This window comes from Crinia signifera, chromosome 3, assembly GCF_055691185.1.
Source record: "Crinia signifera chromosome 3, ASM5569118v1, whole genome shotgun sequence".
In the NCBI taxonomy this organism is placed as follows: domain Eukaryota; kingdom Metazoa; phylum Chordata; class Amphibia; order Anura; family Myobatrachidae; genus Crinia; species Crinia signifera.
In genome coordinates, this window is record NC_139219.1 from 28,029,171 (window position 1) to 28,169,858 (window position 140,688).

A 140,688-nucleotide genomic window follows, 5' to 3' on the forward strand; every position below is an offset into this window, starting at 1 on the left:
GTGCAAATGAAAAATTACATTTTTTACACAAAAAATGCAGTTCTGGCTCAAAATTTTTCATTTTCACAAGGAATGAAGGAGACAAAGCACCCCAAAATCTGTGCCCCAATTTCTCCCGAGTACGGCAATGCCTCACATGTGACCAAAAAATACCATTTGGGTGCATGGCAGGACTCAGAAGGGAAGGAGTGATTTTTGGATTTTGCAGCTCAGATTCTGGTGGAATGTTGGTGGGTGCTATGTCGCATTAGCAAGACCCCCGAAGCACCAATACAGTGGAACCCCCCCACAAGTGACCCCATTTTGCAAACTACACCCCTCAGGGAATTCATCTAGGGGTATAGTGTACATTTCAAACCCCCAGGGGTTTCACCAATTGTGGTACAACTGGGCAGTGAAAATAAAAAATTACATTTTTTACACAAAAATGCAGTTCTGGCTCAAAATTTTTCATTTTCACAAGGAATGAAGGAGACAAAGCACCCCAAAATCTGTGCCCCAATTTCTCCCGAGTACGGCAATGCCTCATGTGTGACCAAAAAATGGCAGGACTCAGAAGGGAAGGAGTGATATTTGGATTTTGCAACACAGATTCTGGTGGAATGTTGGTGGGTGCTATGTCGCATTAGCAAGACCCCCAAAGCACCAATACAGTGGAACCCCCCCACAAGTGACCCCATTTTGCAAACTACACCCCTCAGGGAATTCATCTAGGGGTATAGTGTACATTTCAAACCCCCAGGGGTTTCACCAATTTTGATACAACTGGGCTGTGCAAATGAAAAATTACATTTTTTACACAAAAATGCAGTTCTGGCTCAAAATTTTTCATTTTCACAAGGAATGAAGGAGACAAAGCACCCCAAAATCTGTGCCCCAATTTTTCCCGAGTACGGCAATGCCTCACATGTGACCAAAAAATACCAGTTGGGTGCATGGCAGGACTCAGAAGGGAAGGAGTGATTTTTGGATTTTGCAGCTCAGATTCTGGTGGAATGAATGGTGGGTGCTATGTGGCATTAGCAAGACCCCCGAAGCACGGTGAAATGATTAACCTAATAATCCATAGATGTGTGGTATATTTTAAAACACTCCTTTATACATAGGCCAGGTTTGTCGGGGCAAGTTTCACAGTGGAAAATAGTATCCTTTCTTATTCCCTTTTTATAGCAAACTTTGCACCTTTTTTGTGTCCTGCCCTTTCTTGCAGTGGAGGGGATTTCGTTAGGAAAATGCTGCCCTGGTACAATACGGGGGCCAGTACTAGAAGTACTGGGGCCCTCTGCCTGCTGGTTTCCAAATATTAGGCCCTTTATGACTTCCTCTTGAAAGTGCATAAATGTCCCCCTCTGGCTGGTAGAACGGAATAGCACGTAAGCGTTATACAGTGCCATCTGGATGATATACACGGCTAGCTTCTTGTACCAGATTTTTGTTTTCCGCAGGGCACTGTACGGCTTCAGTACCTGATCTGAAAGATCCACTCCGCCCATGTACTTATTGTAATCAAGGATACAATTAGGTTTTGAGGTGTGGGTACTGGTACCTCGTACAGGGATGGAGGTGGTACTGTCTCCATGAATTGTTGTCAGAATAAGGACATCCCTCTTGTCCTTATATTTGACCAACAACATATTTTCGGTGGATTGTGCCCTGCTTTCACCCCTTCTCAGTACTTGGGCAATGTGCGTTTTTGGGAGGCCTCTTTGGTTCTTGCGCACAGTACCGCAAGCTGCTGTACCTCTTGAACCAAGGGCCTTAAACAGGGGGATGCTAGTGTAAAAGTTATCCACATAGAGGTGATAACCTTTATCCAGGAAGGGGTGCACTAAATCACAGACAATTTTTCCACTAACACCTACGAGGGAGGGGGGGCATTCTGGCGGTTCAATTCTTGAATCCTTCCCTTCATATACCCTAAACCTGTGGGTGTACCCTGAGGTGCTTTCACACAGTTTATACATTTTTATGCCATACCTTGCCCTCTTACTGGGAAGGTACTGGCGGAATTTAACCCTTCCTTTAAAATGTATAAGGGACTCGTCGATACAAATAAATTTTTCAGGGATGTACATCTCTGCAAATTTGGCACTGAAATGATCAATGACCGGCCTGACTTTGAATAGCCGGTCAAAGGTGGGATCATCTCTGGGTGGGCACTGTGCATTATCGGTGTAATGTAAAAATTTAAGGATTATCTCAAAACGAGTCCGAGTCATGGCCATACGGTAAAATGGGGTGCTGTACAGAACATCTGTACTCCAATATTGCCTAATTTCTGGCTTTTTAACTATGCCCATATGTAACACCAGACCCCAAAACGTCATCATCTCTACTGCATCTACAGGGGTCCACCTAGCAAATGATGACGTGGGGTTTTGAGCAATAAACTGCTGGGCATATAAATTACTTTGGTCCACCATTAAATTTATAAAATCATCAGAGAAAAATAATTTGAAAAAGTCAATTTCTCTGAGACCTGTTGAATCAAATTGGATTCCTGGGATGGCCAAAAACTCAGGAACCTGGGGCTCAAAATTGTCTGGTGGTGGGGTCCATACGGGATCAATCATTTGGGGAGGTCTCAGCTGCTCTACGGGGGCGTCTTTGAGGGGGTCCCTCATCACCAGAGGAGGAAGAGGAGCTTAAGACGAATCCTTCAAATTCCCCGCTTGCATCACAGGCTGTGTCAGAGTCAGAGGCAAGCATGGCATATGCCTCCTCCGCTGAATACATTCTTCTGGATGACTGGGATGACATTTGGGATGACATTTGGGATGCCATTTTTATTTTTGTTTTTCTGTAAGTGTAATGTTTCAACACGTGTATAGTGTAGGGGGGGTACAAACTTTATTTCAACACGGGGGGTATGTAGTGTGTAGTGTGTATGTAGTGCAGAAAAAAAAATACTTTATACAGGAATTTGATCCCAATAAAAAAAAAAAAAATTGAAGGGGTTAAAAAAAAAAAAAAAAAAAAGGTCCTGCGCCAAAAATTGAGCACAGATGTTGGTCAGTAACGACCGTCACTGAACAGCGCTCAAAGGCAACAGGACACCCACAAAAGCAACGTGGGTGTAAAAACAAAAAAAAAACAATTTAAAAAAACTGCAGAAAAAAAATTATATCAACCCTGTGCCAAAAATGTTGTTCAGTAATGTACGTCACTGATCAGCGGCCACAGGACACCCACAAAAGCAACGTGGGTGTAAAAACAATTAAAAAAAATATACCACAGCACTCTCCAAAAAAAAAAAAACAATTTAAAAAAACTGCAGAAAAAAAATTATATCAACCCTGTGCCAAAAATGCTGTTCAGTGATTGTACGTCACTGATCAGCGCTCAGCGGCCACAGGACACCCACAAAAGCAACGTGGGTGTAAAAACAAAACCCCACTGCACTCTCCAAAAAAAAAAAACTGCAGATCAGTGATGCAGTGATCAGTGAACACTGATTAGCAGTGAGGGGCAGCAGGCACACAACTGTGTGCAACCTGACAGGGTATATATATAAAAAAAAAACCTGGACCCCCAAAAAGTTGCTGATTAATTAATTTAAACTAATCAGCACAAAAGGGGGGGCAGCAGGGGGGGCAGCAGTCAGTTGCACACGCAGCACAACCTTTGGTGCAACTGACAGGTATATATATAAAAAAAAAAACCCTGGACCCCCAAAAAGTTGCTGATTAATTAATTTAAACTAATCAGCACAAAAGGGGGGCAGCAGGGGGGGCAGCAGTCAGTTGCACAGGCAGCACAACCTTTGGTGCAACTGACAGGTATATATATATAAAAAAAACCTCTGCACCCCCAAAAAGTTGCTGATCAACTCAGATATAGTGATCAGCACAAAAGGGGGTGCAGCAGACACAAAATATATCACTCTCTATCACTCTCTGTCACTATCTCTCACTATCTCTCACTATCTATCACTATCTTGGACTCTATGACACTGCAGCAGCAGCACACAGGAAGTCACAAGATCCAGGAAGCATCCAGCTGCTGGCAGCACGCTACCAGCGGTGATCAGGTAAGTATCAGGCAAGGATCAGGCAAGGATCAGGTATGTATATCACGACAGATTGGTCGGTGACCGCTCTGCACGCAATTCCAGACCGGAATGGCGTCTGCAGCGCAGTCACCGTTAGTTTAAATGGCGCGCCTTGGCTGTGATTGGTCCGTCGGTCCGACGAGCCAATCACAGCCTTGGGGGCAGGTGGGGTGAGGTGTCGTCGTCACCGATGACCCCCTCATGCCCCCTCACACCCGGCGGTGATTGACACCTGTGTTACCAGGCGTCTGATTCGCCGGTAACACAGGAAAACGCTGCGAATGGCTGTTCACATTGAACAGCCAATCACAGCGATCGCCGACGGGACAGCAGACATCGTCCCTCTGTCACTGCGTCTCTAGACGCAGTGGCACTTTGAAGTCATGACGTATATATACGTCATGTGTTGGGAAGTACATCCCGGCCATGTCGTATATATACGTCAAATGTCGGGAAGGGGTTAAAAATTACTACTAGTTTGCCTGTCATTAAGTTTTTTGCCTAGATCAGTAACGCACTAAAATTATGTCTCCTTCTCCTTCTGTCAATGGCTTAAAACCACGTACACCTGAGTACTTATATAAGGTTGACACACATTAAAGAACTGCCATATCCACAAGAGGTCGCCATAGCAACAACATGACTCCGTTGCAGCGAAATAGGAGCCAGCACGTGATCCTCACAAGCCGCTCAGAGAAGCCAGAAATCAGTCGGAATGACAGACGCGGCTAACTGCACGAAAAACACGCAGGCGCACTGGTCTCCCGGGTGACGACGGATGTGAGGCGGAAGTGGGGCGAATATGACGTCCCGCCCCGCTGTTCCGGACCCACGAACACTAATGAAACCAATTGACTTGTAATTAACACATTTACGCCAACAGGACAGCGGGATCGCTATACCCTAGCTACAGACCACCATGTATATTTACTAATTAGAGTGTGATTAGCCTCCAAAATATTCTTAGTACCCGCTCACTGCTGTAGTTTCTAATTGAGGGACAGGAAGTGATGTAAGCTTGTCTCATACTACAAATATCAGCTCCAACCAGTTTGTCCACACCCCCGAGGAAGTCTGTTAAGACGAAACATGTCGGGCAGCTTTTAATCCTGTCTCCTCATTTAAGCTAAGCGATTTTCTATATCTTTTACCTCTATTTTTATGTTCCCGCTTTTTATGATTATATGACTGTATAGGCAGTATTTTTACTGAGCCTAGCTATTTTTATTGTGTTTGCAGCATTTTAGTTGTTATTTTATTGCTGAGTACATATACATATTTTTAGCATCATATAATCCTAGAGTGCACTGTCACCACCCTCCTCTTATTGCGTGCTGTATTAGCCCCTTTTAAAAAAAAAAAAAAATTCTGACATTTCTTGAAACCTTTTTTTATTTATACTACGAAGTAAAACTGATCGCCGAGTTCCAAAAATATAGTTCCCCATATATATATATATAATATATATATATATATATATATATATATATATATATATATATATATATATATATATATATATATATATATATATATATATATATATATATATATATATTCAGTATATATAATATTTGCTTTGGTATATAATATGGTGCTTTAATAGCGCAAGAAGTTACAAGAATGTATATATATATTTCATTATAAAGTAATTTAAGCTGCTTTTCTTTCTGATTATGTATTTCTAAAAGGACAAAGGTCATTGTCTGGTTATATGAGACAAGTGTTTTTCAGTGGTAACTACAGTATGTCATTCCTTCTTAATCCTGGGACATTGTTGTTCAACATGTATACGAAAGCTATATAATCCATGTTATACATTGTATTTAGATGTTATTTTTAACATTCAAAATTGACTCAATAGTGCCCCTAGTGTTTTTTTCCATTTATATTATATTACGTTGGACTTTGTAATTATGAAATAGCTTAGTAAGGAGTTCTGCATTCTATATAAGCTGGACTCATGCCTAGAATAAAACATTGCAGAAGTGCAATGAAGATCTGAAAATAACTCTTGACGCAGAGGGCGGGGCTCCTGAGGTTGCTGATGTTATTGCTGTATTGGACATCTGCTGAATTAATCAAATAACTTTAGATAAGTATCTATATAATAAAGTCATATTTTATATTTAAGTTATTTGTTGAAGTACTTTTCTGGGAATCCACCCATCTGGTTATCCACCCGAAACAGCTTGCCTCCAAGATTTCGGTCGGGGTAACAGCATCCTCTGGAACTCACTTCCTCGCCCCATCAGACTTTCTACCAGTTAACTTTAAATACACCCTTAACTTGTACCATATTTCTAAAGCCTATCAGTCCTATCTTCTCCTCTGTCTATGCAACCTGTATTGTTCCCAGTCCACCCTCCGACTGCTCACCTATTCCCCTTAGAATGTAAGCTCTTATGGGCAGGGCCCTACTCCCTGGTGTTTTCCCTAGCACACTACCGCTGATCTGCTCTCTTGTCTTCTTCAACCCTTCAGTGACTCTGAACTTTGCAACTTCAACAAGCTGCTCAAGCCCATACTTGCCTACCTTCTGAGAAAGGTGGGCAAGTCCCCCCACAATAGCACCATCCTCCCACAAACCCCCCCTTGGTGGGGGCGAATTACATCATCGTGGCACTGCCACCCGCCGTGTAATGCCTGATTAACACAGCAAGGGGCGTGGCAACGATGATGCAAAGGCCACACTCCCACTCTATTGCTAACTAGCTCTGGCTCCACCCCCTTTGTGACATGGCTGATGGCAACGCCCCCTACTTTCTGAGCTGGCTGCCTTAGCCATGCCTTTATTATAGAGTGTAGTGTATCTTAACCTAGCTGTGACCTTTCACCTGGCATCACCATACCAGGTGCCAACCCAGGAACACTTTCTTACCACCCTTGTATAAATAACTCCATGTTTCCCAGCTACAGATTTCTTTATATGGGTACGATAATGCAGAATGCTCAATCCCCAGAGAGGGTTGGTGAACGTATCTCATCTGTTTATCTAGAGATTCAGTCTGAACAGTGCACTACAAAGCACTAAAAGTAAATTGGTTCTGGGCGACTGTCAGTAGAACGCTGTCCTGCAATGATTCCGCAGCTGCTTTCTGCCCAGCTTTGCTCCTTATTGGCAGCAGGAGACATTTCGAGATGCCTCTGTTTGTGCTTTTAAGCCCTGGGTTTCACAAGAGGTTGACTGACAAAGAACTCTGAGATCTTAGTAATAGATCTTCCTGGCACATCAGGGGTTGGGAATGTTCCATGATCCGTCCTCAGAGACCTTTCTTTACTGGCATGAAAAATGATATGATATACTCTTCCCCGTGAGCAGATTGGACAGACCCTCTTACGCTGTATTTATTTCCAGTATAAATGCGCTTTATTCCCATATGGTGTTCGGCTCCTGTTGCTGTTTGCTCTGTTATATTTAGAACTCTTGCAAGTTCCAAAAAGGTGACAGGAAAAGGAGGTCAGACAAGGCAGCAGGAACTTACATTTTCCTGCCCGCACGTGTGTCCAGGTTATTGTTTGCTGAGGCCGGTTCCGTTCTTTTTCTCATTTTCCTTTTCTTTTTTTTTTCTTTTTTCTTTTTTTTTACTCCTAGAATACGGCATGGAAGACCACAATTTATCTCAATGAACGTCAATGAGATTTTTGGTCAACGGAAGCAACGGAAGCAGTTTCACAGGGGCCCATTTATCAATGATCGCACTTACAATACGATCTGGGCGCAATATTACCGCCCAGGATCGCATTGTAAAATGTAATCCTAATGGTGGAATGTATCAACCCTGCTTGCAGGGACAGGGCTCCGAAAGGAGCCATTGGCGAAGCCGGGCTGCCCCATGTTGATACACCGGGCAGCTTCGCATCCCCCATAGAAATATGGGCAAGGCTGCCAGGGCCATACAGGAGGGATCGGAGCAGGGATCAGAGATTCCTGCTGCGGTCCCTCCTACATACATTCGGGGGATACTTAATATTTGCGTCTTACCCCCGAAACGGGTGTTTTCAGGGATTTAGCCGCATATATAGCATGATAAATGGGCCCCATAGTCTGGCCCAGTGTTGGACTGATCCACAGAGGTGCCAGGGGAAACCCCTAGGGGGCCCCCACTGCCTGGGGCCCACCTCCTCCTCTAGAGATCAGGTTCCAGACTGCTTTTGAATTATATATTATACATATGTTACCTTAAACTGTACAGCACTATGTGGATTTTATACAGTGCTATTAATCTAATTTATCATTTAATTTATTAATATATATATTTATCAAGGGGCCCTGGGCCATGCTCTCTCTAATGGTTCAGCAAACCCATGTGATGGCTGGACACACCCCCTCTGTAGACTGGCCACACCCCTAAACATGAACCTCTACCACTGCATTATCCCGGTGGGCCCTTTCTTGCCCCGGTCTGTTACTGGTCAGGCCATGCCCCAAACCTAAATATTTATACAGGCTGAGTAACCCTTAGGCGTATATCCAAAAACCGAAATATTCTAAAACCCCCAGGTTTTTAGAATATCCCGTTTTTCATACACACTTGTTCCCCCGGCATTGGCTGCATCCACAACATCCATCTTCAGAGGCATTCCTGTTCCCAATGTTGCGTTGCTTGAGTGCACCGGTGTCATCTTCACCCACACACCTTTGCAATGTATCATTGGGACTGGGGATGCCTATGAAGATGGAGGAGATGGATGCCGGGGAACCACCTGAGGACCAGATGAGTATGAAAAACAAAATATATTCCCAAATACGAAATGATGTCTCCTGGTTCCAAGCATTTTGGATAAAGGATGCTTAACCTGTACCTGTAGATCCTACAAGCAGGGCCCTCCCATCTCTTTGTCTGTCTGTTATATTGTCCTGTCTTGTTTAATTACTGTGTGCTACTGTGTGCGGGTGGGTTATGCTGCTGGGAAAGCGCAGGAGTTCAGGCATGGATGCTGGGATGGGGGGTTGGGGGGGTTGCAAGCGACGGTAAGGCAGTTGATAATGGCTGCTCAAGTTTAGTTTTGTGAGGAGAGAGTGGGGAGGGGCGATTTGTGCTGATAGGTTATTAGGCGGGGGCGGTGTGTGTGTATAACACTGGGAGGGGGTCGCTGATAGGCTATTAGCTCAGGGGCGGTGTGTGTATAACGCTGGGAGGGGGTAACTAACTCCGCCCAGCGTTATACACACACATGATTGACACATCTGGCTAAATATATTTTATATATATATATATATATATATACACACACACACACACACACACACACACATACTGAACAAAGAGGCATCACTCCGGGACTAAACTTAATTTTTTTTTTACTGCTAGTGCCTACGGCGTTTCGGGCCGGGGGCCCATCTTCAGGACAGAATGTGAGGTCATTAAACCCCCCTTACCAAGGCAGTGTGTAATGTTTTTGCTGCAAACTGTTGTCTCACCTTTCCCAAAGCTGGAAACGGCAATAGCATTGTGGCGCTCTATGTTACGTCACTATTATCCCCCTGGAATACTCCTGCCCTGTGCCAGCTGGGTCCCTGCCTGGTATCCGGGGACGAGGATGTTTGTGTGTGCAGTCATATTTTCCTGTCTGGTGAAGCGGCACATTTACCTGAGGCCCATAACTCGGACTGCAGCTCCGCACACCTCTCTGTAGAGACGCTATGGGGGAAATTTACTAAAGGAAATTTGTAAAAAAAAATAGGTGTATTTGTATCCAGAAATACACTTATTTTTGACATTTACTATCCCGAAAATACGGCAATTCGTATTCGTATTGATGCGGTATCAATACGAATACAAATTGCCTTATTTTCGGGATAGTAAATGTAAAAAATAAGTGTATTTCTGGATACAAATACACCTATTTTTTACAAATTTTCTTTAGTAAATTTCCCCCTATATGTGTCAGCTCTCTGACGAGATACTGGAGGTCTAAAAATAGTGACTCCCGGCATTTGGTGCTGTGCATTGTGTGCGTTTCGGAATTGAAGCCCAGCGAAAGCGTCCAGTTTGTTTGCTGAACCAATAGTTCAAGTGTTGTTTTTATAAAAGCTGTGCCCACCCCCTGACACACCTCCAGCCACCCATTGACCCGTCCCCGCCCCTTTATCCGCCTTATCATGGCTTTTTTTAACCTTTGCTTCAATCTATTCTTGATCTTGCACACTGTAATGCCACTTACACGTTACGTCACACACTATAATGACAATTACACGTTATGCCACACATGTGATACCCATTATATGTTATGCCACCCACCCCAATGCCCATTACATGTTACGCGATACACTGTGATGCCCATTACACATTATGCCATACACCGTCATGCCCATTACACATTATGCCATACACTGGGATGCCTATTACACATTATGCCATGACTCAACAATTTTTTCTTAAAAAGGGACAATAAGGACAGTGCACGCCGTAATGCCTATTACACGTCACATGCCCTTTACATATTATACCACTTGCCATAATGTCCATTACACGCTATGCCAGGGCTTGACAATTTATTTTTCTAAATAGTGATAGAGCGTGCCGACGGCAAAAAATGAACACAGTAATGCCTATTACACGTCACACAACCATTACATATTATACCACATGCCACACCGTAATGCCCATTACACTTTATCCCAAACACCATAATGCCCATTGCACATTACGCCACACCCCGTGATGCCCATTATGTGTTACGCCTCACATGATGCCCATTACATCACACACACTGTAATACCCATTACATATTATGATGCCCATTACACATTATGCGACACACCGTGATGCCCACACACACACACACACACACATGGGGTGACAGAGCTGCATACACAGGGTGATGGGGCATACACAGGGTGAAGGGACAGTAAGAGAGAGGGATAGGTTCACATATATACTGTGTGATAGAGGGGAAAAGCTTACAATATTTCCTCAACATGTCACAGCCTACAGAGAACCCAAACCCTCCACACCCCCACCCAGGTGACAGCAACAGTACAGACCCTCTCTCATCACCAGTTGCTGCATGCATGCTCCTCCATGCTCCCACAGACCTCCTTCTGTTCTGTTCTTGGAGCAGGGCAGGAAGGTGAGAGCTTGTGACCCGGCATACAGGAGCATTGAGGGGAGCCGGGCAAAGGTCACTGTCCGGGAGAGATAGTCGCGGCGCGGGACCTGCCTGTCAGTCCTGGCATTTCAAATCTCGCGCCGCCTCGAGAGCCAATAGGAGCTCACAGTCCGGGCAACCAATCAGGAGCAGCAGTGGTGGCGTGGCTCCCCCCGGACCGCGAGATACGATTGGCGCAAGATTTGAAATGCCAAGTCTGACAGGCATGTCCCGCACCGTGGCATCTCCTCTCTTATCAGTCCCGTCGCATCTTCTCCGGCAGCCTCTCACCCACCAAGTGGCGGCGCGGTTCCCGGACGGGTAGTAACCTGAGACTTCCCCTAAAACGCCTGGGCACACCTGCAGTTTCCCAGACACTCACAGAAATCATCCGGGTTACCACCCCCAAATCCCAGCTTCCTGTCACTCACCTTGCGAACGGCCAGCGCTAAAAAAATATATGACGCATGCACACTATGGACCGTACCATGCGCAGTCTATCGGCAATTGCCTGGCCTTTGAATTTGCAGCCGTGAAATCAGATCTGAATTAGGCCCAAAGTGTCAGTCCAATATTGCATTCGATTCTGCGCCTTACATAAACCAGCTCCCACCACCAGCGGCACATTGGGTTCACTCCAGAAGCCTGTTACATCTCCAGCAGCCCGAGACAGTTTGCCCCGGTCATCCGCCCTACGGAGAATCCTTTCTGCCTCCAAAATAGCAAACTGGTGAATTCCCAGGCCCAGTTCCCATAATGCCCTCTGATAATAATATCCCAGGAATTTGCTACCCCGTCATGTGAATGCTGCAGTACGTTGTCTGTGTATAACCAGAAACACAACTGGATAACAAATGTGCCGCTTGTTATAAGCAAACATTAGGAGCTTGTTACGTGTACATTGCGTGGTTTTTAGTTAAATAATCCCCCTATTTAATGAACACGTTATGGACCTTATTCTGGTTAACTCACAAGGCTGTGAATTTCCACCTAACGCCACCTGCACGGCCGTCCCCTCTTTGGAAGGCAAATCCCCCCATGACCATTGAATGATTTCTACAGCACTCGCCGAATTACCATGGGAACGCTCCGTGTTCGCATGGGAATGCTCATGAAACGCTGGACGTTCCCATGGGCGCAGCCCGCTGCCGCAATTCCCCGCACTGGTAGGAGCAAATGGGACTGAAAACAGGGAGTTTGTGGTGTCCGCCAAACATCTCTCCTCCGTGCGAACTCACAGGGGTGCGAACAGCTTCGAATAACCTCCTATGTCCCCGAGCTGGGAAACAATAGAAGCATCTGGTCGCTGTACATCTCCCCCCCCCCCCCCCCGCATCACTGGCGAATTTCCATGGGAACTCCCATGAAACATTGGGGAGTTCCCATGGGCACGACCATGGCTCGCAACCCCACGACCCCACCCGCACTGCTGTGTGTGGGGCATGTAGCAAAAATGGGAACGGTCCGAACCACACAGGGAGACGTAATCTCCCCTTCCCCATGTCCCTGGTGATAGCTATCACAGGCATCCCTCCAGACAAAATACCCCCTGGACCGGACACTACAAGCTCCGGAATGCAGACTTTGATGTCCGCTCCGGCGTTCTGGGGCGTTGTCCAGGTCCGGTTTTTACTTTGTCTCCTTTTCTGGTCCTGATGCAGAATAAGGAGATTTATAAATGACACACCGCACCGCTGATTGCATTCATCCCAAAGGGGAGGGAAATCATTCCATGGTCGCAAAATTGTGAGGAAGGGGTCAAGGAGACAGGGGTCCAGGTACAAGAAGCAGGAGTCCTCAGCACCTTACAGAGTACACAAACTGTGCAAACACAAGACAACATTGCACACAACTGGATTCTGAGATGCCGGCTCTGCCAGTGCTGATAGACATGAGTTCATTTGTGGTACTCTGTGTGCGTGTCAATGACTACACAATTGTGCGGCGCATGCATTACACAGAGTGTACGCACAAAGACACCACTGCGATTGGGAGTCGGACTCACGGGATCACAAATACTGTGGTAAAAGGCAGTGAGCGGGCATTGGCTAAAGGTGCACGGAGATGGTCCATGGTACGGACGCCAATGTTTTGTGTCTTAGTCTTGGGACTGTTCCACATTTTGCAGAGCGTAGAATGTGTTGTAGGCCATTTAAATCGCTCAGTTGTTGCTAAGCAACTCCCAAAAAATTTGAAATAAATAAAAAATCTCCCCAAAGACAGCAAGAAATACATATTCATTAATCTCTCACTTCAATCTCACTCGTCAATGCATTTAGTATTGTCAAATAATATTTGGCTGCCATGAGAGAAGTATGACCACGGAGGCGTCGCGCAACAGCCAGGCTCCACAGATGATACAACAATCCTATGAGTATTCCCAGCGCTTGTCATGTGATGCACCATGGCCCACGCCGCCTAAGCTGTGCTCTGTTGTGTGACCTATGCAGATGGAAGAGGCCCTGGGGTTACACCGCATTGATACTTATCGAATATGTACTAGCTTCCAATAACAGCTGGTCTTTGTGATCAGCCACACTCTACCAGTGGCAGATCCAGAGGAGGGGCTGCGGCACACTACAAAATTCAAATAGAGGAGACACACCCACTGCCAGTGAGTCAGATTGGAATGGCAGTTGGTGGTTGTTCCTGTGCCTCTCCCATTTTTATTTTAAACTGAATTAAAGCTGGCGTTATCTGCACATTTGCAGACCCCCCCACCATCAATAACGGGCTGAATTTGGACCCACACTAACAGGACTGAATCGGCCCCTTTGTAGGGAAGGGTTGGGTATTAATAATGGAATTTGCAGACACACCCCTGCTCCGCCCCCTTATTGGGGCAGTTGGTAGTGCATACATACAATATCGGTCCGTTTAATATATTTCGGTTGCTGGGATTTATCTAAGTAATCCAGTGGTTTTTACAATACATGATAACACTCCAGAATTAGATAAGATTTATTAAGTTATTTTCTATTCTACTTCTATAAAATGACCAATATTTTTGTCTGTCACTCATGTTTTCAATTATATATTCATCTCTGTGGATACCTTCTACCTTCTGGAAAGTGTCATAACTATAAATTTTGCTCCCCCCTGCCAAAAATTGTTCTGTAGCCCCTAGCCAGTGACTCAATATGCCAGACACCATAAAGCCCATTACATATTAAGTCACAAACTGTGATGCCCCTTACACATTAAACCACACACCATAATGTCCATTACACATTATGCAGTACAGCATAATGCCCATAAGACATTATGTCACACACAGTAATGCCCCCTGCTGATTTTGCCACACACCATATTGTCCCTTGCACATTATACCACACACCATAATGCCACTTACACATCATACAACATACTGTAATGCCCCTTACGCATTATGCCACACACCATAATGCCCCTTACAAATTATGCCACACACCATAATGCCACTTGCAATTCATGCCACACACTGTAATACCCCTTACACCTTATACTACACACCATAATGCCCCTTACACATGTCACACACTGTAATGCCCCCTACTGACTTTGCCACACATCGTATTGTCCCTTACACATTATACCACACACCGTAATACCACTTACACATTATACAACACACTGCCTTTTCCAGGAGTGCGCCTTCACCACTTCACCTATCATGGTGCCCCCTGCCATTTTCTTCTGAATCCACTCCTGGGGAGTATAACTCACAGACAGACACCCAGATGGGAATATTATGGTACTTGAGCGCCCAATTAGCATACGTACACTAGCATAGGGAAATCGCATCGCATGGGCCGTTTTAGTGCCGTGCTATGCGATTTTCCTATGTAATTTATTGACTCCTCTCTTGGTCCCGGCGGATCGCATTGCACCTCACGCTAAATCGCATGCAATCGCATGCGATTTTATTGGGTGTGATGCCATTAAATGTACTATACACTTGTATGACATGCAATGAGGTTTTAGGCACCCCCCCCACTATCCACGCCACCCCGAAGCGTGGCGAGCCCCGTGAGGGGCGGCGGAACGCATCCTCCCAACCTTTTCACACCCCCACTATCCACGTCGGCGTGGAGTTGATTTTACATAGTGTGGCAAACACATCGAGCCACCGAGCCCGAAGCGTGGCAAGCGCAGCGAGCCCCACGAGGGGACACGGATCACTTTACATTTATTCCACTTCCTGCGTTCACCACGCTTCGGGCTCGATGGCTCGCTGCTCTAACCACACTATGGGCCTTATTCTGGTTGGAGCGTCCGGGCCGTACGCGTACGTCCCGGGGTTTTTCACGATCTGCGCATTTGCAGATACGCTAATGCGCCGGCGCGAACACTCCACAACGCTTGCGGCCGGGCTCTCAACGTGCGAAAAAACCTGTACGCGAGTGTACGGGTAAAGGGGCGGCATAGGGGCGTGTTGATGGGAGCGGCCGAAATAATGAGGGAAAATGGGCGTAAATATGGGCGTACACGGGGGTGTGCACCAAAAATGAGCGGTGCTACTACCGCACGATCGACTAAGGCACCGTTCATTTCGGACACCAAACAGGCGGCCGCCAACCGCCAGCTCAAACCACCCCTACAGATACCGCATGCCAGCGTGCGCCTGAGTTGGCTAATTAACGCTGATTAATACTCAAACACATACACCTGAATGTAATAAGCAATGCTGCAGTCTATTAAGTAGCCCATAACTTAACATACCTTTACCTTATATTAAACCAAAACCTTATCTAAAATAATTTGAGACGACACTAAATAAATCACGCGTACAAGAAATAACCACACTGACACCAAGGGTTAAATTTAAAAAGGTCAGAGGAATATTTATTGAGACCTTGAAAGCTAACTAAGAAATTTGGGTTTGAATTTGGATTTTGAGTCCCTAACTTTTAAACTAAAGGTTGGAGGATGGCAAAGACTAAGCCGCTACCAACACGCCAGCCCAGTCAACTTGATATACGTAAAAACCAGCAAAACACTGCAGGAGGGGCTCACCACCGCCTCCTGCTGACACAACCTGCATCGTGAGGGTCTCACCACCCCTTAACCTGGCTGAGCCCTTAGCGGACGGTCCCGCAGGGGAACGCCCCCTGTCCACCCGCACGGGAAGGACCACCCGCCGTCCTACGAAAGGGATGGTGCCCCACGATGACCGCTTGTGCCCCCCTTTGACCGCTGGCTGGTAGCGACTTCCCGCCACCGCAAAGGTTAACTAACCGCAGCCGCCATCCCCAAAAGAAAAAACCTAACCAACCGGGAAAAAACCTATTTACCTATTCAAGCCCACAACCGGTAGATGTCCTCTAGAAACATGCAATTTCCCGCAGGGGAAAGATGCACCCCATCTTCTCTATAGTACCTCACGTTATCTAGCACCAATGACGGATGTCTTACGACACTACCCCCCATAGCTCTAACAAAAACTCCTATGGACCTCGCACCTCGCCAATGGAACCGAGGGATAATTTCCGACCATACTATCCTCACCCCGGGCCAATGAGCCCGTACTGCCACCAAATCGGACTTGATGCTTAGAATCAAGTCGATTCCTTTGACCATGCCCATATCATTGCCGCCCAGGTGGATAACCAACCATTGGGGGCGGCCCCAATTCCTCTCATGCCTGAAAAGAACTCACCCCAGCGCATGCCCCTCACACCTATCCACCTGACCGTCCTGTCTCCTAGATAATCATGTGACCTCCTGCCCATTGGGTGTCTCCCTGCCCAATAAATAAAAGAATGGCCAATGAGCCATATCTGCCCCGAGGATTCCATTGCAACTGAAAAAAGAAGAATCCTTACCGTCAGTAACTTATATATATATATATATCACAAAACTTTAAAAATCAACCCATGTGAAGGAGAAAACTTAAAAAACCTCCCGTGGACCTTGGTTTGCCAATTGAATTAAGGCCCCCTCGGAGGAAAAAGTAAAAACAACCTTCACACCCACGATTTCCGAACGCTGTCGTTCAAAAACCGGGAGTAAACTGCGTTTTAGGGTTGGCGCAACAGGCGCAACTACAATTTATCTAATCTCACGTAACTCTTATACGAATCGGACTTCCACCGACCTAGCGCCTGGATCGCCCCTGGGGACAACCCAGCTGCCGCAGCCTGTGTAGCCGACCCAATCCGAAAGGAATGGGTACCATACTCTTGAGGCGGGAGCCCCAACACACTCAAACAGCGCTTCAAAACAGCAGCAAATTGAAATTTAGAAAGCGCAGTCTTATCATTATGAACTAAAAACTGCCCCCCAACTGCTACTGGTCGGATCCCCAAGTAAGCCCGCGCCAACTGCACCGGGCAAATCTCCACCTCGCCCTGCGCTTGCAGAATAACCCACTTACCTCTGCCAACTTGATCCGTCTTGGATCTAGTTAATCTGCAGCACACACTGTCGCTGCGCAGTTGAACTTCGCTGAAAAGTAACCCTGACTTACAATCCGTCCTGTTCTTGGCAACCAGTTCACTGACCCTGAAAGCCCCGAAAAATGCCAGAACAAAAGCGGTACGAAAAAGCAGTATCTCGTACTCAGACTCCCCAACTTCTCCCAGGACCCTCACTAAGTCTTTTAACAAGGCCAAGTCAATAGGTCGCCTCACGTCTTTACCCACCGGAACTACTTTAGCCCAACCCTTCATCGCCTTCCTTAAGACAAAAGACCGTGTGGGATCCTCCAGACCCCGCATCCGCGAATGAAAAGCAATGCCCGCAAGGGCAGCTGACATGGCCCCTTTTGCTCTCCCTGCTTGGAAATGCTCCCAGGCAAATACGCATAGCCTATCCTCCAAGGACTCACCTTCCTGACCATACCTGCTCAGAAAAGCCTGCCAATCCCTCCAAGCCACGTCATAAGCCTTCTGCGTGGAAGGCGCCAAGGCATTTCTGGCCAATCCCACTATACCGGCTCGACAATCTGCCAGATATAAGGTGGGCAAGGTAAACCTACTTCCGCTGCATCTGGCACCAACTCCCTGAATCTAGCCCATTGGAAACGAGACAGGGCATCTGCTATGTTATTGTCGATGCCAGGAACGTGACAAGCCGAGAAGACCACATTGAAACGCAGACATTGCAGAACCAAATGCCTAAGTAACCGCAAGGCCAAAGGGCATGAGGTCCTTTGATTGTTGATGGTGTGCACAACACCCATGTTGTCGCACCGAAAAACAACCTGCCTATCCGCTAACTCCCGAGCCCACAACTCCAGGGCTACCACGATCGGGAACAATTCCAACAGCAATAAATTCCTGGTGAAACCCCTGTCCACCCATGAGCTAGGCCACCCTTCCGCGCACCATTCCACCCCGAAGAAAGCCCCAAAGCCTACACTGCCTGATGCGTCAGTGAAAAGCTGCAACGCACTGTTATAGCAAGGAGGAGCTGGCCACAACACCACCCTGTTAAATGTCTCCAAAAAAGAAGCCCACGTCCTCAAATCCTCCCTGATCTCTTTGGACAAATACACCGAATGATGCTGCCTGGCAACTCCAGCGGTGGCCCTTTCCAACTTCCTGCTGAAAGCCCGACCCATGGGGATAACCCTGCATGCAAAGTTAAAACAACCCAACAAGGACTGGACTTGCTTCAACCTAACCTTCCTCCTTGCCAGGCAATCCTCTATAAGGCCTAACCATTTATGGACCTTGTTGGCTGGCAAACGACAACAACCCTCCCTTGTGTCAATTTCAATCCCAAGGTAACATAGACAGTGCGTGGGTCCCTCAGTCTTCCCTCAGCTATGGGGACCCCCAACACCCCTAAAACCTGTTCCGTAGTATCCAACAATTTCTTGCACAAAGGACTACCCTCAGGGCCCACGAAGAGGAAATCATCAAGGTAGTGGGCAATACCCTGACAACCCGAAGCTCTCTGAATGCACCAATGAAGAAAACAGCTAAACTTTTCAAAATACGCACAGGATATTGAGCAGCCCATAGGCAAGCACCTATCAACAAAAAACTCTCCCTTCAATTTAAAACCCAAAAACCGCAAGGAATCTGGGTGGACCGGAAGCAACCTGAATGCTGACTCAATATCCACTTTCGCCATCAATGCGTTCCGCCCACACTCCTGAACCAACACAAGGGCCTCCTCGAACAACTGATACCTGACCCTGCAGAGCTCCTCAGGTATGGCATCGTTAACCGAGCCCCCATGAGGATGTGATAGATGCTGTATCAACCTAAATTTCCCGGGGGTGCTTTTGGGAACCACCCCCACCGGGGAAATACACAAACCCTGCAAAGGGGGAACACTAAAAGGGCCACACATGCGCCCCAACCTAATTTCCGCCAGAACTTTCTCCTTAACAATGTGGGGGAAATCCCTCGCAGACTTCAAATTCCTAGACGCCACCACATGAACTGAACCCCTAATGGGCAACCGGAAACCACAACTGAAACCCTCCCATAAAAAACGAGCCGCCTCGGCATCGGGGTACCCCCTGAGCCACCTAACCAGTTCGGAAACCACTATCGGCGAATACGCCTTACTTGTGACTTCCACCGGCTTCCCCGGCGTCATTTGACTTACCAGCTGGGGCTGCAGAGCAGTCCTTAGCTGCATGGTTGCCCCCACACACTCTGCATGAGTGTCGAAAACGACAGTTCGCCCCCCTGGCGCACTTGCCGTCATTATAAGCAAAACATTTGCCCTTCCCTGCTATCTTGGAGGCTGGAGATGCCGCCACCACTGTCTTCTTCGCCACCCCCTCCCCCGGGGGTTTGGTCTGTTGTGTAACCTCCAACCAGACCTCCACGTCCTTAAAGCCCATGGGCAACACGGAATTACCGTCCTGTTTGCGACGAAACTTTTCGTCGTAGTCTCTCCAGGAGTAACCCTTTGTTTTCAAGTACATTTCATGTACCAAAAACAAATACTTAACTACATTCGGGTATTCGGCCGGCCTGGTCTCCGCATAGCAGGCCGCAAAAACCAGAAAACCCCTTAACCATTGATGAAAGTTCCTAAAGGAGTTTTCACCTATACCATCCGCCTTCTTTGCCTTCTCAAAGGCCTGTCGCATGTCCTCCGTAAGGGTGAACATGTCCACATATTTCCCTTTCCTAATCTTTTCCCTCATCCTCTTACGGAGCCCCCTAGTAACTGCTGTATTGGCACAATGCACCATTTCAGTAAACAAAGGGGGATCCGTGGGAGGAGGTGCAGCGCTCGCAACCTTATCCTTATTTGCTGCCTTCGTCACGTGACGCGCAATGAGCCTGGCCAGCTTACGCGGGCGACGCGGGGAATCCGACCCCACGCTGGTGCTATCACTATCTGATGAATCACATGTTGAATAAGTGACTGTGCACTCACCAGCTCCGGACGTCCCTGGAACTTCGTCGGCCGCAACGGCCAACCTGGAACCTGCTGCTGTTGATCCCGCAGTCGTCCTAGACTCCTCTCTGCCTTCCCGACTTCTCCTTCTGGAAACCACCGATGATGCCAAGATACTTGTTTCCTGTGAACATACAACTGGGCGGGGGGAAGAAGACAACAAATCGCCCCCACCACCCGACTCCGCCAACGCATCCACCGGCGGGGGAGGTGGAGCTGCCACCGTGGCACTGGGTGGAGGGCCCCTAGGCAACGGAGGAACTCCCAATGGAGGAAAAACACTTTGAGCCCCAAAAACATTACCACTGACCTGAGACAATATTCCCCCCTGCCCCCTTGGTGACGACCAAAGCCCCTGGGGACCAACACTCTGATCCCAACCATAACCAACGGAGCTATGCGGACTGTACCCCTGTGACCCCGTGGACCACAGAAGGGGCTGACTGGTAGGCGCACCCTGGAAGCCCGCGGAGAACTGCGGCCCCGCCGCCGGGACCGCCTGATGCCTCCAAGGTGCAATCTGTGGCCACGCCCCATAACCCCCTCCCCCCAAATGCGCCTGAAAATACGGGGACCCCGCAGGGGGCCACTGCCCGGGAAAGCCCCCCCCGGGGGAAAACTGCCCCAGGAAACCTGAATGGGTCCCCTGCCAAGATGGTGTTGACAATCCCCCCCCCCCACGATGACGTGGCCTGCGCCCCTAGGGAGGGACCCTGCAAATGCACAGAAGCGGCTACCGAGCTACTGGAATATACCATGTGCCCCAACCCCCCCGTGCCAATGGGCATGCCTGCTGAAAACCCCACAGGATTCCAATTCTGACTGACTCCCATACCCCTCCCTGCGGGGCCCCTGGGATTTGCCCCTAAATAAGGGGGGGGCATGCTAAAACCTCCCAGGCCAGCACTAACTGCTGGCCTGGGTACAAACATCCCAGAGCCTGCAGCAGCTGCTGCTGCAGACTCCCCTCTCTCCCCTGCAAAAACAAAACCCCCCAACCTGCTGTGGGAAACACTATTGCCCCATGGATCCACTCCTCCCCCCTCCCCCCTGCCCCCTGCTCCATTTACAGCACTGGGAACGCTGCCAGCGTTCCCCATCAGGCCTCCCCCCGCAAGGGAGGAAACCCCATTCCACTCATTCAATGCAGGGACAGGCCGCGCGTCCTCCGACGCTGCGACCTGTACTATTAAGCTGGGAGCCGCCGGGATGCCCGGCTCCGGCATTGATGACGCTGTGATCGCGTCAGCCGGCGCCGGGACCTGTCCCTCTCCCGGCGACCCCCCGCCCGCCGTCACAGCAGACGCGAGCCCCACGCCAGCCGGCGCCAGGGCTCGCGACACCCCTTCCATCCCGCCGGCCGCTTGAAGCTCCGGAACGGGTCTCGCGCCAGCCTGCGCTGTGACCCGTTCCGTCACCTGAAGCCCGCCCGCTGCCTGAGAGTCAGCGGTGACCTCAGGCGCCGGGTGGGAAGCCTCCAGCGTCGCGTCCACGACGGACGCGACCTGAGGCAAGGGGGGCACATCCACATCCGTCGAGGGACCCGGTAGGGCCCGGACCTCGACGGGTGGACTCTCAACCGGCTCGCCTATTAAGGCAGCCGCAAGCACAACCCCCGGTGGAGCGCTGACCACGCTCACCGGGGATACCTGCCTGTGTGAGGGCGGTATAAGCCCTGCCGCTAGGCTCCCCTCAGGAGAGCCAGCGGCAACAGAGGCCTCCTGCGCCCCAACCACCTTCACCCGTGGACGGCGGTACCCTGCCGCAGATAACGGCCGGGCCGCATCCACAAGGCGGCGGGGAGGGGGGGCAGGTCGTCTGGGACGGGGCATAGTTCAATTATGAAGCACAATTGACAATAAGAAAAAGATCTCTTACCTCAGATCCTGCTCAGGACTGCAGCACTTCCAAACTGGAAAGAGAAGGGTGAGGTCACATGATCATCTGCCCTATATAACCTTTACCTGGCTACTCCTACTAGTCCCTGATAGGTTCCTGCCTGATCCCAGCTTGTATCCAGGCAGAAAAAACCCCAGGCTAAGTTTTTTTCAACTCTTGAACTTTATATGACCTAAGTCAGGGCTCTTATATGTGTTCAGGCTTATGCAGCCTTCACACAGTTTAAGTCCAAACCATGATTTCACTGCCTGCAAGCCACACAAACACATTGGAAGCTTATGTTTCTATACTTCTCCACAATTAAAGGTTTGTTTAATTTAAGGTAAGAATCTTTTTATACGCTAAGGTAGGTATTTGCTAAACAGACATTCACTACGTGCTTTCATAGACTTTACGCAGTAGCACACTCAATCTACACAAGTCGACATGTGTCAACGTGTTCACTCTAATACTAACATAGGTTTTGTATTTAGGATACAATAACATAAACCACATCTAACACCTACAAAGGATGTTTCAGCAATGTTTTAAGCCCATGCCCACCATTTTGCACATTAATTAATTCAATCAATTAATTAATTTTCTTAATTATAGATGAAAGGCAAGATTTGCAGGTCCATATATGTGAAGGGTATGCCAGCGTGCACGGACGTACGCTCACTCTCATGAGCGGTGACATAAGCTGAGTTTTCTATTGAAAACAATAGGGACCCGTCCGTGCAAACTGGCGTACGCTCAGATCTCTGCAAGAATTCGGTGGGGAGACGGAGGAAAGACGGCCGTACACGGCGCCGTACGCTCAGTTGTACGCCTGTTGTCGGAGTGCAAGGGCTGGCCCGTCCGCGTACGTTGCCGTACGCTCATTTGTACGCCACTCCCCTTCTACGGTATTTCTGCCCGTACGTAAGCGGCTGATTTGTGGGTGGACTTAACCCCAACGGCCGCGTACGGCTAGCGTGCGGTAATAGTGAACGTACGCACGTTTGGCCGCTCCGATCAGAATAAGGCCCTATATAACATCAACTCCACACCAACGTGGATAGTGGGGGTATGAAAAGGTGGGGAGGATGCATTCCACCACCCCTTGCAGGGCTCGCTGCACCTGCCACGCTTGGGGGTGGCGTGGATAGTGGGGGGTGCCTAAATCTCACTGCATCTCATAGAAGTGTAATAGTAAATTTAATGGCATCGCACCCTATAATATCGCATGCAATTATACTAATACACAAGTACCAATATTATTTATATATCTATATATCTATATACTGTATATCTATATATATATATATATATATATATTATAATATAATAAATATTTTTTAATTAAAACATTGAATGTTGACCAATGTTAAAGTTCTTATTTTAAAGTGGATCTGCTACTAGCGCTAGGGCTGTTGAGCCTGCCTAGACGTTGGACCTGAAAGGGTTAATGCATTACTGAACTTATTATTTCTGCAATAATTACCAATTATTTGTGTTATTAATCTTACTATTGAGATTTAGCAGCATTCCCATCTCAGCGAAGATACAGGACAGAAACACGTTACTGTAATTCCCATTTCAAAGGAGATAATTGTAACCTGATACATAGACAATTCTCCACTTTCCGATGTGTCCCAATATAAACCACGCCGATGCCACAAATCCAATCAGAGTCACCTGGGAACAACCCTTAATGGTCCTTTCCGGCTGTATATTTTTAGATATTCAATTTCCCAATCATTATTATAACTATGTTTAAAGTTAATAAAATGTTTCATATACAGTAAGATCAATGTTAAACAAATACAATTCTCACCAAACACTGTATGTTACGTAATGGAACAGACTGTAAATGATCAGCCGCACTTACAGTAAAAGAGTCTCACATGCACAATGTATGTGTGTATGTGTGTGCGTGCGGGTGTTTGTGTACATGTGTGTGTGTGTGTGTGTGTGCGTATTTGTTTTTTATGCTGTTGGGAGAGGACTGCCAGCTCAAGGATGTAGAGGCAGTGAATGTGCTCCGAAAAGGGCGGGGCTCACCAACTGGGTCTGTGAGGGCAGGGCTCACCAACTGAGTCTGTGAGTGGGGGGGTGTGGTAATTTTGATCGGGTCACCATGACGACGCTCACCACTGTGGAATGCCAGTATTAAAAGCATTGCACAGTGTGGGGTCGGAATGACGCGATTTGCATATTTTGTGATCCCTCCACTGAGGGGGGACCCCGGGTGGAAGGGTCCAATATGTGGGACTTGCCCGCCTTTTCAGGCTGGCGGGAGGCAGACCCCATTTTCAGGAGCCTCCCGGCCATTGTGGGAGAGTATGGTATTCCGGGGTCGCCGACAGTTTTGCCGAGCCACGTTAAAATGAGGGGGCATGGTCAATGTAAAAAAAATTAGCAGAGGCGCCAGAGTCTAAACCAGTGGATGGCTGGTGGGAAACTCGCTCAGGGAGAGAGGACAGGTTACCGCTGCCACTGTCTCTCTCCCCAGCTCAGCACACAGAAATGAGCAGCGTATTAGGCTAGGAAGGCGAGGGGGGGGGGGGGGGGGGGTTGAGTTTGGGAGACACGCTGCTGCAGAGGCAGCTGGTCCACTCTCTCCCATTGCCTGGCTCTCTGCAACAGACCTGAGATAGACTGAAAAAAGTACCCGCCCCCCCTTCCTTGTTGTTGCTACTGTACGTATGTTTTACATACAGTTATAGCCTAGGTTTTCTGCTCAAACAACATCACTGAATCTCCGAGTTCAAAGCTTGACCCCAGGGACGGTGTAAGGCTTCTCAGTGAACCGGTACTGATTTGGCCGCTTTTTTCTTGTATGGGCCGCCGCTTTCCCCTGGCTGGGCCGCAGGCCTCAGACTGCACTACCACAGCGGTTAGTGCCCTCGGCCGCAGCCATTAACTGCCCAGTGCCCACAGTCAATATGACCGGCGCTTCCGGGTGCCGTCACCTGGGACTGAGCGGCTTCGGGGTGCGTGGCCTCAAGCAGCGTCTCACCATAGCCAGGTAAGTGACGCCCCCTGGCTGGCTCCTTACCATGATGAACCCTCCCCCTGCTCATTACCGTGACCACCACCCACCCCCGCTCATTACCGTGAGACCCCCCGCTCATTACCGTGACACCCCCCCACTCATTACCGTGACACTTCCCCCCCCAGTGGGCTGCTTGAGGACCTTTCCCGAGCCAGATTTTGTTTCCAATCCGCCCCTGGTTATCACCATGTAATCAGTTTATACAATGCTTTTTCCAATCATTACACAAGTGAAGTCAGATATTTGGACTGGATTTCTCCAAATCATTGTCCTGGAAAGGGATTTTTATGGTCCCTCTCCCTACCGGTGCATATCAGGGACCAAGAACCTGACTATGGACCTTATTCTAGTTCACTCTTTCTGACAAAATCCTTCTTAGATGGACAAAACCATGTGCACTGCATGGGGGCAGATGTAACAGGTTCAGATAGAATTAGATTTGGGTGAGTTATTTTGTTTCTGTGCAGGGTAAATACTGACTGCTTTATTTTTACACTGCAATATAGATCTTGCTTTGAAGTAAAACCCCACCCAAATCTTATTCTCTCTGCACAAGTTACATCTGCCCCACCTGCAGTGCACATGGTTTTGTCCATCTAAGAAGGATTTTGTCAGAAAGAGTGAACTAGAATAAGGCCCTATGGGAGAGATGAGAATTAGACATAACCAATATTCCTCTCTGACACCTATATAATCATACAGGTCTGTCAGCAGCTGGTTTTTGCAGGAACCTTTAATATTACTCTGTGCGTCACTCACATTAGTTACACTGGGGTCACTACAGGAAAGGGGGGGCTCATGGTACACTGAGTAACCTCCCGTGTCAGCTTCACTCCTGACACAGTAATCACCATCTGCTACTCGTGTCTGCATTCGTTACATAGCACTCCATCCTGGAAGAGCAGAGCTGACGCTTCATCCTAACTTAAATCAAATTAAGGGGTCTATGGGCCTAATTCAGACCTGATTGCGGGGCAAATTTGTTCTCAAAATGGGCAAAACCATGCTGCCATAAATTGAGTCTGCGCTTTGGCGCTTTCAAGCAAGATTCAAAGCCCACACGACTTCTATCAAGGCGAGAAATCCCTCACAAGCCTGGGATTCATTACAGCTCTGCATATCTCTGTGATAAAATATTTAAAGGCGCACGAGAAACCCAATTAACGTTATACCTCCGAATACGCTTCTTAATGCGGAGATCATTTGTGACTGCGATGTATCGGCTGCTGCAGAATAAATCAAATTTGTTTTGCCAAACGAGTTTAGAATCTGTTTGGAAGTGTTGGAGCCGGGTACTGACGGCTGAGAGGATGGTTCTGGAATGGAGATTTCAGAGTTTCTTATTTATTTATCTTCTCTTTGATAAATCAGCGGCGGATCATGAAAGGCGGCGAGAAATAACCGGGAGGCAGAGAGAATTGTGTATTAGTGTTCTGAGTAAGCTGGAAGCGCGGCCATGGGGGTTATTCTGGTTGAGTCACTTGGATGCGAATTCGCATCCTTGCGAGTCAACCAGATCATGCCTTGCGAATGCTGGTACGCCGGCCCACTATTCGCAGGGCGCATGTTGTAGAACGTGGACGCTCAGAGCCACCTTAGATGTGCGTGCACATTTTGAAGTGTTTGATGCCAGCAGCCCACCCCCCGCGTCATGGGCATTCCCATATGCTAATGATCCAGCCCACCACCCCTCGCTCCCCTCACCTTATTGTGTAAGTGGTTTTACGGCATGTGGCATATAGTGTAAGTGGCATTACGGTATGTGGCGCAATGTGTAAGGGGCATTATGGGGGGGGGGCAAAACTATTTTGGCTTGGGGGAGCAAAATTTATAGTTACGCCACTGTCTATCTCATATCTATCTATGTATATCTATCTATCTATCTCAGGGTTGCCGACCCTCCGGAATTACCGGGAGTCTCCTGAAAATCGGGTCCCCCTCCAGGCCCCCCGGAAGGGTGGGCAACCCTCCCGGAATCAGGTGGACCCCCACTGAGCCCCCCGATTGCGGCATTTAAATGCCGCAATCCGCGGGTCTCAGGAGGGGGCGGAGCTAAAATGACACACTCGTGTCATTTTAGCCTCGCCCCCTCCATGGAGATCAGTTATTTTGTCTATTTTCCATAATGGGGCGGGGCTTAATGACGTCACATTCAAGCCACGCCCCCCGAACAGGTAATGAAAGTCTCCTCTCCGGGCTTCTCCCGGAGAGTAGCATTTAAAAGTCAGCAACCCTGATCTATCTATCTATCTATCTATCTCATGTCTATTTATCTATCTATCTATGTATCTATCTATCTATCTATCTATCTATCTATCTATCTATCTAATATACTATACTAATGCTTGGAGAGAGATAAAGTATCAGCCAATCAGCTCCTAGCTTTATTGTATAGGCTGTGTTTAAAAAATTACACAATCTCTGCCAGGGGAGGGTGCTGACATTATCTTATTGCAACTCGCAATGCGATAAAAGTTGGCCCACCAGGAATTTTCCCTGTTTGCCCTATGACCATTGTACCCCTGCCCTCTACTGATGCATTCCCGAGCATCTCTGACCCCTCTTCCTTCTAAAACACCTTTATCTCCCCCTCCTGAAGAAACCCTCTCTTGACCCTGACTATGGGACAAGCCCCATATGCTTCTGCAGTCCGTCATATAAATTCATCTTGCATGTCAGTAATGTTTGACTTTCAATCAGCGATGACTGTCCATGCTGAACAGATGCTTTATACATCCCAGGTTGTGTTACCCTCTGCCACTCATACAGACATCAATTCTGTGCCGGAATATTAGAGTCAGATGAGGTAGAGGACGGCCCGAAGGGGAACCATATTTGCCCTGATACACACCATACACTGTCATCCTCCAGCTGAGATTATACCTGAAGAGATGCACAGTATATAAACTACACTAATCACATGATTGCACAAGTTCCGAATAGAGTGTAATACAAGCAGGGCCCTCAGACCTCTGTCTTTTATTAATCAGTCTAGTTCTAATTATGTTTAACTTTTGTTACCGGGTCCTTGCTGTCTGGTCGCACCTGGCTTTCCTAGGACTTGTGCTGGCACTGCTGCATGGTGTCATGATGTGGTGCATGGGTGAGGCCATCTTGGATTTTTCCCACATGACTTTGTCTGCCAACCAGGTTCCAGCAGCCACGCTCACATGACCTGCTCAGCCATTAGGCTCCTGGGGGCTCGTATATAAACATTCTCTTCATCCAGTTCATTGCCAGCATCTCTCTCACCCACTCACACCATACATGCCTACTTTTCGTTGCTGCTCTCTGGGAAATGAACATGTGACTTCCATGTGAAGGGCGACTGAGCGCTGGCCAGTTCTCCAGAGTCACACAGCCGGGATACTGGTGACTTTGATGATGCTAATACGTATTCATCATATGGATTTATTCCCCTTTTTAATGGTACTCCTAATTTTATTCTCCATTTCTGCCGCTTCCCATAAATGAGTGACCCTATTATTTTAGTCTTTCCTATTTGTGGGCCATTTAATATGTAATTAGCATAGTAATTACTAAGGCCTAGATGCGTATCTCTGCATTCATCTGCATGATATTGTAGTATTCGTTAATTCATCTGCCAGTCCATGGTTCTGATCAACAAAGCAAAGTAACAAAGCAATGAAGAAGGCAAGTCAAATGCTTGGTTGCATAGGGAGAGGTATCAGCAGTAGAAAGAAAGAAGTAATAATGCCACTGTATAGGTCATTGGTACGACCTCACCTAGGGCCTTATTTTGGTTCACTCTTTCTGACAAAATCCTTCTTAGATGGACAAAACCATGTGCACTGCAGGGGGGCAGATGTAACATGTGCAGAGAGAATTAGATTTGGGGGAGTAATTTTGTTTCTGTGCAGGGAAAATACTGGCTGCTTTATTTTTACACTTCAATATAGATCTCACTTTGAAATAAAACCCCACCCAAATCTAACTCTCTCTGCACATTTTGCATATGCTCCCCTGCAGTGCACATGGTTTTGTCCATCTAAGAAGGATTTTGTCAGAAAGAGTGAACCAAAATAAGGCCCCTAGAGTATTGTGTTCAGTTCTGGAGGCCATGGGCGAGATGTATCAAATGGAAAATGCAGTAAAACCCCGGTTTTACCGCATTTTCCAATGTATCAAAAATGATACCGCACTGAAGGGTATCGCCACCTTTGGGTGGCGATACCCTATAGAAGCCTATGGGCTTCTTTTCGCCGCCCGCCGACGCAAACCTGCCGCCTCGCCGACCCCCCTCTGGCTTACCTTCCTGAAGGGTCCTCCTGGAACCCGGAAGGTAAGCCCTGCCTCCCCCTAGTGAAGCAGCCGGACATCCTTCCGGCTGCAGGGGGAGGAGGAAGCGCCGGGGACAGCATGCATAGCTGTCCCCGGCGTGAGAGGAGAGCGTGGCGGCAGGGAGGTGACGGAGACCCCCCGCACACCGGTGTACAGGTATCGCGGGGGGCCTCTGTCACCGCACCGCGATGCCAGCCGCATATGTTAGTACATATGCGGCAGCATCGCGGCGGGGGGGCGGCGAAGGGCGGCGATGTATTTTAATACATCCCGCCCCATATCTCCAGAAGGATATAAATACATTAGAGACTGTACAAAGAAGGGCAACTAAAATGGTGCATGGCCTACATCACAAAACGTACCAGGAAAGACTAAAATGTCTTAATATGTATACTTTAGAGCAGAGAAGGGAAAGGGGGGACATGATAGAAACTTTCACATATATCAAGGGTTTTAACAAGGTACAGGTGGGAGACATTCTTCACAGGAAGAGGAACAACAGAACATGAGGACATGCACTGAAACTAGGGGGAGGAAGGTACAGGGGAAATGTGAGGAAGAATTACTTCACAGAAAGAGTAGTGGATAAGTGTAATAGCCTCCCATCAGAGGTGGTAGACGCAAATACAGTAGAACAATTTAAACATGCTTGGGATAGGCATATTGATATCCTTACAAAAAAATAAGGATCAAATATGGTTTGAGGTAACATGTTTAAAAAAGGGGCAGACTAGATGGGCCAAGTGGTTCTTATCTGCCGTCAAATTCTATGTTTCTATGTTTCTATCAACGCTTATCTATCTAAATCATATTTATATATTCATTTATTCATTATTTACATATAGGCCATAGACACAGCGCTAAGAGGGGGCGGCCGCTGAGCATCTACAAACAAATCCAGGCGGCAGCAACATTTGAATATAGTTGGTTATTCTGGTCAAATTTCGCAGCCTTGCGAGTCCCCCAGATGCCGTCCATCGCCTGCCCCCCTCACATGCCGCGATCCCTTGCATGCAAGGGAGAAATCAAATGATTTGGGTGCAGGGGTGAAATCAAATGATTGCCCTGCGCGGGAAGCGGGCTGACAGCTGTCATCCGCTGACGTACCCCACACCAGCATCATCGGGGAATTACCATGGGAACGTCCATGAAATGCTGGGCGTTCCCATGGGCCAATCCCGCCGGCCCATGACCCTCACCCACATTGTTGGGTACGAACGCCCGGCGAATAATCTATTTGCCGTGACCAGCGGTTGCACATAACTGATTAGATGCATGTGCAGATGCTAAAAATTGGTCTCCCGTGTGAATGTGCGGGGGACCGATTAAACCAGAATCACCCCCGTTGTCCGCATAGCCGCTGCGTACACATTCACGGATGTAAATGCTTTTGCCTGCATCTCCGAATCTGTTCCATAAGGAGTAGACATAGACCACAGACCTATAAGGTAGACATAGGCTGTAACATAGACCAAAGACATAGAATGTAAACATAACGCAGAAACATAAAACACAGCTGTAGATACTGTATATAACTTGCACATTCCCACCACGTCCCACACACCAATACCGACGTTCCACATCCTCAGGTGAGTGTGGAGGTGGCTGCAGGCGAGACTTATGTTGGCCATACATATTGACTTCACTGTCACTGTGACTTTGGTCGTTATTCTGGTTCACTCGCAGAGGCAAATTCATTCTCAAATGGACAAAACCATGTGCACTGCAGGGGGGCAGATGTAACAAGATGAGAGAAATTTACCTTTTATTTGATTATGGGCCAGATGCACTAAGCTTCAAAAGTGATACAATGGAGAGTGATAAACAACCAACCAATCAGCTCCTGCCTGACATATTTCAAACACAGTCTATGACATGGCAGGTAGGAGCTGATTGGCTGGCTGTTTATCACTCTCCATTTTATCACTTTTGAAGCTTAGAGATTCTGGCCCTATGTTGTATTTTGCAATAATGTTATAATGTGATTATATATTAAATTTATCATCTTACATTTATCACTATTCCTTAGATTGCTGCTACTCCCCCCGATGACCCCCCTCCTCCAGCAAGTGCCAGTCTGCCCCTTTACTCCCTTCTACGTGTGCCTGCTACCCCCTCCACCTTGTTAATAACAGCCCCCCCCCCCCTCCCTCCCCTCCCTGTTCCCTCCTGTGTGTTCCCCTCTTTCTCCTAAGTACAATCCCACCCAGGGCCGGCGCTACCCACTCAGCAGCTCCTGCAATGCAGGGAGGCGCCATGCTGAAAAGGCGCTGTCTGCCTCCCTGCTCTGCTAAAGCTGCCTCAGCCCTCACTGCCTCCTGCACACCGCCTGCAGCACCTGTCTGACAGCGAGTGGGCGGCAGTATAAAGAGCTGCTCCCTGAACCACGAGTGCACACAGCCTGCATGCCGCCCGCAGCGCCTGTCTGACAGCTGGCGGCAGTAAATGGCTGAGAAGCTCCCTGCACCGCGCACACATTATTCATCTCATGCGACCTGCCCCCTCTTCCTCACGGACACTTGCGCTGAGGCATGTAGCGCTGTCTGTGAATGCCTGGATGACATGTCATGTCCGGATCCGCCGCCTACCCATTGCTCCCTGTGCCTGTCAGCTGTCAATCAAATGACAAACAGGCAGCAGCGCCGCCCCTTCCTTCCCTCTTCTCAGTGTGCTGTACCATTGCCACTGCCAGTCCTCAACACTCCGCTCCCTCTTTCTCCTCCCCTCTTCTTCCATCTCCTCCTTCTCTTCCCTCCTTTCCCCCCAGTCACGAGAGGGGTGTAATGGCATCCTCAGCGTCCTGCCTACGCAGATAGAAGAGGAGGGACTGCACAAGAGTTAAACAGCAAAAGAACAGTGAGTCTTTTATTATACAAGTTTATAACAAATTTTTTAATAATTCTAGATTTTTTTTTATATTCATTTAGACACTTTTTAAATAATGGGTTGGGTTATGTGCCTAAAGGTGGCCATACATGCTGCAATAGCAGCGTGCGATGCGATCAGTACAAAAAGTATGTGCTGCACCTACTTTTTGTACTGCTTTCGGATCACATCGCACACACATTGCATGCATGCATGCCATGCGATGCGTTCTAGCCCATAACGTATGCGATTCTCGCAGCATGTATGGGCACCTTTAGTGCCTGCAACATTTTGTGGACACAGCACTGAGATGGTGTATGCATACATGTATATGCACCGGAGATCCTCTATAGGATCTCATGTTGCATACACTCCCACAATCGGGCTGCAGCTTATTGCAATGGCAATGTGAAAGGACGCAAAATGTATGGTTTGCAGGAGGGCGCCGGACACCCTAGCACCGGCCCTGATCCCACCTGTTTTTGTGCTGGCCCACTCCTACATTTTATTTAGTCATACATATCCTGGGCCCAGGGCCGGTGCAAGGCACCGGAGCGCCCCAGGCGAGTCGGGGTGGGGGCGCCCCGGTGCGGGGGGGGGGGTACCTGTCCTGCTGCGGCGCGGTGTATTTAAATCTGGCGGCGGAGGCAGCGGGGGTCCCTGCAGTCCATTAGAAATCACGAGCGCTATCCGCCGGGCTATGCGGAAGCGCTTCTAGTGTGAAAACACTGGAAGCACGCTGATTGGCTGAGATCAGCGTGCGCCGTGCTGCCAGAGTTTTCACACTAGAAGCGCTTCCGCATAGCCCGGCGGATAGCTCTCGTGATTTCTAATGGACTGCAGGGACCCCCGCTGCCTCCGCCGCCAGATTTAAATACACAGCGCCGTAGGACAGGTACCCGGGAGGCACAAAATGCCGCCCTCCAGTGGCCGGCGCCCTAGGCAAATGCCTAGATTTGCCTAGTGGTGGCGCCGGCCCTGCCTGGGCCACTTTAAATCCCCAATCTGCCTCTGGAGCGCTGTATTGTCCATCTAAGCCAGGGGTGGGGAACCTTTTTTCTACCAAGGGCCATTTGGATATTTATAAAATCCTTCGGGGGCCATATAAAAATTATCAATATATTCATGCAGGCATTATACACACGGGCAGCGGCATATACATGTGGGCATTATACACACGGGCAGCGGTATATACATGTGGGCGTTATACACACGGGCAGCAGCGTATACATGTGGGCATTATACACGCGGGCAGCGGTATGAACATGTGGGCGTTATACACACGGGCAGCAGCGTATACATGTGGGCATTATACACACGGGCAGCGGTATATGCATGTGGGCAATATACACACGGGCAGCGGGGTATACATGTGGGCATTATACACAGGGCAGCGGCATATACATGTGGGCATTATACATTCAGGCAGCGGCATATACATGTGGGCATTATACATTCAGGCAGCGGCATTTTCATGTGGGCATTATACACGCGGGCAGCGGTATATACATGTGGGCATTATACACACGGGCAGCGGCATTTTCATGTGGGCATTATACACACGGGCAGCGGCGTATACATGTGGGCATTATACACACGGGCAGCGGGGTATACATGTGGACATTATACACACGGGCAGCGGCATATACATGTGGACATTATACACACGGGCAGCGGTATATACATGTGGGCATTATACATACGGGCAGCGGTATATACATGTGGGCATTATACATACAGGCAGCGACATATACATGTGGGCATTATACACAGGGCACCGGCATATACATGTGGGCATTATACATATGGGCAGCGGCATTTTCATGTGGGCATTATACACATGGGCAGTGGCGTATACATGTGGACATTATACACAGGGCAGCAGCATATACTCGTGGGCATTATACACACGGGCAGCGGCGTATACATGTGGGCATTATACACACGGGCAGCGGCGTATACATGTGGACATTATACACACGGGCAGCGGCGTATACATGTGGACATTATACACACGGGGAGCGGCGTATACATGTGGACATTATACACACAGGCAGCGGTATATACATATGGGCATTATACATACGGGCAGCGGTATATACATGTGGACATTATACACACGGGCAGCGGCGTATACATGTGGACATTATACACACGGGCAGTGGTATATACATATGGGCATTATACATACGGGCAGCGGTATATACATGTGGGCATTATACATACGGGCAGCGGTATATACATGTGGGCATTATACATACGGGCAGCGGCGCATACATGTGGGCATTATATACATGCGGACATATGCATAACAGTTCTGCCCACCACTGCAGAGACACCAGGGTGGGCTACTTAATGTACAGCAGTGTGAGGGTGATATGGATGACTGACAGATCCAGGGGATGTAATTTATTCATAAAAAGTGGCAGTGTGGAGGAAGGGGGGTGTCACCCACAAAAAGGTTTATGTGATTATGTCGGAAAATCAGACATAATCACATAATCCTGTTTGGGGGAGACACCCCCCCCCCCCTTCCTCCACACTGTCACTTTTTATGAATAAATGACAACCCCTGGATCTGTCAGTCACTGGGGAAGGGAGGTCGGTATGAGTGAGGCTGGGTGGTTGGCAGCTAGGGAAAGTGATGAGCCAGGAGCAGCATTTACCTTTTTTTTTTTTACAGTAATTACTGTAGGTCCGGCTGCACAGGGTAATGCGGCTGCTGCTGCTGTGGCTGATGGACTCCGTCCTCTCGCAATGCTCCCGCCCATGCAGTGCATGATGGGCACATCACAGCACTCGCGAGAGGATGGAAGTCCCTACAGCCCGCAGTGATTGGCGGGCACGTCACCACTACAGCCCGCAGTGATTGGCCAGCGCGTCTCCACAGCTCTCCCCCTTATCTGGCCGGGCGATCAGGCGGCGCATCACCGCTTCTGTTTGACAGGAGGGAGGGTAAGCGGGCATGTGTGCGGGCGGGCAGCCGGGCCGGACAAACTGGCTGCGGGGGCCGTATCCGGCCCGCGGGCCGGAGGTTCCCCACCCCTGATCTAAGCGAATAGTCCTTCCATCTATCGTCAAATCAAGAAGAAGAAAATAATTTTTGTAGACGTACTCGTCCCACCACAAACAAAGGCCCTTATTCTGATTGACGCGGACTTTACCGCGTACTTACGGATCGCGTCTTTACGGCGTCTGCGCATGCGTGGAGAACGCTACGCGCATGTGCCACGCCTTGACTCGGTACCAGTTCGGCCAAATCCCGTCCAAAACTGTTCACCGCTATCAGTCGGGAAATAGGGGCGTATTATGGGCGTCATGCGGAATGACACATGGGCGTAGTTTCAAAGTGGGCAAAACGGGGCGGAAACATGGGCGGACACGGGGGAGTACACTTATGTTGGGGGGCGTACATTCGGAAACCACTCCGAATGCACGCGATCAAAAAGGGCAGAAATGTGCGGTGTCCACAAGTGTACTATTGCTTTGCGGACACCACTCGTTCATGCGGTAGGCGAACGTACGCCTAATGACTACAACCATTAACACCTGAACCCAATAGAATCTACTCCTTTACTCATTACTCACTAATAGGACGCTTGTCAGTGCTTTAATTGAAACCATTGCACTTCAATTGCTGTAAGGGTTAATGTGTGCAATGCATGTGTTAGGCATGCTTGTAAGGATATATTGGCATCTAATTGATTCCAATTCCAAATAAGCAGTTTTTTATGAGGATAGGTAATTGAATAAGTGGGTCATGTGATGTATTGCAGAAGATACTTAATAGTGGGTTGTTTGGCGTAAATACTCCGCTTACGGGCGGTAGCACCGCTTGGCTCCCGTTCGGATGCGGTATTTCCGAGCACACTCTGTAATACTCTGTAATACCGTGCAGAATCGGAGTGTTTCTCCCGCACACGCATGGTTTGTATGTCGTCCGTAAACACGCCCTGTTCTTAAAGAGTCAGTCCGTCCGAATGCGGAGGACACGTGGGCGTTTCTACGGACGATGGCCGCATGCGGCAAAACACCGTGGCGTGCGGACCGCTCCGTAAGAATGCGGGAATATCCGCACCGATCAGAATAAGGGCCAAAGTATAGTTAAAATATAAATCTTTATTCACGTCATTTATTTAAAATATCTCCTTGAGTTTTATTTGTCATCTCTTATATATTTGGCTACATCTGTCACTCAAAGTGTGTCTGGAGCTATAACGCTGAGTGGAGCCTCTGACTCACATGACTGACTCGCATGACCGAGAACCAGCCCAGTGAGCCCACAGACAGTGCCAGACACCCTCTGCCTCTCCATGTTACACAGCAAAGACACAGCTACTCACCAGACACACCATGTGTGCGCCCCACACCTGACCTCCCTCACTCCCCCCCCCCCCCCCCCATTCACGGCATCCCCACGATTAAATGGCACAAGTAAAAACACTGACATGGCTATGGTCGACAATGAAAAAGGTTGGACAAGATTTATTTTTCACTTCAAAAATTCAATGTTTTCATATTCATTCTCATGTGTCGACATGGACACCAATGAAGTGCCACACTTATGTCAACATTTAATGTGTTGACCTTTCTGTGTTGATTTTTTCTTGTGGCGATTTGCGGCACCCCAGCGACCCCCTCCCGCAATTCGCGGTACCCCATCCCCCCCCCCCGCGCGTGCGCGACCCCCCCCCTCCCTCAATTCGCGTCACCCACTCCCACGACCCCCCTCCCGCAATTCGCGGCACCCCCCACGCAATTCGCAGACACCCCCCACCTCCCTCCCCCCCCCCATTCACGGCAACCCCACGATTAAATAGAACATGCAAAACACTGACATGGCTATGGTCGACAATGAAAAAGGTTGACATGAGTTTTTGAAGATTTATTTTTCACTTTTTGAATGTTTTCATATTCATTCTCATGTGTCGACATGGACACCAATGAAGTGCCACACTTATGTCAACATTTACATGTGTTGACCTTTCAGTGTTGATTTTTTCTTGTGGCGATTCGCGGCACCCCCCCCCCCCCCCGTGACCCCCCTCCCGCGATTCGCGGGACACACCCCCGCAATTCGTGGCACCCCACGCGACTCCCGCGATTTGCAGCCCCACCCGGTGACACCCCCCCCTCCTGCGATTCGCGGCACCCCGCGACCCCTCCTCCCACAATTTGCGCCAACCCCCCAGGCCCCCCTCCCGCAGTTCGCGGTACCCCCCACCCCTGCGACCCCCCTACCGTGATTCCCCCCCTGACCCCCCCTCCTGTCATTGCGGCAAGCCCCCGCAACCCACCCTCCCACGATTTGCGGCACCCACACCCCCCCACCCCGCGACCCCCCCCTCCCGCAATTCACGGCATCCACCCACGACCCCTCCTCCCGTGATTCGCGGACACCCCTCACCTCCTCCCTCCCCCTGTGCGCGATTCACGGCAACCCCAGGATTAAATGGCACATGCAAAACACTGACATGGCTATGGTCGACAATGAAAAAGGTTGACATGAGTTTTTGAAGATTTATTTTTCTTTTTTTTTATGTTTTCATATTTATTCTCATGTGTCGACATGGACAACAATGAAGTGCCACACTTATGTCAACATTTACATGTGTTGACCTTTCTGTGTTGATTTTTTCTTGTAGCAATTTTTTTCCAGTGACAACTATGTGCACGTCAACCTAGACATCATCAACCAATTCTTTGTATAATATATAACACCTGTTCTGTTTTACTGTAGGTGTTTTAAGTCAGATCTTTTACTGCTACTATTACTGTTTATGTAAATGCATTCTGAATGACAGCAACATCCTATCATCCTTCTACAAGAATATATAACCAACTAGATGATTCATCGCGCCACCCGTGCCCCCCCTCCCGCAATTCACGGACCCCCCCGCGCACCCCCCCTCGCGTGATTTACGCCCCCTCCCACGATTCATGTCACCCCCCCGCGTACCCCCCCTCCCGCAATTCGCAACCCCCCCCTCGCGCAATTCACGCCCCCTCCCACGCTTTGCGGACCCCCGCCCTCTCCCGCGATTCGCGGACACCTGCGCCCCCTCCCTCCCTTGATTCATGGCACCCCTTCGCCCCTCCTGCAATTCACGGCACCCCTAAGCCCCTCTTTAGTCCCCTGTATACTCACACACCCCTATCATTACCCAGCTTCCTGCTCTCCTGAACCGTAAGCCCCCCCCCCACACCCACAAATGTCACTGTACTATCCACACTATCAATGTACATCTTACTCTGTAACCGATTTTTAATTAAACAAAACAATACACACCCCCTTCCAAATCATATGCTCTCTATTTAACACATTTCACCTATAACTCAAGTTGCAATACAGGCCATCTTTCATACAATTCTAACCATCTTTCTTATATACAAATGTTCACAAATTAAGGGGGCACAGCCCCTTACGACGATGTGAAGAGCGCCCGTAGGGCGCGATGAATCACCTAGTCTCTTATATATTTGGCTACATCTGTCACTCAAAGTGTGTCTGACTCTCTAACGCTGGGTGGAGCCTCTGACTCACATGACTGACTCACATGACAGAGAACCAGCCCAGTGAGCCCTCTGCCTCCCCATGTTACCCAGTAAAGACACAGCTACTCACCAGACACAACAGGTGAGCGCCCCCCGCCGCCCCCCTCCCGTGATTTGCGGCACCCCCCCCCCCGTATCCCCCCCTCCCACGATTCGCGGCAAAAACCTCCCCCCGCCCCCCTTCCCGCGATTCGCGGCACCCCCCCGAGACCCCCCCTCCCGTGATTTGTGCGCTCCCCCGCGAACCCCCCTACCGCAATTCGCGGCACCCACCCCCCCTACGATTTGCGGCAACCCCAGCCCCCACGACCCCCCCTCCGGCGATTCGGGGCACCCCACCCCCCCTCGCGACCCTCCCACGATTCGCGGCAGCCCTCCCCGCGTCCCCCCTTTCGTGATTCGCTGCAAACCCCCGCGCCCATCCCCCCTGCACCCCCGCGATTCCAGGCACCCCCTGACCCCCCCTGACCCCCGTGATCCGCGGCAAACCCCCCGGCCCCGCGACCCCCCCTCCCGCAATTCGCTGCAACCCCCGCGGCCCCCCCTCCTGCAATTCGCAGCACCCACCCCGCGACCCCCCCCTCCCGCAATTCATGGCACACCCCCTCGCGACCCCCCATCCCGCGGACACCCCCTCCCCCCAGCCACCGCGATTCAGAGCAACCCGAGGATCAAATGGCGCATGCAAAACACTGACACAGCTATGGTCGACGATGAAAAAAGTTGACATGAGTTTTTGAAGATTTATTTTTCATTTTAAGAATGTTTTCATATTCATTCTCATGTGTCGACATGGTCACCAATGAAGTGCCACACTTATGTCAACATTTACATGTGTTGACCTTTCTGTGTTGATTTTTTCTTGTGGCGATTCACGGCACACCCCCCCGCGACCCCCCTCCCGCGATTCGCAGCACACCCCCCGCAATTTGCGGTGAATGTTTTCATATTCATTCTCATGTGTCGACATGGACACCAATGAAGTGCCACACTTATGTCAACATTTACATGTGACCAGTGACAACTATGTGCATGTCAACCTAGACATCATCAACCAATTCTTTGTATAATATATAACACCTGTTCTGTTTTACTGTAGGTGTTTTAAGTCAGATCTTTTACTGCTACTATTACTGTATATGTAAATGCATTCTAAATGACAGCAACATCCTACCATCCTTCTACAAGAATATATAACCAACTAGGTGATTCATCGCGCCCCGTGCCCCCCCCCCCCCCTCCCGCAATTCACGGACCCCCCGCGCCCCCCCCCCACGATTCACGCCCCCCTCCCACGATTCACGTCACCCTACGCGCACCCCCCCTCCCGCAATTCAAAACCCCCCCCGCGCAATTCACGCCCCCTCCCACGCTTTGCGGACCCCCGTCCTCTCCCGCGATTCGCGGACACCTGCGCCCCCTCCCTCCCTTGATTCACGGCACCCCCGCGCCCCTCCCACAATTCACAGCACCCCTAAGCTCCTCTTTAGTCCCCCGTATACTCACACACCCCTATCACTACCCAGCTTCCTGCTCTCCTGAACCGTAACTTCCACCACTGGGAAGTCGCTGACGCTGTTTTGCCCACATGCCCCTATCATGCCTCATAGCCCAGCCTCCTGCTCTCATGCACCCTAACTCCCACCCAGTAGGAGGAGACACTGACTCAGGGCCACCATCCTGTACTCCTGTACTGCCACGCTGGACCCTCACCCACTGGCAGAAGCTGCACAGTATCTCCCACCCTCCTCTTTAGTCCCCCTTATGCCCACACACCCCTATCACTACCCAGCCTCCTGTTTTCCTGTGTCGTGACCTCCGCCAGTGGGGAGCCGCTGACTCAGAAACACCCTACTATACTATTGCACACACACACCTAAACAACATGCACACACAGCCCCCCCCCACACCCACAAATGTCACTGTACCATCCACACTATCAATGTACATCTTACTCTGTAACCGCTTTTTAATTAAACAAAACAATACACACCCCCTTCCACATCATATGCTCTCTATTTAACACATTTCACCTATAACTCAAGTTGCAATACAGGCCATCTTTCATACAATTCTAACCATCTTTCTCAAAAAACAAATGTTCACAAATTAAGGGGGCGCAGATTACAAAGGTGATATCACCTTTGATAAAGCCACAGGTAGTGGCGAAACGCGTCAGTGCTACCCACTCCTGGACTCACTCCTGACTTAAAGACGGCCAATTACCGCATGGACTCACTGCTGTCACCGCTACATTGTGGGGACCCACTTATGACTTGCCAGTGAATCCCCCAACCCTCCAAATACTATCTGGATGATCTAAGGCAAACCAGTCTTAGGTGGTCTCCAAAAACATCAAGGACACCCTCAATTCCACCCTGCCATCCCACTGCCAAATCCTCCAGCGGCTACAGGGGTACCGCATCATCGGTGAGGACCTTTGGGAGAGTATAGATCGTAACTCCAGAACCCAACACACGGATACCTCCAGCGGCTATACCTCGGGACGCCGCAACACTAGAGGACCTCTGAACTTTCCCTGCCCCCCTCTTTTCCGACTTGGCCCATGGACGGTGAACCACCATCCACCATGTGGTAATATAATCATATTGTCCGTCATACAGTCAGCTACAATATTATTCCATGTCCAGGAGTGAGCAAATCAAACAATTTAAATTCATATTTTATTCATTTTTTATTTTCCATATCCCATTATTGTATTGTAATTATTGTGTGTGATTTTAGAAAATTGTTATATTTTACCAATTGTGTGATTTTCATTGTAGTAGTTAGCTCCCAGTTTAGATCAGGTAGATTAAAGTCTCCCATGATTATCACCTCTCCTTTTAATGCCATTTTATTGATGTCCTGCAATAGGCTCTTGTCAAGTTCCTCTTCCTGGCCTGGTGGTCTGTAGATCACCCCTATACGAAGAATCACCTTCTCCCCTGTTTCTATGGTCACCCAAAGGGCCTCAGTGTTTTCTTCAATACTTTGTATTAAGGTAGTCTTTATGCTTTTTTTCACATATATTGCAACCCCTCCTCCGATTCTTCCCATTCTGTCCTTCCTAAATAAAGTACATCCTGGTATAGCTATGTCCCAGTCATGATTTTCATTGCACCATGTCTCTGTAATAGCCACAATATCCAGTTCGTCCCTTGTCATTATTGCAATTAGTTCTGGGATTTTATTTCCTAAGCTCCTAGCATTTGCACACATAGCTTTTAAAGTTGTGTTTGTGCTTCTCCTGAGGCTAGCTATGTTCATCTTTCTGCCTATATCTATTCGGTTTTGATCGGCATTATCTTCTGTTGCAGTGGATAGGCTTCCTGTTCCATTTGCCTGCAAAGACAATACCTCTAGGTTGGGGGAGCAGATTTCTTCATTCTTATTCGGTTCACTGCCCCTCTCTGCTAGTTAAAATAGTTGCTGATGAAGCTTTCAAACTTCTCACTTAATATTTTTGTTCCCCTTGAAGATGGGTGCAGGCCATCACTTTTATATAAGGCTCTGTCTTGCCAGGTAGCTTGACTTTGACCTAAATATAGAAATCTCTCCTCATTGCACCAATTCCTTAGCCAAACATTGAAGTTTCTCATCTTCCCCTTGGTGTACTGGCAATACTTCTGAAAAAGTTACAGCGGTTGCCACCTGTTTTAGAGCGGTTCCTAACTTCCTAAATTCATCTTTTACGGCCATGACTTTAGCATTAACCAGGTCATTTGTGCCTAGGTGGATGATGACATCCACCTCCCCATCTTTTCTTGCTGCCTTTACAATTCTTAGCATGCATTCTTTATCTCTTGGAGCTGTGGTTCCAGGTAAGCACCTTACTTGTTTCTCTACTTTAGTAGCATTTTCCAGATTTACTCCTCTAATAATGGAATCTCCCAAGAGAAGTGCAGTCCTTTTTGGAGGTGAAATTTTCCTGGTCTTACAGTTAGTAGAAGTAAAACTTCCTATATCTTCCTGTTCTTTATTGCCTATGTTGGTCATACATCCCAGCCCTGCAAGAGCAGCATATGAGTGTTACAGTGTAGACAGATAGATATGAGATAGATAGTTAGAAAGAAAGATAGATATGAGGTAGATGTATAGATAGATAGATATGAGATAAATACATAGATATGAGAGGGAGAGAGATATATGAGACAGATAATGATTTAGATAGATCAATAGATAGATATTAGATAGATCGATATATAGAATATAGATATACATGAGATAGATACATAGATATGAGAGTGAGAGAGAGATATGAGACATAATGATTTAGATATATAGATCAAAAGATAGATATTAGATAGATAGATAGATAGATAGATAGATAGATAGATATGAGATAGATATATAGATAGAGATGAGATACATAATGAGATAGATATGATATAGATAGATAGATAGATAGATAGATAGATAGATAGATAGATAGATAGATAGATATGAGAAAGATAGATAGATATGAGATAGACAGTTAGTTAGATATATACAGGGCTATTTTTGAGCCGGAACGGTCCGGAACGCCGTTCCTGAAGGTCAAATTAAAAATGACGTCATCAGGAACGGCGTTCCTGAACCTGCTCCAGGCCGCCCGGCACCGCCAGCCCATTCGCTTGCCCCGCTCCCCCCGCTCGCTGTTCGGCTCCCCCCGCTCGCTGTTTGAGTAATCCAGGAGAGAGACATGCTGCTATTTAACATTCACCTCTCACGCTGGACCGCTAGCCAATGGGTGCTTGCGGTCCAGCAGCCAATCAACTTGTGGCTGTTGGACCGCGAGCGCCTATTGGCTAGCGGTCCAGCGGGAGATATGAATCTTACTAGCAGCACGTCTCTCTCCTCAGTCGGCATAGCGGAGACTGGAGCCTCCTGACTGGCATTCTACTCCGTCACATCAGCAGCTGGAAGCCGCGGGTGTCAGAGCGCCTCCAGCCACCGTCCTGCAGCCCTGCTCTGTTATTGCCCGTCGTCCCGCGCAGACAGCACCCTGCTAAATGTAAGTGCGGTGGCTCCCCTGCCCCTAGCTCTGTACCCCTGGCAGTAAGCCGTGGCCTCAGTAATGGAAGCCGCGGCTCTAGTCTGCCAAACATCCAACCACCCTCCTGCAATGCTTTGGTCCTCCTGCCCTGTCGACCCCCTCAGAGCAGGAGTTTTCTAGGGAACCCTGCACAATAATATAATTAATACTGCATGTGGTGGCCTGTCACTTGTTGCTATAAATGTGGTGGGCAGTCAAGAAAGAAATTATTATGCATAGAAGATATGGTGCATTTCTAAAATAAAGTCAGTAACTGATTAATGTCAACTAAATTTCAGTTGACATTATCCAGTTACTGACTTTATTCTAGAAATGCAGTATATATTTATCTTCTGTGCAGCATACACACATTGTCCAAGTTTTCAGTCATTTTTACTCCCTAATCTTTGCGGCCACCTCCTATGCCAGTTACGGATTTTCACAGTGCCACCACCCTGGGTCCACGCCACTATCTATTTCCTTTAAGTAAAGTTGTGACAAGCGGAGTGCAGCTAGCCACCAAGCCTGAAGCGTGGCGAGCGGACGATGATGCTTACGTAAGTCCCATAGCGTAAGCGGTGGCCGCAGAGATGAGGAAGTACCTTTTTCTTTTTTGAGGGCGATTTTATTTTGTCTGGCTCCTACACTTTTGTCCTGGCTCCTAGATTTTGGAAAAATTTGTCAAGCCCTGGACTATGGACAATTTGTGAGCATGTTGCACTGTATACAGCGTGAAGTGCCTACAATATTGCTTACTGTTTGATGGCTCCGGGCAGCCTCCACACTGAAGTTATTATTGTTAATGCTGCGCTGCATTGTGTAATTACGGTAACAGTCACTATAGGTTGCACCAGGTACAGTATAGGGAGAGACACTGGCCCTTATTCTGATCGGTGCGGCCAGATCATAAATATGCGGCCAGGACCGTGCAGGCGAATCCCCGCCTTCCATACGGATCGCCACCTCCGTCCGTACGCGGATATGTGGCGGTCCGCATGAAAGTGGACGGGGATACGCCTCCTCCATCTTGGGAGCAGCCCCTGCATTCGATGGTCGCCGAACATCGAATGCAGGGCCGCACGCTCCACCAGCGCCCGCCACCCTAGACCACACGGACACTTGTCCGTATGAAATCATGTATGGGGGCGGGCAGCTGACATCCGGCGATGTCAGATGCCCGCCCCCTACACATGCGTCACGGCTTCATACCATGCATACGCCCTGCGTTTGCATGGGAACGCCCATGAAACGCGGGGCGTATGCATAGGGTAATGAGGCTAAGTAGCCCCTCACGCCCCTCTCCGCCCCCTGTGCGTCGTCTAAAGAATACGTACGGCGAAACCGCTTGCACATGCGCAGAGTGACCTCTGCACATGCGCAGTCGAAAACCATCGGCGGTACGACCGCATGCGGAAAAATCCGCGCCGATCAGAATAAGGGCCACTGTGACAGGTGATTGGGTAGCGAGAGCACAGTGAGAAATACCTTGGAATAACAGCACAGTCTGCTATAGATCAACTTTGGGTTGCTATTGTGATCATATACATTTTGCCTTGTATTATATGTATCACCATATGTATAATGGACATCACGGTGTGTGGAATATGTATAATGGACATCACGGTGTGTGGAATATGTATAATGGCCATCACGGTGTGTGGCATATGTATAATGGAGCATCACGGTATGTGGCATATGTATAATGGGCATCTCTGTGTGTGGAATATGTATAATGGAGCATCACGGTGTGTGGCATATGTATAATGGGCATCACGGTGTGTGGAATATGTAAAATGTGCATCACGGTGTGTGGAATATGTATAATGGGCATCACGGTGTGCGGCATATGTATAATGGGCAACACGGTGTGTGGCATATGTATAATGGGCATCATGGTGTGTGGAATATGTATAATGGGCATCACGGTGTGAGGCATATGTATAATGGGCATCACGGTGTGTGGCATATGTATAATGGCCATCACGGTGTGTGGCATATGTATAATGGGAATATCTGTGTGTGGCATATGTATAATAAGCGTTACGGTGTGTGGAATATGTATAATGGGCATCACGGTGTGTGGAATATGTATAATGGGCATCACGGTATGTGACATATGTATAATGAGCATCCAGGTGTGTGGTATATGTATAATGGAGCATAACGGTGTGTGGAATATGTATAATGGGCATCACGGTGTGTGGAATATGTATAATGGGTATCACGGTGTGTGGCATATGTATAATGGGCATCATGGTGTGTGGCATATGTATAATGGGCATCATGGTGTGTGGCATGTGTATAATGGGCATCATGGTGTGTGGCATATGTATAATGGAGCATCACGGTATGTGGCATATGTATAATGGGCATCTCTGTGTGTGGAATATGTATAATGGAGCATCACGGTGTGTGGCATATGTATAATGGGCATCACGGTGTGTGGAATATGTATAATGTGCATCACGGTGTGTGGAATATGTATAATGGGCATCACGGTGTGCGGCATATGTATAATGGGCAACACGGTGTGTGGCATATGTATAATGGGCATCATGGTGTGTGGAATATGTATAATGGGCATCACGGTGTGAGGCATATGTATAATGGGCATCACGGTGTGTGGCATATGTATAATGGCCATCACGGTGTGTGGCATATGTATAATGGGAATATCTGTGTGTGGCATATGTATAATAAGCGTTACGGTGTGTGGAATATGTATAATGGGCATCACGGTGTGTGGAATATGTATAATGGGCATCACGGTGTGTGACATATGTATAATGAGCATCCAGGTGTGTGGTATATGTATAATGGAGCATAACGGTGTGTGGAATATGTATAATGGGCATCACGGTGTGTGGAATATGTATAATGGGTATCACGGTGTGTGGAATATGTATAATGGGCATCACGGTGTGTGGAATATGTATAATGGGCATCACGGTGTGTGGCATATGTATAATGGCCATCACGGTGTGTGGCATATGTATAATGGGCATCACGGTGTGTGGAATATGTATAATGGGCATCACGGTGTGTGGAATATGTATAATGGGCATCACGGTGTGTGGAATATGTATAATGGGCATCACGGTGTGTGGCATATGTATAATGGCCATCACGGTGTGTGGCATATGTATAATGGCCATCACGGTGTGTGGCATATGTATAATGTGCCAATTCTCGGCGTGCAGGTTACAAAACTGCGGTATAAAGTAGTCTTTTCCTGCAATGCTGTGCCCCTAGAAGTGAGGCTACACCCCTATTTTTTTGGGTGCATATAATCCACTTTGATGCTGGGGATTGTTATGTTACTGCCACTGTTGGGAGGAATTATGTTTTTTCTTTTTTTTTCTTTTTTTTTTTATGTAATGACCCGCCCCTTTTGTAGCTCCTCCCACATCACCACCCACTTTCTGCCCCCGCCCACAGTTCCTGCACCTATTTTCCTACAAAAATAGCACTGGATATATAGATAGAAGATATATAGATATATATGAGCTAAATAGATAGATATGAGATAGATAGATAGATAGATAGATAGATAGATATGAGATAGACAGTTAGATAGATAGATAGATAGATAGATAGATATGAGATCAATGTATATATATATATATATATATATATATATACTAGGTGATTCATCGCGCCCTACGGGCGCTCTTCACATCGTCGTAAGGGGCTGTGCCCCCTTAATTTGTGAACATTTCTATATAAGAAAGATGGTTAGAATTGTATGAAAGATGGCCTGTATTGCAACTTGAGTTATAGGTGAAATGTGTTAAATAGAGAGCATATGATTTGGAAGGGGGTGTGTATTGTTTTGTTTAATTAAAAATCGGTTACAGAGTAAGATGTACATTGATAGTGTGGATAGTACAGTGACATTTGTGGGTGTGGGGGGGGGCTTACGGTTCAGGAGAGCAGGAAGCTGGGTAGTGATAGGGGTGTGTGAGTATACGGGGGCTTAGGGGTGCCGTGAATTGCAGGGGAGGGAGGGGGCGCAGGTGTCCGCGAATCGCGGGAGAGGGCGGGGGTCCGCAAAGCGTGGGAGGGGGCGTGAATTGCGCGAGGGGGGGTTGCGAATTGCGGGAGGGGGGGTACGCTGGGGGGTGACATGAATCGTGGGAGGGGGCGTAAATCGCGCGAGGGGGGGGTGCGCGGTGGGGTCCGTGAATTGCGGGAGGGGGGGCACGGGTGGCGCGATGAATCATCTAGTTGGTTATATATTCTTGTAGAAGGATGATAGGATGTTGCTATCATTCAGAATGCATTTACATAAACAGTAATAGTAGCAGTAAAAGATCTGACTTAAAACACCTACAGTAAAACAGAACAGGTGTTATATATTATACAAAGAATTGGTTGATGATGTTTAGGTTGACGTGCACATAGTTGTCACTGGAAAAAAATTGCTACAAGAAAAAATCAACACAGAAAGGTCAACACATGTAAATGTTGACATAAGTGTGGCACTTCATTGTTGTCCATGTCGACACATGAGAATAAATATGAAAACATTAAAAAAAAGAAAAATAAATCTTCAAAAACTCATGTCAACCTTTTTCATTGTCGACCATAGCCATGTCAGTGTTTTGCATGTGCCATTTAATCCTGGGGTTGCCGTGAATCGCGCACAGGGGGGAGGGAGGAGGTGAGGGGTGTCCGCGAATCACGGGAGGAGGGGTCGTGGGTGGATGCCGTGAATTGCGGGAGGGGGGGGTCGCGGGGTGGGGGGGTGTGGGTGCCGCAAATCGTGGGAGGGTGGGTTGCGGGGGCTTGCCGCAATGACAGGAGGGGGGGTCAGGGGGGGGAATCACGGTAGGGGGGGTCGCAGGGGTGGGAGGTACCGCGAACTGCGGGAGGGGGGGCCTGGGGGGTTGGCGCGAATTGTGGGAGGAGGGGTTGCGGGGTGCCGCGAATCGCAGGAGGGAGGGGTGTCACCGGGTGGGGCTGCAAATCGCGGGAGTCGCGTGGGGTGCCACGAATTGCGGGGGGTGTGTCCTGCGAATCGCGGGAGGGGGGTCACGGGGGGGGGTGCCGCGAATCGCCACAAGAAAAAATCAACACAGAAAGGTCAACACATTAAATGTTGACATAAGTGTGGCACTTCATTGGTGTCCATGTCGACACATGAGAATGAATATGAAAACATTGAATTTTTGAAGTGAAAAATAAATCTTGTCAACCTTTTTCATTGTCGACCATAGCCATGTCAGTGTTTTACTTGTGCCATTTAATCGTGGGGATGCCGTGAATGGGGGGGGGGGGGGAGTGAGGGAGGTCAGGTGTGGGGCGCACACATGGTGTGTCTGGTGAGTAGCTGTGTCTTTGCTGTGTAACATGGAGAGGCAGAGGGTGTCTGGCACTGTCTGTGGGCTCACTGGGCTGGTTCTCGGTCATGCGAGTCAGTCATGTGAGTCAGAGGCTCCACTCAGCGTTATAGCTCCAGACACACTTTGAGTGACAGATGTAGCCAAATATATAAGAGATATATATATATATGAGATAGATAGATAGAGATAGTTATGAGATAGATAAATAGATATGAGATAGATAGATAGATAGATAGATAGATAGATAGATAGATATGAGATAGATATGAAAATGATAGATAGATAGATAGATAGATAGATAGATAGATAGATAGATAGATAGAAAGATAGATAGATAGATATGAGATAGATATGAGAAAGATAGATAGATAGATAGATAGACAGACAGACAGACAGACAGACAGACAGACAGACAGATAGATAGATAGATAGATAGATAGATAGATAGATAGATAGATAGATAGATAGATAGATATGAAAATGATAGATAGATAGATAGATAGAAAGATAGATATGAGAATGATAGATAGATAGATAGATATGAAAATGATAGATAGATAGATAGATAGATAGATAGATAGATAGATAGATATGAGATAGATATGAGAATGATAGATAGATAGATAGATAGATAAATAGATATGAGATAGATAGATATGAAAATGATAGATAGATAGATAGATAGATAGATATGAGATAGATAGATAGATAGATAGATATGAGAGAGATAGATAGATAGATAGATATGGGTGGAATAGATAGATCGATAGATAGATAGATATGAGATAGATATGAGAATGATAGATAGATAGATAGATAGATAGATAGATAAATAGATAAATAGATATGAGATAGATAGATATGAAAATGATAGATAGATAGATAGATAGATAGATAGATAGATAGATATGAGATAGATAGATAGATAGATAGATATGAGAGAGAGAGATAGATAGATAGATAGATAGATATGGGTGGAATAGATAGATCGATAGATAGATAGATAGATAGATAGATAGATATGAGATAGATATGAGAATGATAGATAGATAGATAGATAAATAGATAAATAGATATGAGATAGATAGATATGAAAATGATAGATAGATAGATAGATAGATAGATAGATAGATATGAGATAGATAGATAGATAGATAGATATGAGAGAGATAGATAGATAGATAGATATGGGTGGAATAGATAGATCGATAGATAGATAGATATGAGAAAGATAAATAGCTAGATAAATAGATAGATAGATAGATAGATAGATAGATAGATATGAGATAGATGTATTTGAGATAGATATGAGATACATAATGATATAAATAGATAGTAGTAGTAGTACGTTTATTTATAAGGCGCCACAAAGTGTCCGCAGCGCCGTACATAGCAAACAAAAAACAAATGACAAGGTAACGTACAGGGTGTGTTGAAAAATACAGTATAAATAGGGGTATAGCTGGTAGAAATAAAATCAGCATCAGTTCAGAAGTAGGTGTCAAAATTGTCGAGGAGACTGAAGAGGAAGTAGAGGAAGGGAAGAACAGGACAGGAGGACAGGTGAGGTAAAGAGGTAGGGTGAGTACGTGAGGCAGGAGGACCCTACTCATAAGAGTTAACATACTAAAAATAGGTGGGTGGACGAACGAAAAACAACAGGATAAGTAGGAACGGAGGGGAATGGATGCAGGATAGGAGATATATATATATATATGAGATAGATAGATAGAGATAGTTATGAGATAGATAAATAGATATGAGATAGATAGATAGATAGATAGATAGATAGATAGATAGATAGATAGATAGATAGATAGATATGAGATAGATATGAAAATGATAGATAGATAGATAGATAGATAGATAGATAGATAGATAGATAGATAGATAGATAGATAGATAGATAGAAAGATAGATAGATAGATAGATAGATAGATAGATATGAGATAGATATGAGAAAGATAGATAGATAGATAGATAGATAGACAGACAGACAGACAGACAGACAGACAGACAGATAGATAGATATGAAAATGATAGATAGATAGATAGATAGATAGATAGATAGAAAGATAGATATGAGAATGATAGATAGATAGATAGATAGATAGATATGAAAATGATAGATAGATAGATAGATAGATAGATAGATAGATAGATAGATAGATATGAGATAGATATGAGAATGATAGATAGATAGATAGATAAATAGATAAATAGATATGAGATAGATAGATATGAAAATGATAGATAGATAGATAGATAGATAGATAGATAGATATGAGATAGATAGATAGATATGAGAGAGATAGATAGATAGATAGATAGATAGATAGATAGATATGGGTGGAATAGATAGAGCGATAGATAGATAGATAGATAGATAGATAGATAGATAGATAGATATTAGATAGATATGAGAATGATAGATAGATAGATAGATAAATAGATAAATAGATATGAGATAGATAGATATGAAAATGATAGCTAGATAGATAGATAGATAGATATGAGATAGATAGATAGATAGATAGATAGATAGATAGATAGATAGATAGATAGATATGAGAGAGATAGATAGATAGATAGATAGATATGGGTGGAATAGATAGATCGATAGATAGATAGATAGATAGATAGATAGATAGATATGAGATAGATATGAGAATGATAGATAGATAGATAGATAGATAAATAGATATGAGATAGATAGATATGAAAATGATAGATAGATAGATAGATAGATAGATAGATAGATAGATATGAGATAGATAGATAGATAGATAGATAGATATGAGAGAGATAGATAGATAGATAGATAGATAGATAGATATGGGTGGAATAGATAGATCGATAGATAGATAGATATGAGAAAGATAAATAGCTAGATAAATAGATAGATAGATAGATAGATAGATAGATATGAGATAGATGTATTTGAGATAGATATGAGATACATAATGATATAAATAGATAGTAGTAGTAGTAGTAGTACGTTTATTTATAAGGCGCCACAAAGTGTCCGCAGCGCCGTACATAGCAAACAAAAAACAAATGACAAGGTAACGTACAGGGTGTGTTGAAAAATACAGTATAAATAGGGGTATAGCTGGTAGAAATAAAATCAGCATCAGTTCAGAAGTAGGTGTCAAAATTGTCGAGGAGACTGAAGAGGAAGTAGAGGAAGGGAAGAACAGGACAGGAGGACAGGTGAGGTAAAGAGGTAGGGTGAGTACGTGAGGCAGGAGGACCCTACTCATAAGAGTTAACATACTAAAAATAGGTGGGTGGACGAACGAAAAACAACAGGATAAGTAGGAACGGAGGGGAATGGATGCAGGATAGGAGGATCAAAAGAGGTTAGGAGGAGGGATAGGCTAGTCGAAAAAAGTGGGTTTTGAGGGAGCGCTTGAAGGAGGTAAGGGAATCAGAAAGCCTGATGGGTGGCGGGAGGTTGTTCCAGTGCAGGGGGGCAGCGCGAGAGAAGTCTTGGACACGGGAGTGGGAGGAGGTGATTAGGTGAGAGGTCAGTCGGCGGTCAGCGATGGAGCGAAGAGGACGGGAGGGAGTGTGGATAGAGATCAGTGAAGAGAGGTAAGGAGCGGTGGAGGAGGAGAGAGCCTTGTAGGTGGTGGTGAGGAGTTTAAAGAGAACTCGGAAAGGAATGGGGAGCCAGTGAAGAGATAGACAGAGGGGGGAGGCGGAGGTAGAGCAGCGGGAGAGGAAGATGAGCCTAGCAGAATGGTTTGGAGAGGTGCGAGGCGGGTGAGAGGTAGCCCAGAGAGAAGGATGTTGCAGTAGTCAAGGCGGGAGATGACAAGAGAGTGAATGAGAATTTTGGTCGCGTCAGTGGAGAGGAATGGTCTGATGCGTGAGATGTTGCGTAGGTGAAAGCGGCAAGACTGTGAGAGAGCACGAATGTGGGGGGTGAAAGAGAGGGAGGAGTCAATGATGACACTGAGGCAGCGCGTTTGGTCGGTGGAGGTGATCCAATGCTGATGGAGATAGTGGGAGAAGAGGGGATGTTCGGGGAATGGAAGATTAGAAGTTCAGTTTTAGCCATGTTTAGTTTCAGGAAGCGTTGGGTCATCCAGGCTGAGATGGCCGTGAGGCATTCGGAGACCTTGGACAGGAGTGATGGGGATAGGTCAGGGGAGGAGAGATAGATTAGGGTATCATCAGCATAAAGGTGGTAATGAAAACCATAGGAGCTGATGAGGGTGCCCAGAGAGGTGGTGTAGAGGAAGAAGAGGAGAGGGCCAAGGACTGACCCTTGGGGAACACCGACTGGCTGCGGGGTAGTAGGAGAGGAGGAGCTCGGAGTGGAGACGGAGAAGGAGCGATCGAAGAGGTATGAGGTGAACCAGGAGAAGACCGTGCCAGTGATGCCAAAGGAGTGGAGGGTGTTGAGCAGGAGAGGGTGGTCAATAGTGTCAAAGGCTGCCGACAGATCAAGCTGGATGAGGATAGAGAAGAGGCCTTTGGATTTAGCCGATAGTAAATCGTTAGTGACTTTGGTCAGGGCAGTTTCAGTGGAATGTAAAGGGCGGAACCCGGATTGGAGGGGGTCTAGAATGGAGTTAGCAGTAAGGTGGCTTAGGAGACGATTATAGGTCAGACGTTCTAGGAGCTTGGAGGCAAAAGGGAGGAGGGAGATGGGCCTGTAGTTGGATGGAGAGTTGGGGTCCAGATTTGTTTTTTTGAGAATTGGGGAGACAAGAGCGTGTTTGAAGGAGGAAGGGAAGATCCCAGAGGATAGGGAAAGATTAAAGAGGTGAGCCAGGTGAGAGCAGACTGACAGACTGAGACGACGGATAATGTTGGAGGGGATAGGATCGAGCGGGCAGGTAGATAGATAGATAGATAGATAGATAGATAGATAGATAGATAAGAGATAGATAGATAGATAGATAAGAGATAGATAGATAGATAGATAGATATAGGTATGAGATAGATACAGTAGATAGATAGATATGAGAAAGATAGATAGATATGAGATAGATAGAAAGATAGATAGATAGATAGATAGATAGATAGATTGAGATGAGATAAATAGACAGACAGATAGATATGATAGATACAGTATGAGAGAGATAGATAGATAGATAGATAGATATGAGATAAATAGATAGATATGACATAGATCATGATATAGATAGACAGCCAGATAGATAGATAGATAGGTAGATAGATAGATAGATACAGAGGCATAACTCTGGGAGGCAATGGAGTAATCTGCCATGGGGCTCCTGCTCCAAAGGGGGCACCTCTTCTCCCCTTCCTGTTTGACTCAGTTAATTGAAAGCCAACGATATCGCTTCTGTGGCTGACCGCCCCTCCTAGCATCCTTTTTGCAAGTGTCACCCCCTGTATTAGAACTCAGGACATGTCTTACTGTAGACAGACACCTTACTGATTGAGATTTTTTGGGGGGCACCAATATTTATTTTGCCTCCAGGCTACTGGAAGGAACTTACGCCACTGGATAGCTAGATAGATAGATATGAGATAGATAGATAGATAGATAGATAGATAGATAGATATGAGATAAATAGATAATCTGTTAGTATGGCTGTACAGTAGTAGTATATATGAGATGATAGATAGATAGATAGATAGATAGATGACACCTGTTACATGCTAGCCTCAGGGATGCATGGCTGCAGCACATGCATGTCAGTACAGGGATAACACACGGGAAGCTGGCATGTAGTACTACATGTGTAGTAGTGATACATGACATTAGTGAGCTGTGTGCCCGGCTGAGCCAGGAGAGGGAGAAGGAGGAGGGGGAGCAGCAGCAGGAGGAGGAGGAGGATGGAGAGACGGGGAGAGTATTCCTTACATTCCCCAGCACAACTTCCAGGACTCACATCTCCTCCCGACTCTGCAGCCAGAGCTTAGGGGCAGCATGGACATCAAGGAAGGGGACATTGTGGAGAAGGGTGGTGCCAGTGGGGTGGTGGTACAGGTCAGGGAGAAGAAGGGACCTCTCAGAGCTGCCATCCCCTACATGCCCTTCCCTGTAGCTGTTATCTGCCTCTTCCTCAACACTTTTGTACCAGGACTGGGTGAGTGTCTGTAATTTTATCACATTTCTGCACATAGGGACAGGGGCCAACTTGTGTGACTCTCCCCCCTTATTCTCTCTCTCTCCCCCTCTTCCTTGTATATCGCACTCTCTATCCCCCTCTATACACTATAACTCACTCTCTTCCTCCCTCTTCACTCTCTCTCTCTCCACCCCTCTTCACTCTCTTCAATCTCTTCCCCCATCTCTCCTCCACTTCACTCTCTCTCTCTTCGTCTTCCCTGTTCTTCACACTCTTTCTCTCTCTCTCTCACTCACACTAACTCTCTTCCCCTCTTCACTCTCTTTTCCTCTCTCCCCCTCTTCTTTCTCTCTCTATCCTTTTCTCTCTTTCTCTCCCCCTTCACTCTCTCACTCTCTCTCTCTTTAGAGTTTGTTGGATCACTTCCCATCCATTATAGTGACAATTGTTACTTGTAACTCCGGCCAGTATATATATATATCACTGCCCGCTGCCTTATTACACTGTATATAATGTCTCACTGTAAGCTGCCTAGTAGTTGGAACATGCGAGTAACGAGGGCTTCCATGGGAACCCTGTACATGTAATAAGCTGTAATAACTGTGGACAGGGAATATTGGGGCAGGATCAGCCTGGTTTGGAACATCTGGCAGCGTTACAGTATGTGAGATACAGTCACTTGTTACAATACGGGAACAATGTGACAGCGCAGCACAGCTCGGTACACAATACAGAACTGTTCCATTGTCTCTATACAAGGTAATGGGTGTGTGGGTCATACAATGTGTGTAGTAACAGCAGGATCACTGGTAGGATTCCAGGCATTAATCTGCAGCATGGAAATCAGGTCAGCTCATATATATATAGACAGATGTGTGTATATATATATATATATATATATATATATATATATATATATATATATATATATATATATATATATATATATATATATAAATAAAATTATATACATATATATATTCAGACTCCAAACTCTGTCAGCTGTCAGTATGGAAGTAAGATAGTAGTAGTACTAGATAGTTTTATATATATACATATCATATCTCTCTCTGTATCTACCTTATCTATCTATCTGTCTATAACATATCTGTCTCTGTATCTATCTATCTATCTATCTATCTATCTATCTATCTATCTATCTATCTTAATTATCTCATATCTTCATCTATCTATCTATCTATCTATCTATCTATCTATCTATCTATCTATCTTAATTATCTCATATCTTCATCTATCTATCTATCTATCTATCTATCTATCTATCTATCTATCTATCTATCTATCTATCTATCTATCTATCTATCTAATATCTACTACTAGTGTACAGCCATACTAACAGAGAGCAATACCGGAAACCTCAGTACGGTGTGAAGCACCTAAAATCTGTCTCTTGTGGTGAATGACTCTATTAATACATTACATTATTGGTAAGTCACAGTAGCACCACCATTCAAGGTCAATACAGTGCGAGACCCTTTCTGTGGACAACTTCTTAAGTGCATTTCCATTGATTTGAAAGCAACCTACTGTACGCATCTAAGTTATATATAGACATACCCCTGATGAAGTCCCGACAAATACACTAAACGCATTAGACCTAACACTAAAACACACATTATTGGGATCCCTCACTCTCTCCTGTGTAACAGGCTCGGGAAGTCTTTGTCGGTTCCACCCTGGTCGGATTTCCGACAGCACTGTGGAAATAAGTGGAAGCAATTTGTCCGTTAAGAATGTTTTTGTTGAAAAATTGATTTTAATAAGGGATTTGTGTATAGATTTAAAAAGAAGTGGAATAGAAGGATATTACCCTGTCTGGCGAGTTCTTATTGGTGTATTTTAGTAGCTACAAACATAATATATGTTATGAGTAACGGGGGATGAGCCTCAAAGAGAACGCTTTGAATTATTTTTGCCACCTGATTCCCATATTTGACATTTATTATCATTTCAACACACACACAGACCCACACACACACACACCCCCACACATATATATATATGTGTGTTTGTGTGCGTGTGTGTATATATATATATATATATATATATATATATATACACTCTCTTGTTGCTGTGTTTATTGTATGACTTCATTATGATAGTTTGCACTGGACAGTGAGGGTTCCCACTCCTGGATTAGTGCCAGGCTGCAGTTGGCACACGGGACATCTAGAAAGTGCCAGTGGCATTTTGAAATTGGCGCCGGCTGCAAACCAGTTGGAGCTTGCAGACTGCCAGCCAATCAGGAGCCTCCACAGGGTGGACCCTGCAACTTCTGATGGCTCAGTACATCTTGTGTACCTTTCAGGGAGTCTGGGGTGAATCAGGGAATTTTTGAGGGCGGAAAGGAACCTTCAGATCCACCTAGTTCATTCTTTGTTGTGTGTGGATAAAGTTGGTGCAGCCGTCTGCCATGGATGAGAGGTACCCACCAGACCGACCAGTAGGGACAGGCTGGCAGAATAATGGGCAGCTGTGACGTGTGTTGGCCCTTGAATATGGGTTGTGTATATGCCCGATTCAGTCCTGCTCGCTAGGCTGTGTATATGCCTGATTCAGTCCTGCTTGCTAGGCTGTGTATATTGGATGCCGGAATATACCTTACACTTATTTGTTGGGCATTATACTAATAATATGATTGAATTTGCTCCATTATAGGAAGGCTCACTAAGCATGTATAATATATAGGCAATGGTAGAACACTGTCCATGTCTATTATTCATCTTATGGTTATTTATATACAGTAGCGCGCGCATATTTCATTGATTTAGAAAACAAAATAAAGTTTCCGTTTACCATTTATGTTACATTTACTGATGGTAATAATAACAATGGAAGAAAAATTCATTCCCCTGCAGGGGGAAGGGGTAGGTGGCGCTTCGACTTAAGTTCGATCACTAGCAGCTGCTAAAATATGTCAGGTTAGTTAGACCTTGAATTAATTCAATAAAAACAGAAAAGGGAAAATGCCACTGATGCGTTTCACCATCTCAGCGGCTTTATCAAAGGTCTTTGATAAAGCCGCTGAAACGCGTCAGGTGCCTTTTCCCACTCACATTTTATGGACTGATCCGGACCAGCCTCGGAAACATCCCTCCCCACCCCCCGTTTGGGCCACACCTATTTGGACTCTACCAATTGTCTGTACCACCATCTCTGACTGTAACCACTGGGTGTGCTCCCCTACTCTTGGAGGGTGACTCGGCCCAGCCCGTTCGGGCCTTGAGTCCCGGGAGGAACAAAACACACCCCAGCCTTCAACCAACAGGTGGACGGTAACCAATTTTTATTTGCACTTGCACTTTATTTGGTCCTGATTCGAGGCACAATAGGAACGGACAGCCCCTTTTTCCCTCCCCCCTTTTCCCCATCCTCATGTGAGGTTAATTTGCATCAAATACAAGAATTTCCCCACAATGGTCATTTATTGATTAAAATGTATTGATTTTAATGTACAATCAGTCCAATTTTATATTTATTTTGTTTTTATTGAATTAATTCAAGTTATCGCTGCTTTCTTCTTTTTTTCTCTAATAATAACAATGTACTTTTCTTTGACACCGAGCTAATGATAAAAGATTTTAAATATATTGTCCAATACTCCCAATAAAGGGAACTACAGTGGTGAGGGAGCAAATCGTAACAATCTAGAAAATTGGGAAGGAGCTAAACTTTGTTGAAGGGCTGTGGAGGGGGGGAAAGGGCGATGTGCCTCACCACCAACCATGCATGTGCGCCAACAACCCACCGTGCATGTGCCCCGCCGCTAACCACCCATCCTGGTCCTGGCCATCTTTCCGGAGATTGCATATGCGCAGAAGAGACGAATATTCTGACACAGTGTCTGTGATCTGAGGGGGAGGAGCTAGTGGCTTCATCCGTGTAAGAGACTGTGTGCATGAGGTTATGGAATAGTGGGTCGGCAATGTCTGGGTGGACAGTCGCTATGCCGACCACTAATGGTCAACAGTGACTAGTTCGACATCTATAAATGGTCAACATACCTTAGGGCGACACAAGCAAAATGACGACATTGACATGGTTGACAATGAATATGTTGACATGGGTTTTGTGTCTATGACAACATGTGTCGGCATGGACCATTTCGTGCGGCTCGTTCTGAGCTTCTTAATTCTCCATGAACTGAATTTAAATAGGCTTTTGGCTATGGAGCTCCTGAAACGCGTTAGGTTACAGTGAGAATGCTGAAAGTACATGTGGGCAGTACGGATGGTGTAATGTTGGCGTTACTGCCTCACAGCACTGGGGTCATGGGTTCAATTCCTACCATGGCGGTAACTGTGCAGAGTTTGTATATTCTCCCCGTACTTGCGTGGGTTTCCTCTGGGTACTCCGGTTTCCTCCCACAATCCAAAAATATACTGGCAGGCTAATTGGCTCCCAACAAATCAACACTAGAATGTCTGTGTGTGCGTGTACATGTGGTAGGGAATATAGATTGTAAGCTCCACTGGGGCAGGGACTGATGGGAATGTTCAACTACTCTCTGTAAAGCGCAGCGGAATATGTGTGCGCTATATAAGAAACTGCTAATAAATAAAATAAAGCTTGATGTGTTACATGTATGCAGAAATTGTATGTGTTAGATTTATGCAGCACTCCTAACTGTCATGTTTCAAACACAGCTGATTGGCTGGTGCAGTGGCGTAACTATACATTTTGCTCACCCCTGCCAAAAAGTTTGTGCCGCCCCCCCCCCCCCCCCCAGGCTCATCTCCAGCGTGTTTCCCCAGCGTTTGACGTGATGACGTCATACGCATAATGGAGAAGCTGAAGCAGGATAGAGGAAGAGAGACCAGCAGACACTGCTGCTTCCCTTGGCTCCGACGCATCCCAGGCCGCCCTAGCACGCCCATCCGCCTGCCCATCCTGTACTCCTGTATGCGGCCCCCGTAGCCGGTCTGAGTGGCCCACCCACACATCCGGCGGCTTTGCTGGGAGTCAAGTACAGGGGAACCTCTGAGAGGTCTGTAGTTTTCACGAGATTCCTCTTAATCAACAGCAGCCGGAGACTGTCAGTCCTATTCAGTGGCAGCTACCGGAGCAGGACAATTTGTAAGAGAAATTTTTACATATGGCCCCCAAAGGATTTTTTCCCCATACAAACGGCTCTTGGCACAAAAAAGGTTCCCCACCCCTGCTGTACACAGCCAATAGCCGGCTCTGTGTCCAGTCAATGGAATCAGTGGAGGGATTTGTCATCTCTGCCATGTCCGCACCCGCGCTGTGGATGACTTGCCTCCAGTGCTCAGTCAGTGGGCAGTGGTAGGCAGCAGCATATCAGTGCATCGAGCGGGTGCCACACAGACCCCACTTCTGCTTGCTCCCCCAAGCGGTTGCTGGGGCTGCCTTACAGTAGTTACGCCACTGCGCTGGTGCATCTTCTTCAACTTTATCACCACTTAATCTCTTCGCCAGGATTAACACATCTGCCCCAGTGTTAGGAGCTGGTCTCTCTCCACTATATCACTTAGCTTAGTACATAGACCCCCATAGTTTGAGAATTGTTTCCAAAATGGTCTGAGCTTCTGTACCCTGGCAGCGTTCGGGTAGTTTGGGTGGCAGGTGATTCCTTGTATGTTACTTGCACAAGTCTTGTGTAATAAGCCTGGAGCAGAAGCACAGCACTCCTTGCCGGGATATTTATATCTCTTTGTTTATATCTTGCAATGCCGCTGTCAGCCCCGGTAACTCTCCAGCCAGACTCTCTGTGACAACAGAGAACAGCCGCTCACTTCCCGGATGGAGTCTGTGAGGATTACAGCAAGGAGAGAGCGATAACGTAATTTGTTTAGATGGTTCATAGTTTTTTTTACTTATTTATCTTCCCCTATGAGAGAATGTTCCTTGTGCGTGTCGGAAACGATTCCGGTGCAGCAGAAAAACTTATTTTTAAAGGTGACATTTTACCTAAATGTGTTTGTTTTCCAAATGTTACCTCAGATTCTATTCTATTGATAAGAAAAATATGATTATTTGCATCAGTGCGGCCCTCCAGCTGCTGTGGAACTACACATCCCAACATGCCCTTCTATTAGGGAATGCTACAATTATGTCAGGGGATGCTGGGATTTGTAGTTCCACAGCAGCGCATGTTGAACGCCCCAATTGTATATAGTTTGCTTTGGGCCTGATTCAGACCAGTGCACCAAACTGCGTATATGTTTGCAGCCTAGCGAACAGGTAAACGCCATTCGTCGCCCGGCCGAACACCAGCCCCTCGCTGCGCAAATCCCTATATTACACATTCAGTCACATGCGGCCGCACGGACGAAAGATCATTGGATGGTCGCTCACCATCGAATTATTCCCGTTCGCATATAAAAGTCATTCTATATGGGCACCGACATCATGTGACATCAGCTTCCTGTCCCAAGCAGCCATCGTCACACCTGCCCGTGCAGGGGAATGCCCAGTGATCAGGTCTGAATTATCCCATTTTTTTTCCAATCAAATGAAATATTGTTTTAACCCTCTGTGAGAGATGTGCAAAATATCCACAAAAAATTCCATCGTCGCTCACATTTGTTATATAAAGTCAAATAAAAAATGTGTAAAAAAAGATATGTCCTATATAAGGTGACATTACAGGTCATTATGGTGAATAAATAAAGGGTTAAGGGCCGGTAATCATTTGGAAATCGTTATCAGGGCCGAAACTAGGGTTTCCGGCGCCCGGGGCAAGGCAGTCTTTTGGTGCCCCCCCTCCTACTGATGCTGCTTGAAATTTTCGGGGGGGTGGCCTAATTTGGGGCGTGGCCTATAATCGTTGCTCTCCCGTGAGGCCACGCCCCCATTTTGCCGCTATGGGGGCATGACCCAGAGGCTCTGTGAGCCTCTAGCCATGCCCCCAGCCCCCTGGCTGCGGGAATAGACGCTGTGCGCATGCGCACAGCGTTTATTCCCCGCTGCTTAGTTAGCAGCTGACAGGGGGGACCGACCAAATGACGCCTTGTCCCTGGCGCCGGAGACCCCCCCCTCCCCGCACAGCCGGAGACCCCCCCCCCCTCCCCGCACAGTCCTCTCACCGTCCATCTCCTACTAGCGCGGCTGCAGGAAGCGCTGATGACTTCAAAAAGACTTGCCGGACGCTGATTGGCTGAATTCAGCCAATCAGCGTCCGGCAAGTCTTTTCGAAGACATCAGAGCTTCCTGCAGCCACGCTAGTAGGAGATGGACGGACTCCGACGGAGTCAAAGTAACATGCCCGCCGCTACACTACAGCGTCCACATACACCGGACCTCACAGCGCCCCTCACCTCCAGCGCCCGGTGCGCGTGACCCCCCAGCCCCCCCCTAGTTACGGCCCTGTCGTTATCATGGTCAAAGGCTTGGGGTCACAAACAGATTGCTGTCCGCTCCATTTGTGCCTCCCTTTTTTATAGCTGTTTAATTCCATCTCGCCTGCTCTTCATGATTGTGGCGATTTTTCAAAGGGCGAGGAGTCCTGTGAGTCCTGTGGCTATTGATGGGGGCTCATTATCACAGCGCCCCATCCATCAGCGTCATCGGAAGTGGCTTTCTCATGCCCATTTAGCAAGTACTGTTTAGCTGAAGTGGAAAAAAATGAGTTTATTCTTAGAATAATGAATTCACAATGCAGTAATGTGAAAAAAATCCTCATTCATTCATTCATTCACACCATTGACACAGCGCCATCATACTTATTATTCAAATAAGTGAAATAACATTTGTCCATGTATGTCAATGAATAAAATTTCATATGAAGGTTATATTTTATCCTGTATAATAAAAATCTTACACTGCTCCTCACCTCTTTGGGGGGAGTTCAAGTGTATTGCACGCCAGTGGCCATTAGATGGTGCCAGAAGGAGCACTTCAAGTTTTGCTTCATTAGTGTGAGCACTAACATTACTGTAATGTTCCGTCATTTTGCGGGACTGGGAGCTAGTATTCAGTGTTGATATTTTGTGTCTGTGCGTTTGTTGCATATGTATGTTTATTTTGTCATTGTTATGTAATCTAACAAAGCTGAAAGCCCCAAACTTTTACATGGCCATTGCATATGCTTTATACTGCACCCCCCCCACACACACACACACACACATATGCAGAATGATGGATTCCGGGCCGGTAAGAAGGTAAATTATTACCGCGCCAGGCCAATATTGCCAGGACAGCAGCATAACGCTCATTTTTTTAAAATGAAACGCAATGTGTCTGATTTTATTGTAACGTCACAATAAATGTAGCAAAATATATTATAGTTATTAACGCTATAATCGGCCCCATGCTGTTCAGTACGGAGGAGTTACACAGCGCTGGAACAATGTAATTATAGCTGTGGGTTAGGGACTAAGAGATCTCCCTTCACTGGGTTATGGGACTCGGGGGACCGAATAATAGAGAATAGAGACAACACAACAACAAATAGTAACTAATCCTTCAAAAGCTACAATAATCCTGCTCAGTTCATAATCGCTAGGAACCAAACTAGCTCCTACACCGTTACAGCCCCCTCGAAGCATACTTACCCAAAAATCGGGTCCCCCTCCCGGCTCTCTAGAAGGGTGGGCAAGACTCCCACATTTAACGGTACCTCTGTTTTTTTTTTTTTGCGATTTTTGCAAATTTGCTAACGAATTTGAAGGAGGGCCAATATCCGATAACGTGCAGTATATAGAGGGTTTACTGTGACAAGCTTAGAGACTAGATTATGGGGGTGGTGATGTCTGCAAGGTGCCGCCGTTTCAAACACTTTTCTGCCACCTCGGAAACACCGACATACGCAGTGAGTCGTATAGTCTAGATTGTAAGCTCCTTAGAGCAGGGTCCTCTTCCCTCCTGTTCTCACAGCACCCTTCTTGCATTTCAACTATAGCTCTCTTACTCACCTACCATCTATACCTGCATCTCTTCTCACTCACTTCCCTATATCTCAGCTCTCTTACTCACCTACAATCTATACCTGCATCTCTTCTCACTCACTTCCCTATATCTCAGCTCTCTTACTCACCTACAATCTATACCTGCATCTCTTCTCACTCACTTCCCTATATCTCAGCTCTCTTACTCACCTACAATCTATACCCGCATCTCTTCTCACTCACCTCCCTATTTTTCAGCTCTCTTACTCCCCTACCATCTATACCTGCATCTCTTCTCACTCACTTCCCTATATCTCAGCTCTCTTACTCACCTACTATCTATACCTACATCTCTTCTCAGTCACTTCCCTACATCTCAGCTCTCTTACTCACCTACCATCTATACCTGCATCTCTTCTCACTCACGTCCCTATATCTCCGCTCTCTTACTCACCTACCATCTATACCCGCATCTCTTCTCACTCACCTCCCTATATCTCAGCTCTCTTACTCACCTACTATCTATACCCGCATCTCTTCTCACTCACTTCTGTATATCTCAGCTCTCTTACTCACCTACCATCTTTTTTGCGATTTTTGCAAATTTGCTAACGAATTTGAAGGAGGGCCAATATCCGATAACGTGCAGTATATAGAGGGTTTACTGTGACAAGCTTAGAGACTAGATTATGGGGGTGGTGATGTCTGCAAGGTGCCGCCGTTTCAAACACTTTTCTGCCACCTCGGAAACACCGACATACGCAGTGAGTCGTATAGTCTAGATTGTAAGCTCCTTAGAGCAGGGTCCTCTTCCCTCCTGTTCTCACAGCACCCTTCTTGCATTTCAACTATAGCTCTCTTACTCACCTACCATCTATACCTGCATCTCTTCTCACTCACTTCCCTATATCTCAGCTCTCTTACTCACCTACAATCTATACCTGCATCTCTTCTCACTCACTTCCCTATATCTCAGCTCTCTTACTCACCTACAATCTTTACCTGCATCTCTTCTCACTCACTTCCCTATATCTCAGCTCTCTTACTCACCTACAATCTATACCCGCATCTCTTCTCACTCACCTCCCTATTTTTCAGCTCTCTTACTCCCCTACCATCTATACCTGCATCTCTTCTCACTCACTTCCCTATATCTCAGCTCTCTTACTCACCTACTATCTATACCTACATCTCTTCTCAGTCACTTCCCTACATCTCAGCTCTCTTACTCACCTACCATCTATACCTGCATCTCTTCTCACTCACGTCCCTATATCTCCGCTCTCTTACTCACCTACCATCTATACCCGCATCTCTTCTCACTCACCTCCCTATATCTCAGCTCTCTTACTCACCTACTATCTATACCCGCATCTCTTCTCACTCACTTCTGTATATCTCAGCTCTCTTACTCACCTACCATCTATACCCCCCGCATCTCTTCTCACTTACTTCCCTATAGGTCATCTCTCTTACTCACCTACCATCTATGAGAAAGAGGGGGGACTGGACTGCACACCATATTTTTAAACATAATGAGAGGTGCTACCAAGTTAAGGCTTCTAGTACCATACAGGAAAAAAGAACAATACTGATGCACACTCTAGGTGCTAAGAACACTGATAGTAAAAATAATTTTGATAACTCTTAACATGGAGTATAATTGAAGTTCTTAGCACACATTTGCGCAAATATGTGGGCCCATCCACCGCGTCCAGGTGAACTTCATTAGATGGGTCCCTAACATTTCTAATACTAACACATTATATAAATTTATCTAGGTCTTACCTTCAAATAGAGCCCATATTAACATGCAGTCAGCAATGTAGGAACCTGTGCTAATTAAAACACCTGAGGGTAGATGGGAGGGGTGCCAGTGCCAGAATGAAGGAGCCTTACCTCCAGTGTACAATATATACACAAATATTTGGGAAAGAGGGGGGGACTGGACAGGGCCGGCGCCACCACTAGGCAGCTCTAGGCATTTGCCTAGGGCGCCGGCACCTGGAGGGCGGCAGTTCGCCCCTCACCCCCTGCACTGTGGTACCTGCGTAAAAAAAACTTCTGTCCCCGGCGTCCCTGCTGAGTGCTGGTGTAGGGGTGTCCGTGCCGCCGGGGGAGCCTGCGGCGCTGTTATCGTGTATACGCTTGTCGCGCCCGGCGGGGTCCCTACAGAGCATAGAAAATAACGCCGCGCGCATAGCGCTAGTTATTTTCTATGCACTGTAGGGACCCCGCCGGGCGCGACAAGCGTATACACGATAACAGCGCCGCAGGCTCCCCCGGCGGCACGGACACCCCTACACCAGCACTCAGCAGGGACGCCGGGGACAGAAGTTTTTTTTACGCAGGTACCAACCAAGACCCCCCCAGACCCCCGACCCCCCCCCCCCCCCCCCGCCCGGCACCGGGGCGCCCCAACCCCGACTCGCCTGGGGCGCTCCGGTGCCTTGCACCGGCCCTGGGACTGGACTGCACACCATATTTTTAAACATAATGAGAGGTGCTACCAAGATAAGGCTTCTAGTACCATACAGGAAAAAAGAACAATACTGATGCACACTCTAGGTGCTAAGAACACTGATAGTAAAAATAATTTTGATAACTCTTACAATTAACATGGAGTATAATTGAAGTTCTTAGCACACATTTGCGCAAATATGTGGGCCCATCCACCGCGTCCAGGTGAACTTCATTAGATGGGTCCCTAACATTTCTAATACTAACACATTATATAAATTTATCTAGGTCTTACCTTCAAATAGAGCCCATATTAACATGCAGTCAGCAATGTAGGAACCTGTGCTAATTAAAACACCTGAGGGTAGATGGGAGGGGTGCCAGTGCCAGAAAGAAGGAGCCTTACCTTCAGTGTACAATATATACACAAATATTTGGGAAAGAGGGGGGGACTGGACTGCACACCATATTTTTAAACATAATGAGAGGTGCTACCAAGTTAAGGCTTCTAGTACCATACAGGAAAAAAGAACAATACTGATGCACACTCTAGGTGCTAAGAACACTGATAGTAAAAATAATTTTGATAACTCTTACAATTAACATGGAGTATAATTGAAGTTCTTAGCACACATTTGCGCAAATATGTGGGCCCATCCACCGCGTCCAGGTGAACTTCATTAGATGGGTCCCTAACATTTCTAATACTAACACATTGTATAAATGTATCTAGGTCTTACCTTCAAATAGAGCTCATATTAACATGCAGTCAGCAATGTAGGAACCTGTGCTAATTAAAACACCTGAGGGTAGATGGGAGGGGTGCCAGTGCCAGAATGAAGGAGCCTTACCTTCAGTGTACAATATATACACAAATATTTGGGAAAGAGGGGGGACTGGACTGCACACCATATTTTTACAGTATTGTTCTTTTCACCTTTTCATCTCTTCTCACTCACTTCCCTATATCTCAGCTCTCTTACTCACCTACCATCTATACCTGCATCTCTTCTTATTCACTTCTCTACGTCTCAGCTCTCTTACTCACCTACCATCTATACCTGCATCTCTTCTTACTCACTTCTCTATGTCTCAGCTCTCTTACTCACCTGCAATCTATACCTGCATCTCTTCTCTCACTTCCCTATATCTCAGCTCTCTTACTCACCTACTATCTATACCTGCATCTCTTCTCACTCACTTCCCTATATCTCAGCTCTCTTACTCACCTACAATCTATACCCGCATCTCTTCTCACTCACCTCCCTATATCTCAGCTCTCTTACTCACCTGCAATCTATACCTGTATCTCTTCTCTCACTTCCCTATATCTCAGCTCTCTTACTCACCTACCATCTATACCTGCATCTCTTCTCACTCACTTCCCTATATCTCAGCTGTATTGTGTACTAAGATTTGTGCTTTTTAATTGTGCTCTGTTTTTGATATTCTGTCACTGTTATGTCTAGTTCTGTTTACTCTGTACTAATATAATGTGTTCTATATGCATGGCGCTGCGTACCACTTGTGGCACCTTATAAATAAAAATATAATATTAGTATAGTCGCACATCACCGTTGACTGAATATGGGCCTTGTATAATCATTTACGGTAACCTAGCCGACAAATAGTGCAAACATTAGCCCAGTTACAGCCATAATGGCTAAAATATGCTAATTATTCTTCAGGTGACTCATTGTGACTGTCAATCGTCTAATGTTTGCACTATCTGCGTGCTTAATTGACATAAATAATTACGCGAAAAGTGATTAGCATGAAGTATTATAAATTGCTAAAGATTTGTGGAAATTTTGCTATGGGGCCCCCATAGGACTAGCTGTGACCATGGCAACTGAGTACATGTCATGCAGGTGAGGCAGAGCTTTCCCTGTCATACTCCGGGGGTATGGGTCATTAGGTAGACAGTCAAAAAGTCGACACAAGAAAAAGATCAACGTGATTTAGGACAACATGGTCAAAAGGTCGACATGAGTTTTCATAGGTCGCCATGGACACCGTATAAGTGTACTGCGCCCCCTCACACAACTCGCCATGCTTCGGGCACTAATATATTCTCCTTCAATGCCCACTGGGATGGTAAAGTAAGAACAGTATGTCATACTTTTTCCATGTCAACTTTTTTTCATGTCGACCTTTTGACCATGTCAACCTCATGCACATCCACCTTTTTCGTGTGTGTCGACATTGTCAACCCAATGACCGCATACCTACTCCAGTATAAGAAGAGTTTTGACTATATAAAGTATATGAAAAACACAAAGAACATACTGTGTTATAAATATCTTTTTTGTATTATTCAAATTATTTTTTTTTTATAGCCAAAACTTTGGAGTAAAAAGTCTATAACGTGACCATCAACGCATGTGCAAGTTGCCATCAATGGAGAGGGATCATTTAGATCCACCTCCAGAAATAAAAATTCGTGAAATTGTAGCGTCATCTAAAAGTGGCATTATCCTTCTGGAGATTGGGGGTACAGCTCATGTTTTAGCAGCACTTGGAAAGAGAGAAACGTCTGCAGATACTGTATCTCTGATTCTTACATTCGGGGATATTTGTGAAATCTGATGTTGCCGGAGGATTTCTCACAATAATGCACCCACCTATTTTTCACCCGATTTGATGGTTCTAACGCATGAAAATGACAGCAGGTGCACAAAGAGCAAACGTGCAGCAACTCCCAATAGTACAGGCAGCAGATGCACACTGAATGCTGCAGCCAGCTGAGAGCTTGTGCATCTATTTATCCACATGGATTCGTGTCCGACGCCTGACTTCCGCTCGGTGACATGTATTGTTCACGTGTGTTGTGTTTTTTACCGCATTTTCATATGCAGCAATGACCCACCGCCGGGGCTTCGCTGCAGGGGTTACACCAGTTCTAGATGGCGTAATCCCATAGAAGTCTATGGGCTTCCCTTTGTGTCCCCTGCCATCCCGCTCCCCCCTCCTATCCGCGCCGCCTCCCCCCAGCCTCCTACTGTGCTGCCCAGATCAGTGACCTCCTCCACCTGCACCTCTTCTGGGTGCAGGGAGGAGGAAGCCAGGAGGTAAGGGTCAGGGAGGGAGAGGGGACCCGCTGCACATCGCCGGCCACAACGCAAAGGACAGCCCTTAATGCAAGAGCTGTCCTTTGCGTTAATAATCACATATGTTAGTGCATATGCGATTATTAACAATGCGAATGCCGACGATGTGCAGCCGCATTTATTAGAGAATCCCGCCCTTTATGATTCACACTGCTGAATGGGGAAACCAAGACTGGTTGGGGGGGTGTTCTAGCTGAGCGGTAGTTTGCGTTTGGGGAGAGAAGGGGGGATACACTGGATGGGATGGTCAGTGAGATGGTTGGGACACTTTGTGAATGGGCGCACTGGGAGGGGGGTCACTGTGGCTAGACTGGCTGGCATACCTCCCAACTGTCACGATTACAGCGGGACATTCCCGATTTTCGGGTCCTGTCCCGCTGTCCCACCCGCGGCAGGCATTGTCCCGCTGCGGGGGGTGGCAGTTGGGAGACCCCCCAATCTAATAGAATAGACGCTGTGCGCATGCGCACAGCGTCTATTCTCGTATGAAAATGAGGTTGCGACTAATTAGCATAAGCCGCATCCTCATTTGCATACGCCCCGCCCCCTTTTCCGCGCGAGTGTCCCTATTTCTGAAGTTGGGAGGTATGGGCTGGGGGTGTTGTGATCTAGGTAGGGAAGAGGCCCATTGAGATGGGAGTAGTAGAATTACCCCTACCCACTGATTTACCATCACCATACCCCCGCCCTACAGCGGTGACCTCCTCCCTTCTTCTGCCATACACTGAGGATGGTGCCCTGCATGGGGAACTGCTACCTGGTTACAGCTGACACAGGCAGGTGGGCGGGCAAGAGGTACAGGGGGTAGGACAGGGATTGGACACTTTACCTGAGATCTGGGCAGGGCTTTGGAGAGCTCTGATGGGCCTCGGGACTGGTGTTGTTGGTGGGGGGGGTATGATCACGCAGGGAGGTGTGTCCACACCCCTTCCCCAAAAACATGCATGCTAATCTTATGTCTTCTGGCAGTACTGCTCACCCATTTGTTGAGGGCGCTCCCCTCTATTATACCAACCTGGCTGCACCCTCCACTGGAGGCAGCCAGAAAGTGGGTAACACAGGTTAGTGACCCTTAATTGAATAGCTCAGGGGTGAACCCTGCAGATAACTGAATCTGCCTCATGTAGGGGCAGATTTATTAAGCTCGGTGAAGTGATAAACTATCTTGTTTTTATCACCGGCCAATCAGCTCTTACCTGTCATTTTTCAAACCAAGCCTGTAGCTTCACAGGTAGGAGCTGATTGGTCGGTGATAAAAACCAGACAGTTTATCACTTCACAGCGCTTAATAAATCTACCCCGTAGTCTCATCACACAGTAAATTCACATTTACCAGCATTGTAAAACTCAGCAGAAAGCAAATTGTGTACGTGCACAGATTGCTACCTCTTAGGGAAGGAACATCTTCACCAGATTTCATATATAAGTCTATTTATTAAAGGAAGCCTCAACAGCGAAGGAATTTGGTTACCAGGCAACCGATTACTTAAAACTGTATTTATTCAAATGCTGTTTTCCCATGTGTGCGCTCCAATATAGGGATGCCTGACTATCTCAGAATCTGTGTATGGTCCCCACATCAATCTGGTGACGTGCCAACGAGTCATGTCCAGATCTGGGAGTCAGAAACTGAAGCAACACAATTGACACTTATAATACCGAATTGTAACATTGTTTGGGGAAGTGTTTGTAGCAGTCTGTAGGCAGGAAACTGAAGACAGGCCGTGTGTATCCTCTGTGGCAGCTGAGATAGAGACTCACTGGACGTACAGTTCAGCCCAGGGGTTGTTGTGTGTTCATCCTACAAATGGACAAGATTGTGAATTGTAGGTTGGAATAGGATTCTGGCTCCCAGTCTGTGGTTTCCTGCTGCCTCCATTCCCTTCCTCACATTATGTTACTGCCACTGTCACATGCAGCCCTGTCCTCACTGACACATCACTCATCTCCTGATATACTCTGTGCTGCTGGGGACCCTGCTCCTCCCACTATATAACTCTCAGCCTGTGGCTTCTTGCTGCCTCCATTCCCCTCCTCACATCAGGTCACTGCCCCTGTCACATGCAGCCCTGTCCTCACTGACACATCACTCATCTCCTAATATACTCTGTGCTGCGGGGGACGTGCTCCTCCCACTATATAACTCTCAGTCTGTGGCTTCCTGCTGCCTCCATTCCCTCCTCACATCATGTCACTGCCCCTGGTACATGCAGCCCTGTCCTCACTGACACATCACTCATCTCCTGATATCCTCTGTGCTGCTGCTCCTCCCACTATATACCTCGCAGTCTGTAGCTCCCTGGGACCGTCTGCGATTACCATTGTCTGAGGCAGGGGGGGGGGGGGGTGTGCCCTTTTAACAAGGATACATTTTGTATGGCCCCATAAAATGGTGGCCGTGCATCGGGGGAAGGCTTTCTAAAATAATAAAATTACTCAGCTAATACCACTACACTTTCTGGGAAATGTCTCCTGCAGCTGCACAGACCATCCTCAGCTTCCACTTGACCACATGCCCTCTTCTCGGGTGTGGTACGTCCTCTCCTGCAGCCACACAGACCTTCCTCAGCTTCCACTCACACAGACCTTCCTCAGCTTCCACTTGACCACACGCCCTCTTCTCTGCTCCGCACCTCTTCTCCTGCAGCCGCACAGACCTTCCTCTGCTTCCACATGACCACACGCCCTCTTCTCTGCTCCACATGTCTTCTCCTGCAGCCGCACATACCTTCCTCAGATTACACTTGACCACACGCCCTCTTCTCTGCTCCGCACGTCTTCTCCTGCAGCTGCACAGACCTTCCTCAGGTTCCACATGACCACACGCCCTCTCCTCTGCTCCGCACGTCTTCTTCTGCAGCCACACAGACCTTCCTCAGCTTCCACATGACCACACGCCCTCTTCTCTGCTCCGCACGTCTTCTCCTGCAGCTGCACAGACCTTCCTCAGCTTCCACATGACCACACGCCCTCTTTTCTTCTCTGTAGTCTTCTCCTGCAGCCGCACAGACCTTCCTCAGATTCCACTTGACCACATGCCCTCTTCTCTGCTCCACAGTCTTCTCCTGCAGACGCACAGACCTTCCTCAGATTCCACTTGACTGCACGCCCTCTTCTCTGCACGTCTTCTCCTGCAGCCGCACAGACCTTCCTCAGCTTCCACTCGCACAGACCTTCCTCAGCTTCCACTTGACCACACGCCCTCTTCTTTGCTCCGCATGTCTTCTCCTGCAGCCGCACAGACCTTCCTCAGCTTCCACTTGACCATACGCCCTCTCTGCTGCTCTGCACGTCTTCTCCTGCAGCCGCACAGACCTTCCTCAGATTCCACTTGACCACACGCCCTCTTCTCTGCTCCGCACATCTTCTCCTGCAGCCCCACAGACCTTCCTCAGCTTCCACTTGACCACACGCCCTCTTCTTTGCTCCGCATGTCTTCTCCTGCAGCCGCACAGACCTTCCTCAGCTTCCACTTGACCATACGCCCTCTCTGCTGCTCTGCACGTCTTCTCCTGCAGCCGCACAGACCTTCCTCAGATTCCACTTGACCACACGCCCTCTTCTCTGCTCCGCACATCTTCTCCTGCAGCCCCACAGACCTTCCTCAGCTTCCACATGACCACACGCCCTCTTCTCTGCTCCGCACTTCTTCTCCTGCAGCCGCACAGACCTTCCTCAGCTTCCACTTGACCACACGCCCTCTTGTCTGCTCCACACATCTTCTCCTGCAGCCCCACAGACCTTCCTCAGCTTCCACATGACCACACGCCCTCTTCTCTGCACCGCACATCTTCTCCTGCAGCTGCACAGTCCTTCCTCAGCTTCCACTTGACCACACGCCCTCTTCTTTGCTCTGCACTTCTTCTCCTGCAGCCGCACAGACCTTCCTCAGCTTCCACTTGACCACACGCCCTCTTCTCTGCTCCACACTTCTTCTCATGCAGCCCCACAGACCTTCCTCAGCTTCCACATGACCACACGCCTTCTTCCCTGCTCCGCACATCTTCTCCTGCAGCCGCACAGTCCTTCCTCAGCATCCACTTGACCACACGCCCTCTTCTCTGCTCTGCACTTCTTCTCCTGCAGCTGCACAGACCTTCCTCAGCTTCCACTTGACCGCACGCCCTCTTCTCTGCTCCACACATCTTCTCCTGCAGCCCCACAGACCTTCCTCAGCTTCCACATGACCACACGCCCTCTTCTCTGCTCCGCACATCTCCACAAGGTGCAGCAATGAGGTCTAAAATGGCCGGGGGGAGGAGCAGACCTAAATAGACTAGCAGGGTGGGGCAAGGTGGGCCTAAACAGGGAGGACGGAGCTAAAAAGCCACTTGCAGATGTGGCTCCCATGCTGTGCGCACCACATGTGTCTCATAATCGCATCTCACCGCACTGTACCAAGCCTTGGCGAATCATCATATCAAATACAAATATGCTGTAAGACTTATGAGAGTCTTCAGTGAGACTCTGAGGATCTCCCCGGACTAATGCCCTGACTCCGTTGCCCATGCCTGAGGTTGACGGTTGCGTGCAGTACTAGGCTTAACCTGTACCCGTCCCGGCTGTAAGGGCGAATTAGGTCCGCCCAGACTCCGTTACAGGCAGGTCTTAGGAGGGGACAATGCAACCGCCAAAGCAGGAGGACAGAAATGCTAGCTAAACCCCTACAACAGGACGGGGAATCCCCAGAGGTCTGAAGGGACCAACGAGGCTCAGAAGATGAACTAATCAAGCACAACTGCAACAATGCATAAAAGGTGTAATATAAGAAATATAATAAGGGCAACAATGCACAAAGGATGGTATATAAGTTAAGCGGCAACAATGCACGAAAGATGGTATATAAGAAATACAAAACAAGGTGACTACTGCAAAGGGAATCCCTGACTTATCTGGGAGATGGAAGAACCACAGATGAAGTCGGACCAGCAGCAGCAGGAAAGAATGCCAAAACGGAGCTTCTGCAGGGAACCAGGAACACGACCAAACACCAGGCAAGGCAAGGCAAGGCAAAGGGATGCTATAACCGGCGTCTATTCCCAGCAGCAGCGGCTATTTATTCAAACTACCCACCCTCCGGCAGCTGATGTCAGCCGCCAGCTCCGGAAGCCGCCGGGCGGAAGTTCGGGGACGTTGCCCGGCAACCTCCCGACGCCCGGCTGCTGAGAGGACAGAAGCTCGGGGTGTTGCCTGGCAACGTCCCCGAGGCTTCAGAGAAGTGCTGTGTCCGATGCCTGAGCCTGTCCTCTGTGACAGAGGCGGATGGCGGCTAACATACGTCATACCACACGCAACGGATCAGCTCTGTATCGATCCAATACGGGGATTTAAAAGAATAGTCTTCAAATATTGAAAAGGAGGACATATAGGAGGACACTTTTTCAAGGGAGGACAGAACTTACAAAAGAAGGACTGTCCTCCCTAAGGGGCCCATTTATCATTGATCACATTTACAATGCGATCTGGGCAGAATATTACCGTCCAGGATCGCATTGTAAAATGCAATCCTAATGGCGGGATGTATAATCGCCCACTCGCAAAGACAGGGCTCCGAAAGGAGCCCGCCCCTGCGCTGTGCTGAGGTAGAAGCCGGGGGTCTGCGCATGCACGGTTAGCGCTGACCCCCCGCAGACCCCCCCATCCGCACTGCCTCAGCAGCAGTGCGGTGTGTAGCCCATAGGCTACAATGGCCTACCGCCATCCCAAAAGCCCTGGGATGCGATGCGCTGCTGCCCGATATTGATACATCAGGCAGCTTCGCATCCCCCCATAGAAACCTACGGCGGAGGCAGCCAGCGGCATTACAGAAGGGATCGGAGATTCCTGCTGCGGTCCCTCCTGATACATTGGAGTGATGCTTAATATCTGCAGCTAACCTCCAAAAAGGGGTGTTTTCTGGGATTTAGCCGAATATATTGATTGATAAATGCGGCCCTTGAGGACGGTTGGTCACCATATTATTACTGTATACGGTCATGTCTTAGAGAGCAGCGCCAGGAGCCCTCAACAGTCACCACCCTATGTAATGTATATATACAGGTATCTGCTGACGGCTGGGACATTGCATTGTCTGCTTGTCTATGTGACTCCAATAATGGAGGTTCTGCTTTGTTTTGGCTGAGATATATACTTTGCCTTTACACTTCCGGAATGACAGCTATTTTATATGGCATTTATTTAGTACTTATGCCTTTGCATGGCAGTCCGTAGCTCTCCGGCATTAAACAAATCATTACACAGGTATCACCAACACCTATGGACAGGCCAAGGGTTTAAGGCAGTAACTACAGGTATATGGTCACTAGGTCTACAAGAAGAAGGTCAACATGCATTGGGTCCACCACTGAAAGTCGACATGTCGACATGGGGTTAGGTCGACAGGGTCATTAGGTTGACACGTGCATTAGGTCAACATAAGCTAGGTCACAGTCAAAATGTCGACATGGGGTTTTAATTTTTAACCCCATGTTGACCCAATGCATCTTGACCTTCCTCTTGTCGATCCTAACTACAGTACATTCTACCAACTGTAATAATATTCATAGAGCACTAATTGCATATCAGCTCGCTGCCTGGCGCGCCATTGTGATTGGAATAGTTAATTAGCATACCATGCTAAACAGAAATAAACATATCAGTATGTATCAGTATTACGGTGCCTTCCTGCTGTTAGAATATAACAAACAGGATCTTTATTACTCTGCGTTACGCTCAGAGGAACAGCCGCACACAGGACCTGATTTTGCTGACCAGTAAATCCATTTATCCTATATAATAAAGGCTAACACTGCGCCTCTCCTCTATAGGGGGAATTAAAGTGTTTTGTGTGCCAGCGCCCGCTACATGGCGATAGACGGAGCAATTCCATTGTTGCTCTGTTCGGCTGCGCACAGTCACAAACATTATTGTTGTGTTGTTCCGTCATGTTGACAGGCTGGTGGCTCGTTCTGGTATATTAATTAACACAGGTCACACATACGCAGGTGTAACAGGTGCAGCCAGGTCACACATACGCAAGTGTAACAGGTGCAGCCAGGTCACACATACGCAGGTGTAACAGGTGCAGCCAGGTCACACATACGCAGGTGTAACAGGTGCAGTCAGGTCACACATATGCAGGTGTAACAGGTACAGCCAGGTCACACATACGCAGGTGTAACAGGTACAGCCAGGTCACACATACGCAGGTGTAACAGATGCAGCCAGGTCACACATACGCAGGTGTAACAGGTGCAGCCAGGTCACACATACGCAGGTGTAACAGGTACAGCCAGGTCACACAATGCAGGTGTAACAGGTACAGCCAGGTCACACATACGCAGGTGTAACAGATGCAGCCAGGTCACACATACGCAGGTGTAACAGGTGCAGCCAGGTCACACATACGCAGGTGTAACAGGTGCAGCCAGGTCACACATACGCAGGTGTAACAGATGCAGCCAGGTCACACATACGCAGGTGTAATAGGTGCAGCCAGGTCACACATACGCAGGTGTAACAGGTGCAGCCAGGTCACACATACGCAGGTGTAACAGGTACAGCCAGGTCACACATACGCAGGTGTAACAGATGCAGCCAGGTCACACATACGCAGGTGTAACAGGTGCAGCCAGGTCACACATACGCAGGTGTAACAGGTGCAGCCAGGTCACACATACGCAGGTGTAACAGGTACAGCCAGGTCACACATATACGAAGGTGTAACAGGTACAGCCAGGTCACACAATGCAGGTGTAACAGGTACAGCCAGGTCACACATACGCAGGTGTAACAGGTACAGCCAGGTCACACATACGCAGGTGTAACAGCTGCAGCCAAGTCACACATACGCAGGTGTAACAGGTACAGCCAGCTCACACATACGCAGGTGTAACAGCTGCAGCCAGGTCACACATACGCAGGTGTAACAGGTACAGCCAGCTCACACATACGCAGGTGTAACAGGTACAGCCAGGTAACATATACGCAGGTGTAGCCAGGTCACACATACGCAGGTGAAACAGGTGCAGCCAGGTCACACATACGCATGTGTAAGAGGTGCAGCCAGGTCACACATACGCAGGTGTAACAAGTACAGCCAGGTCACACATACGCAGGTGTAACAGGTACAGCCAGGTCACACATACGCAAGTGTAACAGGTACAGCCAGGTCACACATACGCAAGTGTAACAGGTACAGCCAGGTCACACATATGCAGGTGTAACAGGTACAGCCAGGTCACACATATGCAGGTGTAACAGGTACAGCCAGGTCACACATAAGCAAGTGTAACAGGTACAGCCAGGTCACACATACGGAAGTGTAACAGGTACAGCCAGGTCACACATACAGAAGTGTAACAGGTACAGTACAGCCAGGTCACACATACAGAAGTGTAAGAGGTACAGCCAGGTCACATATACACAGGTGTAACAGCTGCACCCAGGTCACACATACGCAGGTGTAACAGGTACAGCCAGGTCACACATACGGAAGTGTAACAGGTACAGTACAGCCAGGTCACACATACAGAAGTGTAATAGGTACAGCCAGGTCACATATACACAGGTGTAACAGCTGCACCCAGGTCACACATATACGCAGGTGTAACAGGTACAGCCAGGTCACACATATGCAGGTGTAACAGGTACAGCCAGGTCACACATACGGAAGTGTAACAGGTACAGCCAGGTCACACATACAGAAGTGTAACAGGTACAGCCAGGTCACATATACACAGGTGTAACAGCTGCACCCAGGTCACACATACGCAGGTGTAACAGGTACAGCCAGGTCACACATACGGAAGTGTAACAGGTACAGTACAGCCAGGTCACACATACAGAAGTGTAATAGGTACAGCCAGGTCACATATACACAGGTGTAACAGCTGCACCCAGGTCACACATATACGCAGGTGTAACAGGTACAGCCAGGTCACACATACGCAGGTGTAACAGGTGCAGCTAGGTCACACATACACAGGTGTAAGAGGTGCAGCCAGGTCACACATACGGAAGTGTAACAGGTGTAGCCAGGTCACACATATGCAGGTGTAACAGGTACAGCCAGGTCACACATATACGCAGGTGTAACAGGTACAGCCAGGTCACACATACACAGGTGTAAGAGGTGCAGCCAGGTCACACATATGGAAGTGTAACAGGTGCAGCCAGGTCACACATACACAGGTGTAAGAGGTGCAGCCAGGTCACACATACGGAAGTGTAACAGGTGCAGCCAGGTCACACATATGCAGGTGTAACAGGTGCAGCCAGGTCACACATACGCAGGTGTAACAGGTACAGCCAGGTCACACATACGCAGGTGTAACAGGTACAGCCAGGTCACACATACGCAGGTGTAACAGGTGCAGCCAGGTCACACATACGCAGGTGTAACAGGTGCAGCCAGGTCACACATACACAGGTGTAAGAGGTGCAGCCAGGTCACACATACGGAAGTGTAACAGGTGCAGCCAGGTCACATATACGCAGGTGTGGTTTCCTCAAAGGGGGTGTGACATTGCGAGAATGATGCTGTTGTGAGTCACACCTCCCATTTACCATCACTGTGAGGGGATGCCCAGAACTCTGTAGGATACTGGCATGCCCGAGTCCCAAATAAAAACGAGACTGTCCCACAAAAATTTAGGACAGTTTGGAGGTATGAAGTCTCCTTTAGGGGAGGTGTATCAATCAGAATAAGGGGCAGATGTATGAAGCAGTGATAAGAGAGAAGTGACCTAGTGGAGACGTTGCCCATGGTGACCAATCAGCTGCTCTGTATAATTTGATATTATGCAAATTATAGATGTTACGTCAGTGTTGATTGGTTGCTATGGACAGCTTTTCCACTGGCTCACTTCTCCTCCCTTATCACTGCTTCATACATCTGCCCCCAAGAGTGGTGAAGTCACCCATAGCAACCGACCAGCTACCTATCATTTCGTAGTATGTGCTTGATAAAAACTATTTCAAAGCTGATTGGTTGTTTCCATCTGATCACATGACCTTTACCAGGGACATATACTAAGATCTCTTCCATGCGAGGCAGCTTGTATTTTGGATTTAGAGGTTGTTTAACTAAAGAGGTATTTAATGAAGTGATACACGGACATATGGCGTATCTGTGTTCTCCGCGCTATTCCCGGCTAACAAGGTCTCGGTGACTTTCTGTGTGGGCTCCTCCTGGAGATCCGGGCAAGCGGAATAATTGGGATTGAGCTGTATATGGCTCAGAAATGAGCATTCGTTATGTTTGATGACAAGTTCCAGTGCGTAACCCCCCATCCCCTGCACGTCAGCCCCTCAGCTCGGTGACACATGAAGGCCAGTCTGTAAATGAGTTGCGCTGGCGACCGCATGCTGTTTGGGAGGAATGTGGTGGAGGAAGCTGGAATAAGTCTGTCCTGGCGCCATGTGTGCTGGAAATGGGCAGTTATCCGTGTGGGTGACTGCGGATATCCGCTGGCTGCACATTTAGCTGCAGTAGCCCTGGCATCCGATAGAACAATCTGTCGCCTGAGAACTGGATGGGGCGATGACACTGACTATTCCTGGAGAGAGACATGTGACGCGCGGACGCTTCTTCCTTCTATCAGACTTGAATAGTGTTTTTTTTTTATTCCCATAGTTGGCTCCAATACTGTTTGCAGATGGAGCAGCATTTACTTCTACGCTACGCACGGTGTATATCTTTAGATAAGTGTGTGACTCTGCAGCATTGCTGCCTCCCCTCCTGCATTCTGCAGGAGACTCCCTGACATAGCAGCAATCTCCCTCTCTCCCTCATTAGTCTAGCAATCTCCCTCATGTCACCTAGCCCACATTACACTGTTACATCATAGTTACCTCCCCTCCTGCATTCTGCAGGAGGCTCCCTGACATAGCAGCAATCTCCCTCTCTCCCTCATTAGTCTAGCAATCTCCCTCATGTCACCTAGCCCACATTACACTGTCACTTCATAGTTACCTCCCCTCCTGCATTCTGCAGGAGACTCCCTGACATAGCAGCAATCTCCCTCTCTCCCTCATTAGTCTAGCAATCTCCCTTGTGTCACCTAGCCCACATTACACTGTCACTTCATAGTTACCTCCCCTCCTGCATTCTGCAGGAGACTCCCTGACATAGCAGCAATCTCCCTCTCTCCCTCATTAGTTTAGCAATCTCCCTCATGTCCTCTAGCCCACATTACACTGTTACATCATAGTTACCTCCCCTCCTGCATTCTGCAGGAGACTCCCTGACATAGCAGCAATCTCCCTCTCTCCCGCATTAGTCTAGCAATCTCCCTCATGTCATCTAGCCCACATTACACTGTTATATCATAGTTACCTCCCCTCCTGCATTCTGCAGGAGACTCCCTGAAATAGCAGCAATCTCACTCTCTCCCTCAATGGTCTAGCAATCTCCCTCATGTCACCTAGCCCACATTACACTGTTACATCATAGTTACCTCCCCTCCTGCATTCTGCAGGAGACTCCCTGACATAGCAGCAATCTCCCTCTCTCCCTCATTAGTCTAGCAATCTCCCTCATGTCACCTAGCCCACATTACACTGTTACTGTATATCATAGTTTCCTCCCCTCCTGCATTCTGCAGGAGACTCCCTGAAATAGCAGCAATCTCCCTCTCTCCCTCATTAGTCTAGCAATCTCCCTCATGTCACCTAGCCCACATTACACTGTCACTTCATAGTTACCTCCCCTCCTGCATTCTGCAGGAGACTCCCTGATATAGCAGCAATCTCCCTCTCTCCCTCATTAGTCTAGCAATCTCCCTCATGTCACCTAGCCCACATTACACTGTTACATCCTAGTTACCTTCCCTCCTGCATTCTGCAGGAGACTCCCTGACATAGCAGCAATCTCCCTCTCTCCCTCATTAGTCTAGCAATCTCCCTCATGTCACCTAGCCCACATTACACTGTTACATCATAGTTACCTCCCCTCCTGCATTCTGCAGGAGACTCCCTGAAATAGCAGCAATCTCACTCTCTCCCTCAATGGTCTAGCAATCTCCCTCATGTCACCTAGCCCACATTACACTGTTACATCATAGTTACCTCCCCTCCTGCATTCTGCAGGAGACTCCCTGACATAGCAGCAATCTCCCTCTCTCCCTCATTAGTCTAGCAATCTCCCTCATGTCACCTAGCCCACATTACACTGTTATATCATAGTTACCTCCCCTCCTGCATTCTGCAGGAGACTCCCTGAAATAGCAGCAATCTCCCTCTCTCCCTCATTAGTTTAGCAATCTCCCTCATGTCCTCTAGCCCACATTACACTGTTACATCATAGTTACCTCCCCTCCTGCATTCTGCAGGAGACTCCCTGACATAGCAGCAATCTCCCTCTCTCCCTCATTAGTCTAGCAATCTCCCTCATGTCACCTAGCCCACATTACACTGTTACATCATAGTTACCTCCCCTCCTGCATTCTGCAGGAGACTCCCTGACATAGCAGCAATCTCCCTCTCTCCCGCATTAGTCTAGCAATCTCCCTCATGTCATCTAGCCCACATTACACTGTTATATCATAGTTACCTCCCCTCCTGCATTCTGCAGGAGACTCCCTGAAATAGCAGCAATCTCACTCTCTCCCTCAATGGTCTAGCAATCTCCCTCATGTCACCTAGCCCACATTACACTGTTACATCATAGTTACCTCCCCTCCTGCATTCTGCAGGAGACTCCCTGACATAGAAGCAATCTCCCTCTCTCCCTCATTTGTCTAGCAATCTCCCTCATGTCACCTAGCCCACATTACACGGTTACATTTTTTTGGGAAAAAAGGAATGAGAGACAGATACATTTATATTGAATCATCAGCGCCATTTCCCAGCACTTTACCAATTATAGTAGCTCTTACTAACTGCTTTGGGGCTGATCTACATTTGGATATCAGTCATTTTTACAAGATTCCTCTCAGATGTAGCAGTACACACCCACGCTTCTAGGGGCCAAGTTCACAATCTCTTTTCACAATCTCTCCATATATGGAACTAGACACGCCCTTGGGTGGAGCATGACACGCCCCCTCAATGGGGCACTTTGCAAAATTCTACTACCAACTATAATCTCCCTGAAACTAGTTTTCAAAAGTAGGCAAATATGCTCTACAGCAGGGGTGGCCAACCGGTCAGAGGTAAAGAGCCGAAAAATATCGGTAGTCAAGCTAAAGAGCCGACATCATGTGCGCGCCGAAGGCGCATGCGCCAAAAAAAGGGGCGTTGTTTATTTTGACCCCTCGGGTGGGTGTGATACAAATATGCCTCCAATAGTGCAGTGCCATATATACATATGCCCCCAATAGTGCCAAATACACATATGCCCCCCACGGTGCCAGGTATGCACCACACGGTGCCGGGTATGCCCCTATGGTGCCAGAAAGCTGGTATGCTCCCACAGTGCCACAAACTGCTATGCCCCCACAGTGCGAATTTCCCAGCAGCAGCACTCACCGTTGTTGCTGCTGCTGCCGGGCGGGGAGAGGACAGTCTGGTGTCCCCTGCAGTCCTCCTGTCATGTCACTGATGGGAGGAGAGCACAGCACACCGCGCGTCTCCTTCCTCCTCACTTCCCTGTGACTGGGCTGTCCACCAATCAAAGCTCGCTGGCCGGCTCCTGATTGGCTGATGGCCCACTAGCTCTGATTGGCGGACGGCACAGTCACAAGGATGCACAGTAAGGGGTAGGAGAGATGCGTGCTCTCCTCCCCTTAGAAGGAGAAGGGATTCAGGGAACTGGCAGCAGGGAGGACTGGGACGGACGGTGGGCGGCGGGCAGCAGTGGGAGCAGGAGCCTCACTTTACAAGGGGGAGAGCCGCATGAGGCTCAAGAGCCACAGGTTGGCCACCACTGCTCTACAGCCATCAGTTCTGTCACCAATGCACACAGTATTGACTTTCACATCAAATAAAAGGGTGTGGATCATTAGGTCACTAGCATATTGGTAGATAGTCATTAGGTTGACACAAATACGTTGACATGAGTCTAGGTCGACATGCAGGAAGGTCAACATGAGTCTAGGTTGACAAGGGTTAGGTCGACAGGGTCATTAGGTTGACAGGGTGAAAAGGTCGACATAGGTTAAGTCAACAGTCAAAAGGTCGACATGGGGTTTTTCACATTTTTTGTGTCCCGAATGTCGACACAGTCAACAAGGACACTGAAATGTAGCACCGTGTCCTCTCGCATGGCTCGCTGCACTCGGCACACTATTTTCTATTTTATTCTCCCACCACGCCCTAGTGGATGATAGGGCATGAAATACCTCAAAAAAATGTGAAAAATCCCATGTCGACCTTTTGACTGTCGACCTAACCCATGTTGACCTAATGACCCTGTCGACCTAACCCGTCTTGACCTAGACTCACATCGACCTTCCTGCATGCCGACGTAGACTCTGGTTGACCTAAATGCGTGGTCAACCTAATGGTGTCGACCTAATGACTGTCGACCAAGTGACCCAATGACCGTATCCTAAATAAAATCCATATTCCAAAAGCTGAGCGCATCTCGCCCCAGATATGAATCAGGCCCTTGGTTAGGATCCTTAGCAAAGGAAATTCTGAGCGTGAAAGTAATGGATCACGGTACAGAAATGAATGGGTTCCTCTCTGCCCTAATAATTACATCCCATATTTCCCAAACGTGTAAATACCCGAATCTCCATTTCCATCTTGCCTGTAATCTCTCTCCGGGGAATAATTGGGGATAATTGCAGTCTTTAGGAAATGATTCCCCAAGGAAATAACAACACGACCCGTATAAGACCATTCGGAATGAGACGATGGAACAATGGTATCCTCGGAAGGAGAATCAGTGCGTCAGAGGGATACTAACACACAGCACAAGCCAAGCCATCTGTTCATACCGCAAATATACATAGATATGGGATGTTGCTATGGGAAACCAATCAGATACTATCTATTATCTTCTAGAAGGTGCTTAATAAGAAGTAGATGCTGATTGGTTGCCCCTAGCAACATCCCATGTCAAATACAACTCTCATCTTAGTAAATGTGACAGCAGAGGACATTAACAGAATTACAGATGTAACATCGGAGGATTCTGTTATATCACATTATGGGGGAGGTATATTCAGCCTTCTAAACAGGTAAAGTAGAGGGGTTGCCCCTAGCAACCAATACGATTCTAGGGTGTAAATTTACTAAAGCTTCTAAAAATGAAAAGAGGTGATGTTGCCCATAGCAATCAATGAGACTCTATCATTGGTTGATAGACAGAAACTGATTGGTTGCTATGGACAACATCACTTCTTTTCATTAGAATCTTCAATAACTATACCCCTAGCTGTCTATTTATACAGTGCAGGTGCTTGTAGATACTCTGGGGAGATGTACTAACATACTTACCTACTTATTATTCTGCCTCTGCTGGAGATGCCGGCGAGTCGAATCAGGTCGGGGCGGGGCCAGGCTAATTGTGCCATTAGTACCCGCCCCATAGTGTGGAACGTATGTCGATTAGCCAAAATATGTGAATGGGCTACAATGATGGGATTAGCATATCATTACGCCCCGCCCCCTCTCCACGGCATGCAAAGGCGCTGTAATTACCTAGAGGTTCCCAGAGGTAGTGGAGTCATCTGCCGCCGGGCTCCTACGCCCATCTCTTATATATTTGGCTACATCTGTCACTCAAAGTGTGTCTGACTCTCTAACGCTGGGTGGAGCCTCTGACTCACATGACTGACTCACATGACAGAGAACCAGCCCAGTGAGCCCTCTGCCTCCCCATGTTACCCAGCAAAGACACAGCTACTCACCAGACACACCAGGTGAGCGCCCCCTGCCGCCCCCCTCCCGTGATTCGCGGTACCCCCCCCCCCACCCGATTCGCGGCACACCCCCCCGCGACCTCCCCTCCCACGATTCGCTGCACCCCCCCCCCCCCACGACCCCCCCTCCGGCGATTCGGGGCACCCCAACCCCCACACGCGACCCCCCTCCTCCCGCTATTCGCGGCAGCCCGCACCCGCATCCCCCCCTTCCGCGATTCGCTGCAAACCCCCGCACCCATCCCCCTCTGCACCCCCCCACCCGTCCCCTCCCTCCTGTGACTCGCGGCAAACCACCCGGCCCCGCGACCCCCCTCCCGCGATTCGCTGCAACCCCCACGCCCCTCCCGCAATTCGCAGTACCCACCCCAGCGACCCCCCCTCCCACAATTCATGGCACACACACCCCCCCTGCGACCCCCCCCCCCAGCCGCCGCGATTCAGAGCAACCCGAGGATCAAATGGCGCATGCAAAACACTGACACGGCTATGGTCGACGATGAAAAAGGTTGACATGAGTTTTTGAAGATTTATTTTTCATTTTAAGAATGTTTTCATATTCATTCTCATGTGTCGACATGGTCACCAATGAAGTGCCACACTTTTTAATGTGTTGACCTTTCTGTGTTGATTTTTTCTTGTGGCGATTTGCGGCACCCCAGCGACCCCCTCCCGCAATTCGCGGTACCCCCCCGCGCGACCCCCCCTCCCGCAATTCGCGTCACCCACCCTCCACGACCCCCCCTCCCGCAATTCGCGGCACCCCCCACGCAATTCGCAGACACCCCCCACCTCCCTCCCCCCCCATTCACGGCAACCCCACGATTAAATGGAACATGCAAAACACTGACATGGCTATGGTCGACAATGAAAAAGGTTGACATGAATTTTTGAAGATTTATTTTTCACTTTTTGAATGTTTTCATATTCATTCTCATGTGTCGACATGGACACCAATGAAGTGCCACACTTATGTCAACATTTACATGTGTTGACCTTTCTGTGTTGATTTTTTCTTGTGGCGATTCGCGGCATCCCCCGCGACCCCTCTCCCGCGATTCGCAGCACACCCCCCGCAATTCGCGGCACCCACCGCGACTCCCGCGATTTGCAGCCCCACCCGGTGACACCCCCCTTTTGCGATTCGCTGCACCCCGTGACCCCCCCTCCCACGATTCGCGCCAACCCCCCTTGCCCCCCCTCCCGCAGTTCACGGTAACCCCCACCCCCGCGACCCCCAATACCGTGATTCCCACCCCCCCTGACCCCCCCTCCTGTCATTGCGGCAACCCCCCACCCCTGCGACCCACCCTCCCACGATTCACTGCAACCCCCCCCTCCCACGATTCGCGGCACCCACACCCCCCGCGCGCGACCCCCCCTCCCGCAATTCACGGCATCCACCCACGACCCCTCCTCCCGTGATTCACGGACACCCCTCACCTCCTCCCTCCCCCGCCTCCCCCCTGCGCGCGATTCACGGCAACCCCAGGATTAAATGGCACATGCAAAACACTGACACGGCTATGGTCGACAATGAAAAAGGTTGCCAATATTTTTTTTAATTTTTTTTTATGTTTTCATATTTATTCTCATGTGTCGACATGGACACCAATGAAGTGCCACACTTATGTCAACATTTACATGTGTTGACCTTTCTGTGTTGATTTTTTCTTGTAGCAATTTTTTTCCAGTGACAACTATGTGCACGTCAACCTACACATCATCAACCAATTCTTTGTATAATATATAACACCTGTTCTGTTTTACTGTAGGTGTTTTAAGTCAGATCTTTTACTGCTACTATTACTGTTTATGTAAATGCATTCTGAATGACAGCAACATCCTACCATCCTTCTACAAGAATATATAACCAACTAGGTGATTCATCGCGCCCCGTGCCCCCCCCCCCCCTCCTGCAATTCACGGACCCCCCGCGCACCCCCCCTCCCGCGATTCACGCCCCCCTCCTGCGATTTTCACGTCACCCCCCCGCGCAGCCCCCCTCCCGCAATTCGCAACCCCCCCTCGCGCAATTCACGCCCCCTCCCACGGTATATTTTATATAAGGATAAGGTTGTGTGTGGATGTCTTGTGGGGAGGGGCACCAGTATACATCTTGCCTCCGGGCAGCTGGGACGAACTTACGCCCCTGGAGGTACCTTATCTCTCTCCAAGGCTTAGTTCATCTGCCCATAAGAGTGTGAGGCTGGGTCAGCAGATGTTCATCTTTTAGCCATCAGCGCTCCATGCATACACGCTGAGCGATGATGGTTAAAAAAATGAACCATAATCATAATGGATTGACCAGCAAGATTAACCACTTTCTAGCGATGATGTGGGAGCGCGCATCATCGCTAGTCGGGGACCTCTGGCCCATACACACTAAACGATTTTCAGCTGCATGGCCTTAAGTCAGGCTTACCACCAGTCTGATGCTGGCCATACACTCATGGGATTTTGCCCACTTTTCACCCAATTCCTTCAGATGCGGGCTGATGTTTGGGGCTACTGCATATTGGGAGCAATGCACATGTGCGATTCCCGGCCGCACGCAGCCCTGATTGACATCGAGTGGCCAAGAGGGGCTGGATACCGGCCGTTTTATGAGAGTGCCCACAGTGTTCTGGAAATGCAGGCATGTTCATGAATGCTAGGGGCAGGTGTATGATGTCAGCGCCTGACCGAAGAGGCTGTTTTCCACGCAGCCGCCAAGTGAGTCCTGGGTTGCGCGGCTGCAGAGTGAGTCCTGGGCTGCGCGGCTGCAGAGTGAGTCCTGGGCTGCACGGCTGCTGAGAGCACCAAGGACAAGAGGACAAATCTATTGATTATTTCCTCTAGGCGCATTCCATGCAAACCCCTTTGTAAGGTGGGGAATTTGTGGGGCAGGGGGTGGTGGCAACCTAGTTGCTGAGCTACACTCGCAGCCCAGCGCGCAGGTCTGAATCAGGCCTTAGATCTGACCTGAGGCGCAGGAGCCGGAGTTTGGGCCTGCTTGCACGTCCAACCTTGAACAGCCTCCCGGCAGAATCGGATATATCGCCTGCAATCATGCCGCCAGGGGGTATCCAGTCCCTGGGTCGACAATGTCTAGGTCGACAGTCACTAGGTTGACCACTAGTGGTTGACAGTGACTAGGTCGGCACTTAAGAATGGTCAACATACCCTAGGTCGACACTGACAGAAGGTCGACACATGGTCGACGTGGTTTTTCATGTTTTTTTCAAAGATTTTTCAGTATGAATAACACCACTGTACAACGCCGTGAATCTCTGCTTAGCACCCACTCCCCTGACATAATAGCCTTGGGGGTAGATGTATCAAACCTGTGAGAGAGATAAAGTGGGCAAGTTGCCAGTAGCAACCACTAAGCTTCGGTCAGTTTGCATCTGATTGGTTGCTTTCAATATCTTACATCACTCTCCAAGGCTCGATACGTCTCCCCCATGTGAGAATGCCTCGCTGACTCGGCTGGCACAACACTGTCTGATTGCCGCACAAGCACTTAGCAGCTCTCACAGATATGTAGTAATTAGAGATCCCATGTACAGTATTAGCACCTTGTATTGATTGCACTGATGCTTCCAGAAGAGACATTACAGGAAGATGACGAGTGACGTTACCACGCAGGGCTCCTGAGGTGGCATCACACTGGTGCAGGCTATACATTTTCATGCAATGAATAAAAGCAGATGTGCACCAAGCATAGAGTTACCATACTGTCCCTTTAATCTGGGACATTTATGAATTACACAGGTTCGGAGGTTGATTTCAACAAGGTATGTGCAGGCTTGAAGTCTGCCAGCCACAGAACCTGTATAATTCACGAGTGTCCTGGTTTAAAGGGATAGTATGGTTTATCTTTCCCAGACACCATAACGACATCCAAAACGTGTACAATCTTAATGTCGAAAGATTGGGATTAGATCAGGGCTGGGCAACACCGGCCCTCCAGATGTTGATGAACTATACATCCCAGCATGCCTTGCATCAGTTTCAGCATGGCCACATAGCAAACTAATGCAAAACATCCTGGGATGTGTAGTTCACTAACATCTGGAGAGCCGGTGTTGCCCAGCCCTGGATTAGATTTATGGGGTGAGGGTTTAGCCAATCAGCTGGTTGGTGGTTTGTCCATACCTCCCAACAGTCCCGATTACAGCGGGACAGTCCGATTATCAGGGCCTGTCCCGCTGTCCCTCCCGCGGCCGTCAGTGTCCCGCGGTGAGGGGGGCTGTTGGGAGTGCCCCATGTCTGCTGCTAAGCAGCGGGGAATAAACGTTGTGCGCATGAGCACAGCGTCTATTCCGGCAGCCATGGGGCTGGGGGCATGGCTAGAGGCTCACAGAGCCTCTGGGTCATGCCCCCATAGCGACAAAATGGGGGCGTGCCTGGAAATAGGGGCAACCCTCCCAGAAAGCCGCCCAGCTACCACGACCCCCAGTACTTGTGTAGTTTCACGGCGCCAGCATGGCGTCGTGCGTCTGAGTCCCCTTGCGGGACTCAGACGCCATTGAACCCATATTTTACACAATGGACTTGGTATTTTTTTTGTTTCTCTTTGAGTTTTTTTTTTTTTCAGTTTTTCTCTCTCTCTCTCTCCAAGCTATGATAAATCTCCCCCACAATGTACCATGTTCAGCACATCACTGAATCACCCTATATGTCCCTGTGGCGGAGCGCTCCAAATATGATTTATTACTTTGCTCCTCCATTTCCTCCCTTTCAGCTTTTTTTCTGCCAATTAATTTGCAGTAATTAATTTGTTTAAAGCAGATTAGTTCTGCAAAATAGTTCTGACTAATTAAATTAGTCAGTGTTTTACACACAAAAACTGCCTATTCCAACTAGAATGTAAAGTTTCAGTTCATGAACCGGCTCAGAATTTGCTTTGATTAATACATTAAACTTATAATATGTCATATTTAAAGCACATTAAGGAGTGCGGTTGTCAGTTGGTAGGACGCTTCTCCTATACTAGTGCAGGCTGTAATACCAGTAGCGACTTTAGCTCTCTCCATGGGCCAGGGTTGCTGACTTTTAGGCTGCTCTCCCCAGGAGAGGACAGCCAGCTCAGGAAGTAGGGGGTGGGGCAGGTGGCCATGTCACAAGAGGGGTGGAGCCAGAGGCGGGGCAATCCAAGTTAGTATTAGAGTGTGGGTGTGCCATTGTATTTGCATCATCATAGCCATGCCCCTTACTGTGTTAATGCTGGTATTTCAGGCATTACACAGCGGGTAGCAGGGCCACGATGACGCAATTCGAGCCATCAGGTCACACGGACCCCCCGCCGAGAGGGGGTTTCATGGAGGATGGTGCCATTGTGGGGGACTTGTCCACTTTTCCAGGGGGCCGGGAGGCGGACCTGATTTTTGGGACCCTCCCGGCTCATTACATTTGATTAATCAGATTATGGGGTAAATTTTACTAAAATGGGAGTGCTGTTGAAGATGGGATGTTGAATGATGTAATGTGAATAAGGGGCACTACCATTTGGTGGAGCACGGATGAGGGGCACTACATTATGTGTAATGTGAATAAGATTGTGCCACTGTGTGGCATCATTTTAATTTGGGGAACTATCACAGGACCATGACGCTTCCTTGTGAGACCACTATCCTTTATAAAGTATGGGAGGTAGGGTACAAATGTTACATTTTCAGAGAGTGGTGGTGGTGTGGGTACTGATAACCCTTACACAGCCTAATGGGGTGGTGGGGGCGCTTGTGTATGGGGGGGTTGGTGGCATATGAAATAAGTCTCACCACCCTCCCCAGTAATGGTTTTTCCCCACTTGCATGGTCAGCAGATGGGTATGTCAACAGGCCAACAGTGTCTAGGTCAACAGTCAAAAGTTCGACCACTGTTGGTCAACAGTCAGAATGTCAACACATGAAAAATGTTGACATGCATTAGGTCAGGGGTGTCCAAACTTTTTGCGACGAGGGCCAGATTTGGTGAAGTGAAAATGTGGGGCTGACCATTCAGCCTGACATTCTTTGAACCATTAATCACATCAGAATGGTCCCCCACTCTGCCCCCATTCACTTTATGTCCCCCAGCCTGCCCCTTCACTGTATATTCCCTGCCTGCCCCCATTCACTGTATATCCCCCAGCCTGCCCCCATTCACTGTATGCCCCCAGCCTTGCCCCTCCTTCACTGTATGTCCCCCATTCACTGTATGTTCCCCACTCTGCCCCCATTCACTCTATGTCCCCAGCCTGCCCCTTCACTGTATATTCCCCTGCCTGCCCCCATTCACTCTATGTCCTCCACTCTGCCCCCTTCACATTATATTCCCCTGCCTGCCCCTCCTTCACTGTATGCCTCCCATTCACTGTATGTTCCCCACTTTGCCCCCATTCACTCTGTCCCGTAGCTTGCCCCCCCTTCTCTGAATGTCCAGGGGTTGGACGCACACTCACCCGGAAGCCGCCAAACACATCTCACTGTGGCGGCCGGCACCTCCTCACTGCTGCAGACAGCAAGGTAAAGGCGCGCTCGCCGGAACCCCACCTTTAGTGTCCTGTGCTGTGCATCCTGCATCGGATGCTTCGCCCGCTTCTGGCTGGAGGCTGCGGGCCACTTGAAATGATGGCACGGGCGTGCCTGCATTAGGTAGACATGGTCAAAAATTCGACACAGGCAAAATGTCGACATGATGTTTCCCTAATTTGTTTTTTAAACCGACTTGTTCATACCCTACCAGCCCAGTGGGCATAGAGGGAGATTATAGCATGGTGAGCACAGCGAGCCACGTAGGGGGATGTGGCACATACGACTTATACGATGTCCATGTCAACCTATGTCGACATAGACCCCAAAACCATAAAAACTACACATCGACCTTTCCCATGTCTAACTTTTGCTTGTGTCGACCTTTTCACCATGTTGACCTAATGCATGTCCACCTTCTTCCATGTGACGACCTTCTGCCTGTCGATCAATAGCGGTCGACCTTTTGACTGTCAACCTAGACATCGTCAACCTAACGATTGACAGCCAGCAGATGATGGTGGCAATTATAGCCTATGGTAGGGGTAGCCATCTCCAGTCCTCCAGAGCTAGCAACAGGTAACGGTTTCCAGGTCTAACAAGGGCACTGCAACCCAAGCGAGGGGTGCAGGGCCTTTGCAGGTTGATGCGGTCTGGCCATCCACATGGATTTTCCTAAAATGGCCCTCAAAAAAACAACATGAAAAGCCTGTGTTTGTCCCTCTGTACGTTACTCTGTAGGACTGTAGGAGACCTCACAGGTTCAGCGCTGCCTCTGATTAAAAACCCTACCATGACGAGGCTGCTGCTGCTGTCCTCCATGTGCCTGAGAAGCACGTAATGAGCTCCACCAATCAGATCTCAGCACAAACCTCTCAGCCTCTGCCCTCTTGTGCAAAGTGTCATGGGACTTAGTCAATTCCCAGTAATGCACTGCACACTTGTGCACTGCAGTCAGTGTGCCTTGACTCCCGATGCTCAGCACCATCAGTCATTGTCACATTGGCAGATAGGTGAAGCCGAAGCACTACCCTCTTGCCATGCACAAAACCTTTAGTTAAAAAAAAAAGAAAACATATTTTTTTTTAAATACATGCCGAACACTGGGGGTCCCTAGCTACTGACCGCTGTGTCAGATTCCGGGAGCGCTGGCACGCTGGAAGCATGTAACCTCCTGGCAAAGAACATGTAGCCCCTGGCAATGAGCAAGAAACACCTGTCAATGAGCAGGGAAAATTCACCTGTGTCCCCAGATTCTCCCTGTAGTGGCCCGGACTGTATCTTGTGTACAAAGCTGTGTGTGTGTGTACGTAGAGTATCTTTGTGATTCCCTAAATCTGCTCGGGAAACTCATCAATCTCTGCAGACAGTTGTTTTTCTTGGAACTGACGATAATAAAGTTAATTCATTAGGCTAATTCAACTCAATTAGTCCTGTTTTGGAAAAGCTGCAATGATGTTTTCATTACACATTCATTATGAGTCCATAATCTCTGTGTCAGTGTCTTGTATATTCTGCTAACTAGAAATCTCCAGGAACTAAATACAAAAGTAATATTTTTTAAAGTGAATAATAAATTGTTATATTTTAAATGTAGTCATGATCCCCTTTCACACATAACTGCATATTACCGGGTTAAAAACTGTCATCCTGGTAATTTGCTGAAAACACAGGTAATTTGTGTAGTGTGAAAGGGTCTACCCAGGTCACAAATCCTGGCTCAGTGACCCTGGTAAAAAGCAGGGTCAGTGAACTGGGATGTAAGACCCGGGATGACCTTTTCGTACTACACAAATTACCAGGTAGAACTGCTTCACCCGGTAATTTGCTGTTATTTATTTATTTTATTTATTTCCAGTTTCTTATATATCGCAGCAGATTCTGTTGCGCTTTACAATTGTAGACAGTGGTAAAATAAACTGGGTAAGACAGACTTGGAGGTAAGAGGGCCCTGCTGTAAGCTTACAATATATGAAAGGGGTATGACACTTGATTAATTATCCCAGTAATAGCAAATCATTTGTCACAGGTGGAAATCTTCAGTATTCCTGACCATGCTCAGTGACTTCGATTCCCCACTACAGTATTACTGCGCATGCTCAGTGACTTAAGCTGGGTACACATATATATACAACTAGGTGATTCATCGCGCCCTACGGGCGCTCTTCACACCGTCGTAAGGGGCTGCGCCCCCTTAATTTGTGAACATTTGTATATGAGAAAGATGGTTAGAATTGTATGAAAGATGGCCTGTATTGCAACTTGAGTTATAGGTGAAATGTGTTAAACAGAGAGCATATGATGTGGAAGGGGGTGTGTATTGTTTTGTTTAATTAAAAAGCAGTTACAGAGTAAGTAAGATGTACATTAATAGTGTGGAGGGTACAGTGACATTTGTGGGTGTGGGGTGGGGCTGTGTGTGCATGTTGTTTAGGTGTATGTGTGCAATAGTATAGTAGGGTGTTTCTGAGTCAGCGGCTCCCCACTGGCGGAGGTCACGACACAGGAAAAAAGGAGGCTGGGTAGTGATAGGGGTGTGTGGGCATAAGGGGACTAAAGAGGACGGTGGGAGATACTGTGCAGCTTCTGCCAGTGGGTGAGGGTCCAGCGTGGCAGTACAGGAGTACAGGATGGTGGCCCTTAGTCAGTGTCTCCTCCTACTGGGTGGGAGTTCGGGTGCATGAGAGGGGGGGTCGCGGGGGGGGGGTGTGGGGGCGGCAAATCGTGGGAGGGGGGGCGCGGGGGGTTGCAGTGAATCGCGGGAGGGTGGGTCGCGGGGGCTTGCCGCAATGACAGGAGGGGGGGTCAGGGGTGGGAAATCGCGGTAGGGGGGTCGTGGGGGGCACCGTGAACAGTGGGAGGGGGGTCGCGGGGTGCCGCGAATCGCAGGAGGGGGTGTCACGGGGTGGGGCCGCGTATCGCGGGAGTCACCAGGGGTGCCGCGAAATTGCAGGGGGTGTGCTGCAAATCGCGGGAGGGGGGTCGCGGGGGGTGCCGCGAATCACCACAAGAAAAAATCAACACAGAAAGGTCAACACATGTAAATGTTGACATAAGTGTGGCACTTCATTGGTGTCCATGTCGACACATGAGAATGAATATGAAAACATTGAAAAAGTGAAAAATAAATCTTGTCAACCTTTTTCATTGTCGACCATAGCCATGTCAGTGTTTTGCATGTGCCATTTAATCATGGGGATGCCGTGAATGTGGGGGGGGGAGGGAGGGAGGTGCATACCTCCCAACATGACCCTCTCCAGGAGGGACACATTGCTCTGTTTCTGGACTTTCTTCTTAATTTATGAATTACCATCACCTGTGCTTAAACACCTTTCTTATCAATTACACTGTTTAAAACAGTTGATGACAATAATAAATTAAGATGGAAGTCCAGAAACAGAGCATTCTGTCCCTCCTGGAGAGGGTCATGTTGGGAGATATGGAGGTATGGGGCGCTCACCCCTTGTGTCTGGTGAGTAGCTGTGTCTTTGCTGTGTAAGATGGAGAGGCAGAGGGTGTCTGGCACTGTCTGTGGGCTCACTGGGCTGGTTCTCTGTCATGTGAGTCAGTCATGTGAGTCAGAGGCTCCACCCAGCGTTATAGCTCCAGACACACTTTGAGTTACAGATGTAGCCAAATATATAAGAGATTGTCGGGCCGCTCTTCCGTTCTGGGTCAGACGGCCATTCAATTGTATAGGTGTGTACGCTGTCCCGTACGAGCGATAAACGGCAAAAAACTGTCTTGACCGTCCATACTCGGTCGGCGGTTCTTTGCTGTTTAATTTTCATCCGACATTAGATTCCCCACTGCAGCATTACATAAGCATGCTCAGTGACTTAGGGCCACATTTATCAAATAATATTTGTCAGCTAAATCCTCAAAAACACCGTTTACCAAATATTAAGTATCACCCAAATGTACCACCAGCCGCAACCCCCTTAGGCTTCTATGGGGGATGCGAAGCTGGCCGATGTATAAACATCGGACAGGAAGTCGGTGGATGACTGTGATAGCCATCTGTTTTCTGGGAGTGTCGGTAAAAACGTAAAAAATCATTAGCTGGTGAGTGGTTTGCAAATTGATTCTCCCATAGCAGCGGATCAGCGATCAATTCAGTTGACACCGAGCACGTAGACCCACAAATACTGTAATGCGTCCCCTCACCATGCTTTGGTGAGGGGACGCGTGGTGCTTCGCTCTCCGTGCTTCAGGTCACTTTACTGTTCCCGATCAGAGTCTACAAGTATTATAACGTTCTCTGTAATTCTTCACAACTTTAGTTCATGAAGTTTGAGCTGCTGGGGACTGTATCTGGTATGTGACTTTATCTCTCTCTGTTTCCAGGGACATTTGTATCAGCTTTCACGGTACTGTGCGGAGCCAGAACGGACCTCCCTGACCGACACATATGCTGCGTGTTCTGGCTGAACATAGCCGCAGCTCTTATCCAAATCCTCACAGCGATTGTCATGGTCGGGTGGATTATGAGTATATTCTGGGGAATGGACATGGTCATCCTCGCAAGTAAGTGGATCCTTTCTCAGTAGACTTCACGGAACCCAATATTTTGTTTATTTTTTCTAACACTTTCTATATATAGCATCGGCTTCCTATCACTAATATTGGTACTTGTTTCCTAGCACGGCCACCCTGATTTACATCGGGGTGGTCGTGTCGGAAAAATCGGGTCGATCGCATCGCATGCGATTTGGTCGCATGCGATGCGATCGACGCGACCGACCCGATTTTTTGATTGAATGAAATGTAAATTGGGTCCCTGGGACCCGATTTTACATTGGATTCAATGTAAAATATTCCCAACCCCCCCAAATTTAACGGCGTAAACCCCACCCCACGATAGATGCCAACCCGAAGCGTGGCGAGCGCAGCGAGCCCGCGAGGGGCGGCGGTGCGCGTCCTCCGACCTTTTCATTCCCCTACTATCCACGTCGGCGTGGAGTTGAGAATAGAATAGTGTGGCGAGCGCAGCGAGCCACCGAGCCCGAAGCGTGGCGAGCGCAGCGAGCCCCGCGAGGGGACGCGTATACCTGTGAAGTTATACGCGGACCCTCGCGGGGCTCGCTGCGCTCGCCACGCTTCGGGCTCGGTGGCTCGCTGCGCTCGCCACACTATTCTATTCTCAACTCCACGCCGACGTGGATAGTAGGGGAATGAAAAGGTCGGAGGACGTGTACCGCCGCCCCTCGCGGGTTTGCTGCGCTCGCCACGCTTCGGGTTGGCGTCTATCGTGGGGTGACGACGGGGACATCTATAATGTGAAATGGGTCATATTGGCCCATTTCACATTTTTCACATTTTCTCACGATTTCAATGTTAAAAAATATTTTAACATTGAAGCCTATGGAAAAATCGGGGGCATCGCGTCGGGACCAATGTTAATGGTCCCGACCGACGCGATGCCCCCGATATTTTACCTTTCCCGACACGATTTCAATGTTAAAATATTTTTTAACATTGAAGCCTATGGAAAAATCGGGGGCATCGCGTCGGTCGCGTCGGGACCAATGTTAATGGTCCCGACCGACGCGATGCCCCCGATATTGTGTCTTAGCCGGCCAAATGGACCTGATTTCAAAGGAAATCGGGTCCATCGTGTGGATCGTGTACCTTAACTTAAAGGTACACGATCCATAAGATTGTGGCCGTGCTAGGAAACAAGTACCCTAATATTTATCAACATTATAGTATATTCACTGGTGTGCTGCTCTAAGCTTTCCAGCTTATGCTGGTTTTTGGGGTGCCGCACCCTACAGCTAGATATGGTGCTAGGGACTCCGAATATACAGAGACGGCTTGACCAAGGCTTGGGGGCTTAAATCATACATTTGCGCAAATATATGTAACCAATATCTCGGAATTCTATTATCATGTAGTGTTCTAGACTGGTTACTAATACCATTCAGTGAGCTGGGGGAACCATGCATTTTTTGCTTACTTACTTTTAACCCCTCCCTGTCATGCACCTGAGTGGTATTACTAAACTAATTGAGCCTCTGCCACTATATACACGCATGTTAGAGTCTGGTTGATCATGTTCGAGCCAGTATACATTTAAGACTTTCTGACCAGGTTTAGGTCTGTATGACTTTGCTCACCGTCTGGTAATGTTGTAACCAGCATGTCCTTGTAGGAGTCTGATTGACCTTTTTCTTGCCCATTTGACCAGGTATTAGTCAGTTTTATAATGTTCGAGCCAGTTATGATCAAGTCACTATGACCATGTATGAACCTGTTTGACCATATCTGAGCCTGTTTGACCATATCTGAGCCTGTTTGATCATATCTGAGTCTGTATGACCATATCTGAGTCTGTATGACCATGTATGAGTCTGTTTGGCCATATCTGAGTCTCTATGACCATGTATGAGTCTGTATGACCATAACTGAGCCTATTTGATTATATCTGAGCATGTATGACCATATCTGAGCCCGTTTAACTATTCCTGAGCCTGTTTGACCATGCATGAGTCTGTTTGACCATGAATGAGTCTGTTTGACCATGCATAAGTCTGTTTGGCCATATCTGAGTCTGTTTGACCATGCATGAATCTGTTTGACCATGCATGAGTCTGTTTGAACATGTATGAGTCTGTTTGGCCATATCTGAGGCTGTATGACCATGTATGAGTTTGTTTGGCCATATCTAAGTCTGTGTGATCATATCTGAGTCTGTTTGGACATATCTGAGTCTGTGTGACCATATCTGAGTCTGCGTGACCATATCTGAGACAGTTTGACTATTTCTTAACCCAGGGTTGGCTGAACTAGTCCTCGAGATCTACCAACAGTCCACGCTTTCCAGACCACCCAGCTGGTGCACAGGAGTAGTCATTACTACTAACTGTTACATTTTCAAACGTGCTGCATTCATTCCTAACTGAGACATTCTACAGATCCACAGGTGGCCTGGAAAACATGGACTGCTGATAGATCTTTGGCCACCCCTGTTCTAAACAGTTTGATTATATAAATGTAAGTTTGTCAAAGTTCTTCAAACCTGTTTGATCATCTGCAAGGCAATTTTACCATGTTTGAGCTGGTTTTACCCTGTATGACTGTGTTAGACAATAGTCAAGTCAATGTGCACCTCTGGAAGATTGCCGGACATAGACAGATCATGGTGGGGAATACCGATTACCAGCAGTGATGCACTTTGGCTATCGTCATTGATGCGCCTGCGTTCCCAGGGGTACACCCAACATTTTTATAAGGACACCCATGAAACTCAAGGCGTTCCGCTGCTGCCACCTCCTGCCCACCCCCGAACCTCCCTGTCAAGAGCGAATGACTTGGTGAGTTTCACAGTCGCCAAAGCCGTTCACTCCCAACAGTTTGCGTGTGCGCATAATCGCACATGCACAGACCACAAACATTGGGGAAGGGGTCGTATTCGGACCTGAAAGGATGGGTCTGAATCGGCCCCTACATTCTCCATTGTCCCCCTATCTGTCATCGTTATTTTAGAACATTAAAACAATGGAACACGTTTAATTGTTCTCATTCTAAACATTTGCGATGGCTCAGGCTCCTTTCCTTAAACATGTCAAGTTGGGCGGCTGTTACTGTCACATTGTGTATACACAGGCCCAAATATACGAGGGCATAGGAAATGTACACAGCGCTATGTGATAGAATAACACATGTATGCAGCGCTAAAAACATTATAACACGTGTAAAAACTATAGGATTATCTTCACAAATAACACAGCTATGGATTATTGGAAAAACATGAACTAGGTCAACAAGCATTAGGTCGACACCACTAGGTCGACATGCATGAATTTTGACATGACTGAAGGTCAACATGCAGGAAGGTTGACATGACTGAAGGTCGACATGGGTTAGGTCAACACAAGCATTAGGTCAACACAAGCATTAGGTCGACAGTCAAAAGGTCGACATGGGGTTTTTCACTTTTTTTGGCCCATATGTCGACACCGTTGACATGGACACTGAAACGTAGTACCGCGTCCCCTCACATGGCTCGGTACACTCTGCACACTATTTTATTCTCCCACCACGCCTTAGTGGATGGTAGGGCATGAACTACCGCCTGTCGGCACATGTCGGTTCATAAAAAAGGGGGAAAAACTCACTTCAACCTTTTGACTGTCGACATTCCCCATGTTGACATAATGCTTGTGTCGACCTAATGACTCTGTCGACATAACCCAAGTCGACCTTCAGTCATATCAACCTTCCTAGAAATAGGTTATTGGTTTATACAGGAGTGACTCTCCTGATCTATGCAGCAGTTTGGGGTTAGCACCTCATGTATAGCATCCCCATACGTCATTTGTCAGGGTGATATGTTACCATCTGCCCAGCAGCCTAATCCAGACATGGGACGGGATGTTCTAAGGGGAAAATGCGGTAAAACTCCCCTTTTACTGCATTTTCAAATGTACTAATACCCGGCCTGCTGGGGTACCACAGATAACTGACCGTTTTCAAAGCCAGTCTGTAGCATGACAGTTAGGAGCTGATTGCTACTTTATCACTCTCCTTTTGATCACTTTCAAGCTTAGTACATCTGGCCCCATGTCCTGAATAAGCAGCAGTTCCACTAGTCTGGGCTTTGTAGCCATCAGATCACCAGTTCACGCGGTGCCCGGTGATATGCTGACTACAGACGGTTCGTCCCGAGGAAATCAGTATTCTTGCTCCTGCAAATATTTGACCTATTTCTTCCTCTCCCCTGTGCTGTACCTCTCTCCATCTGCAAATATGGGTTCCCCGCAAGAGGCAGACAGACAGTGCCCTTCTCGGTGCGCAGCCCCTAGGCAGACGGATAAATCTCTCTCCCCAGAGCTTCTCCTCCTTCTGCCCAGAGTTTTCTGAATAGAGATTTCTCTTCTAATGAGCCTCCAGCGTCCCCTTACTGAGACGTTTCTCGTTTACCCCCCTCTGGGATAAGGAGAATTCGGGATATTTGCTGCATTCTAATAAGAGATGACGTGCAATTACTGTGTGTCGGCCTTCCTATCATAGGAATACAATCTGGGCTTTTTATAGCCTCGGCTAGAATATCTTGTCGTTACCATTCACAAGGTAGCAGGCGGCTCTGGGAAAGGGTAACGGTCTTGTTTTGCGTTAGCCGAGGACCCAGCTGTATCCCTAGGATTCCTGCCCCGTACATTCCATGAGTTACATCTGTGCGCTGACATGGTTCTCAGAGCCCGCTGCCAGGGAAGTAGGGCCCTGATTAACCAAACATTGCATTGTGTTCTAATTTTACTCTGTTTTATCGAGTTGGTTGTCATGGCGATAAATCTACGCGAAGTTACGGCACGAGATTAACTCTTCAACTCTGCTAAAATGTTCCCAAATCTACCCATCGCCTTGTGTGCAGATTTGCAAATACATTGCAAGAGTCCTCAGCAACCTGTGCCGCTCCATCTGCTGGGGTACCACAAGTCCCAACATACCTTCCCCTCATGTTGGCTTTTTCATGTCTCAATGATTTCCATGTTGGCCTTTTGCTTGTGCCGACCATTTGGAAATGTCAACCTTCTACTGTCTACATAATGACTGTTGACCTAGACATTGTCTGTGAGCTATAGCACGCCTAGGGGGATTCAGGCCGGATCCTACGGCTGCGAATTTGCAAAGTGGCTGATTATCGATAGACTGCACATGTGTCAACTGTCACCAGTCCTGGGTCAGTACACTAGGCAGCCCCACCCCCCACCACCCCAAATCATAGTTGCCTACCTTCCTGCATTCTGCCGGAGACTCCCTGACATAGCCAGGGCCGGCGCCACCACTAGGCAAACCTAGGCATTTGCCTAGGGCGCCGGCCACTGGAGGGCGGAAAATGCCGCCCGGGTACCTGTACCTGTCTATTTAAATCTGGTGGCGGAGGCAGCGGGGGTCCCTGCAGTCTATTAAAAATCACGAGCGCTATCCGCCGGGCTATGCGGAAGCGCTTCTAGTGTGAAAACTCTGGCAGCACGGCGCACGCTGATCTCAGCCAATCAGCGTGCTGCCAGAGTTTTCACACTAGAAGCGCTTCCGCATAGCCCGGCGGATAGCGCTCGTGATTTTTAATAGACTGCAGGGACCCCCGCTGCCTCCGCCGCCAGATTTGATTAGAGAGAGCGCCGAACGACAGGTACCCGTACCCCTACTCTACCCCCCCTACCCCTACCCCCCCCCCCCCCCCCCCCCGGCACCGGGGCGCCCCCAGCCCGACTCGCCTGGGGCGCTCCGGTGCCTTGCACCGGCCCTGGACATAGCAGCAATCTCCCTCTCTCCATCATTAGTCTAGCAATCTCCCTCATGTCACCTAGCCCACATTACACTGTTACATCATAGTCACCTACCCTCCTGCATTCTGCAGGAGACTCCCTGACATAGCAGCAATCTCCCTCTCTCCCTCATTAGTCTAGTAGTCTCCCTCATGTCACCTAGCTCACATTACACTGTTACATCATAGTTACATCCCCTTCTGCATTCTGCAGGAGACTCTCTGACATAGCAGCAATCTCCCTCTCTCCCTCATTAGTCTAGCAATCTCCCTCGTGTCACCTAGCCCACATTACACTGTTACATTTTTGGGAGAAAAAAGGAATGAGAGACAGATACATTTACATTGAATCATCAGCACCATTCCCAGCACTTTACCAAGTATAGTAGCTCTTACTAACTGCTTTGGGGCTCCTCTACATTTGGATATCAGTCATTTTACAAGATTCCTCTCAGATGTAACAGTACACACCCACGCTTCTAGGTGCCACGTTCACAATCTCTTTACACAATCTCTCCATATATGGAACTAGACACGCCCTTTGGGTGGAGCATGACACGCCCCCTCAATGAGGCACTGTGCAAAATTCTACTACCAACTATAATCTCCCTGAAACTAGTTTTCAAAAGTAGGCAAATATGCCCTAAATTTAATAAAGAACCCTTGACATGTTTTCTCTAACCATCACATTAGTAAATTGACTTCCTCAGCCCAAATGGCCTGACATTACATAAATAGCATTTACATAAACAAAAGGAGACCCACAATGAAATTAATAGCACTCATATTTTAGAAATGGGTCCCTGCCACACAACTCCAAAATTAAATAACCAGTATTCATATCCACACATTGATATTTCCCCAAAAAAGCCTATGGGTAAGGGTCATTAGGTTGACCCATATTAGGTTGACCACTGAAGGTCTGGGGTGCAGTGATGTCATCTTGGCATTTTGGCCTTGCCCCCCTCCAAAACCCCAATTCAATGAAAGTCACATCAGCAAGACCCAAACTGCCCCTCAGAATTCAAGAGTCTTCCGTGCCTTCTGTCAGTATGCCCAACATTTCATTAACAGTCACCATAATATACAAGTACCCGCCCACCACTCCTACACTCAAAAGTAGCCCACAAATGTCATAGAGACCCCCACAAATCTCCCCCATATCATTATCATCCCACAACTCCCACATAAATTACCACCACCACATATCATTAACAACGACCACCATGTTGTAATAATCCCCACAACATACTTACTTGCTCTAATGTGGTATATACACAGTAGCGCACACAGGGGGGTTTCTGAGTACCCAGAAACACACACCCCCCCCCAGGAGTCTAAGGGCCCTAGGCTGAAAGCTAAGGGTCCCCTCTTTCCATAGGTACAAGAATTTGAAAAATCGGCCCTTGGGAACCAGAGATATCTTACTTCAAAGCAGTGGTCCCATCCAAGCCTGTTAATTTCTCTTCCCAGTCAGATATTGCCGGTTCTGTCTGATTTAGATCTTTTTTGAGGATATATTCCAAAAGCTGGGACTCTCCCCCTTTGATGGACACTAGTAGCTTGTCTCTACCCAAACCATAGATAGCAGCCTTCCAGCAGCTGGTTACTGCTCCAGCTCCACACACCTGGTATGTAGTTTTATATTCTCATTGGCAGATTGCTCTGCCTCCTGAACTCTGATCCCCTAGTGCCCAATAGCATTTGGTAGGTGGGATTCTCTAGTTTATAATTCCATTAAAATCTAAGAAATCTATTTCCGGGAACTGGAGATATCTGCAGTCAAGCAAGTTGTCACCCACCAGATAATTATGAATAATAAGCCCACTCCACTATACACCTCTCCTCTGCGTATTAAACATCCTCTACCACCCTGGAAGTTATGTATCAGGGCCCCTTCATTCAGCCCAATGCCCCCTTCTCCCACCTCATCTCCCACCATCTGTGCAGTAAAGGGGTAATTAGTGCAAATTACTGATCCAGGCCCAACATGCTGAGCGGTTGATATAATACCCCCTACCACCCGCGGGACATCAAAGCTTCCCCCACCCCTACCGCTGGAGGATCGGTAGGGGCCCCAATACATTGCTATATATATATATATATATAGATAGATAGATATATAGATATATATATATGTGTGTTTGTATATATGTATTGTAAACATATAGATATATATATAATTATTATTATTTATATACATTTGGTCTATCTATAATACTTTAACTGACCCGGCATATACTGGGTCACCTAAGTGTCCATCTCCGTGCTTTGCTCCGCCCAGGGGCGGGCTGGGCCGGGGGGCAGGGTGCCATGTGCCCCCCGGGCCGCTCAAGCTAATGTGTGCGGGCCGCCTGTTTGTTTCTGAGGCTGCTGCTGCAGCCACGGCTAACCAGTCTCCGACTGGTCTTCGGAAACATGGCCGCCGGCCTCCTGCACTGAGGACGTCTAGTGCAGGAGGCCGCTACAAAGAGTGGCTGTGGACTCTCTGAGGAGCTCGGACCTCTGTGGCTGCCAGCAGCTGCTGCGCCTGTATCACACTGCATTACAGGCAGCAGCGTGGACAGCACAGAGGATCCCTCCCTGCTCCTGGTCAGCGTCCCTGTAGGGATCGTAAAAGGGGCGGGGCTAATGTCCGGAGGGGGCGGAGCTACACGACTGTGAAGGAGATGATGAGCTGCCAGCCTGAAGTGCCCTGAACCAGGTATGTAAAATGTGAGTGTACTTTAACTGGTGTGGGCATGTGTACAAGCAGCGCTACTAGTGTCGGCAAGCGGTGTGGGCATGTGTACAAGCAGCGCTACTAGTGTCGGCAACTGGTGTGGACATGTGTACAAGCAGCGCTACTAGTGTCGGCAACTGGTGTGGACATATGTACAGGCAGCGTTACTAGTGTCGGCAACTGGTGTGGGCATGTGTACAAGCAGCGATACTAGTTTCGGCAACTGGTGTGGACATATGTACAGGCGCGTTACTAGTGTCGGCAACTGGTGTGGGCATTTGTACAGGCAGTGTTACTAGTGTCGGCAACTGGTGTGGGCATGTGTACAAGCAGCGATACTAGTGTCGGCAACTGGTGTGGACATATGTACAGGCGCGTTACTAGTGTCGGCAACTGGTGTGGGCATTTGTACAGGCAGTGTTACTAGTGTCGGCAACTGGTGTGGACATATGTACAAGCAGCTTTACTAGTGTCGGCAACTGGTGTGGACATATGTACAGGCAGCGTTACTAGTGTCGGCAACTGGTGTCGACATATGTACAAGCAGCGCTACTAGTGTCGGCAACTGGTGTGGGCATATGTACAAGCAGCGCTACTAGTGTCGGCAACTGCTGTGGGCATATGTATAATCAGAGCTACTAGTGTCGGCAACTGGTGTGGGCATGTGTACATGCAGCGCTACTAGTGTCGGCAACTGGTGTGAACATATGTTCAGGCAGCGCTACTAGTGTCGGCAACTGGTGTGGGCATATGTATAATCAGCGCTACTAGTGTCGGCAACTGGTGTGGGCATATGTACAGGCAGCGCTACTAGTGTTGGCAATTGGTGTGGACATATGTATAATCAGCGCTACTAGTGTCGGCAACTGGTGTGGACATATGTACAAGCAGCGCTACTAGCGTCGTCAACTGGTGTGGGCATATGTATGTGGGCATATGTATAATCAGCGCTACTAGTGTCGTCAACTGGTGTGGGCATATGTACAGGCAGCTTTACTAGTGTCGGTAACTGGTGTGGGCATATGTATAATCAGTGCTACTAGTGTCGGCAACTGGTGTGGGCATGTGTACATGCAGCGCTACTAGTGTCGGCAACTGGTGTGGACATATGTTCAGGCAGCGCTACTAGTGTCGGCAACTGGTGTGGGCATATGTATAATCAGCGCTACTAGTGTCGGCAACTGGTGTGGGCATATGTACAGGCAGCGCTACTAGTGTTGGCAATTGGTGTGGACATATGTATAATCAGCGCTACTAGTGTCGGCAACTGGTGTGGACATATGTACAAGCAGCGCTACTAGCGTCGTCAACTGGTGTGGGCATATGTACAGGCAGCGCTACTAGCGTCGGCAACTGGTGTGGGCATATGTATAATCAGCGCTACTAGTGTCGTCAACTGGTGTGGGCATATGTACAGGCAGCTTTACTAGTGTCGGTAACTGGTGTGGGCATATGTATAATCAGTGCTACTAGTGTCGGCAACTGGTGTGGACATATGTACAGGCAGCGTTACTAGTGTCGGCAACTGGTGGGGGCATATGTATAGGCAGCACTACTGCTGTTGTGTCTGGTGTGGGTGTTACGTATAAGCAGCACTACTACTGTCAGAAACTGGTGCGGTTGTTATGTATAGGCAACGCTACTATTGTCGGCAACTGGTGTGGGTGTTACGTATAAGCAGTGCTACTACTGTCAGCAACTGGTGTGGGCATTATGTATAAGTTGTGATACTACTACTGTCGGCAACTGATGTGGACGTTATGTACAATATATGTTGCGCTGCTACTGTCGGTAACTGTGTGCGATATATATATATATATATATATATATATATATATATATATATATATATATATATACAGTAGAAGTTGTGTTGCGGCTTGGCACTCCAACTCACAGGTACAGCTCCCCAGGTGCCCTCCAGATACAATAGATAGCCAGGTGGTATAGAAGTATATACTCAGACAGCGGCACTCAATGGGTGTTTGAAAAAATGTATTCAAGCGGTCCAACGTTTCGGGGACTAGCCCCTTTTAAAAGGGGCTAGTCCCCGAAACGTTGGACCGCTTGAATACATTTTTTCAAACACCCATTGAGTGCCGCTGTCTGAGTATATACTTCTATACCACCTGGCTATATATATACAGTGCTACTACTGTCGGTAACCCTGGGCCATTATGTAGTCATATGCAGGTGTACTCGGGGCATTGCGTGGAGCATAATGTGTGTCGTAATATCATATGGGCATTATGGTGTGCGGCATATTGTGTAAGGGGCATTACGCTGTGTGGCATAATACATAATGGGCATTACTGTGTGTGGTATAATGTGTTATGGGCATTACGATGTTACTAGTACTTTTATAGAGCCACGCCTCTTCCCCATGAAGTATTGCTCCTACATTTTGCCGCACGCCTTCGGCGCGCACTCTCCTATTTTTAGTGTGGTGGTGGGCCAAGCACCAATTTCCTTTCTGGCACAGGGTACCAAAGTGGCTAGTAATGCCACTGGTTCTGGCATAACTAGCCAGGGGGAGCATCCTGTGGGGCTCCTGATATTATACAGGGGAGCAGCCTGTGGTGTCCTATTATTGTTTTTTTTATTTATTAATACATATACGAAAAACCTCCATTTAACGATACACTGTTACTTATGGGCCGGTGCTCTGGACTTGCCCCCCAGGCTAAAAGTTGCCAGCCAGCCCCTGGCTCCGCCCCTCTGGAAACCCCCTTCTGAAAATCCTGCGTTTGCCCCTGATACACCACCGTCACATACACAGGGTTCATTGGTGGAGAGTGAAGGGGTTGAAGCCCCAGGGATGGGTTGTAACACATCACAGATGGTTAGCACAATACATATTATATATTGTTACTGGTCTGGAAGATGGGCAGCCACCAGGAAGACATGAAATAGCTGTCACCGTCCCTTGTGCAAGTAGTTTCACACAAGGGAGTAATACAGGGGCTTCCGCTGCTTAATATAAGGGAAGCGGTCATCTATTAGAATGAACTTAGGTCTACAGTCATTAGGTCGACCCCACTAGGTAGGAAGGTCGACCTGACTTAAGGTCGACATGGGCCAAGGTCGACATGACTTAAGGTCGAATTTGCATAAAGGTCGACATGAGGAAGGTCGACTGGTCATAAGGTCGACATGGGTTTTTCACTGTTTTTTGAGCTGACATGTGCCGACAGGCGGTATTTCATGCCCTACCATCCACTAGGGCGTGGTGGGAGAATAAAATAGTGTGCCGAGCGCAGCGAGGCACCGTGCCCGAAGCATTGCGAGCGAAGCGAGCGATGCGAGGGTCCGATTCTCATTGCCAACTGTGTCCATGTCGACTGTGTCGACATTCGGATCAAAAAACAGTGAAAAACCCATGTCGACCTTATGACCAGTCGACCTTCCTCATGTCGACCTTTATGCAAATTCGACCTTAAGTCATGTCGACCTTGGCCCATGTCGACCTTAAGTCAGGTCGACCTTCCTGCCAGTCGACCTAGTGGGGTTGACCTAATGACTGTAGACCTAAGTTCATTCTGACAGATGTACCGCTTCCCTGTGGGGGTGCTGTGCTGCCACCCCTAGTGCTGGCTCCTCTGTCCAGCAGATCAGAAACTTGGGTGGTACCTACCTACTGCCACTGGGGCATGGGGTTATGTCAGGCAAGGCACATCAGAGGCGCTATGGATGGCAGCTCTGGCCATGCCCCAAGGGGTCACATTCATGCTAAATGTCGCTGTTTGACCTGATTGGAAGTCATTCAGGGGTATGTAGTAAAAGTCCGTGAGTACACAGCGCACAACTAGGCGCTGCATCTAGCAATATGTATTAACGCTTTAACCACAGACATAGAAACTTCACTGACATTTGCCAATCTCTCGCAGAGGCAAATTGGTCAGAAAAGTACATAGCGCACAATCCAGGTATAAGTGTAATAAATGCCAAACGTGATTACAGATTTTCTGTACAATTTACCAATGTCTCGCAGCAATACATGATGCTCTGTAATCTACTCGATACTTGTCTATACTCAACCAGACGCTGCACTTAGCAAAGAGTATCAACACTTAACTATAGGCACAGACACTTCCCTGACACCTACCAATCTCTCACAGAGGCAAATTGGCCAGTGAGTACGGAGCGCACAGCTAGGCACAATCTAGCAACAAGTGCAGCAATACTGAACTGCAAATACAGAGATTTTCTGTGACTTGTCCTGCTGTATCCCTAACACTAGTAATACCGGGACCTATAGACAGTTCCACTCATCTATCTGAAGATAACCTGCAAAATATATTAAGTGTGTGACACTGTGATTTCACTGTCAATATCCCGCTCTGTATATATGGTTTCTCTCATTCTGTCACCTACTGCTTTTATTTTTTCTGTGAGTGTGCCCCAACATCAGAATTAACATTTGCGACTGGTGACAGGAAAGCAGAAAACTGTAACCTCTGTGTTTTCCTTCTGGGTGACACCTGATATTCATCTCTCATCTGTCATTCTATGCCAACAAAGCAGATAACCGACAGCAGAATGATACCAGTCTGAATAACCCCGGATACTCTTTAACCTTTGGAGGTACGCAGCACTTTGGAACTCCTCAGCCTACGCAGGTTCAGTGTGAACACTCTTAGTCAAAACAGCCGGGTGAAATATCTGCGCTGCATATATACTGCAACAGTGACACTCTGAGCAGTACATACTTGACTAAACAGAGAGTTCACACCACTTTATATCTGTCATCTATTCCTACAGTGCTATAGGTACAAACGGAACTAATGCTGGGTACACACCAGGACGACTAGGGCCCGATCCCCACAATCTAGATCCAATTCCGATCAATTGGATGTAGATTGTGTGCTGATTGGGCCCTTTTCTGACCTGGTGTGGACCGATCCGATGCGCGGTCCCGCGGGTCGGTCGGTCGTTATTGAGATCCTACCTGCTGCAGGTTAACTCTTATTCAGTATTTTACGGTAACACATGATACTGAAAAGCAGAAAGGTTCCAAAGTGAGAGAATTGCACTATCTTTTCCATTTATTCTCTCTGTACTATCCCTTGCAGGTTAAATTATAAACCCTCCCAGAGGAACAGAATCATTTCTGAGCCTGTGCTGCAACAGTATCTACTTATTTTCAACACAAATCACTGGTTATACTGTTACAAAATGTTGAAACAAAAGTAATAGTAACTGTTTATATTAGAGCCGCAGCATATGAATTTAGTGTCATTATAGACCTTTCTGCTCTTTATCTTTAGATCAGAAAGCAGGAGAATTATGCTGGGTACACACCAGGACGACTAGGGCCCGATCAGCACAATCTAGATCCGATTCCGATCAATTGGATGCAGATTGTGTGCTGATTGGGCCCTTTTCTGAGCTGGTGTGGAGCGATTCCGATCCGATGCGCGGTCCCGCGGGTCGGTCGGTCGTTATTGAGATCCTACCTGCTGCAGGTAGGATCTCAATGACGACCATACAACCGGGTGCGGGTCGCCATCGGATCGGACCCGCTCACGGTGCACATCGTGAGCGGGTCGTGCCCTCCCGCGTCATCGTGAGCGGGTCGGACGAGACACTGACGACCCGCTCACGATGTGCATCGTGAGCGGGTCGTCCTGGTGTGTACCCTACATTAGTGCTGGGACAAGGAGCAGTAAATACCCCCAATATTGAAATAGGGTAATCCACATTACTGATCTCCTATTCTTTCAGTGATATATTCGCAAACTGGAACAATCTGGGAAACCAGAAGAAAAATATATAACCCTCTGTTTGACAAATTTTGATCGAATACTGTAATGAACTTAATCATGTATTCACTTTATGTTGTTTTGTATTGACAAGCACCATTCTTTTTAAGGTATACTTAATAAAAGTTAGTTTTTAATTAAAACCACAATACCTATCAAATTAATAAAGAGTGCCCTGGAAAAGACATAATCAGTCAGTGGCGTAACTATGGAAAAATCTCCCCCCCGCAACAACCCTTTTGCGCGCCCCCCGCCATAACCCTTTTGCATGCCCCCCCCCCCAACCCCCTTACCGCCTGCACGTAGTGCCGCTGCGTCTGCCCAGGGACCTTCAGCCGGCGAATCGGTCTGCGCTGCGGCTCTCCGTCTCCCTGCTCTCCCGGCTCCTGCTGTGATAAAAAACATGTCACTCAGAAAATGGCTGCCCCCGTACAGCAGACCGTTTTTAAGGATGCTAGAGGAGGCCTCCGCCTCCTCTAGCATCCTCAAAAACGGTCTGCATTAAGGGAGCAGCCATTTTCTGTGTTTCACCTTTTTTATTGCAGACGGAGCCTGGAGAGCAGGGAGACGGAGAGCCGGCAAAAGATCCCGTGGCAGACGCGATAGTTACGCCACTGTAATCAGTCTTTCTTTTTCTTGCACCCCTGTGAGAAAAAATCCCCCCCCATAACAGAGTTTTCCTGAACTTGTTCTGGGAGCACCACCAACCCTGTAACATACATGAATACAATCTGTAATGTTTTCTTATGTTGGTTTTCTTGATATGAAGAAAAAATAATTATCTCTAAGATTATGTGCGGACTCCCAAAAGTCTAGTACGTATGTAGTAAAAAAAAGGGGGGAAAAGGGGATTTCTCATCTCCACCAAATAGTTGTCCTAACTAGGACCTTTGAACAAGTCTTTGGTGGAGATGAGAGAGTCCCAATTTTTAGCTTAGGGGCCGATTCATTTCTGTTCGTTCAGGTCCAAATTCAGTCAAATCTCCGATGGTGGGGGCCAGCACATAGAAAACCCCCGCAGCAAGCGCCTTTGGGGAGATTTTCACTCTCAGACGCATTTTGATTGGCAGACAGGGGACGTTTCGGGGTGGGAACAAAAAACTTGCCCATAGAATCGCTGGGTAGACCCCAGCTAGCACAGGCGTGCTCCTGCCTGCTCAGAGTGGACAGATGACATCAGTGCCCGCCCACAATTCGCAGAAGACCGTACATATCCACCAGGGACGTGCGGTGAGGTAAACGGCTGAGGAGTCCCTGGCAAATACCAAAGCCAGATTTGCACACAATATATGAGCCATGGGGTACATGCCGGCATTATACACATGTGCAGCAGTACATACTGCTGAAGATTTGCTAAATTTTGATAAGAGATGTGCAGAAAAGGTAGCCAGGTGAGGCACTGCCTCACCTGCCATAGACATTTTACTCCAGATATATGCAGCCTAGCAAGCAGGTCTGAATTGGGCCCTTAAGGTGAACTTGTATGCAAAAAGGGCAGACATTTTGGAGGAGACTTTAGCAGAATATCGCGTGCTGCGCTGCGCACTTATTGCGGAACATCGGGTGACTAGAATCCGCGTCCTGTTACTTGTCTCCAGGCTGCTTACAGATTACAGGTTTCTGGCCTCTTTACACTTAAATTGCAGATTTCGTAAACTGAGAATTTCTTTCCTTTAATCGAAGCAAAAACTTCTGCAAAATGAAAAGCCAATTAGCGAGTGTTATTTGACAGCATTTTAGCACTTAATGCTGTTGATATCCGGATTAAGGCTAATTACATGGAGTCGTCAAGTAATTATCTCTGTCAGACAAACCACAAACAGCCCTGTTCTGCTTTTATTTTGGAACATTCGTTATCAGACAAGCGTTAAATTGTTTCAGTAAGTGCACTCAGCGGACTTTCCCATTCATCTGGTACTCGGGCTTTATCTTAAAGGAGCAATATGATTTTATATTTTTATATAAGAAATGTATAATAATAATAATACTAATTAGCTGCTGTGCCCGGTTTCAACCAGGCAATGGTTTTCTGGACGGCACATTTTACCCCTCTTCCCCCTTATGCTGCTTTCAGACCGCATAACTGGCTTTGACCCTGTATTTGGAAACGTTTCCAAAAACGGGTCTGCCAGATAAAACCCCTTTCACACCGCAGCACTTAAACGGTATATTACCGTTTAAGTGCCGATTTTTTGACACTGGCAGACCCGTTTTTGGAAACTTTCCAAATACAGGGTCAAAGCCAGTGCAGCCTTCAGCCCTCCCCTCCGTGCAGCTCCCCCCCCCCCCTCGCGTGTCGACCGAGAGCATGTCGACGCCCCCCGCGCATGTCGACGCCCCCCGCGCATGTCGACGCCCCCCGTGCGTGTTGACGCCCCCCCACCCCGCGTGTCGTCGCCCCCCCCCCCCGTGTCGACTTACCCCGTGCCAGTACCTCCGTTGTGGACTGCAGCTCAGTATGCTCGGAAAGCACTTATGAAAAAAGTGTCTTCCAGAAAATGGCTGCCCCATAGGAAACCCTGTTTAAAAAAACTGTCTTCCGTATGGGGGGCAGCCATTTTCTGAAAGACACTTTTTTCATAAGTGCTTTCCGAGCATACTGAGCTGCAGTGCCGGGAACCACAACGGAGATACCGGCACGGGGTAAGTCGACACGGGGGGGCGCCGACACGCGCGGGGGGGTCGACACGCGGGGGGCCGTCGACACGCGCGGGGGGCGTCGACACGCGCGCGGGGGGTGTCGACACGCGCGGGGGTGTCGACACGCGCGGGGGGGGCTCCAGTGCTGTGAATACTTAATGAGCGCTCATTAAGTATTCACTGTGCTGAATTTAGGACCCAGCTCATTGGCTGGGTCCTAAATACCGTTTCTGAGCCGATTTTTGCGCTAAAATACCGGTTCAGAAACGGGTAGGACCCTGCATTTTAACCGGTTAGAAAAAACGGCATTTTCTAACCGGTTAAGTGGGACTGGACCTTTCAGACCGCACACATTACCGTTTTAAAACGGTAAAAAAACGGCAATTTACCGTTTTAAAAGTGCAGTCTGAAAGGGGCATTAGAAGTCTTCATACCCCTGCTTAGTAGCTGAAAAATAACTGTCACAGTTTCCAGACCACCCAGCATGTCCATTATGAGGAGGCGTGTCCATCAGGGTGTGGTTACACTTCACAGAGAGGACATCTATAGGCTGGATTTTATTTTGCATGAATCTTTAGCAGGGCCGAAACTAGGGTTTTCCGGCGCCCGGGGCAAGGCAGTCATTTGGTGCACCCTTCCCCTGACCGGGGGGTGGGGTGGGGTGGGACACCAAATGACGCCTTGCCGCTGGAGCCGGAATTCAGCCAATCAGCGTCCGGCAAGTCTTTTCAAAGTCATCAGCGCTTCCCGCTGCCGCGCTAGTAGGAGACGGATGGAGTCAAAGTAAGCTGCCGCTACAGCGGCTACACCAGTCCCCGGAACCCCGCTGCCTGTCACTGGACCTCCGCTGGCTGTCCCCCCCCCCCCCCCCCCTCCAGCACCCGGTGCGCATGACCCCCCAGCTAGTTACGGCCCCCCCCCCCCCCCCCCCGCTAGTTACGGCCCTGTGTTTAGCTACAAAAAAGTAATCACAAGGACCCAGGATTTGTTATGGTTGCACCATTTGTATAATTGTCTCTTCAGGATACATTGTATTATTGTCTCTTTAGCATACAATTATATAGAGATATACTTATATGTGTGACCGGGCCAGAACCAGAGGATGGAGGTGCTGACATGACACAGCCCTGCAGATGATGCACAATAGTATGACATTTAGCGGGTGATTCTGTTTGGTTTGTAAAAGCAAACTCCTCTTTTTAAATGGACAAAACCATGCTGCACTGCAGGTGGGGCAGATGTAACATGTGCAGAGAGAGTTAGATTTGGGTGAGTTATTTTGTTTCTGTGCAGGGTAAATACTGGCTGCATTTTTTTTACACTTCAATTTAGATTTTAGTTTGAACACACCCCAACCAAATGTAATTCTCTCTGCACATGTTACATCTGCCCCACCTGCAGTGCAGCATGGTTTTGGCCATTAAAGAAAGAGTTTGCTCTTACAAACCAACCAGAATCACCCCCTTATAACGTGTACATTCGTGTACAATTAGGACGTCACTAATTTTTTTCTCTCTTTTCATCTCTTTTTCATATACTGTCTCGGCTGCGCTCACTCCACAGTATCACAAGGTAGGTAACGCACGCCATGGCCTGTTATGGTGGGCCTACTCCATCTGGGGGGGGGGGGCTACTACTGCTCTATACTGGTAATATGGAAGTGGGAATTGGGACATGTGGCCGGACAAGGGGGGTGATTCAGGTTGAACTGCATTTGGCCGAATTTGGTTTGGGGACTGATGTTGCTCATCTACGCAATAAAATACACATGCGCACACCCGCAGTGCAAACGCCATTGGCGAGTATCACACTCACCAAGGCATTTGCACAGGTAGGGGCACATTAGCCCAGAGCAGATGAAAGCGCTGGGCGTCCCCCTGGAGACGTAGGTGGGCCAATTCCTGCTCGGGCGGCTGGCGTCACAGGACGTCCATTCAAATGCAAATGTTATTGTTCGCTCAGGGAGGGGGGGTGTGAGTTTGCTTGTCCAGCGGGCCTCTAACCGCTCAGTAAGCAGCAAATGTACGCAGATTACTGAGCCGACATGAATCACCACCAATGTGCACAGAGAGAGGGAGAGGGGTAATGAAGCAATACAGGGCTGACAGAGCAGAACAGGGGCTGAGGAGCAGAGCAGGAGCTGACAGAGCAGAACAGTGGCTGAGGAGCAGAGCAGGAGCTGACAGAGCAGAACAGTGGCTGAGGAGCAGAGCAGGGGCTGAGGAGCAGAGCAGGAGATGACAGAGCAGAACAGTGGCTGAGGAGCAGAGCAGGGGCTGAGGAGCAGAGCAGGAGATGACAGAGCAGAACAGGGGCTGAGGAGCAGAGCAGGAGATGACAGAGCAGAACGGGGCTGAGGAGCAGAGCAGGAGATGACAGAGCAGAACAGGGGCTGAGGAGCAGAGCAGGAGATGACAGAGCAGAACAGGGACTGAGGAGCAGAGCAGGAGATGACAGAGCAGAACGGGACTGAGGAGCAGAGCAGGAGATGACCGAGCAGAGCAGGGGTTGAGGAGCAGAGCATGAGATGACAGAGCCCAGCAGGACATGACAAGAGCAGGGGCTGAGGAGCAGAGCAGGAGATGACAGAGCCCAGCAGGGGCTGACTGCACACAGCAGGGGTTAACGAACCAGAACAGGAGCTGACAGAGAAGAACAGGGGCTGAGGAGCAGAGCAGGAAATGACAGAGCAGAACAGTGGCTGAGGAGCAGAGCAGGAGATGACAGAGCAGAACAGGGGCTGAGGAGCAGAGCAGGGGCTGAGGAGCAGAGCAGGAGATGACAGAGCAGAACAGGGGCTGAGGTGCAGAGCATGAGATGACCGAGCAGAGCAGGAGATGACAGAGCCCAGCAGGGGCTGACTGCACACAGCAGGGGTTAACCAACCAGAACAGGAGCTGACAGAGAAGAACAGGGGCTGAGGAGCAGAGCAGGAAATGACAGAGCATAGCAGGGGCTGAGGAGCAGAGCAGGAGATGACAGAGCCCAACAGGAGATGACAGAGCCCAGCAGGGGCTGACTGCACACAGCAGGGGTTAACCAACCAGAACAGGAGCTGACAGAGCAGAACAGGGGCTGAGGAGCAGAGCAGGAAATGACAGAGCAGAGCAGGAGTTGAGGAGCAGAGCAGGAGATGACAGAGCCCAACAGGAGATGACAGAGCCCAGCAGGGGCTGACTGCACACAGCAGGGGTTAACCAACCAGAACAGGAGCTGACAGAGCAGAACAGGGGCTGAGGAGCAGAGCAGGAAATGACAGAGCAGAGCAGGGGCTGAGGAGCATAGCAGGAGATGACAGAGCCCAGCAGGGGCTGATTGCACACAGCAGAGGTTAACCAACCAGATCAGGAGCTGATAGAGCAGAACAGGGGCTGAGGAGCAGAGCAGGATATGACAGAGCAGAGCAGGGGCTGAGGAGCAGAGCAGGAGATGACAGAGCCCAGCAGGGGCTGACTGCACACAGCAGGGGTTAACCAACCAGAACAGGAGCTGACAGAGCAGAACAGGGGCTGAGGAGCAGAGCAGGAGATGACAGAGCAGAACAGGGGCTGAGGAGCAGAGCAGGAGATGACAGAGCAGAGCAGGAGATGACAGAGCCCAGCAGGGGCTGACTGCGCACAGCAGGTGATAACCAACCAGAACAGGAGCTGACCGAGCAGTGCTGGGGGCTGACCGAGCAGTGCTGGGGGCTGACCGAGCAGTGCTGGGGGCTGACCAACCAGTGCTGGGGGCTGACCGAGCAGTGCTGGGGGCTGACCAAGCAGTGCTAGGGGCTGACCGACCAGTGCTGGGGGCTGACCGAGCAGTGCTGGGGGCTGACCGACCAGTGCTGGTTCCTGACCGAGCAGTGCTGGGGGCTGACCGAGCAGTGCTGGTTGCTGACCGACCAGTGCTGGTTGCTGACCGAGCAGTGCTGGGGGCTGACCGACCAGTGCTGGTTCCTGACCGAGCAGTGCTGGGGGCTGACCGAGCAGTGCTGGTTGCTGACCGAGCAGTGCTGGGGGCTGACCGAGCAGAGCAAGCTCAGTGCGGTTGCTGTATTACAAATGCAGGAACTATCTCCTGTGCTGTATGTCTGTGTTCCATCCAGATATCTGTCTATGATGTGCTTAGCAGGACTGGCACCCAGATTATGTGTGGAGAGCAATGAGAGATGTGGGTCAGAGATGACACCTAGGCACAGAGCTGGAGGGTTGCGTTACTGTCATGTTATGTAGCAGTATACAGCATAGTAGTATACAGGACAGTTACAGCTGTAGCTGCTGGTTACAAGCCAGGCCATATCTGCTTTGCCTTGGGTAACATCTATCTGCTTTTCCTTCCAGGCTACCGGGAACAAGGCATCCCCCAGCAGCTGTAACCACACAACGCACCCCACAGACACACAAAGACACTTCTCCCTCTCAGGTCGTATCTTCGGGAAACATTTTTAGCAGAAAGAAGATGAGCAGATGGACTCTGACATACAATGGACACTTTGACTGGAGAGAAGGAGATGGGGACCTGTAAGGCCCCCCGATTATCTGCGAAAACGCCCCTCGTTCCTATTATAATGCTGGGACTTTGACCAGTATGTGTGTAGTTTTGTCTGTTCCATCAGGATCCACAGAACATCCCTCTCCAGCTCCCTGTTCTTGTACCAGTGCGCCTAGCCCAAACCCCTATCACGTTCCACCATGCCCCCCACCACTGAGGTGAGGAGGAGGAAGAGGAGCAGTCATTTCACGAAACAGGCCGCTTGGTTTGTGGATAGGAAACTCTCCCCAATAAGCGGTCACATCCCTATCGCTCCGGGCACAAAGAAAGTCAGAGAAAGGCGCATTTCCGACAGTAATTACGTTCGCTTGACTTCGCCTCAAAGCAGACAATTTCCGACCAACATTCCTGAAGGAACAGTTCCAAGTGTACGGGATAAGGAGCCCGTGTATATTTCTATCAGTGTTTTCTTCTTTTTCTTTGAAAAACTGAAGTATTTGTACTTTTTATTATTTGTGTGTAATTTAGGGGCTGAGCTTCCAGGACTGAGCCCAAGTCATGGGGGGCATCCTAGTATAGGTGGGGGGTGGGTAACACTTACATTTTGTTAAACAATTTGAAAGATTTTGTGGACAGGATGGGTCATATCTGTCCTACGAGTCCCAGGCCTCAGGCCTCCCAGGAATCCAGGATAAACCAGGGACTCAATCATGACCAGTCCAGCACAGTCATCACAGACAATGTCTAGAGTCTAGACAGTCAATTTGTCGACACCAAAAGGTCTACATGCGCTTCAGTGTGTGAAGGGGATATGCGGTCAATAAGTCGAGAGTATGGAGCTCAACAGTCAATTGGTCAACAGTGCAAAAGTCGACACATGGGAAAGATCAACGTGTATTATGTCGACATGTATTATGTCAAAAGGCCGACATGGAAAAAGTCGACATGATTATTTTCAAAAACTGCCTTTACTTTACATATTTTACCATCCCAGTGGGAATAGAGTGAGAGAATAATAGTGTGCCGAGCGCAGCGAGCCATGAGAGGGGACGCGGTACACTAATACAGTGTTCATGTCGACATTTTCGACACAGACATCCCAACAATGTAAACCCGCATGTTGACCTTTTCCGATGTCGACCTTTTGCTTGTGTCGACCTTTTGAACATGTCAAACTAATGCATGTTGACCTTATTATTGTTGACAAAAGGATAAACACCCTGTGCGCTGTGGCCCCCCCTGGGTTCAGGGGCCCGTGTGCACTGCACACATTGCACCCGTTATAGAAACACATATAGTCGACAGTGACAAAAGGTTGACACGAGCAACATGGAAAAGGTTGACGCACAAGAAGTTCGACCCCCCGAATCAGAGTAGCGGGTACCCTTGTGTTGCTCGCTTCTCTTGCCATGCTTTGAGCCAGGTTTCTCTGGCTGCTGGCGCTGCATTTGGCACATTCACGTGCATGGTAAAGGAAACAAGGGTCCAGAAAAATCACAAAAAAACTCATGTTGACCTTTCCACGTGTCGACCATCACCATCTTAATATTTTGCTTGCGCCCACATTTCATCAATGACGACTTGACGAATTGATGTCAACCTCGGCCTAGTTCATGTCGACCTTTTGGTATACACCTCTTGACTGTCTACCTAGATGTTGACTGTGAGCCATCCTGCATCCTGACACAGGGACCACGCCGTGTTCCAGGCTGGAACGTCCAACCAGTTCCTGTGCGTTTGCCATGTTGGGGTTTGTGGCGCTAATTTGGAGCCCGTCTGTCCTTGGTCATGCTCTGCACCAACAATATTAGAATTCATGAAGGGTTGCTCATTGAACCGGGGTGTTTCTGTAGTGTTACTAGCTGTGTCACTGTGTGTGGAATTCACGCTTGGTGTGTGCGTCTTTGTATCATTTATTGTGTTTGCCTAGCATGCGGCTTTGGGTGCGATCTGCCGCTGTTACATCTGTCAGATCCCGCAGTGGGCTGCCTGGGAGTTCTAGTGCCGCCTCCAGTGCCCCCCTTGCCAATGCGCTTGTGACTAATAGGCAGAGTGTCGCAGCCTCCAGATTACTTTAATATCACGCACTCCTGCAACCTGTGCTACATTCAGCTGCCTTTTCACACAGATATCAATTGGAGCAGATTTATGCATTGGTATCGCTTATGAATACAAAACAGACCTCACCTGGATATAATGTATGATGCTATTATATAGCGTGCCCATATTGCACAGTGCTTTACACAGACCTTACCATTCTGTCCCTGGCCCAGTGGTGCTTACAATCTATATTCCCAAATCCATGTGCAAACCAGGGTTGTTTTGTGAGGGTACCCTCTGGGTGCTCTGGATTTCCTCCCACACTCCAAAAACATACTTGTACAGTAGGCAGTGTTGGCTCCACGTTTCTATTAGGGATGGCCATCGACCATCGATGATTCTAAATCATCGATGGTTCATGGCCAATGTCGAATACTTTTGCCATCGATGGTGGAGAACCAGATGGTTTCCCTCCACAGCTTTTTTTTTCCAAAGTGCCGGGGCAGCACGGAGCATAGCTCCGCCCCCGATTACCCCGAAGCCACGCCGACGTGTTTTGATTGGCCTGTACGCCAATCAATTAATCACAATGGATGACCATCGATATGTAAAAATATCGATGGTCATCCATTGCATAGTTTAGCACTATCGATGGGCAGTTGCAAAATTGCCATTGATGGCAACCATCGATGGCAATGGCAACGATAATCTTCCCTAGTTTCTATGTGTCAACCTTACATCTTCTGACCAGTATGTGTACACATCCGCTCGCAACGTGTCGCGGGCGTTTGTTTTGCCGGACGGAGTTTACTTTAGGCAGCGAATGTACAGTACGCAGCCTAGCGACCAGGTCTGAATTACCCCAGTGTTTGCCGCACTGTTTGCAAAGGGGAAAAAGGTTATTGTGGTAAAGTTTCTCACACGGTAAGAGTCTCGTTATTCCCTTTTAGTGCAATTTGCAGTCGGTTCTCCCGTCCCGGGCATCGGCACCGTAATACAGCCACAAGGAGAACCATCAGAGAATGATCCAGCCGCGTATTTTCCCATGAACCATGCATGATTTAAAGCCCTAATTTTACCGCAGTAAATGTCATACGTGGCTAAAATTGGACCATGAGTCAGTTTCAGCAGCTCGGTCACCGAGGTCTCTGTAGTAGTTGGAAGCAGCACATATTGCGGGCACAGCTACTGACAGGCCTGGGGACAGATGACATTATTAAATCTCCCCGGGGACTGAGAGCGGTCCCACAGCTCAGCTTCCGAGAATTAGATTAGAACGTCTTTCTGTGATTTTCAGAAATTCACCATACAATTAACTGCCGGATTTTTCGCAGGTGCCCAAAAATGGGTCACATGAAATGATTATACAGTATACCGATGCATGTGAGCTGCATATTCTAAAGTGGACCTCCACAGTGAAGGCAGCCATGTTGTTGTAGCCTGGACCAATATACACCAGAAACCACTGAGGGGTAGATGTATGAAGCAGTGAACATAAGAGTGGGGAAGTGAGTCAGTGGAGAAGTTGCCCATGGCAACCAATCAATTTTGAAGTAACATTTATCAAGTGCATTATACGTAGCAGCTGATTGGCTGCCCCTGAATTCTTAATAACATTGATCCGGCCGACACTGTTTTCCAGCATAAGTATAGGTCTTAAGACCATGGCTAAAGAGATGACGAGCCGGGGTGATGGGGCTCGGAGGTTGCCATGTTGCCTACTCAGATGTATGGACGTTGAGTGGGGAATGGGGACGGTTCATCTGACGGGGCATATGGGTGCACAGGCCAGCCATGGGTAGGGTGGAGTGCCCCTTTTTTGTTGCATGCCACAATTTACTAAAATGGGAGTTTTATTTTTACATGGGATGTTGCTATAGGCAACCAATCAGAGTCTACTTTTTATTTATTTAGCACACTCTGGGAGATAATAGACAGGATCTGATTGGTTGCCTATCCCATGTGAAATAGAACTCCTGTCTTTCACAGTTGCAAGAATATCCCGGGTTTTTGCACATGAACGCGCATCAACCCGGGATTTAGCTCAGTGTGAAAGGGTCTTGAAAGAATATCCCGGGATGAACATTCAGGGATTTCTACCCAGGTCCTGACCTGGGTAGATTTCGGAATCGACCCGGGATGCGGTCAGTGTGAATGGTCCCGTACCGGGATTGGGTACACAGGACTTTTAAAAAGCTGCTGATTGGAGCTTTCTTGGGCTGACAAATGCTGATCTCATCTTTCAGAGCCCTGGAGTCCATTTCTAATGACATGCATATGTACTTGGAGGGATTTCCCAGGATCAATGTGAATGCCGCTGTCCCGGGTCGATCCCAGGTCTGAGTGCAGTGTGAAAAGGGTACATTCGCGGGTAGAGTCCCGGTAAGGCATCTGGGAACACATTTCTGGGTATGACCCGGTTCTGCGAGTGTGAAAGGGGTATTAGTAAATTTCTCCCTTTAGGTCAAACTATCAACAAGTGGATGTGGCCACACCCCGATGGCACTGGGGCCGACTATATTTCTCAGTGGCCCTGATCAGATGCTTCTGAACAAAACCTTGGATTATAAACGGTATGACTACAGAACTGAATGGTACGGCGTTGTGTTGTGCCACAAAAATTCTATGCTGATTACTGTAAGTGAATATTCTGGTGCGTTTTGCACTAATTATTAGTACCACTTTCCATTTTGAGGTCAAGCGCACCAAGAAATTGCAATCCAGCACTTTGTAAAATTACCTCTGTGACTTTGTATCTGAGCTGCCAGCTGACTGTAAATAACGTATTGTAAAGTCGCCCACAAAGGTATAAAGCATGGGATTGTGTTTTTTTTTTAAACGTTTTCAACTAAATTATGAATGTTTGAATATTTTTTATTTCTATTTAATAAAATGTAAATGTGCCATTTAATTCATTGTGTGATTGTTTTTAATATCATATTCATACCTGCTGACTTTTCATCCCTGGCTTCATGAGGATCTGCAGGGGAGGTATGAAAGAGGTGGGCGTGGTGTTCATACTTCCCCTGCAGAGCCCTTGGCAGTGCAATTTCCATCAAGTGGGCGGAGGCAATCCAATCCTGACACTAAGGGCAGTATTCAATGAGGTTGATTCGCCATGTTCTACGGCGAATTTGTGCTATTGTTGTGCTGTAAGGCGATTTTTTGACTAAAAAAGTGAATCACCCTATTCAATGACCAGATGGCGAATACATTTCAAGGTTATTATCGCCGTGCTTTGCCGTGTAGCAATCGCTATCTTTTTATGGTGAAGTGGAATGTGAACTTTTAAATTAAAGTTTTTTTGTTTTTTTTAAATGTGGTGTCAAAAATCAGGAATTTTATTATGTGAAGGAGCATGCTATTTTTATTCATGTGCTTACTGCACATGAATATATATTTAATTTCTAATTTATTTATTTTTTACATTTTTTTTTATACACATTGGCCATTCATATTCATATATTCACTGCTACCGATCATTACATATGCACGATCGGGAGCAGTGCTAGCCGGTCCCCTGCTGGCTCTCCCGGGGGGGGGGGGGGGGGGCAGCTTGTGCTGTCTAGGTCCCGGGGAGCCCTCCCCCCCCCCCCCCCACATACATTCTGGGGCAGGCAGGGAGACTTCTATCTCCCTGCCTGCCACCGTCCCCCAGCTCCATGCGGCGTCCGCCGCAGGGGTTAAGAATCGTCATCAGGGGCAGCGAGCCCCTGCGACGTTGAATACGGGGACAGCAGGGAGGCAGCGAGGCTCCGGAACACGGTAACTGTGCAGCGAATCCTAAACAGGATTCGCTGCACATCGCCATAAAACTCATTTAATACTCCCCTAAGAGGGAAAGTTACTAAAATTGACGATTACGGAAGATCCTGTGTATGATCGGGTGAAAATACGACCGGAGAATATGCCAAATTTACTAAGCTGACGTTTTCTCTGGATTCGTATTTTCCGATGGGGATGAGATTTGTATTTGGCTGCCATATTTACCGAAAGCCAAATATATACGATGTGGTAGCATCACACGGATCAGTCATATACGTGCGATGCTGCCCTGTGTAAAAAATAGTAATAAGTAATTTTTAAAAAAACTGGCATGCGTTCCCCCCCCCCCCCTGCCCAGCAATAACCAGCCCCGGGCTCAGTGAGCCGGTCCAGGGGGGGGGCAGCTGGGGTCCCCCTGTATTTCTATAACCAGCATCAGGTTCTTCACCCGGTCCTGATTACCAAAATACGGGGACAATTCAGGTAGGGACCCCCTTATTTTGGTTTCGGCAACCAGCTCCGGGCTCAAACAGCCAGCGGTGTCATGTCACAGCTGGGGGGGGGGGGCACTTATTATACAAGGTCCCGCGGCCATAACATGATCACCCTGGCTGGTCAGCCCAGGCCGGGTCCCTGGGGGAGTGGGAATTCCCCCAATAAAGGGGTGTCCCCCCCTTCTGGGCTGTGGGTGGCGGGCTGATGGCAATGAAGTGTGTAAAAAAATAGAAGACTAAACGATTGGGTTTTGTTGTAGAACAACAAGTCCCAGCAAACCTCCCCCTGCATGCAGGGACTTGGAGAATCCAGCATGTGAGCATTAATGGACCTGCTGGGTCTTGTAGTGTCATAACAGAACCAATAGACCAATAAGTAACACTGACACCTACAAAAAATCTTGCAACATAGGTTCGGTCCAGTGGAATCCAAGGTGGTACCTGTGAAAGAAAATTATACTCACCACCCCCTCCGGCGGAGATCGCGTCCTCTTCATTCCATAGTAGGCAATGGCATCCACAGGTCTAACAAAACAAACCGCTAACCCAAATACAAACGGACCTGAGGAGCCGCAAGTGTGTTTACACTTGCAGCTCCTTCCCGATAATGAGGGATTCCCCAGTGACATCATTCACCGGGTTCTCCCTCAGCCAATAAGGAATGGGCTCTGGGGAAGCTCCGCGGCTGATTGTCTGTGTGCGGCTCTAATGACACCCATGTTTTCAGTTTAACATGAGCAGTCTATGGGCGGTTCTTTCCATAGATGCCTTTGTAAAAACTTTATTGAGTTATAAAAATGATAATGAATGCATTCTAAATTTTGGCTATATTTCTAGTTCCACAGCTGGTTCTATCTGCGCCTTGAGCACACTAACCAGCTTATTGTACAACCGTTGCTATACAGTATTTACGCTGATGTGTTTGGTAATATTGATCCGCCAGGTTCTGTGAGGACAGACGTTGAATGTTGGATTTTCATGTTGTGGGCCTCTGGAGGTATTAACAGGATTCTCCCCCATCCCCCCCCCCCATACACACTTCTTTTTCTTTTCTTTTTTTTTTTTTTTTACAAAATCTGATTAATTTTTCCATCTGGGAGCTGCATGAAATACTTCCTGAGAAGATGAAAGAGGTCGTCGTTATTAATCTGCAATTACTCTGCCTCCTCTTTGTACAAAGGCAGTAATTAGAATACTGTATACATCATGCCCACTCCGGGGCTGACTGAGAGCTGCATCTATCAGGGGACGCCGGCTGTTTGCAAAAAAGCCCCACAGGCCCGCAGAGCCTAATGTGCGGCACAAGCTGAACACGTAGAGGCTCACACAAAAGCACATTTATAGGAAACCAGGGGTTTCATGATCATTGCCAGGGGTTTCTTGCTTGTTGCCAGAAGTTACATGCTCGTTGCCAGGAGTTTCTTGCTTGTTGACAGGAGTTTATCGTGCATTGCCAGGGGTTTCATGCTTGTTGCCATGGTTTACATGGTTGTTGCCAGGTGTTACATGGTCATTGCCAGGGGTTGCATGGTTGTTGCCAGGTGTTACATGGTCATTGCCAGGGGTTGCATGGTTGTTGCCAGGTGTTACATGCTCATTGGCAGGGGTTTAGTGCTCTCAGGCGCACCAGGGATCCATTAGTTCAGGGTAATGCTATACACACTGCACTTCCCTGACAGCCTCTAGAGGTCCAGTCTCCTCCAATGTGGTGGCCATTTTTGGCGGGATTTTTTTTACCAGAATTCATGCAGAAGGCCAGACTGCATGGAATCTGTGAGACCAGGGGGGCCCACACTGCAGCAGCATTGGGGAAATGCCCAGAAAAAATGTCTGCTCTGCCACGCTATTGTCCCGGAGATCTGTGCATGCGCATTAGATTGTGAGCCCTCGCGTCCTCAGACTCTAGAACGCTAAACGTTAATAAATGAAAGTTACCTGGAGGCGGATATCTCTGTAAGAGGCATAAAAAAATGGTTAGCAAAATGTAACTAGAGATAGGGATGGACATCGACCATCAAAGATTCTAAATTAGCGATGGTTTATGGCCGATGACAAATATGTTTGCCATCGATGGGGGAGAACATATGATTTCCCTCCATTGATGTCAATGATGTTTGTGTTTTGCCCCGATGTTGCAGGATTTCTGTTAGATGCGTTCCGTGTTTTAGGTTGGTCACTTGGCTATTTATGTACATAACAGATGAGGATTCTCTGCGGGAACCGGTAAATGATAACCAGTCCCTCTAATGTCGCCCGTGTGGCAGCAGGATAAATCAGAAGCGACATGCCATCAACGCCACCTCCTTGCCCAGACATGACGGGCACGTAATGGCAGCAGCTGCTCCGGGAAAAGAACAGAGTTATCTTTAGATTCCTGGCATGTCGGATCACACTGTACGGCGTCCTTACAGGACGTGTCAGGTAGGCAGAAAGTAATTAAAAGCGATTCAGCATACTGTGTTCCTTTGCCTATTACATCTTGTATATTATATTATATTATGTTTTCTCCTATTCTTCTATTAGATTTTATTCTGGATGTGGCGAGAGCTGTGACAGGTAGACGACAGTTCGTCCAATCAGATTGTACCCTATTTTGCTAAATTACTGTATTTAGCGGGATAAGGGAAAGTTTGACCCTGCCGTCATATAAGAGGCAATTCAGGCCCGCTTGGTGAAGACCGAATTCGCCACCCCGTCCGATGTTTGGGGATTGCACGTTCGCATGCGTGAATGTGCGCATCTGCAAACCTCCGTAGCGAAAGCCTTTGGTGAGTTTCACACTGACCCAGGCGTTTGCTCCACGAAGGGCAGGCAGAGGACAGGAAGGGGGTGGGCCTGGCCATAGAAACACTGGGCGTACCCTTGTGAACGTAGTCGTGTTAATGCCTGCTCAGGGTGTGCAGCTCACATCACGTCAGCCCCCGCCCCGAATTCGGCCAGACCGACTTTTATTAGTGAAGGGGAAATAATCATTCGATGGTGAGCAACCATGATTTTTCGTCTGTGCAACCACAAAGGAGCAAATGTGTATGCAGACGCACACCATCAGACCCCTTGCAAACAAAGGGGTCCGAACGAACTAACCTGAATAAGGCCCATTGTATCAGGTTCCCCTGCACCCCCGTGGCCCAATCTAACCCTGTGTAATCCACATTGCTTATGGACAAAGCATTAACATATTGGGATTTTTTTTTTTTTTTTGCTCCTACGCTATATTAACCTCAATAACATTCATTTCCACTCATTTACAGTCTATTCTAAACAGCTCACACCTTACAATATTGTTTTTAGGGCAAAAGGTTGCACCGAGGTAGCTGGATAACTATGATAAGCCACACAAGTGTGCGGCACAAACACTAGACTGATATGGCACACTTAGCATCCCCTCTAGGCTGATACTGCACACCTAGAATTACCCCTGGACTGATATGGCACAGGTAGCATCACCCCTGGACTGATACGGCACATTTAGCATCACCCCTGGACAGATATGGCACACTTAGCATCCCCCCTAGTCTGATACGGCACACCTAGCATCACCCCTGGACTGATATGGCACAGGTAGCATCACCCCTGGACTGATACGGAACATTTAGCATCACCCCTGGACTGATATGGCACACTTAGCATCCCCCCTAGTCTGATACGGCACACCTAGCATCACCCCTGGACTGATATGGCATGCTAAGGCGCCCAAGGGATTATGTTGGTTTCCTTGTGTTGTTACCTCTACCTTAAATGCCTATAAATAATTCACACGGACACCTTACCTAAAAATAAGACTCAGACAACCATGGCATAAGTTTAAAATGGTCAAGTTATTAAACCACTGATCGCCTGATGCCCCTCACCACTCAACACCTTGAACCCCGTGACTTGTCTCCTCACAATTCTTTCCCCTTTTGTAACCTTCCCCTTGTACCTGAAATAACCATTCGGAGTCAAGTAAATTTGGCGAATTAATTGGTCACAATTTATTAACTTGTTTACAAATTCTCTGTTACTTAATTTGGGTGGCAAAGATAGCACTGCGGTCCACCAGCCCCTTATCAACTGAATCATGTAACCGCCTGGGAGACCGGGATCCCCTTCTCGCAACTGACGACCTGTACCCGTGGGTGATCCCGTTTTGCCCCCCGACACCAGGCCTGGCGCCCTCCGTTGGCTGGCCCGCAGTACTTCCGCCAACGCTAGGTCCTAGGACCGTAGCCCGCCACCCAAACCGTGACCCTGTCTCGCCCTGGGACCTACTCTATTCTGGTTTCCTGTCCCCTGATGCCTGCCCGTGTCCTAATCCCCTGTTTACTCGCTGTCCAGAAGTTTCTTGCTTGTTGCCGTGGTAATCTGGGTTCGGTTATGGGATGCTCAGATGGGTGTTAGTTGTGTAACATTTCCTTTGTTGACCGTATATACTTTTTGTAACTTGCCGATTGCCATCTGCCAATGTCTTTTATAGTTTTCTCTGAGCACCCTGCTTCGGATGCCGACGTGGCTGCTCCAATTCTAAAAGAGTGCGTCCCATATTCCTTTTCTTTCCTGCCGCTTGTTACCACGCAGCGTTTGAACAATGTTCTGAACTGGTAAATGGTGAGTGGGGTTGCGTCTGCATGATCTAGGAATGATGTGCCCTCCCCCGTTCTGTGCCCCAAGAAATCTTTTACCCGCTTGACTGGGCATGTTGTTGGGTTGCTTCCTTCCTTCAGCGTCACCCATTTTCCTTTCCCTTGCTGGTCCGTCTTGGACCTGTGAATTTTGCAGACCACCATTGTTTCGCTAATCGATACGTTGCTTGCCAACATGCCCGATGTCTTGCACCTCTTTGACGCGGCCACCAGCTCGCTCACTCTAAAAGCCCCGTAGAAAGCCATTGCAAAAGCCGCCCTCAGCAGCGCTGTTTCGTGTTCTCCTTGCAAACTTCGCTCGCTGCCGACATGAGCTGTTCTAACATGGGCTCTGTAATGGGCCGTCTGGAGTCCGGTTCGGCTGGACTTCGCCTGCCCCATCCTTTCATCATCCTGCTGATGGTAAAGTTCTTAGTTATGTCGGCTCTCCCCGACATCTTGGAGAAGAAGGCGATGCCGGCTAGCGCCACCCTTGCCTGCGCTCTTGATTTGCCGTCTTTGTACATGTCCCACAGAAATGCCGTTAGCGATTCGTTCTCCTCCCTCTTTTTCTTACCCTCTCTTGCTGCCGTTTCTCTATGCTTCTCCCACTTTTCCCAAGCTGCACTGTAGTTTCTCCATGTCACCGGCGCTAGTGAATCCCTCACCATCTTGTTCACCCCGTCTTCACAATCTGCCATAAGTAAGGAGGACAGGTTAGACCTTGCAGCTGAGCCTGTGGTGCCGCCTCCCTAAAGGCTTTGCATTTTCCCCGGGAGAGGGCGTCGGCTATTGTGTTGTCTATCCCAGGCACGTGCCTGGCGCGGAAGTTTATGTTGTTTTGCAGGCAACCCAAGACCAGGTGCCTGATCAGGTTAATCGCTGGCGGGGAGGAGGCACTTTGCTTGTTGACCGCCTGCACCACCCCCAAGTTGTCACACCAGAAAGTTATCTCCTTATTGGCTAACCTGCTGCCCCACAATTCCACTGCTACTATTATTGGGAAAAGCTCCAATAGCAGCAAGTTCTTTGTCAGCCCCTCATCTGCCCAGCTAGGGGGCCACAGCGCTGCGCACCATTCTCCTTCTAGGTAAGCTCCGAAGCCCCATGACCCCGCTGCATCAGTGTATAATTGCAGCTTCTTGTTGGGCACCGACGGTGCCGGCCAGATCCGTACTCCGTTGAATGTTTGCAAAAAGGTTTCCCACATGAGCATGTCTTCTCTAATTTCTGCCGTTAACGTAACCAAGTGGTGCGCCTTCTTCACCCCCGCTGTGGCCCTTTCCAGTTTGCGGCAGAAGATTCTGCCCATGGGGATCACCCTGCACGCAAAGTTTAGTGACCCCAGCAATGATTGGAGCTGTTTTAGTGTCAGTTTCCTTGCCCTTGCGTGCTCGCTAATCTGCCCCAGGAGGTTGGACACCTTGTCTTCCGGTAACCTGCATAGCTTGTCTGAGGTGTCTATTTCTATGCCTAGGTAGGAGAGCCTTGTGGTTGGTCCTTCCGTTTTTTCGGTTGCTATTGGTACCCTGAATGTGTGGAATAGTGCCTGGGTGGATTTGAGCAGCTGCTCGCATCTATCGGTATAAGCCTGGCCGACCAGTAGAAAGTCATCCAAGTAGTGTGCCATAGTCTTGCTGCCTGTTCCTGCTTCCACACACCAGTGCAGGAACGTGCTGAATTTTTCGAAGAAAGCGCATGAAATGGCGCAGCCCATCGGTAAGCATAAGTCAATGAAATAACTGCCTTCAAATTTGAGGCCCATGAATTTTTGACTCCGGGGATGAAGTGGAAGGAGCCTAAATGCCGATTCAATGTCTATCTTCCCCATGAGGGCCCCTTCCCCGCAGCTGCGCACTATTTTGAGCGCATCCTCGAAGGACTGGTAAGCCACGCTGCACTGCTGTTTTTCTATGGCGTCATTTACCGACCCTCCTGCGGGGTATGACATGTGCTGTATTAGCCTGAATTTTCCAGGCGCCTTCTTTGGTACTACCCTTAAGGGGGACACTACAAGTTGCTGTAAAGGGGGTTCTTGGAAGGGGCCTGCTATGCGACCCGCTTCTATTTCTTTAAACAATTTTTCTCTTACTATGTGGGGGAATTCTGTGGCTGATTTTAAATTACGCGGTATTACTGCGCCTCTGACTGTTCCTTCAATGGGTAACTTAAAACCGTCTCTGAACCCCTTTTCTAGAAATTCTGCATCTTCCTTGTTGTGGTACCATCCTAGCCATTTTTGCATGTTTTTCAGTTGTATTGGAGTCGCTGCCTTACTTATTGCGCCGTTCCCCTTCCTTTTTGGGCACGGTGGGACCTCCTGCCTTCCTGTAGCATTCCTTTGCTGGGTGTCCTTTGCCGCAGTGTGTGCATGTGTGTCGGAATTTGCAGTACTGGCCCCTGGTGCAGTATGTGTTGTTGTACGCGAAGCATTTTCCTCCCGGTTTTTCCTGTAAACTAGGCCTCCCCGCCCGACTCCCCCAATCGCTGGGCGGCTCCTCTTCTTTGGGCTGTGTAACCACCAGCCATATTTCCACATCCTTTGCCCCCAATGTTAGCACTTTCCTCCCGCTGTGTTTCCTACGGAAGGCTTCGTCGTACTCCCTCCAGGTGTTTGCCTTACTGTTCTCCACCATATCATGTATCATATTCATGTATTTTAAAACATTCATGTTTTCCCCAGGTCTGGTCTTAAGGTAACATGCTGCAAATTTGTACATCCCGCTTAACCATCTGTTGTATGTTCTATAAGCTGCCTCCGCGCCTGGGCCTTTGGTAGCTGCCAGCTCACTTGCCTTCCTGGCCTCCTTTGTCATGGCGAAGATGTCCACGTATTTGCCAGTTTTTATATCCTTCACTACTGCGCTGCGTACACCCGTGTCAATTGTGGTGGATGCGCATGTAAGTGACTCCTGTGCATCTAGTTCCTTGCTCTTCCTCTTCTTCTCCCGTCCCTTACGGCTGCTCTTTTTCCCATTCCTGATCTGCCTGACCATTCTAAGGAGCTTGGCCTGGCCTTGGTTAGATGTGTTTGCATCGCTATCATTGTCACTTGAATCAGAGTCGGAGTCCGAAGACCCTGCGTTTGACTCACCATTACTCCCGCTTGTATTTCCATCCTCGTGACGTGTTTGGGACTCTTCTCCTCTTTCCTGTATTATTGCTCCACTCTCTTGTCCAACTTGATCGCCCGCCGGTGTCTGAAGGGTGCTTGGCACTGTGGTATTGCTGTCCGTTGATTTGCTTGTCTGTCCTGTAGCCAGATGCCCCTGGGCCTCCCCCCTTGGTTGTAGTCCTGTGGCTTGTCCTTGTTCCCTTTGTGGCGGTCGATCCATGGTCATAGTGTCTCTCTGAAGTGGGTACCCGCTGGGTGGCACTACTTGTTGTGCGCACTGCTGTTGGGCAAGCGATGGCTGCACTGGCTGGTAATGCTGCCATGGCTGGGGGTAATACCCCTGCCCTGGGTATATGTTGTGGGGCTGGTATGAATAAGGGTAGCGTGGCTCAGAATGGGTTGGGGCTGGGTAATGTGGTCCCTGGTAGTTGGCCACCTGATACTGGGGGCCTGGGTGCTGCGAAAGGTGTCCATACCCTTGCTGCCCGTAATTGGGGAATCCTGGCTGCGGGGGGTAATTTGCTGCCTGGGTGGGGTATGGGAGGTTCCCCTGTGGGCATGGCGGGTGGATGGGAGGAGGCCATATATTTGCCGTGCTGCGCCCGAGGGCTTCAGGGGATTGCTGCACGGGTAACATGGGCGTGGGCCAGGTGTTGGGGTTGTGTCCATGTGGAATGGGAGCAGACTGTGCTTGGGGGACCCGCCCCTGCCGCTCGTACGGGTGTCCCTGCTGTGGGGGTTGGGTTTGCTGCAGGGGCTCAGCGGATTCACCTGCAGCCATAACTGGCTGCAAGTCGCTTTGTGGGGGCTGCAGTTGGGGGTTGCCTAGCAACTGGTTGTTGTTGGTGTAAGGGGCGGGATAGTGGGCTGGTCCGTTTTGTATGTGACCTCCCCCACTACCTCCTACCTGCACTGCGTGCAGATATTGCTGGCTGGGCACCTGAATTTGGGGGGAAGGGCTAGGCTGATGCAGCTGGGTATACTGCTGCTGCCTCTCATTGGATTGGCTGCTGGGGGGGTAGGGTCCCATGCTGTAAACAGCTCTGGGGACTGCTGGCTGGGGATGGGTGAAGCTGCCCCTGGGGGAGGGTGATCTGCCTGGGGGTCCCTGGTGTGCTGGGCTGGGGTTGGGAGCTGGCGCTGGTGATTGCCAACTTCTCCCTCTGCCCCAGGTAATTGGGTGGTGTTGTACTGGCCGCCAGCGGGGGAGCTGTGGGGGACGTTGAGCCTCCCTGCCTGCTTGTTACACTGCTGCAGGGGCTCAGAGGGAGTGCTGCGGGACACGGAGGCTGTGCCCCGCTGATGGAGCTCCGGCCGATGCAGGGGCTCGGTGCGGGCGCTAGGGGGGGGGCGGTGCCCGGGCTGGGGGGGGCGGTGGCCGGTACTTGTGACTGCTTAGGGGGCTTGTTGAGGGCGGTGCGGGGGTGGCGGGTGCGTGCCTGTCCCGGCGCTCCGGCTGCTTGCTGTGCTCTGGCTCCCTTTCCGGCGGGTTGCTGGGAGCGGGGGCTTGATCCTGGGCTCGGCGGTGATTGGCAGTGTGGGCGCTGTGGGGAGCGGCGGCTTGCTCCTGACCGCTGCTGCTGGGTGTCAGGTAGAGCGGGGACGGGCTGTTGATTACCGGACCTTGTGATGCTGTTTCTCCCCGCCGCCGCTGGTCGCCGTCTTCCGCCTCTCCGCATCTCCTTCTCTTCGCCTCTTCTCTGCTGGATTCTCTGGGTGCTTCCTCCGGTCCCCGTCCTGCCGCTGACCTCCGGACTGCTGCTGGCCTCTTCGCCCTCTGCTGCTCTGCCGGTAAGCGGGATCTTGCTGGGGCTTCTCTGGATCTCCTAGGCCGGTCCATTGTAGTATTTTGTCCAAAACCGACGCTGCTGCTTGATCCTTGCTGAGATGACTGAGTGTGCTGACCCCTGTCCTCCCCCCTCCTTAAGTATGGCTTATGCCCTGGGGTGTGGGCTGCCTATTCCATTGTCTTTTCCCTATCTCCTTTCTGCCCTAATCTGGCCCCTTCCCCCCCTGCAGCACCTATGTCTCTATTTTGTGGGACACAGGCTAAGTTTTTATCTTTGTTCGCTGCTATTTGCAGCTCACTCTTTTTTATTTAGGTGGTATGACCCTTGTTTGTCTATCAAAGGGATGGCCAAAAAAGCACTTGAGACCAGCACCAGTCAGAGGTGTATGCCAATGGTAGCGACTGCATTGCTCCAATCTAACAAACACACCCCTTATGTAAGGTACAGCCTGCACCGTGACGGCTCCCCGCCCCCTCCAAGGTAGGGCGCGGACACCTCAAGGAAGTGCCCACCGTCCCCGCTCAAATCGGGACTCGCCCACCGTCCTGGCAAGGGGGGTAATACCGCACGGTGACCACCTGACACCTCACCCGACTGCTGGTCGAGAGCGCCTTCTCGCCACTGCCGAGGTTCCCAAGACACTAACACAAGGTCGCCCGGGACCGAGGCCCGCCACCCCTCAAACTAGACCTACATGCCTGCCCTATTGCTGAGTTAGACGAGAAAAGATGTCCCCCAGGAAAACCTCCATGCCCGCGTCAGACAGGTGAACCCCGTCTGACCTGAACAAATGGGCCGACTCCCTGACTATCGTGGGGTGCCGTACTGCTCTACCTCCCATGGCGTGTACCCTACGAGAAACAGCATGGTTAACCTTTCGCCTTGCCCTATCCATGGCAACTGCATTCCTGCAGCCCCGCCAATGAAAACGGGGGACAATGTCGGACCACACTATCTGCAACCCTGGCCAAAGAGCCGCAATACGCTCTAGGTCTGCTGTTATGTTGCAAATGAGGGAGAGCCCCGTAGTCTTAACCAGGTTGTTGCCCCCTAGGTGTATGATCAGCGCATCAGGGCGCCCTGAGCTGCGGGCCTTGGTGACCAGGAGGTTGTAAAGCCCACCCCATTGGAGTCCCCTAACCCCAAACCACTGAACTGAGTCGGCTCGCAGGAGGCCTGAAGCCTTGGCGGCCATGGGATGCCTGGCCGCCCCAAAAATATAGGAGTGACCCACGAACCAAACTATCCCCCGAGGCGGTGAGGAAAGGGAGGGGGCTGGAAAAGAAGAAACCTAACGTTAACATCATTATAAACTATACTGTAAACACAACCAGAATGCAAAAATACAGCCCAAGTGAAGGTGAAAAACTTAAAAAACCTCCGGTAAACTTTGGTGACAGCCGAATTGAATTAGTTCTACCTCGAAGGAAAAAGTAAAAAATTCACTGCACACCGTCGATTCCAGAACGCTAGCCGTTCCAGAACCGATTGTAAACTGACGTTTTTGGGCTGGCGCAACAGGCGCATACTACAACTTATCTACCTTATCTATCTTATCTAATCTTACATATTTTTTATAAGCCGAGGACTTCCACCTCCCGACTCTCTGTATGGCAGAAGGCGGAAGCCCCGCCGCCGCTGCGCATGTTGCAGCCCCTATGCGAAATGAGTGTGTCCCGTAGTCTTGCGCCCGCAGGCCTAAGTCGGTTAAACACCGCCGAAATACAGCCCCGAACTGAAATCGGGTGAGGGGCACACCATCTGCGTGAACCAAAAACTGCATGGCTGAAACCGGCCTGCGGGACACATAATCTCTGCTTAATGCTACGGGACATATGGCTTGGTCCACGCTGGCTCGCAGTGTGGCCCAACTGCCCCTCCCCAACTGGTCGGTTTTGGATCTTTGAATCCTACACATAACATGGTCTTCGTGGAAAACCACATCTTCAGACCGCAGACCCGACTGGGCAGTTTTGCTAGCGGCTACCAACTCGCTAATCCTGAATGCCCCAAAGAAGGCAAACGAAAAAGCAACCTTTAAAAGCGCGGCCTCAAAAGCGTTATCGGCCACTTTTCCTAAACAGGCCACTAAATCCCCCAGCATGCGCTCATCTATCGGCCTACGAGTGTCAGGAGGCACTGGCCGTTGTTTCGCCCAGCCCCTTAAGGCTTTTGCTAGAATAAATGACCCTGTTGGATCGCGCTCGCCTCTCAGACGGGCGTGGAAAGCGATCCCCGCCAAAGCCGCCGCCATAGCCGACTTTGACCTGCCCCTTATGTAATGGCCCCAGACAAATGCGAGTAACCGGTCCTCGACCGACTTACCGCAAACGTCCAGTGCCGACTGGAACTCCTCCCAGTCACTCCAGGCCGCCGCGTAAGCCCTACGGGTGGAGGGCACCAGTGACAGCAGTGCCAAACTCGTCATGCCGATTCTATGATCTGCCATACAAGATTTGGACACCTAAGCCCCAGGGGTGACGCTTCAGGAGCCAGTTCCCGAAACTTCGAGAACTGAAACCTAGACAGGGCGTCCGCTACGGTGTTCTCTACGCCGGGGACAATGGAGCACGAGGTAACGCAGTAGCCTAAGTGCCTCCGGGGAAGACGCCCTCTGATTGTTAATGGCGTGAACCACCCCCAGGTTGTCGCACCAGAACACTATGTTCCGATTCGCCAATCGTGTGGCCCATAGCTCTACCGATACTATAATGGGAAACAGCTCTAACAGTAAAAGATTGACCGTGAAACACCGGTCAATCCATGACTGAGGCCACCGCGAGACGCACCATTCCCCTTGGAAATAAGCCCCGAATCCCGTGGAGCCAGCAGCGTCCGTGAAGAGCTGCAGCTCTTTGCTGGATTCGGGTTCTGTGGGACATATAAGCTCTCTGTTGAATTGCCCTAGAAATGCAGACCACACTTTCAGGTCGTCCCGCATTTCCCGTGACAGCCTGACCGTGTGGTGGGGATCCCGCACCACCGCCGTGGCCCTCTCAAGTTTGCGGCAGAACAACCTACCCATGGGTATAATGCGGCAAGCAAAATTTAAGGATCCTAGCAGGGACTGCAGTAGTCTCAGCTGTATCCTCTTCCTTTGCAAGCACTCCGCAATAAACCCCTGAAGCTTTGTCACCTTATCTTCGGGGAGGCGGCAGCATCCCGCACCCGAGTCAATTTCTATACCCAAGTAGGATAGAACCCTGGTGGGGCCCTCCGTCATGTCCGCGGCAATGGGGACCCCCAACTCCCCCAGCAGAGCGACTGCCCTGGACAATATGTTCGCGCATGTGCCATCGTCTCCTGGCCCTACAAAGAGAAAATCGTCCAAGTAGTGGGCTACACCCACACATCCAGTACTGCTCTGGATGCACCAATGCAGAAACGTACTGAATTTCTCGAAGTAGGAGCAGGAGACAGAACAGCCCATCGGGAGGCACTTGTCAATGTAAGCGCCCCCATCTAACCTGAAACCCATGAACCTGAAGGAGCTGGGGTGCAAGGGGAGGAGCCTAAAAGCGGACTCGATGTCTAATTTGGCCATAAGGGCTCCCTTGTCGAAAACCCGTACTATGCCTAGCACCTCGTCAAATAATTGGTATTGTACACTACAAAACTCGTTTGGGATGGCGTCGTTTATCGACTCGCCGTGGGGGTGCGACAGGTGCTGTATCAGCCTGTATTTTCCCGGGGTCTTCTTAGGGACTACCCCGAGAGGGGAAAAACACATGCCTGGAAGAGGGTCCCCTTGGAAGGGGCCTGCCATCCTGCCCAGGGCCACCTCAGCCTGCACCTTCTGGCGGACCACCTCGGGGAAATCCCTGGCGGATTTGAGATTCCTGCTAGCGGAAACTCTGACACCCTCGGGGATGGGAAGGGGGAAACCGAAACTAAAACCATCTAATAAAAACTTTGTGTCTGCCCTGTTGGGGTAACCCATTAACTTGCGGGCTAGCGCTTCTACCACAATTGGGGACGGGTCCTTACTTTCCGCCAGCGCCGGCGTCACCCTGGTCACCGCCCGTGCTGGCCGACCTGCAAGATTTGGATGGGTGCCCCCCCCCCGCAGTTACTGCATTCGTGACGGAAGCGGCCCCTGTCACATTTGCCTTCATTGAAAGCAAAGCACTTCCCTTTGCCGCCGGTCTTGGAACCGGGTTTTGACTTTGGAAATGGCTTCCTGCCTGAGCTGTCGGAACTATGTTGCCCCTTCCCTATGACTTCAAGCCAGATCTCCACGTGCTTACAGCCCATGGGCATGACCCTGGACCCCGCGTGGGCGAGGCGGAATTTCTCATCATAATTCCGCCACGCGTGACTCTTGTAGTCCATGAACGTCTCGTTTACCAGAAACAGGTAACGCAAGACGTTCACGTGCTCGCCTGGCCGGGTGCTTAAGTAACAGGAGGAGAAAACCAGGAAACCCTTAAGCCAATTGTGGAACCCTTTGAAGGCCGCCTCACTACTGCTCCCCGCCTTCTTGGCTGCTTCAAAATCTTTTTTCATGTCGACAGTTAGCGTGAAAAAGTCGACAAACTTTCCCCTCTTGATTTTGTCTTTCACCCCCTTACGCAGGCCCCGTGACATGGTGGTATTGGTGCAATGGACCATATCGCCTGCCGGGGGAACTATTTCCTGCACTGCATCCTTCCTAGCGCGCTTAGTGCCCCCCACTTTCTTAGCCACCGCACGCGCAACCATTTTTGCAAATTTGCGCGGACGCTTGGGGGATCCGGACTCGTCACTGCTAGCAGACGAGTGGGAGGAGGAGGATGCACACTCAGAAGAATCATCATGCTCACCGTCTCCTGAAGCCTCGCCTTGGACCACGGGGTCTGCCCGCAGTGTGGCCACCGGCCTTGCAGAAGTAGATGCTTCTGGTCTGGACGTTGAAGCCGGGTGCTCGTCCCTCGAGGCAGCGGGTGCTGAGCCCCTGCCTGGGGCTGGTGCCGCCACTGGTGTTGCTGGCCGAGATTCTGCCGCCCTCCTGGGCCGGTCTGTGTCGTCCTCCTGAGACGACCCTCCGAACACGACACTCGTCCCTCCAGCTGCGGATACCTCGGGAGACAAATGGGCAACGTTAGGACCAGATCCTGAACCCGTCACCCTTCCCATCTCCCCTGCTGTTGTACTTGGACTCCCCGAGCCCCCAGTCGCGTAAACCTGGTTGACCTGGGGAGCCTGATGGTACATGCTGGGGTGCGTGTATGCCCCCCCTTGAAACGACTGCTGTTGCCCTCCTGGTACCTGTTGATTGGGGGCACTAGCGCCCTGCCATGTCCCCCCGAAATACCCCCCAGGAAACCCCCCCGCAGGCCCTGCTGCTTGGGGGAAATAAGGGAAAGGGGCCGGCTGACTCCCAGCGTAGGGCCCATACTGTGGATTTGGCATGGGATACCCAGGGTACCCCCCTGCATTTGGGGCGGGAAATGCCCACTGCTGCTGCTGCTGGAAGGGGGGTGCATATAGGCTTGCGGGCCCGCCCCGAACCCAGCGTGACCGAACCCTTGGGCCCCCCCCGTGACCCGCCGGAGCCCCGACGAAGCCCTGAGGGGCCGTATGGAAGGGTGGCTGGCCCTGCTGCCATTTCTGCTGCAGGGCCTGCCAGTCCTGAAAGGGGACGGCACCGCCCTCTAGCCGGCTGCCGACGAACGCGCCTGCGCTGCCACCGTCCCAGCCCAAGGGACGGAGCGACCCCCCCACCGGGGCTATGATGGTCGCTAGGGATGCCAGTGCCCCCTGACCTGTGACGCGCTGACCCCCCGTGGGCACTGGCAGAGGGCTCCACGCAGGGCCCCCGGTGATCACTTGTAGCGGGCTACCCTACCCCTGTGTCTGTGGGGTACTAGTCCTAGGAGGGATCCCCCCATCCCCCCCTCCGTGTAAGTGACCGCCCACCGGCCCCCATGATGATCCCCACTAAAGCTCTCCCCGCTGCCTGAGGCGCGCGGGGTGCCGTCCATACTGTGGACAGCCGGCACAGCCGCCGGCATGCCACCAGATGGCGCCACAAGGCTGTCCCCAGCCGCGCTGCTCGCGGCTGGGCACACGCGGTGCGCGGTGGAAGCAGCTTGCTCCCCGCCCGCAGCAGAGCCCTGCCGGGCCGGGGAGCTGCCTCCGGGAACGGGGGAAGCCTGTCACCCGTGCTCCATGGCTGCAGGAGGCGGTGCGCGCACCCGCGATGACGCGGACGCGGCCGTCCTGCTAGTTCCCCTCCCGCCGCCGCGCGCTGGCACTGTGACCAGCGGGCGGGAGGCGTCTGCTAACCACCGGGGAGGTGGCGCAGACCTCTTGGGGCGGCCGGACATGGTAAGGCTGCGAGGGAATAAATGCACTATGACAGCGGTACTTAGCTTCGGTCCCTGCAGGCTTCCCAGTCAGATCCGGATTCCAAGAGGAAGTTCCTACCCCCAGAGCTGGACCCTAAATACCTTGCTTAAGCTGCCTCCCCTTTTGCTGCTGATTGGCCCAGCTACCCCACATGCTAACCTGCCTGTGAATCATCACACTGCACGGTGCTGCATTGCTTCTATGTTTAACCCCCAAATCCCCGGGCTCTTAACTGCACTCTGGCCTATGCTGCCCTCGTTTTGCCTTAGCATCACCCCTGGACTAATACAGCACACTTGGCAGCACCCCATGAATTATACAGCAGACTTGGCTTACCCCAGGAATTATACGGCACAGATGGTGGCACCCCTGACCTGATACAGCACACATGGAATTA

General features: G+C 48.8%; 1 protein-coding gene across 1 annotated transcript; it reads left to right on the forward strand.

The window, feature by feature from the left end:
- Window positions 1-55,283: 55,283 nt before the first annotated feature.
- Window positions 55,284-118,040, forward strand: STUM (stum, mechanosensory transduction mediator homolog). Its single transcript, XM_083174853.1, has 3 exons — window positions 55,284-55,573; window positions 96,631-96,810; window positions 118,006-118,040. The coding sequence occupies exons 1-3, from the start codon at window positions 55,414-55,416 to the stop codon at window positions 118,038-118,040; spliced, it is 375 nt and encodes a 124-aa protein (XP_083030979.1). The 5' UTR covers window positions 55,284-55,413.
- The last annotated feature ends 22,648 nt before the right edge of the window (window positions 118,041-140,688 follow it).

Excerpts from the sequence above, each read along its gene's own strand:
- STUM (XM_083174853.1), top strand. The coding sequence starts at position 55,414 with ATGGACATCAAGGAAGGGGACATTGTGGAGAAGGGTGGTGCCAGTGGG. Across the intron at positions 55,574-96,630 it reads CACTTTTGTACCAGGACTGG|GGACATTTGTATCAGCTTTC; the intron begins GTGAGTGTCTGT and ends CTCTGTTTCCAG. Across the intron at positions 96,811-118,005 it reads GGACATGGTCATCCTCGCAA|GCTACCGGGAACAAGGCATC; the intron begins GTAAGTGGATCC and ends TTTTCCTTCCAG.